General features: G+C 42.8%; 1 protein-coding gene across 2 annotated transcripts; it reads left to right on the plus strand.

Annotated features, from left to right (window-relative positions):
• The first annotated feature begins 9,187 nt into the window (after positions 1 to 9,187).
• Positions 9,188 to 76,636, plus strand: LOC147902754 (ER membrane protein complex subunit-like protein). Of its 2 annotated transcripts, XM_087373276.1 has the most exons (8): positions 9,190 to 9,634; positions 15,244 to 15,306; positions 38,626 to 38,718; positions 38,834 to 38,881; positions 39,086 to 39,154; positions 50,146 to 50,204; positions 62,987 to 63,077; positions 75,570 to 76,634. In XM_087373276.1, exons 1-8 carry the CDS (start codon positions 9,320 to 9,322, stop codon positions 75,705 to 75,707), a joined length of 876 nt encoding a protein of 291 aa, XP_087229402.1. In that variant the 5' UTR covers positions 9,190 to 9,319; the 3' UTR covers positions 75,708 to 76,634. The 2 variants fall into 2 exon arrangements, with proteins under 2 accessions (XP_087229403.1, XP_087229402.1); XM_087373277.1 differs by lacking the exon at positions 38,834 to 38,881 and having other exon boundaries at positions 9,188 to 9,634; positions 75,570 to 76,636.
• Positions 76,637 to 110,895: the final 34,259 nt, after the last annotated feature.

Below are 110,895 nucleotides of genomic sequence, written 5' to 3' on the forward strand. Positions count from 1 at the left end.
GCTATGTGTAAGCCCAGCGAGACTCCCATTAAAAATTTGCACAAGGATCTGCGATTGTTTTTTAGCCTTACATTGGATGCCTTGCTGCTTGAAGCTTGTGAAGATTCCTTCTCAGCGCTGGTTCTTGGTCTTTTATTTGATGTAGTTGACATTTTTTTTAAAGTTTTTTACCTACAATATAATAAATTTCAGGGTGGCCATTTTATTTAAAAAACACCTTCAATGAATGCACCCCTATCCTAGAAGATGCGATTTTTTTTTTAAATGTTTTTAAAAGGCTTTGTTATGACTTGGGACATTTTGTTAGGTAGTGCTTTAACGAATAAAGAATCGTGTCTTGGTTCTGTTCTCCTATACATCCATTTTGGGCCTGAGAATGTATAAAAAGAAGATTAAAGTTGAAGCATCATTAACAGCAAACATTCGATGAGAGCATGTACAAGCAAAATATATAGTTTAAAGGTACAATACTCCAAACAACCAAATGACATAAACGGTAACAGGAACTAAATTAGAATGTCTTTAATCATAAACTAAGCTTAGCCTATTACAAAGCTCCATCCCTTGCTCCTCGTCATTGTGCCTACAAATAGCAACACCCAATGCATTATTGCCACCTATTTGCTTCAGCTGTGCCTTTCCCAAGGAAAGCATATCAACCAATGGACTCATGTACGGGTAATATTGTTGATGCATGGTCCCATTGACTAATCTCCAAACAAGTTCAATCGACTTTGGGTTGATGCGATAGATTGGTATTGGGCTTTCTTGTTGTAAACCCATAAATAGCAACGTATTAGTTGTCCACTCAACATTTTTGGATGCCATTAAGAGGCCGTGTAAGTATCAATCTATTTTATTAATCACCACCTCCTTTTGTAAACCACACAACCAACTAAAAACACCCCCTGCCAATGTACAAGAGCCAAACAACGAATGGCATGACATTGGGCATTGGGTCTCCCAACCACAAAACACCTATGTTAGTCCAAGCTTACTTGTCTTCTCGAGGTAAAGGATTGCATGGCGTGCAATAACCGAGTGTTTTGCTATAGGCACCTCCTTAAATCTCATAAGCAAAAAGGCATAGTACAGTAAATCATGCCTCCATAGAAAACCCAACCATCTCAACTTCTCCAATGCGGCTATATAATGTTTACATTTTACGCCGTCCATATCCAAAGATTGAACAAAGTCTTCTATGTCGTTATTGGGTGTGTCTACCTTCATTAGACCATCGCACTGTAATGTTCAAGAACTTGTGCGAGTTATCGTAATCTCTCAACCCTTCAATTAGGCTTTTGAGCTGATATTGGAGCTCATCCAACTGCTCGATTGTTGTGGCTGTTAAATAACACACGGATTCAACAATTAGAATACTGACAACTGATCCACTCCTCCTCCTAGTATAAGGATTTTGCATGGTTGGACTCTTGATAAAACCGTCATGCAGTAAGAAATCTATGAAAGATGCTCCTTTAGGGGCCTTAACTAAGCACATGACTATTGTTCTGTAGTGTGGATAGAGCAATGAATAGTCGAATAAATGCCAACTTCTTTTGCATCCTTGTGTTATCAAAAAAGTCCCTGGTAGTCCATTTCCTTGAAGTAGAGTAGAATGCTAATTCTTTTGGAATAGCCATGGCACTTGCAACTACAAACAAAAAGCGCATGCTCCCTTTTATAGATAGAGGAATTTAACATAGCTAGTGCGATAACTATGGATAGATTCAATGTCCTTTCAACTTGGAAGAAGATAAAATCGATATCTATCTATAGTGATGTGAGTGTGTGTGTGTGTGTGTGTGCGCGCACGCGCATGGGCAGAACCCAGAACGGCTCTCACTATAAGCTTACAAAGGCAAGAAAGCAATATTTTTGGCCAACTTCTGACATAGAGAACTTTTAAATAATCAAGAATTCCTACCAGGTCTAAAAGTACGTTTAACCCTACATATGTCCTAACACATGAATTCCATGTGCCATTTGAGCAAACCCTTTCAGGAATACCTCAAAGCAAAAGGAATTGAAATGTACTCTTTAATGAACCATATGGAAGAAAAGAACTACCAAGAAGAGAACATATTGACCAATACCTGTAAATCCCATGTGCCATTTAAGCAAACTTTTGCAGGAATACCCCAAAGCAAATGGAAGGTACATGCATATTCTTGCATGTTATTAAAGGACACATCAGCATGTAAACAAAGCTTCAAAAAAACATTGGAAGAAAACCAACACATCGTCACTTTTGAGCGCCGTGCGCCACAAATTCTACCAGTACTCAAAAAGTATATTTAACCACCGCACATATTCCCTTATACATGAATCCCATGTGCCATTTGAGAAAACTCTTCTGGGGATACCCCAAGGCAGATGGAACTAACATGCATCCTTTAATGGATGATTTAAAAGGTAAGAACTACTAAAAAGAGAATAGACACATTCATTATCCAAAACCTACAAATCCCATGTGCCATTTGAGAAAATTCTTGTAGTGATACCCCAAAGCATATGGAAGATGTAGCAATCCTGTTAGAAGTTATTCAAGGAGACTTCCCCATGAAAACATAGTTTCAGACATATACCCTATCACATGAACCCCATGTGCCATTTGAGCAAACCCTTCTAGGGATACCTCAAAGCAGATGGAAGTAACTCATATTCTTTAACGACCCATCTAAAAGAAAGGAATCACAAGGAAGAGAACATATACATTCATTTGACAACACCTACAAATCCCATGTGCCATTTGAGCAAACCCTTTTAGGGATACCCCAAAGCAGACGGTAGATGCAAGTATCTTGGCATGTGTTATCTAAGGAGATTTCAACAAAGAAAGATAGAGAACAAAAAAATACAGGCACACACTCATTCAAGGTCAGCATTTATGGACCAACCTTGTTGACAATCCTTCTAATGTGCTAACAAACTACCTTTAGAGTGATGATGCTTCCTCAAATTAATCCCGACCCATGTTTCATTAAAAAAGTCCAAAGAGAAACGTACTTCAATGTTCACGAATCCATTTTATACCAAACCATTCATTGTTAAAAGTTATCTTCTGAGGCTTGCTAGTAGTTTTATATTTCATACTTAAAAAGAAAATGCTTCTATCTCTGAAGGAAAAAAATAAAATTAAATGTTTTTAAAAATATAATCTAAAGAGCCTTATTCAAATCTTTCAAATTTAAAAAGGAAATATTTTTACCTCTAGGAAAACAAGGCTTTGCCACCATGGAGACCACCGAGAAGACCAAGGATCCTAGCATCTAGGACAGCTCTCGGATCCCTCTCCATGAGATCCAATTGGTCATAGCAAGGTTACTGAGAAGAGCCAGAATCTTTGCGTTTCAAAAGAAGCTGCTGCCCCTATACTTCCTTCTAAGCTTCTCCATCTTGTGCCCGCATTGAGCGAAAGATTTGGAGGTGGAATCCATTGCCTTGTGCAGTTCTCAAGTCATTAATATGTGGGACAACATGAGACTTTGGCTTTCAAACTCCAACCAATTCAAATCGAATACAGTAATTGAGCAACCACAACAGCACAGGAAGACTACTTGAATGATTTATCATTGACTTGGGTGTGTGAGTAGTCTTTCAAAACCAAGTTCCAAGCACCCGCATATAGGAGGAACACTATGTCATGCGATCATTGAAATGGGTAGCCTGACCAGAGACTGCAAATAATTTGCGAGCCCTGATAAATTCGTGAAGCCCTGAGTGGGTGACAGATTATATGTATATTATCTATAAATATAATCTAGTCCACTGCAACAACGAGCGGTGAGGGACTCAACAACCTCTTCCCAGTGCGAGCCATACTGCCTAGGATTTGGCAGGCACATATTGGGCTTGAGCTTTGTTTGGACGGTTCAGAGCGAGCTCTATGGAAAGAGTTTGGCATTGAGAGAAGTCAGTATTGTCGGCCCATCCCACCCCTATCATGTGGTAGCATCTTCGGCGTCCAACTCAAGCATTGCAGGGTAATCTACGTTTGGACGAAGGATACTCTAATTCTCGAATACTAGTTGCAGAGTTCTTTGTGGGCCTTTCTATTTGCAACCTTTCATTTACTGAAGAATAAAGTTCAAGCTATGTATTTCCAATTCCATTTGGCAAACAAGATTTTATGGCATACGCATATCGAATTGGTTCAAGGTCGATGGAAGCACTACTACTTGGGCATTCGTTAATTGGTGGTTAGACGGTAACGATTCGTGTGATCATAGAAAGACAATTTATCATGAGGTTTTCGCTTCGCATGGGTTGTTTTACCCCTGCTACCTGTGCTCAGCCGGCATGCATGTCCAATCTTCTGAGACTCTCTCGCTTGATCAAGCCTGCAATCAGGGTGATGATGGGATATAGTTCTATGGATGTAGAAAGCACGTCACGAGAGTAGAAGATTGGGATAGCGATAGCATAGGCAACCTATCGGACAAGGCTCAAATCCACGACTACTAACTAGTAAGAGAATGTACCTGGTATTTTAGCTATCAATCAAAGGAGTTGTTCGAGATCAAAATTGTATTGGTCTCACAAACTACCCACAAACCTTCCATGAACCTTAGAAGCACCAAACAACTCACGAACCTTCAAAGCAGAGATAGCCCACAAACCTTAAAGATGAACGAAGTGCATCAAAGTTAGCCTAGGGTGAATGGAGGGCTTCAAAGTTTTATATACTTGTTGGGAAAAGCCAGGGAGCTTTTAGAAGCCCAAAAAGCTATAAAGCCAATTATGAAGCTCACCCACCCAAAAGTAGCATTTCTAAATTTCAAAAATTCCCCCCCAAAAAAAGAATAATCACAAAACTTCACCCCAATTGGATCCTTAAGAACTGTCTCTAGGAGAGCCAGTGCTAACAAAAAAAAATCAATTCCATAGTGAATCTTTACTAATGTACAAGTTCCTACCAAACAAGGACTACTACAACACATTGAAAAAGCTGAACATTGAACAACGACTACTGCTCGAGGACATGATGTTCAAGAAAAGGAAAAGAGTAAGCCCAACAAAACAATTCCATGTTTTCCTGTCAAGGAATGCTGGGATAGGGAAAACATTTACACTGATGGCAATAGTTCAAGTGCTTCTAAGGCTCCCACAAAGACACTTGCAACTTTATCCAGCCAAAACTACTCTTACTAGCTTACACAGGAAAAGCAGCATTCAACATTGGCAGCACGACAATTCATTCAGCACTACATTTACCTCTAATGGCATCTCACTACACAGCAGAAAAGCTACAAGAGCTATCACAACTCTACACAGATTTGCAATTGGTTGTTTTCGATGAGGTCTCCTTAATAGGCCATACCACATTACTTGCTGCAAACATGCACTTGTGAGAGATCAAACACAACCACCTCAAACCATTTGGAGGGGTTGATGTTTTCTTATGTGGGGATCTATGTCAAGCTAGCCCAACAAAAGATTCATGGCTTTTATGGAGCAAACCACAAACACATCAATGATGTCATCCTTTTGGAAAGACAAGTGTCTTTCTATTAGCTTAACACTCCAATGCGGCAAACCAATAGCCAATACATCCATGTTCTCAACAAAATAAGAGTTGGGGAACAAACATTCATAAATGAACAATACCTCAGAAAACCAATGCAAAAACAAAAAATTCCACATTTTTTCTACACCACCGCTGCAAAAGATATTCACAAAAAATAAAATTTTGAATTAATCCAAGAACCCCCGCATATTCTACAGGCAATTGTTAAAAGGCACAAAACATGCAGCAAAACCATTGCAATTCCAACTGACCCAAAAAACATAGCAGGAATGCACAAAGCTCTGCATTTTAAACCGGGGATAATAGTTGAAATATGCTCTAGAAATTTAGACATTCCCAATGGTCTAGTAAATGGTGGTGATGGCATCTTCGAACAATCTAACATGAGCACTGAACAACATGTTGTTTGGGTGCTCTTTACCAACACAACCATAGGAAAGCAATCATGCTTGAGAAACGCATTCCTTTACAACAACATTCCATCCACTTGGACTCCAATACACCAAAAATTCAAAATAGGGAAAAACAATCTAAACACCATTTCACTATGCCAATTTCCTATACATCCTGCTGCAACTAGAACAATTCATCGCTCACAAGGTCTATCCATGGATTGCCTTCACTTCAACCCAACATCCATCAAAATCACATGGCCTAACATACACAACTCTCTCGTGTATACGCAACCCGCAAAACCTATTCCTCATCAAGCCCCTCGAACCAAAGCACATCAAAGTACACAACAAAGTCCTCAAAGAACTTGAATGATAAAGACCGAACGAAGATGGCTCCTACAATAAATTAACTTCTCAACGCAATATATGAATCTAAGAGCATTACAGTCCCTCAACATACGTGCACTAACATCACATCAAGAGGACGTACTTCATGATAAGAGTCTGCTAAGATAAGATGGAGGAATTTTAAGATTAAGCACGAAAAGATATCCTCCAAGCACTCTTCATAGAAAACATTTTCCTCAACAAATCACCAAACTTGGGGTTTCCACTAACATATAACTAAATCGCCTAACATGTTGCAAATTTTACAAAACTGACAAAATGTTTCTCTACAACTGAAGAAGAAAAAATCGTAGGTTCATAGGTTTTCTGTGAACACTACTCTGGCTCACCTTCCATCCTAGCTCGGTGTGGCGGCTTTCTTCACCACCCTAGAGTTAAATGACACCCAACCTCGATTACATTAATAGCCTATTTATGCATAGGGGCCGGTTGGGAAATCTGGAGTTGTTACGTGCACACATGAAGCAATATTTTACAGCGTACAAGCTGAAATTTAGAGTCTGCAATCTAAAAGGATGATGTGCTTGCACATTAACCTAGTAGAAGTCATTATTGCTCTAGTTTTCTCCTGAGCTCCTCCTTCTAAATAAAAACTTGCATGTATCGATTTGCAGCCAACTCATCTCCAATTGTAAACCCACAAGTCCGCATGAACAGGATTTAAGCATGATGCATCTGGTTTGGGCATTCGCCCACCTGAGTTGCCACTTTCAATTCCTTCTAGTGCTACCTATTAGTAGCCCCCCGGCAATTGTGTGTGTCAATGGGGGGTGAGGGGAAAAAAAAGCAGGATGCCACATCACGCATTCCCACTTTATGGCTCCCCCCTCCTCATCACATAGCCACATGCCCACCCATGCAAGAAAACAAGCGGGCGATGTTTGTTTATCCGCCCAACACACGCTTAATGAAACAAAACTTTGAAACTGACAAGATCACCAGCAACGCACATCTTCTATTAGTGTGCATAACCTTTGTCACCAGTGGGAAAGGCTTGGGTAGGCAAGGTCTTAGCTGCCCACACTCATGGCCATTTCATAGATACTATAATTTTCACACATGATGAGGCCACATCGACTTACACCTCTTCTTTCTCATGGGTGGGCACCAATGTGTAAACACCCTCAATGAAATTTGCAAGTTTGAAACCTTCTCTTTTCAATTTTAAAGGTTAATTTTTGAAATTCAACATTAAACCTTGATTTTTTGTGAACAATACTCCCCCTTTCACTCCAATAGCCCTTCTACCAATCAATGCCCTCGGGGTCTTCAAATATTTAGAAATCAAAGGTTTCCCCGCCCACCATTAGGGGCGGCATGCCACAGGGCAACCTGACATTTGATCCCCCTTTTATAGGGTGTTGAAAAACTTGGGTAGGCACACCCCCCGCTCCCAATCGCCCGTAATGCAAAAAGTTTGGGAAGAGATAAAATCACCTTATCAGCCAATGGGTCTCGAACACTGGACCTTGTACCATGCTCTAACCACTTGGCTAACTCATTTGTTTGTATTCGCTTTGGTGGGCACTTGTAAGTAAAGACTATTGTTTGCCATGAGGCATAAATAGGGATCTTTGGTAGGCATTGAGGCAATGTGTAAAGGCCCTTAAGGCCTTATGGCATTGTGGTAGTTTTATAGGAAATGGGAAATAAAATGCCAAGGCCTCCACCTTGTTTCCCATTTGGTTTTGTGTGGAAAAAAACTTTGTGAAGCACTTAAGGGCTGAAAATTACATAAAATCCACTTCTTCACCAAATAGTACGATCTTTAACATGGGAAATTTTAGAAATCCGTTTCCCACCATGTTATTATTAGTCTCAGTTTAAAGGGTTAATTCTCTGATAACGACATCTTTAATCATGCAAACAACCTATTGGTGAAACTTTTTCAGTATCAGGTAGACATGGCATTCTTGTGATCATACATTTTCTTGTTTAATAAACTATGGTGATGATTTGCTTTCAAATATCTAAGTAAATAAAAAAGGCGCTTGCCTATTTTTGTCAGCTTGGTCTTTATCCACACAAACACAAATTGCACATTGCAACTGTTGGCCTGGCCATTCATGTAAAATTATTCACAATCTATTGTTCATCAACATGAATGTTGTGGTCAGCTGATCAACCTTGTGTGCCAGACTCCTTTACTCAAGACAGTTGTTAATGCAATTCTACTAGAGATCTTGCTTTCTATGCACATACGCTAGAGATCTTGTAATTTATGCTCTTACGCTAGAGAACTACTTTCCTTAAAGTAGTTTTCTTGTCAACTTCACTTGAGTGGTCCTGAACCATAACTGTGTAGAACATGCAGTAGAAATTTTGCTACATTGACAAGTTTTCGTAGAGGTTTGACTTCTTATTACAATCATTCACGTGATTCGTGACCTCTTGCTCTAAACTTGGTGAATATAATGGCTAATTGTTTAGTTGCAATGTTGCTCTTATTTCGTAGCTACATGATTAGCCTTGTTTAAGAAAGTAGCTAGAGTCTTATGCGGACTGCATGTCCCCACAGTAAACAAGCTTTTGTTGACCAAACTTATCTAGTCACTTTCATAAATACCCCATTTCCCTTCATTTCAATGTTTGTGTACAGTTAGCATTTAGGTGTGTGATCCTCACTTGACACTCCCTGCCCGACTACACAGGCAGGCAACGCCAGGCTTCCAAACGACATCCAGTGAAAAGCCTCCTTCCCGACTCCATTCCGCATTACAAGGAGTGCTCAGCCTCTATAAAGCTGACGGATTTCAATCGGATCGTGTGCCCGAAAATCCGATAAGGTCCGGGCAACTTCCGATAGCCATGTGCCGATAACTCCAAGGGAATGCAATCTCCGGAGGACATGTGCCCAATCTATGTGCGCCCCAGAGGCAATCACGTGAGGGCAAAAGCGGGAGGTCACGTGAGATCGGACGAGTTTCTTCATTCTTGTTCTTCCCCTCGATTTCTGGTTGAGTAGATTGTTGTCCTTGCCGTCTCCATGGCTCCCAAATTTGTAGTGGGCACTTTCGTTTTCTTGTGCTTGATCCTTTTCGAGTCCCCTCGCACCGCCTCTTTTCAATCCGACGAACTACAGGACGACGACGAGAATTGGGGCATCATTGGTTCCCCCAAAATCGAGGAAGTCACCTCTCGCACTCTCGACCCCCCTCGCCGGCCTATTCCTCCCCCCCATGACGGTCTTGCTGTCGATCCCAAGGTACAATTTGAGCTTGAGCATTCTTTCGGGGATGCAGATTTCACTCCCGCTGGCGTCTTCACAGCTCGTCTTCGTAACTTGCATCACGGTGGCCAGGTATCGTGATGTTGCTTTTTCATCGTTTTGCAATTTACTATGTTTCAAGAGAGGCCATTTTTACTGTTCGTGTTTTCTGTGAGACTAAAGTGCAACGATGCTCCTAGGACCGCAACCGTTGATGATAACCTGATGGAAGCAATTCAACAGTCAGTCGAAATAGTGCAGTTGATAATGGGCGAGACGTGGTCGTGAGCGATTTCACCTGAATTTGTTGTGCAGATCGTACGAATGGTTTTTATGCAAAACTTGACACTCACACACAAACTTTCCATTTTGCCTACTACCCAATCGTCGAGTAAAGAGGACGTGGAGTTGCTTAAAGGAGGCCGGGGTTTGAATAAGGAGGAAATAACCCTCTTTAAGTGAAAGGCTCACCTTAGATATATATGGGCTCAAACGAGAAAGTCTCTCCTGCATGGAAATCAAACACCTCCGAGTGAGGAAAGCCCACTGCAGCCTTAAACTCCAGCTGGTTAAGGTCCGGTGCATTTGTTGCGAGCTCAAATGCAAAAAATGACGAAATAAGTTTTGTCCTATACTGAAACTTGTCTGCATGTTCAGATGAAAAGGTCAGGGCTACGAACTCTCAATTCTAAACTATGATATTAGTCAACCACGCCTACTGTGGATACTTGAGTTTGCTTAACGCAAGCCATCACCCTGTGCCATATTTTTCTTGTAATTCTGATAATTGCAATAGGTTCAAGTGGCCCTATCATGCTTAAGGCCATGTTATCAAAGGTCCATGAGCTTTGGGAAACCCATTGATAGAGAAAGGCAAAGCCAATCGCTAGACTAGGCCAAGCCAAGGGCTTAGTATCCGGGAGCCTAGAAGACCCGTGTTCTTGTTTGCCTAGGAGAGAGGCATGTGGTATTGGACTTATCACTTGACTTTCAAGCAAAGTAGGTTCAGGTATGATGGGAAAACAGAACCTTTAGTGTTCTTGTCTTGGCTTAACTAGTGTGGGAGTTTTTTATGTCATTTAGACAGAGGAGAACGAAAAGTGCATCCTCACGTCCATGCATTTGACAGGAGAAGCTGTCACGTGGGGGTGCAAGTGGCTTAGAGAGCACTACAACTCAGATGTGGATGTAGCCAACTATGATTGGAGGAGGTCGTCAAGAACCTCTAAGCCTTCTTCCACAATATGTGGACTGTCTTCACACCTAGTCTTTGAGTTGACACAGGGAGCCATAAAGTTGGTCAACCATTGCGTGATTCGATTCACGTGTAGATAGTAGATGGGAACAAGATCAACAAACTTCTCAATGGTTTCTGTTAAGATATTTCTGAAGCTTTAGGTTAAAGGTGTTGGGGATTAGATGTCACCTCCCCATTTGTGAGCCCCCAAATGAGGAGGAGATATCGGAGGATGACCTGTAGCAAGAAAGGGATCAGAGGAAACCCACACAGGCTGAGAATGTAGATGCTATGGGGGTGAACTGAGAAGAGAGAAAGAGGGGCATGGGATCCTATAGTGGCTGTCATTTGCCAGCAATCGACAGGTTCATGCAAGGCTAGTGCAAGGCCCAAAGAAGCAGGCAGCAGAGCCAGCAAATGAGGCAGCCAAGGGCCTATGTATGGGCAAAGGAGCAGGTCGGGTCTGCAGCAGGTTGGCAGACAGGAGGACAGGTCAGGAGTACGGTAGACTGGGTTGGGACTGAGACATGTCAGTCGGCTGTACCTGCCTGACACTTGGCTGCTCTGGGTCACCGCAGTCTGTGGCTGGTTGGCAGATGCACAGACTGGTTGACCAGTCTGGGGGGCTTTCAAGCCCCAGTGGGGAGTCTTGGTATCCCAGCCGTTCAACCTGCAGATCACCTCTATGGGTGAAGAGCAGTACCGTTGACAAACTTCAGGTTCAATTCTTAGTAAGTCAATAGTTTCCTAAAACCAAACTCTCCTAGGACAGAAGGTCTATTGCTAGGAGTAATAAGAAGTGTGGTTAAGTTTCAGAGATGAAATCTTGTTTTCTTTAAGGAAAAGCACGGTTGGGCAAAGAATGGCTTAGGCCTTGCACGATCTTTTTGTGAATCATGCTTCTCAGCAACTGGGGAATGAATGACACTGTTGTAATGCTCTGCTCATTGGGAGGATCAGTTGCGGCAAAAGCAAAGAGCTGAGGGATCAACCCAAAATCTCTACTTGAAGATGTAAACGTCGCCTTGTAGCTTTAGGATTGTTGGAGCTGAGGTTTCCTAGAAATAGCACTCTTGAGTTATTCCTTTTTTGACGTTTGCAAGATTTTTAGCAAGGAATGTGTAACTTGGCTTTTTGAGATGTTATGGAATGTATCATTATCTCAAGCCTCTAGGCAAGAAAGGGAGGCTCAAAGCGTTGCATAAGATATAATGGAGCAGCAATCGATGCCAGTATAGTATGAGTGTACTCAACGGGTGCTTGGCAGGGATGGCAGTAGTTAACCCAGCTAGGAAGAGAATGCATGTTGTGTACGATTGTAGCCATGTCTGAAGTATCACTAGCGAAGGTGCAGGGAGGAATAGGGGCTTACAACAAAATGGACGTGGTGATCTCTCCTATGGACCATGCAATCATAACCAGTGGCAAACCTATGCTAGAATAGTCGTAGAAGGGAGCAACCATCTTCATGCAGGTAAATAAGCAAGCTGCCTACATGCGAATTGTGTCATTTAGATCTCACTTTCCTGCACAAAAGAGCAAAACTTGCCAATTCTGGCACTAACATGCGTATCCATGCTTTTTGGGAGAGGCTTCACTTTCAAAGCCTACACGAGTTGTCACAGCCTTCATCTTGAAATCACAATCTTCAACTGTGTAAGTTACTAAATATGGCATGCTAGGGCATAGTCACAAACACCGCTGCAAATAATCCCATTACCATGAATTGAATCATCGAAGGTAACTTACAACAATCACACCATGCAGTATCTTTGCTACTCCTATTGCTCCTAAACATGCATGCACCTTTCAAATTGCAGTACCAATTCGGCCCATCATCCTACGAAAGTGAATTGTCTACAAGTAGCAAAGCTTGGAACACTTCCCTTGGTGGTTGGTAAATGAGCAGATGAGGTTTGACTTCTTATTACAATCATTCATGTGATTTGTGACCTCTTGCTCTAAACTTGGTGAATCTAATGGCTAATTGTTTAGTTGCAATGTTGCTCTTATTCAGTAGCTACATGATTAGCCTTGTTTAAGAAAGTAGCTAGAGTCCTATGTGGACTACATGTCCCACAGTAAACAAGCTTTTGTGGACTATACTTATCCAGTCACTTTCATAAATACCCCATTTCCCTTCATTTCAATGTTTGTGTATAGTTAGCATTCAGGTGTGCACTCCTCACTTGACACTCCCTATCCGACTACACAGGCAGGTAACGCTAGGCTTCCAAACGACATCCAGTGAAAAGCCTCCTTTCCGAATCCATTCCGCATTACAAGGAGTGCTCAGCCTCTATAAAGCTGCCGGATTCCAATCTGATCATGTGTCCGTAAATCCGATAAGGTCCGGGCAACTTCCGGCAGCCATGTGCCCATATTGCAGATCGTACCAATGGTTTTTATGCAAAACTGTTGACACTCACACACAAACTTTCCAGTTTGCCTACTACCCAATCGTCGAATAAAGAGGACGTGGTGTTGCTTAAAGGAGGCCGGGGTTTGAATAAGGAGGAAATAACCTTCTTTAAGTGAAAGGCTCACCTTAGATTTTATATATGGGCTCAAACGAGAAAGTCTCTCCTGCATGGAAATCAAACACCTCTGAGTGAGGAAAGCCCACTGCAGCCTTAAACTCCAGCTGGTTAAGGTCTGGTGTATTTGTTGCGAGCTCAAATGCAAAAAATGACGAAATAAGTTTTGTCCTATACTGAAACTTGTCTGCATGTTCAGATGAAAAGGTCAGGGCTACAAACTCTCGATTCTAGACTATGATATTTGTCAACTACGCCTACTATGCGGGATTTCTCTCCGTGCTGCACAAATTAAGGTGGCAATATAGCCAAGCAACCTTTGATTGAAGCTTGAGGGACCTCCAATGGATGCTTGAGTTTGCTTAACGCAAGCCATCACCCTGTGCTATATTTTTCGTGTAATTCTGATAATTGCAATAGGTGCAAGTGTCCCTATCATGCTTAAGGCCATGTTATCAAAGGTCCATGAGCTTTGGGAAACCCATTGATAGAGAAAGACAAAGCCAATATTGGTAGCTTTAGGATGTGACATTGTTGGAGCTGAGGTAACAGTTCAAAAGCATCGGACAACCTGAACATAGAGGAAGCACCCAAAAGATGGGTCCATGGATCCAAGGTTAAACTAAATATCTCAGCACGGTTTCCTAGAAATAGCACTCTTGAGTTATTCCTTTTTTGATGTTTGCAAGATTTGTAGCAAGGAATGTGTAACTTGGCTTTTTGAGATGTTATGGAATGTATCATTATCTCAAGCCTCTGGGCAAGAAAGGGAGGTTCAAAGCGCTGCATAAGATATACTGGGGCAGCAATCGATGCCAGTATAGTATGAGTGTATGCAACGGGTGCTTGGCAGGGATGGCAGTAGTTAACCCAGCTAGGAAGAGAATGCATATTGTGTACGATTGTAGCCATGTCTGAAGTATCACTAGCGAAGGTGCAGGGAGGAATAGGGGTTTACAACAAAATGGACGTGGTGATCTCTCCTATGGACAATGCAATCATAACCAGTGGCAAACCTATGCTACTTCACTTTCAAAGCCTACACGCGTAGTCACAGCCTTCATCTTGAAATTGCAATCTGCAACTTTGTAAGTCACAAAATATGGCATGCTAGGGTATAGTCACAAACACCGCTGCAAATAATCCCATTACCATGAATTGAATCATCGAAGGTAACTTACAACAATCACACCACGCATTATCTTTGCTACTCCTATTGCTCCTAAACATGCATGCACCTTTCAAATCCAATACCAATTCGGCCCATCATCCTACGAAAGTGAATTGTCTACAAGTAGCAAAGCTTGGAACACTTCCCTTGGTGGTTGGTAAATGAGCAGATTGCTGGAAAAAGTGATGAACTATGGATTTAAGCTTAAGTTACTAAATTACCCTTGGGGTAAGTTTGGGTTAGGATTAATAAAAGGTAAAAAAGAGTGGTAGATAGACCTTAGGTCCTATAGTAGGACATCTAGAACGTTATGTCAAGGAAAAGGGTTATATATTTTTAAGGGGCCACATGGTGTGGCAAGCTCCCGCATACATCCATCATGGATGAGGGAACACATGGCACCCATGTCCAAACATGTGAGAATAGCAACATGAACCAGCCTTTGGTGGTAGAGATTCAAGTACGTGGACATTTGCTATTGGAGGGACAGTAATGTATGTTATTACTTTACTTGCAGTTGCTATGCATGCATTTTGCCAGATGATTGGGCTTCTGTTTGAATTGTTATTAAAGCTTTTGAAGCATGTGAAAGTAATCTTTCTAGAATTGGCGCTGGGCAGCTTTAGTGATGCTTGCTTGAGTTTTCCTGTTTCAGCATCCCATATAGGGAAAATATATTTTATACCGGGAGGAGCTTGTTTCTTCTTCTTTTGTTTTATAAGTACTCCCTTCCTTATTTTTGTTTCATGTTGTGCAGACGCTCACGAAACTTCGGCTATCAAGAAATGCACTAACCTTGGAGGAGGAAAACGCTTTCAAAGTATGTAGTGGCAGTAAGCCCATCCTAACAGTCACTGTTTGTCCTGTTGAGTTGTTTACTATCACAATCTGTTTGTCTTTCCTCATTGTTAACACATGTGATTGTATAGGGTTGTATTGTTTAGCGTGCGACTTTTAGATCTTACACTTGAGAGAAATTTATGTAGATATGTGATAAAGCATGATGCAAAACTCATGTGTGTATCTACACATACATGTGTGCACGAACACGCTTTTTTTGGGTGGTGAAAACACGCACGCACACACTCTCCACCCCCCCTGTCACGAGGGCAAAGTTTCCCTTTGAACTTTTTCACTTTTTTTTTTTCTCTTTTCCTTTGCTCCCCGGTTTGGTCCCCTACCGGGATCACCAAAGTACCCGCTTGATCTCTCGGAGTTGCCACTGACTTGCTGGCTGGAACCTCGGCTGGACTGAATGTCCTTCACCTTCACAAACCTGCCTGACTCCGAAACTTCTTGAGCGAGGCTTGCGACGCTCACGACGCCCTCCACAGCCCTTCGTTCGCAATGCCCTTTCGTGGGCTTTTTCTCCAAGCCAAGGGGAAGCCCTGGCTCGAAGGACAGCTCTTGTCTTCACGTGCAGACAACAAACTCGACGAAGGGGAGGGGATACGACATCAAGCTCTCAACGACCTTCATTTCAAGACACCAAAAGAGACACCCAGGGAGAAATGTTCTTGGCATTCAAAAGGAAGGAGGCCCTGTGGTCAAAACGCCACAGGGCAGATTACATTGAACAAAAGATGAAGAAGCTCTCACACTCTCTCTCTCAGGATTACAAGGAGCTCTCAGCTCTGCATGTTCTCTTCCAGCTCTGGTCTTCACCATTCTCTGGTCTGAACCCTCTGTTCTGAACTGAATCCTGCGTGTGTGTGGTTTTGTATTTTGGAGGGAGTTTTCTCTTTGGCTCCAACGTCCAGCCGCCTTCATTAAGGCTTCATTAAGGCCTCTTTTGAGCATCTGAAGGAGTCAGGCAGGTTTGTGAAGGTGAAGGACATTCAGTCCAGCCGAGGTTCCAGCCAGCAAGTCAGTGGCAACTCCGAGAGATCAAGTGGGTACTTTGGTGATCCCGGTAGGGGACCAAACCGGGGAGCAAAGGAAAAGAGAAAAAAAAGTGAAAAAAGTTTAAAGGGAAACTTTGCCCTCGTGACACCCCCCCCCCCCCCCCCCCCGCCCGCCCCCCCCCCTCATTAGACTAAAATATATCCATTCTTACAAATTTTTAAAAAAATAGAACAAGCAAAATAAAATTATGAGTAAATGAGAAAAATAAAAATAAAAATAAAAGTAACTTAGTTAGCAAAGCTACGCTTATGTTCTCATTAGGACCCAAGCATAAGCTGCCATCTAGGCTTCGAAATCTCTTGGGTAAACCTAGTGCTTACTAAGGTTTGAAAACCCAAACAAACAACAAAAACTTCGATAGCAAAAAGGAAGAAACAAAGTAGAAAATAAGAATAAGAAAAGTAGAAGAGAGAGAGAGAAAAAAAAGAAAGAAACTTTACTGTAAGTCTTTGGAAGAACAAAGGGGCTATGAGACTAGAAAGAAACTGATACAATGAGCTGAGGTTGGAGCCACTAAAGGGGCATCAACACCTATGCTGAATACATATGAAAACCAAAAAGTTTTGAACATAGTGGCAATGATATCTAGAAAGAGAAATCTTCGGGCTCTTGAAATGGGAGCTAGCAGGGGCATCAACTTTGGGAGGGGGGGCGTTGATGTGCGAGGTTGATGTGATGGCATGTAACCTGTAATAGGTCGCTGGCGACTGTCCACACGTGTGGCCTCCTGGCTATAGCCCTGTGGGCGGACAAGTGCCACCGTCACTCCTGTGGGTTGGCCACCCAGTCCAGTGAGCATGGAGGGAAGGTCCCCTAATGTGATCTGTGCCTGATTGTCTCGGTGAGTCTGGTGTATCTCTAACTTTGGCGCGGGTCCTCTAGAGCGCTGTCTCTGTGGCTTCTAGTGGTCGTGCTGTTTGGCTGGAAAAACTCAGTGATCATGCTCTGAGTGGGGCCTGTCTTGATCACCCTTGCGTGCTCTGAGCAATCTCTCTCTGTGTCGGCCAGCCTCATGAATAAAGGCCACCATGCATCTCTAGTATGGATAGGATAGGAAACTGGGTAGGGAGCCAAGGCCATCTTTGAAAAGGTAGTAGTAGCGACCTCTGATCTCATAGTACACAGGGCATCCGAATGCGTAGTGCTCCTCTGACTCAATCTCCTGAGAATCACATTAAGTGCACGTGTGGTCCTCTTTGGGTATGCCCTCCGCTCGACCACTCTCAATACGGAGGTGATGTGATGAGACCCGGAACTACCCTATTGATATCCTCAAGGAGCAAGGGAGGTGTATATCTTGGTGGTCAATGAAGCCCTCCGCCAACATGCGTGGACCGTAGGCAATGGTCTTTGTAGAAGTCGAGCTTCACAGGAAGCTCACGAGGTGCCAACCAAGTCCTGAATGTGTGTAATTGTATGATGACTTGGTTCACTTCGTGATATGTGAACAGTATAGAGGGGCCTCAACACTGTACTGAAGGAGGCATCCTATCTATGTGGAGTCCCAGGCTCTCAAACCATCTACATGTACATGCATACCAGCACCTCTGGTCACCCTCTGCTTCCAATGCCATGGAGGAGGATAGGGCCAACCACGGAAGCTTGCGTCGCCCTGTGGTGTGGGATCAATGGGGTAAAGATATGTGATGACTTGGAATGCTGCATCAAGTTGTAGTGGGGATGCTCCGAACTCAGCCAAAACTATCTGATGTGGGACTGAAGGCTTACTGCAAATCATCTGTGAAAGTATAAGAACCTGAAGCCTCTCAACAGGTAGTGGGACCTCGCGTGGGGGATGGTAGCTTGGCTCACGAAGGGGGGTCATGCTTCTCTATTGACCCAGTTTCACGCGCGTACAGGATTAGAGGCTAGGAGGTCTCTCGAATTGAGGTCGAGGATGCAATCCCCCCTTCACGAGCCCGCCCGATTGTTTCTACGGAGGCCAGTGTTTAGGAGTCTGTGGCTAGCACTACTACATGGCACATTTGGGTCACCAAACGTAGTCAGGTGATGGGATGCCAGTAGGTCCTTGTGATGGCTACACTACCCTACGAGCTATCTGGGAACATGATACCCTGGCTCACTTTAAGAGGCAAGAACGCTTTTGCAAGGCTTGGCCTGCATGCATTTTCTACACTCTTTCCGCGAGAGGTATTCATTGGATGTACAGACCACCACCTTCTCTGTCAGCCCTAGTTCCGGAGAAACCCTAGGCAGTGAGTTGGGCCCTACGGAACCCGGCTTGGCTAATAGCGGGTTTCCTCTTTTGTATTCACCTTCAGCAGCTCTATTGGAAGCTGACTTGCAGGGTGTTTTTTTCAAAGCATAAATAGAAGCTCCTTTTTTTGCAAGAAAAAAGCAAGATGGATGATTGGACTCTTATGGGGACATATTCATTAGGCCTGGCCAAAAGAAGGGATACTTTAATAAAGGGTATCTATGAAGGCCAAAGAGAACTCTCTCTTCAGATGTTTGGTATTGGATTGTTTTTTTGGTTGTAGGTAGGATTAGGCATGTCTAGTGTAGAGCATCCTGTGTGACTCTTGATAGCATGACCCCCGTGTCATAACAAGAGAAATGATTATTTAGTTAATTAATAGTCATTAGAACCTTATTATTGCTAGGCACCAATTTGATGGTGCGGTTATCTGTTTGTATTTATGATTGATCAAGCTGTGTAAATAGTACCGCCAAACTATGTAACATTGGCCAATGATTAGTAGTAAAGATGTGCACACACGTGTCTAGGTCCTAGGGGCAATAGGAAAGGGAAGGGTGCATTAGAGTGGATTGAATGGTAGGTGCATGGGTCATAGGATAAGGGTAGGTGTAAATGGGAAGATGGAACTTGAGTGATCTCAAGGGACATTAATGAAAGGGTAGTACCCTTTCATTGTGAATCTCACGTAGTATTCTCTCTACCATATTGCATTCATCTGCCTTCTCTCTCCCACCTTGCATGTAGGTCGAAATAGAAACAAGTACTCTCACGAGGGCGCTCTTCCCTATTATAGGGCCAATTGGCATTCAAATTCTGCATGCATTGCACACTAATGATTAAGAACTGGTATCCGATTCCAAGAGTGGATGATTTATTGGATATGCTTAAAGGTGCTAAAGTTTTTAGCAAATTGGATTTGAAATCTGGTTATCATCAACTTCAGATGAAAGCTGGAGATGAACATAAGATTGCTTTTCGCACTCTCACTGTGTTGGAAAGGTCACCTCCCCATCTGTAAACCCCCATATGAGGAGAGCATGGGGGAGGGAGACCTAGGGCAGTATCCAACATTCAGCAAGAAAAGGAGCAGACAGGAGCAGCCAGAAGCCACTCCCTTGGGCCTCACACTGGGGGTGAAGGAGAGTGGAAGGTGTGCTGCAGACTGAGTTCCCTAGAGGCTGGACCTTGGCTGTCTTCTAGAGCAGCAAGGTGTTGTGATCATCATATCATCTGGAGCAGCAATTCCACCAGCAGAAGGAGCAGCAGCAGGGCTACCTTTGGGCCTACAGTCAGGAGGAGAAAGAAGTGCCTTGTGCTGCAGACTTAGCTTGCAGGAAGCTGCCCACCTAGACTGGTTTCCAGACAGCAAGGTGGAGAAGATCATTCTAGACGGAAAGTCTACTCATGCTCGAGGTGGAGCACACGGACTCTAGTCTAGAGATAGCCAGCAGATAGGAGAAGGACTTTTGTGGTAAGATCAGAGGACCACACCATTGGTGGGACTCTGGATCTGTCTCTTTTGTATTGTGTCCATAGTTGTGGACGGAAATATATTATTTGGTGGTTTCTCTATCTGGTTTGGTTCATTGTCTATTGATGAGTCTGCACACCTATTGAATGCACATAAGTAAAGAAGTTTGTGATTCCACACCCACACCGCACACTGTGTGAGCTCCTGGGCATTATTTCCGCTGCGTGTACCCTCTGTTGGGTATTTTTCTAACACACTGGACATTATGAGTTTTTGGTCATGCCTTTTGGCCTAACTAATGCTCCAACCACTTTTAGTAGGTTGATGAGAAGGGTTTTGCGACCCTACTTGGGAAAATTTGTCATAGTCTTATTTTAGTTTTCAGCTAGATTGAGGAAGAGCATAAGGATCACCTTGCCAAGGTGATGGAACTCCTAAGGAAGGATCGATTGTTCCTAAATACCAAGAATAGTGAGTTCTTCAAGACAGAAATAGAGTATTTGGGACACATTGTGTTTGCTGAGGGAATTCAGGTTGACCCTAAAAAGGTCAAGGCCATAATCGAATGGCCAATACCCAAAGATATACATGAGCTGAGATCCTTCCTAGGGATGTGTAGTTATTATCGCAGATTCATTAAGAATTTTGCACGTCTTGCTTCTCCACTAATAGATTTGTTGAAGAAGCATTCCTTGTATGAGTGGGGAGAGGTTCACCAAGTAGCTTTTGAGGAGCTTAAGAGAACATTGGTCACTGCACCAGTGTTAACACTTCCGGACATGAACAAGGAGTTCTTTGTTGTATGTACGGATGCGAGTGGTACCTCGATTGGGGTAGTGTTGATGCAAGGAGGGCATCCCATTGCTTATGAGAGTAGAAAATTTCAAGGGGCTGAATTGAAATATATCACGTATGAGGAGTTACTAGCAGTCATTCATGCTTTAAAGTTATGGAAGCATTATTTATATGGTTTTGCTTTCAAGATTAAGACTGACCATCAAAGTATCAAGCACTTGTTTTCTCAACCCATTGTTTCTTCAAGGCAAATCAAATGGGCTGAATATATTCAATCCTTTGGGCAACCAAATATTGAATATCAGCCAGGAAAGGAGAATTTAGTAGCTGATGCTTTGAGTAGACGGCCCCAAGTTAGTCGCATTTCTGTGATTAAGGAGAAATCATTAGGAGCAATGGTTGAAGCTTATCCTTAAGACGAGGACTTTGCTGAAATTTATGGGAAGATTCAGTGTAACGAGGTCGGGGGTTTAGAGGCTTATTCCATTGTGGATGGATACTTATTGTTGGGACGTGCCATATGTGTACCCAAAACATTTCGGTATCTAGTCATGAGTGAGTTACATGCGAGTCCATATTCTAGACATGGGCCTAAACTTTGCAAAGAAGTTTCAACCTTTGTTCAACAATGTGACGTACGTCAGTGTATTAAATCTGACACAAGTAAGACTGCTGGTCTTTTGCAGCTTTTGCCTATTCCCTCTGAAAGGTGTGAACACATTACAATGGATTTTGTGTCAGGTTTTCCCAAGGTTGGTCAGGTTGAGCAGATTTTCACTATTATAGATAGGCTGAGTAAACATGTTCATTTTATTCCCTGTAAAAAAGAGTTGTTTGCTCCTGAAACAGCAAGGTTATTCATTAGGGAAATCTTTAGGTTACATGGGTTACCAAAATCTATTGTATCCGATAATGATGGCCGTTTCATTAGCAAGTTTTGGACAGCCCTATTAGAGAATCTTGGAACCAAACTGAAATTTACTACAGCCTTCCATCCTCAAGGAGATAGACAAAGTGAGAATGTCAATCAAACCATATTTACTTTACTTCGAGCTTATGTCCATGACCAACCTAGAAGGTGGCCAAAGTTCTTACCCATGTTAGAGTTTGCTTATAATAACACTGTACATACTTCCACCAAGAAAGCCCCATTTGAAATCATCTATGGGCTATGTTTACCCACTCCAATAACACACTTGGGGGAGCGAATTTTTGCTGCTGACCAGTTTGCTGAGGATATGTCACAGGTTATTGAGCAGGTAAAAGAACATATTAAGAAGGCCCAAGCTCAACAATCCAAGGCAGCCAATAAAAAAAGAAAAGAAGTTTATTACAAGGAGGATGATTGGGTTTTACTGAAGATTGATAAAAGAAGAATCAAGTCAGTAAGAGGAAGTACAAAACATGTCAAGTTAGCACTGAAGTTTTATGGTCCATTTCAGATTTCAGCAGCTTTATATCCAGAAGAAGGATCTAGGGCGTATGAGCTGAAATTACCAGCCCACTGGCGTATGAAGAATATCTTTCATGTGAGCAATTTGAAGAGATACCATGGCGATTCTTCTGCGCTTTGGATACTCAGCATCAAGAAGAACTTGAACTTGAAGATAGGACTGAAGTTCTTACTCTGGAACAGATTGTGTACCATAAAGAGAAGAGTACTCGTGGAAGAAGAGATATATGTATTTACTGAAGTTTAAAAACCAGCCAGCTAGTGATGCACAATGGATGGAAGAAGAGTTCTTTACAGATTTTCCACAAATACTTGTACATTATAAAGAGGCGATGCAATTGCAGAAGTAACAAGAGAAAGTGCATGTAAGAGGAAGAGAAGCAACAATCCAGAAGAGGACTTTTGCTCATTCAAGCAGGATGACAAGAGAAATGATTATTTAGTTAATTAATAGTCATTAGAACCTTATTATTGTTAGGCGCCAATTTGATGGTGCGGTAATATTTTTGTATTGATGATCGATCAAGCGGTGTAAATAGTACCGCCAAACTATGTAACATTGGCCAATGATCAGTAATAACGATGTGCACACACGTGTCTAGGTCCTAGGGGCAATAGGAAAGGGAAGGGTGCATTAGAGTGCATTGAATGGTAGGTGCATGGGTCATAGGATAAGGGTAGGTGTAAATGGGAAGATGGAACTTGAGTGATCTCACGGGACATTAATGAAAGGGTATTACCCTTTCATTGTGAATCTCACGTAGCATTCTCGCTACCACATTGCATTTGTAACCAGCCTTCCCTTTCCTAAAGGGCAGTAGACTATAACTTGCATTACATATTCATTACTCACAGCCACATTGCATCATTTCCAACCACTTAACTTTAAACAATACCACGTAGAAACAACTGAAGAAATAACTGGATGGAGGCTAGAGTGCCCCTACTTCATGAAATCAAGTACAAGACACCACACTGGCCCCGAATACTTGGCGCCCCTTCCGGTATTTATTTATTTCTTTAGGAATGAAATTGGTACATACAACAAGAGCTCACCCTTGTGTCCTACCCCACGGGCAATTCCACTATCCAAGCCAAACCTTGGCTATAACCTGCATTCCATCCTAGTGCACACACTAGTACCCAAGTGCCAAGGCAAAGCTAAGGCATTCACCATTTGTCCATGACCAATTGTAAAGGTATCCAAGCATTCCACAAAGTCTGTAACCAACTGTTAATGACCAAGCATCCAGACACTTCCCAAAAATCTTCCCAAAAATCTCCAAATGCAATCACATGAAAAGGATAGCAACGAGAACTCAAACCAGCTTCAACTGACTTCAATCCAGAAGCAACACATCTAGTGTAGAGGCTAGCGGGAGGAACTGGCAGCCAGGAGAAGGGAAGGAAGAGAGAGATAACGGGCTGGAATCAGAGAGAAAGAAAGAGCAGGAGGATCACGGGCAGAAGAGAGAAGGTGAGCAGCTAGCAAAGAGCGTTGGGGAGTCTAAATGGGCCGTGCAAACAGCCAAAACAGCCTTGGGCTGTGTGAAAACAGTTTGTACAGCAATAACCACACCTTGGGATGCGTGCTAACTGATCCGTACAGCAGCGATGAATGCTCCGTACAATCAGCATTGGGGTGCATACCTCTTCCGTACAGCCAGCAATTAATGCAATTCAGCCACCTTGGCTCACGTGCCAATCAAAAGTTTTGACCGTACAGTAGGCTAGCAATCCATACAGCAGCATTGAAAGGACGGCACAGCAGGTACAGACACCTTAAATGCAGTTATTGCAGTCCATACAGCCGTATAGATTGCCTCGAGATGCGTGCAGGCCAAAAATGCAAGGAGTCAAGCCTTCCTTGGACTTCGTACGGCGTGCCCCCTTCACCTTGGGATGGGTGAAAGAAGAGAGAGAGAAAACCAACGTCCAAAATCTCGCTTTTTGCCTTGGAAGGAGAGGAAGAGGGTAGGTGTGCATGAGGGGCTGCCATGTGGCTCCCTCATTAATGCTCTAACCCTTGCAAACCAATAAAACATTGGTTTGCCCCTCACATTAAAATCCTAACCCCTTCTAACCAATGAAACATTGGTTTCCTTGGGCCTAACTTTAAGACCCCTCTAAACCTTGCCTTGCCCCTAGCAAGCAGGCATAGTGTGTGCACCTAGGGACTTCTGGGAAGTGTCTCTTTCCCTGTGCTAGCCCCCTAAGCCAAAGTTAGTCACGGTTCATAACTTCATGTCCCCGTGACAACATTCATCCACCTTCTCTCTCCCACGTTGCATGTAGGTCGAAATAGAAACAAGTACTCTCACAAGGGCGCCCTTCCAATTGGCCATGCGCCCTTCCCCATTGGAGGGCCAATTGGCATTCAAATTTTGCATGCATTGCACACATTTGCATTCTCGAAAAGTTTGGTTTTTCACACCCCCTCCGTGAGCCAGGTTACCATCCCCCACGGGAAGTCCCACTGCCTTCTCTGTATGTTAGCAACAATCCTAATAGCTACTGCCTAAATCCTTTGCGCCGCTGTATAGCCCCAAAGACAGTGTGGTAACGTCTCAAGCACTCCCTCTGTATAGCAGTGATAGGTCACAGTGGCCATCCACTCGCATGTGCTCCAGCTAAGGGCCAATGAACAGGCCCCCGTGTGCGACCATTCAGAAGAAGATCTTTAGTGGTCTGAGGCTGGACCACAGACGTGGCCAAAAGCGAGAGAGGATCTCGTGCGGGACATCATACTCTAACCAGTGGCGTGCTCTCGAGGGAGTCGAGGCCGCTACCTCCAGTTGCATACTGCATTCTATGCGTGTTGTGTAGGAAAAGAAGGGTACCTCCTCCACCCTGTCTGAAAGCCCTACACGCGTTGGCCCAAACCACTCTCTCGGGTCCTAGTAAAGGTCACGGAAGGGCCGCCCCTTCTAGAGCCGGAGACGCTAGACTGCTACCTCTGGCCCTGAAAGGACTGTTACTGGATCAATGTGCCACTCCCTACCCAAACGGCGCACTACCTGCCAATCCAAGCCATCTAGGAGCTCATCCTCCTGGTCTCTGTCCATCCTGGGCTGTAGGTGGTCTCCTGCCTCTACTCTATAGAACCTGCGGGCAGACCCCCTGAAGAGACTCCCTAAAGAAACACACTCTTAGTTGGACAATTGCCCGCGAGAACTGGCCAGGCCAACAGTGGGGTCTCCAAGGACTACGTAGCTCCTTCCACCCTGAGTTTGGAATCGCTACATCAATCGCTATCATCCTGGTGGCTACCCCTCTTAGGTGAGCCAATGCCTTTGTCCTTCCCTCTGCAGCTTGCAGCAGTCGGCTCCAGGCTGTGAAAGACCTCACAGGGCTACTGTCCCATTGTGCCCACTCTATGTGTGTGTGTGCTTCCCTAGCATGCTACCCTCTCCATCTCCGATCTGTGGGTGCCAGACGAGCGGTTCTCTCTCAAACTCTTCCCTGCATGAGGGGCTAGTGCGAATAAGACCCGCAAACCATCTCCGCCAGACCCTATTAAGACTCCGCATCAACAGAGAGGCTTTCACTGTCCGCTTGTGCGGGGGTGTTCCTGAGGATACCTCTCTGGAGAAGTGGCTTCCGGGGCTCTGTGCCCGAGGCGAACGCACGAACCACCACCTTGCCCAAAAGGGCTTTGCTCTTCATCTCCGGATCAATGATACCCAGCCTTCTTCGTGTCTACGGTAGAATCGCTGTCTACCATGCAACTCTGGCTTTGGTATTATGTCATTTGTTGTTGCAAACGCATTGTGATGAGACATACAAGTGCCATTGACATGCTGATTCCCAATTCAAGATTACAAAGACTTTAAATTGACCCAAACTTTAACGATAATATGAGTGATATGATGGAGCAAAAAGTCAAGCCCACACTAGGAAATGAGGCTTGCATAGGGTTGGGGGATGGGGGTAATTGCCCGATCAGAGGTGTCACTATCGACATGGCCCGTTGGATAAATAGATCACGGAGACCATGCCTCCCGCTGTCGAGAGAGACGACCCGGAAGACACAGATACATGAGATTTTCACAGCTCATAGGAGAGCCACCCTAGCACCGGGCTATGTTTTGACTCTGAGTTTGAGTACTAGTTTTGATTTCTTGTATTTTGAGTTTGCTTTAGCATAGTACTCAGCAAAGGGCCTTAGTGAGCCCTTTGCTTCAGCCTACTGTGGTTTGTATGGGTTATCTTTGTGATTGTACTTTGTCTCATAGGCCCGTGAGGCCTCCTGAAGACGGTAATACATTCTCTCTCTCTCTCTCTCTCTCTCTCTCTCTCTCTCTCCCCCTCTCCCTCTTACAGTGGATCTTCACGGAGATGCACCACATGCAAGGTCAAGAGGTTGAGCAGCAACAAAAGATAGATATCCTTGAGTGTGACTTCCCCACAATCCAAGCTGAGGCTGATGGCATGTCGATGTCGAGCATATTTGACCTTGGGGAATAGTCTAGTCGTTAGAGGAGCGGATTGCCATAATGCAGTCTGCTATTGAGAAGGCCTCAAAGTTGGTGGATGTCGTGAAACGAGAGCTTGCAAAGGCGACCAATTCAACCACCTTACTTGAGCAGCAATAGAGAGCCAATAAGTCCCTCATCATGAGAGTCCATGCAATTTCCTATATCCCTTTTGCTATCACAGATACTCCTATGTTTGGTGACACCCACCCTGGGGCAGGAGTTGACCCCACCAGAGACCAGCCCCTAGTGATATGATTCATAGGCTGGTGGCACTACGCAAGCACACAACTCCTAGTGATATGATTCAGAGATACGCCGCTTGATTGGGGGCACTCTACAAAGCACAAAATTCCTATTGATAGGATTTAGAGATACCCAGGCTTGGCTGGCGGCACTGCACAAACACATACCTCCCACAAGTCCATGGATGAGGATATTCCTCCCTTGCACGTAGAAAGAAAGAAAGAAAGAAAGTTTATTAAAGTCTTTGGAAGACCGATGGGTCTATGAGACTGTGAGAATCATGATACAATGAGCTGTGGTAGTGGAGCTACTAAACGAGCATCCATACCAATGCAGAATGCAGAAAATGCAAAATGACAGTACTAAATCCTAAGTACAACATAGTCACATCTCGACTATATATATATCAATCTCAGCATCATCGTCGACATCATCATAACCATCATCATCATCATCAACAACAGTAGGACATCAAGATGGATGGGGTTGTGGAAGTGGAGGCATGAGGTCAGCAATAGAGTGCTGTCGCCCCCCCAAGGATGCAATCCTGGTACGTCTCCTGGTGGTAGCTTTGTGTCTGACGAGGGCCACTGTGACCCCTGTCGGTCAGGCTCTTACCCTAAACAAGGAGGAGATGTCCCCAAGTATGATCTGTGAGTCAACCCTCTGTCTGAGCTGTCGGGTCACAGGCTCCGGGTCATGGTCATGTTGAGGCCCCGCCTTGTGGGGATCTATGTGATCTGGCTGAAAGAACTCCGTGATAGAGCTCTGAGAAGTATCAATCGAGGAGGAAGTCTGCTCCTGTATCTGTGCTCGGAGTATCCTATCACGGTGTCTTAGCACCTCATGAATGAAAGCAGCCAAACATCGCTGGTCTGGGTAGGAGAGGAAACGGGCCAAAACTCCATAACTATCTCTAAAGAGTCGAGGCCTCGCCTTGTGGGGGTCTATGTGATCTGGCTGAAAGAACTACGTGATAGAGCTCTGAGAAGTATCAGTCAAGGAGGAAGTCTGCTCCTGTCTCCGTGCTCGGAGTGTTCTATCGCGGTGTCTGAGCACCTCATGAATGAAAGGAGCCAAACATCGTTGGTCTTGGTAGGAGAGGAAACGGGCCAAAACTCCATAACTATCTCTGAAGAGACAGTAGAAACGCCCTCTGATCTCATAGTAGATAGGACACCTGAAGATGAAATGCTCCTCTGTCTCAACCTCCTGCATGTCACATAGTGTGCATATGCGCCTCTCCCTGGATGACCGCTCCGCTCAGTTGCTCTCAATACGAAGTTTGTGTGAAGAGACTCGGAACTGCCCAAGAGAGATCCTCAGCGAGGGGGGTAGATGAATCTGTGTGTATCCTGGTGGATCAATAAAACCCTCCGGTGTGATATGTAAGAAGTGATCTCTGTGTAAGCCCAGCTTCACTGGAAGATCACTTGGGCCCAACCAGGTCCGGAATGTGTGTGGCTGTAGTAGATCCTCACGGATAACCTGGTTGACCTTGTGTGATAGGAGGGGAGAAAAAGGAGCATCCATGCTGTACTGGAAAGGAGGCAGTTTGTCCATGTGGAGCCCGAGTCTTGCAAACCATCTCTGTGCGTGCATACCAGCTCCTCTGGTCCCCCCTCCTGCAAGTGCCATAGAAGAGGACAATGCTAGTCATGGTATCCTACTACGCCCGGATGTGTAATCCCCGTACTCCGTGACTCGGTATAGATACGTGATGACCTGAAATGCAGCATCTAGCTGTAATGGGAGTGACCCAAACTCCGCCTGAATGATCTGGTGAGGGACGGATGGCTTACCACGGATCATCCGTGATAACATGAGAACCTGTAGCTGCTCCACCCTGGCCCACTTTGTATCCGACAAGTTTGGCCCCCAACATGGACTGCCATACATCCCTGTTGGGCGGACCAAGGAGTCAAAGAGCAACCCTTTGGTCCGTGGATCCTGAATGTGAGAGCGGAAGCACTGTCTCTCTAGCCTAGCCAATGAAGCATATCCTCTGCTCAGGCGTGCATGCATCACGGGCTTATGGTGAAGATGGGTCCGGAAAAGATGACCCCAAGGTAAGTGTATGATGAAACTATCTCAATAGCGGACCCATCAAATCTGAAATGCTCATCTCGCGTGACGGCTCGAGATGTATTGAAGATCATAACCTTGGTTTTACCCAAGTTGACCTTCAAATCATGAGACTCACAAAAGGACTGTAGTGCATCAAGGTGTCTGTGGAGCCCCTCTGCTGAGGAGGACAAGAGAGCCACGTCATCTACGTAAAGTAATGCCCGAATCAGCGTGCCCGCGAGGGAGCAACCTACCCCACCCTGTGCCTACATCACTATCTCGAGCTTGTTGATATAGAGGCCAAACAAGGTAGGTGATAATGGGCACCTTGTTTGACCCCTATAGTGCTCATGATCTCGTTTGTCCATCGACATCTTGTCCGGACTCTGCATGAAACTCGCTCATAAAGTGCCATGACAGCCCAAATGATCTCCTGGTCGTAACCCAAATCTTGTAGGCGTCGTATGAGGCGGGCTCTTGGAACAGTGTCAAATGCCTTGCGGAAATCCACAAAGCAACAGTAAACCCTCTGCTTCCGTGCCCTCGCCTCCTCGATGATACATCTGAGCGCGTGAATATGGTCCATGGTCCCATGATCCCGCTTGAAACCGACCTGTCCCATTGCTTTGAGTCCTCGACACTCCACAAATCTGCTGACCTCGGAACGGTCCCTCGAAACGATGTCAAATGCCTTGCGGAAATCCACAAAGCAACAGTAAATCCTCTGCTTCCGTGCCCTCGCCTCCTCAATGATACATCTGAGCGCGAGAATATGGTCTATGGTCCCATGATCTTGCCTGAAATCGGCTTGTCCCACTGCTCAAAGTTCTCGACAAGTCCGCAAATCTGCTGACCTCGGAATCAAGTACTGATGCATAAATCTTGGACATGACATGTCCAATCACAATGGTCTTGTAGTTCTCCGGGTTCATGGGATCCCCTGCCTTGTGGATGGGTGAGATAGTGTTGATGGTCCAGGCGCGTGGGAACCCTAGGCAAACAGCTTCATTAAATAGCTTGGCTAAGATCGGGGCTAGGAGGTTAATCCCATATGCAATGAACTCAGTGCATAGTCCCTTCGCTCAGCCATTATGAAGTTTCATTACGGCATCCTTTACCCCCCCCCCCCTTTAGTGAAGAGGGTGTAGGACGTGGGGTGTGGCATATGTGATAGGTTAGGGACTGGTTGATTTGGAATATCATAGAGCGTGTGTGCATAATCAATCCACACCTGAGTGTCAGTGAGTGGTGGGGGGGATCGTCCCTCTAGAAATCTCCGCCATAAGTCGTCATAGTTGTTACTGAATAGAATGTTTAGTAGCTCCTCGTTCCGACGTACGAAGTCCAGTTTCTTCCTGCGTACCAGATGATGGTACTCGCGTAGTGTCTTTGGTTCGCTCGGAAAGCTGTTTTTTGTTTCGAATCTGAACCAACGGCGTAAAGCCTTACACTCATCATCGTACCAACTATTAGAAGGTACGGTCCTAGGTGGTGGTGGGCGGGTGGAGCGGGTGGTGTGGGGGAAGGCGTGAAGAGTAGCCTTGTGTAGTGAGGGAGTGACTAGGGCAGCGCGATCCTCTAATAGGGGTATAAAGTCAATGTATGCGAGAAGTATCTATAGACGGCTAGAGTAAGTAGGTGGTAGGTGGAGTAAGAACTCAACGGGGTAGAAAGTGCTGTGCGATGGGGGTTAGAAATGCTAAAGAAAAGATAGGTGTGATCAGCCCTGGAGGGAGAGGTGCTACGGTAAAGTCGGTGATGCAGGAGATGGATTCTCTTTCAGCAACTGGATGCCGATGTAAGGAGGAAAAGTGGATTCTCTTTCAGCAACCGGATGCCGACATAAGGAGGAAAAGTGGATAGTTGTACAAGGGACGACTCTTTATTAGTTCTAGATGTGTCTATTGACACATCTACCTAGGGAGGCATGGTCTTTCAGACTCGAAGGTTGAGACCCTGACCTGGGATTGTAATGAAACCTTGTGGGCAGAGCCAGGGAACTTCTTGGAGTCCTACACAGAAGAAGACATTGTCTTCTATACAGAGCCTAGGGAGTCCACTTTGGATATGTGAGAAGTGCGGCGATGTTGAACAATAGTGGAGAGAAGAGAGCGAACAACTCACAAAACAAAACTAGAAAACAGAGAAACCAGAGAGACTTGCTGTAAACTACTCGGTGCTTTCTATCAATTCAAACAACGGATTTTGCAGAGGCATTTGAATGAGTTGATTGCGAGTTGCCAAACACATATACTTGAACTTAAGAGTTTGCAATTAAGCTGGAATTAAGACTTATACAGCTTAAACACAAAGTGACATCATTGGAGAATGCAATATGATTGAGGGGCCAAGACGGGGCCCCCCCCTTATCCAGGCTCACTTTATTCTTGAAAATGGAGATACAAGACCAAGGTGCAATGCACCTTCCAAACTGATGAACTCAGTGAAAACCTAGGACCTAGATACAAGACTCAAGAGCATATGTACAAGGTAGACAACAAAAAGGAGGACTCCAAGCTCAGGTTTCAGCTCTTGGCTTGCCCAATCCACAAGGAAGAAGCCTGCAACAATCACCACTTACATCCAACATTAGAGACAAACACTAGTTTCTAGAAAGATAGTAGAAACAACATGAAATAGTGCTGTAAATGAGATAAACTTGACAGTACAGGCTCCCTTCGTGACTTGGCCCTTTTGTAGATGAAGTCCTTGATGCCTCTGAAGCTACCTTGGGTGAGGAGAGTGTGGAAATGGGGCTGGAATGAGAACAGCTTAGAAAAACAGCCTGTAAGCTAGAGAGAGAAAGCTTTTATGGAGTGATAGCTGTAGAGAGAGAGTGCCTATGCTGATCCCAAGGGAGGAGATGTAAGAGAGGAGCTGCTGCTGTTCCAGAGGTGCACAGAAAGGCAGATTTCTGCAAGGGAAATGGGCTGGAACAGTAGAGAGAGAAATTCTGCAGTAGAGAGAGAAAGACTGCAGCAGGAGAGAGAAAGGGGCTGTGGCTGCTCCAGGCTAGGTGAAGGAGAGAGGATGCTGCTGCTGTTCCAGAAGAGCTGAGAGGGGGCGGATTTCTGGAGAGGAGGGGCTGGAACTGTAGAGAGAGAATGTGCTGTTGTAGAGAGAGAAAGTGCTGCTGAGGTGAGAGAATGGCCTGGGGAGAAGCTGGCTGCACCCAAGGAGCTGGAGAGGTTCTGCTGCATCATCTAAAAGGAGGGAGAAGAAAAGTGACGAAATTTTCATGTGTGGAATGAAGGGGAGAGGTCTTCTTTTATAGGCTCAGCCCCCCTCCTAGGCCTAGAGTGGAAGGTGGACACTTGTCCCAGATTTTTGGTGGGCTGCAGTCCCAAAGAGGACAGCCCACCACTTGCCCTAAATCTACCAGATTTGGGGCCAAACACTTGGCCTGCATGCCCTGCCACTTGCCATGCATGCTGCCACATGTGTGGGACAGGTGGACTGACCTGCCAGCTCAGATTCCAAGTGGCAGTCTGCCACGTGTCAGCTGCCACGTCACTCCCAAAAACCCTAAAATTTCAAAGTTGTCAGAATTTAATTCTGATCGCACAGACGGGTTCCTAACAGCTTAGACTATCTATTGACGTACTCTAAGGTCATAATTGAGCCATACTGAGCTCATTTGTTTGTCGTCTTATCTTGTATCTCCATTACTCTTGGCATGCTGCCAGGCCCACACCCAAAGCTCAGGGAACATTCTCTTGAATGGTTCCTAGGTCGGTATGCAATCTGTGCATTTGATTGGTCCCATGTTGGGGTACTCAGGTGGGGTGTGGTTTCTAGATGTCCCTCTCAAAGAGAGGCCATCACTCTTGTGGGTCACTAATGCCCATAACCCCAAGCAAGGGGGTCCACCCTCAAATGCTAGACCTAGTCCCCATTGTCCGTAACTGAACAGAAGGAAAACATTTCATTTCTTAATAATGCTCACCTGAGATACTGCAAACTGAATATCAGGTCTAGTGTTGCAGAGATATATGAGGCATCCAACAGCCTGACTGTAAGATGTGGCATCAACGCATACTATTGAAAAACAAAAAGAAATAGTACCAAGCAAGTGGATACATGTTGAAGCAGGATGACATTCCCTCCGTCTTTCATTCGGTTGTCCGCAACTGAAATGCTTCCTCATAAGCATCCAGGATTTCAGGACACTCCTGAAATGTAGCTCTGTCCACCCATTGGGCATCGGTGGATGGGAGCCCTCTGAACTTCAAAAGGTACATTTTGCGAGTTGTGCCTCGACGTCCCGTAGTGAAGTTATGCAAAATAATTTGCTCTGGGATCAACAAGATCTCAGTGTCCTCTACTTCAGGTGCATCGTCCAGTGTGGGCTCTTGAGGTGGTTCCCCAATGAAGGGTTTCACCAAGCTTACATGGAAGACATTGTGGATCTTCCAATGCTCTGGAAGTCTCAATCGGACCGAGACATCATTTATTACCTGCAACACGTGAAAAGGACCATAATATCGAAAGGATAGCTTGAAGTAGATGCGCTTGCCCACTTTGGTTTTTAACCGGGCTTTCTCAAATTTCAATAAGACCCATTGGCCTTCTTTCACTGCAAACGCCCTCCGTCTTTTATTTGCAGCTGCTCTTTGTTTCTCCTGTGCCTTTTGAATGGCTGCTCGAACCGTGGCATAAGCAGAGTCATAATCCTCCACGAATTGATCAGCGGCAAAGATTTTCTCTTTTGTTTGCATGAGTGGAGTTGGTAAAGATCTACCATATACAATTTCGAAAGGAGCTTTTCCAGTGGAGGAATGAATTGTGTTGTTATAAGCAAACTCCACAAGAGGAAGGAATTTCTCCCAAAAGGTTTGCTGGTCATGCACATAAAATTTCAGCAAATCCAAGAGTGTACTATTCGTAACTTCAGTTTGGCCATCCGTTTGAGGATGAAAAGCTGAGGAGAAACTTAGAAGAGTTCCAAGGTTCTCAAACAAAGCCTGCCAGAAGTTACTAGTGAACTTTGAGTCTCTATCTGATACTATAGACTTGGGCATGCCGTGATGTCTAAAGATGTGTCTAATAAATAAATGGGCAGCTTCAGGTGCCTTGAGATTCTTTCTGCAAGGAATGAAGTGGGCTTGCTTGCTGAATCGATCTACTATCACCCAAATCATGTCATGATTTTGATTGGTCCTGGGAATTCCTGTAATGAAGTCCATGGTGATGTGTTCCCATGGTCTCTCAGGAATGGGTAGGGGCTGAAGTAAACCCTTGGGTTTTCCTCTCTCATACTTAGCTTTTTGACATGCGAGACAAGCTAAAATGTAGGCAGCAGTGTCCTTTTTCATGTTAGGCCAGTAGAAAAATTTATCCATGGCTGAAAAGGTGGCCACAATACCCCTATGACCAGCATAGGGTGGGTTATGGCTTTCCTCCATCACTTTAGATCTAAGCTGCTTTGTGATACATAGTTTGTTCTCCATGAATAAATAGCCATCCCTGATGTGGTAGGCATGATGGGTGCCTCCATCTTTCAAATGTGCCCATGGCTGAGCAAAATCAGCTTCTCCCTCATAGAATTCTTTGAGGGCTGTTAGCTCATCATGATAGGGAACTGAAATATGGTGAAGCCGTGGTCTACGAGAAAGGGCATCAGCCACTACATTCTCTTTTCCAGGAGTATATTGTATCTGAAAATGAAATGATTGCAGAAAGGTAAACCATTTCATATGTCTCTCTCTGATCAGAGGTTGAGTTAGAAAATATTTAAGACTTTCATGATCAGTTTTTACAAGAAAATCTATCCCTAAAAGATAATGTTTCCAAAGTTTGAGAGCATGAATTACAGCTAAGAGTTCTTTTTCATAGATATCATAATGAAGTTCAGCATCTCTTAGTCGTCGGCTTTCAAAGGCCACAGCATGACCGTCCTGGGTAAGAGAAGCCCCAAGGCAATCGCCACTGGCATCAGCTGTTACTAGGAATGGTTTCCTTAAGTTAGGAATGATAAGTACAGGAGCTGTAGTGAGGGCATGCTTTAGAGCATTAAAAGAGTCCTTTTCTTTTTGGGTCCATCTGAACTTTAGATTTTTCTTAGTGAGATCATGTAGAGGGGCTGCAAGTTCAGCAAAATGCCAAATAAACCTTCGGTAATATGAGCATAGGCCTAGAAAAGACCTTACCTCATGGGCATTCTTCAAGTCAGGCCACTCTACAATTGTCTGTATCTTGGCTGGGTCCATACGGACACCTTCTCGTGAGATAATGTGACCAAGATAGTGAATCTCAGGAAGAAAGAACTCACTTTTCTTCTCATTGATGTAAAGAGCATTTTCAGCTAAGATTTGAAATACAATCTTTAGATGTTCCTTATGCTCTTCCTCATTCTTGCTGAAAATGAGGATGTCATCAAAGAAGACGGCAGTGAACTGTCTATAGTTCCTGAACAACCGTTCCATCAGTCGATTGAACGTGGCTGGGGCATTAGTAAGGCCAAATGGCATTACCATATATTCATACAGCCCAAATGTGGTTCGGAAGGCTGTTTTATGAATGTCCTTAGGTACAACTCGTACCTGATGGTAGCCACTCTTAAGATCTATGCGGCTGAAAATTTCAAATCCTCCTAAACGATCAAAGATATCGTCTATACGAGGAATTGGGAAACGATTCTTAACCGTTTGTTTGTTTAAGGCTCTATAGTCTATGCACATCCTGAAGGTTTTATCCTTCTTTTGGACTAGTAAGACAGGAGAGCAAAAAGAAGAACTACTGGGTTGGATCAATCCCTTGTCCAAGAGTTCTTGGACTTGCTTGAAGATTTCATCTTGTTGAGATTGACTAACTCTATATGGGGGTCTATTTGGAGGTGAAGACCCTGGAACTATGCCAATTTTGTGATCCTCTGGTCTCTCAGGAGGGAGGTGACTAGGAAGTTCCTGAGAGAAGCAACTAGAGAATTCCTGAAGGAAATCTAATCTTTCTTTTGTGAGAGGATCTGACTTTTCTTCACTTGGTTGCTTATCGCGTACAAACACTAGAAAAGAACATACTCCTTTCTTACCGAATGAGCCGGTTGACCTCCTGGTCAGTGGGGGAGAGGGGAGATGGTGGAGCGTCGAGGCTGTACTGAAAAGGAGGCAACCGGTCTAAGTCGAGGCCCAGTCGGGTGAACCAACTGGAAAGATGACTATACCAGCATCGCTGGTCCCCATCAACGGATAAGGCCATAGAGGAGGATAGGGTAACCAAGGTAGGCGGAGGCGACCGTCAGCGGAGGAGCTGAAATCCCTGACTCTGTGGAGATAGGTGACAGCCTGAAAAGCCGCATCAAGCTGTAGGGGTGAGGCGCCAAACTCTGCTAGAATGATCTGGTGTGGTACCGATGGTTTGCTACGGATCATCCGAGCAAACATCAGTATCTGTAGGCGCTCAACTCGAGCCCACTCTGTGTCTGAAAGGTCGACTCCCCACCAAGGGCTACCGTACATGCCTGCTGGGTGGACCAAAGAATCAAAAAGGAGAGACTTGGTCCGCGGGTCCTGGAAGTGGGAGTGGTCCTGGAAGTGGGAGTGGTAGCACTGTCGCTCCAGCCTGGCAAGAGCGGCGTATCCCTGGCTGATCCTGGCCTGCATGGCCGGGCGCATCGTGAAGATCGGGCCTGAGAAGACAACGCCCAAGTATGTGTAAGAGTCAACTATCTCAACAGGGTCGCCGGCGAAGAGGAACTGCTCTTGGTGCATAGCGGGTATGGAAGTGTTGAAGATCATCACCTTGGTTTTCCCAAGGTTGACCTTCAAGTCATGTGTATCACAGAAGACCTGAAGTCCATCCAGGTGTCGCTGAAGACCAGTAGCAGAAGAGGATAGTAGTACTACATCGTCTGCGCATAGGAGAATCTGGATGACAGCCTCCGCAAGAGAGCAGCCTGCACCTCCGAGTGTCCTGATGGTGGTCTCGAGCTCGTCGATGTAGAGGCCAAATAGAGTCGGTGACAAGGGACATCCTTGTTTGACTCCGATAGTGCTCGTGATCTCTGGGGTCCAGCTGGTGCCAATCCTGACCTGCCTTGTCACCCGCTCATAGAAAGCTACTACTGCCCAGATAATCACCGAGTCGTAGCCTAACTCCTGCAGACGTCTGATGAGTCGGGCGCGGGGAACGGTGTCGAATGCCTTGCGGAAATCCACAAAGCAACAATATACTCTGTCTCGTGTGTCTGGCCTCCTCAATGATCCCTCTAAGTGTAAAAATGTGATCGTAAGTCGAGTGATCCGCCCTGAAGTTGGCCTATCCGGATGCCTTGAGCCCCTGTACCTCTGCGCGAGCACTGACCTCGCCATCTAACACTGATGCATAGATCTTGGACATAACATGTCCAACCATGATGGTCCTGTAATTCCCTGGATCCATGAGAGAAGGAGCTTGAAGTAGAAGGCAAGTTGTTACAAATGTAGCTGAAAACATAGAGGCCTCACTTTCATATTGTGCACAATGTGGTTGAACCATTAATGAGCCTAGGTGTCAATGCTAATACAAGTCAAAATAAAGCTCCACAACCAGAAGTTGACGCAACATCCTCCCCGGATAATGATCACGAGAGATCTAGTCAATGTTTAGCTAGAGCCTTTGTTGAGGCTTCTCAAGTAGCACAAAGGAGAACAGAAAATAGTGGACTAAACAACGTAAGTCTGTCAGTCCAGAACGGGAGTTTGCAATCAATTTGTGTGAATGTCGAATGGAAATCCAACTTTTGTCATGAGGATAGATCTAGAGGTGCCCCTTGGATTAGTCAAAAAATAACAATTTGGCAAATTATGAGCAATAATTCCAACGTCACGTTTTGCCAACGTTCCAAAAGAATCTCAGACTACAATCATACAAAGCTTCCATAAGTAGTGAGGCTACTCAAGCATGTTTCAGTAGTATTGGTGCAAGCGTGCCTCAGTCGGAAAATCAGGAAACACCCATATCTACACCATGTAGAACTGGGGTTATTGCTGGTCAGAGCTTGATGCAACCATCGATTATAGAGAGTATTTGGATCCAAGTGCTAGAGATGGCTCAATACGTTCTTGGTTGATCTATTTTGTGTTTCGGTTATCCATTGAGTATGGTTGAGAATGGTGACATGCAAGACGCATGGAATCACATCCTGTGGTATGGTGCAGGTTCCAAACCTCCCACTTATAATGCCTTGCGGATAACTATATTAGACAAAGCGTATGCCGCACATAGAGATCACATCAACCACATTATTTTTCAGCTCTTGCATTACACAGGATACACAATTGTCTCAGATGGATGGACAAATGTAAAAAGATGCGCTTTGTTAAATGTGATGATTGTATCAGTGAGAAGAGAGGCATTTCATGAGTCCATTGATTCAAAAAAGGATAGTCAGTCCAGGGTTTACATAGCAAGTATTTTGGTGTAAACTAAAAGGGAGCTGGGCGTTGATTACCTTGAATTGTATGTATGTTCAAAAATTTCATGCTCGGATCTAACCTGTGATTTCTGTTTCAATTGTTCATGAATAGGAGCTGGTGAAACAGGATGACTTTTACAGGATCAGAGTTCCAGCAAATGTGTTGAATCCAGGCCAGGATTCAATTATCTCCTCTATAAAAGCAGTAAGTGGGTAGTGATTAGTAAGCCTTCAATTACATGAAACACTCGAGCAATACTTAGTAACAGAGAAACTTATTTAAGCAAATGTCATGGTTGATGTGGATGTGTTTCTCACAGCGATGCTTGGCTTCCTCTAGTCTTCAGGAACGGTTCGACTTTTACGTGGTCTGATCGTTGACCCTTATCCTTGTAATACTTGTGTTTAAACTATGTTTTATGCAAGTAGAAGGATGGCTTTTGGATCATTGCACTACCAAGTTTAAAGGGCAGGGATGAAGAGTTACTTTTGGATGCTGATCTCATCAATTTGTGATGATCTCAATTTACTAGTAGAACACAAGACTTCTTTGATCGCATATGGTTGTACAGGACAGAGGCAATGTGATTGCAGTTGGCTATGGAGCAGGAGACTGTGCATATCCACGCAATCTAAAATATGTAGGTTTTTTTCTTTCCCTCAAGTGATGCTTTGATTTGGTGATAATATGGTTCAATGCTATTGATGGGTGAGCATGGATTCCATTTGAGGCTCACAACTGACTTATGCAAGGGTGAGCATATTGAGGTGTTTCATTTTATAACTAGCTGTTCAGAAAATTTTATTATATATCGGTATCTTGAGCTTAGGAGAAGCACTAGTCGATGATCAAGGAGTAAACTCGGAAAGTCTGAAAAGCTGTCCACTCCTATATACAGGATTGACAGTGCAGGCTCATGTAATTTATTAGCTTGAATATCTTGTAGCTCATTATATCCTCACATTATTGCAGTTTAGAAAGTGTCGGATTTTCTTCATCTGGCACTTAGCATGTCATCAGGATTGGACTGGTTGTCCAATAAAGGGTACATTCCTCGACTTGAGAGTGCCTTGAGATAGTTTGGTCCTTATCCATCGAAAGGAATACTTTCCATCTGAACACGATCTCAGAATTTCTTGACTAGCGCTTGAGTACTTTTGCCTACATGCTATTTGTATTATATCAAGAGAGGGAAGTCGAAACTTTGAAAGTAGAGAAATTTTCACTAAGCCCTCGAGTGTTTTCTGCTTGTGCAAGACGAGAAAAGGCACGTGGACACCAGAGGGTATCATGGTGCATGTTTTCGGTTCATCATTTTTGCCATAGTAGTTGCAGTCTGCAGATCAGCATTTATGGTTGTGTTAAGCACCTATATTTTTTGCAGCTTCTGTCAGATTGCTTAGCTTGCTCAACGTGTCTGAAATAAACCAGCTGTCACATAATGCTGAGTTACAGGGATGCACTCCTTGCATTTGGACTCATAAGTGCTTTTTTTTGCCCTCCCTGCACTAGGCATTTCTGCTTTTCATTTCCATGCTTATATTTTCATCTTTTGCACGACCTTTGGAGCTCCTTGATGATCTGCTTGTTTGATTCAAGAGTAGCCCTGCTAGCAACAATATCTTCGACATTATCATCATCATCATCTTCGTCATCATCATTGAGCTGTTCTTTTGCAACACAAGCAAGAACGGGAAACCAAACATGTGATCTTGTGAGGAAAGAAAAAACCCTAGCATTACTGGTTTCTAAGGTTTTTGTGCAACTTAATCACCACAAATCACTTCATCCAATTGGTACAGCAGTACACAAAGTGGAACTACAGAAAATTTGTTATCTGTTGTGGCTGAAGACTGCAAAAGGCAGACCAAAGTCGAAATTTCACCAAGACACTGGCATGCATCTCCAGATTTTATTGCAAGGTAAATGACCACCTACACTGATCATGTAACAAGGTACTAGTTAAGGAGGGTGTACCGCTTAGAGGGCAGGCTCATATACTAAGCCTTATGCCATAGTGGTTTCTTGAAGTTTTCACCATGATAAAAAGGGTTTTTTCTTCTTCCCACCCCTACACTCAATTGCTGATTTAGCTCGATACAATTCTTCTCAACAAAAAGAAAAGATCCTAGTGAGAAAGGTAAGAATCAAATGGATACCACATTGGCGATAGGTTCCTCAAATGCAAAAAAATAAAATATGGATTTTCAAGGGACGCATAAGTTGCAGTCCTCTAGAGTCTAGGATTTCACATTTGTGAAAAGGTGGCTCTGATACCAATTTTAGGAAGTGCAAATGCTAGAATGACAAAGTTAGCTTACATTTAGCCTGTTATAATGAACAGAAGTGAAACCCTAATCCAAGATTGATATCATACTTGGCTGTGATGCATCGCTTTGTACTTTGGGTAACTTCACCATGAACGTATAGAACATGACACTACAACCAATATTAGGACATTTTCCAAGAACCCCGTCTTGGTCGCTAGCCTGAAAGGTAAGTTGATAATGCCATTTATTTGGAGGATTGTAGGTTATCAAAAGCGATGCTGTGATGCATCGCTTTGTACTTTGGGTAACTTCACCATGAATGTATAGAACATGATACTACAACCAATATTAGGACATTTTCCAAGAACCCCGTCCTGGTCGCTAGCCTGAAAGGTAAGTTTATCATGCCATTTATTTGGAGGATTGTAGCCAAAGAGTTCCTCCAAAAATCTTCAATTGATTTCTTGTAGGTTATAGGTGTGTGTGCAATTAGTAACACTCGTAGTTGCTCTTTGCGAAGTATAGGTCATATGAAAGGCAATACATTCTAGTATAGATGTGAAGTAGTCGGATGAAACCAGATGAGGTTAGCTAGGTCAATTGATGTGACCACCATCACAAATTTGTAGGATTCAAGATTCAATGCACCTTGACAAAAAGAGGATGGCATGAACCACATGTTCTTTGTGGTTTAATTTGAAGATAAGTAGGGGCGACCTCATCAATACCTCGTGTAACATGTTATGCTTAAAGGTTGGAGTGTTACGGTTAGATTTAAGTTGTAAACCACATGTTCTTTCTTGTCTTCTTTGAAGGTAGAGATAGATGCTGTGTCATTGACAAATCATGGAATAGTTTCAAAAGAGAGTTTGTTTGAGTATACTTGTGCTTTCTAAGTTAGAAATGTATTTTTGCCTCTTTGTAGAAACGAGACATAAGTGTAAAGGGCCATTTAGCTTTTTATGTTTTAAATAAGAGAGAGAGACAGAGAGAGAGAGAGAGAGAGAGAGAGAGAGATTCTAGTTTTTTGGAAGTTTTTGTTTCTTGACTTGCTTGCTTATTTTTGCTTAAGTCACCTGCTTCGTTTCTTCTTTATTTCTTGTTTTCATTCTCTTTTGTTTATTTGACGTATTTTAGTAAGCACTGGGTTTGCCCAAGAGACTCCGCGGGTCTTTAGAAACCCAGTATAGCTGCTTATGCTTGGGCACTGATGACGACATAAGTGTTGCTTTGCTTGCTGAATATGTCTTCCTTTTGTTTTTCATAAAAGTTTTTGTTTACCTGTTTTTTCTTCTCTTTCATTTTCTCTTTTATTTTCTTTGTAGATTTTTGATCTTTAGAACAACAAAATTTCTAAATTTGTTTGATTGGACTTATTCTAGTCTTACAAAGGTATATCAAAAGTAGAGAAAGATGAAGTTGCCAAGTAGATCCAGGAGCTCTTGGACAAAGGTGTCATCACTCATAGTCAATCTCCCTTCGCTTCCCCTATTTTGTTGGTGAAGAAGGATGGTACTTTTAGATTATGCATTGACTATGGAGAGAGGAATAAAATGACTACTAAAAATAGATTCCCCATCCCTAGGGTGGATAATTTGTTGGATGAACTAAATGGATCTTGATACTTTTCTAAGTTAGACCTCAGTTCGGGGTATCATCAAACAAGAATCAATGAAGGTGATGAACACAAAGCTGCCTTCATGACAGAAAGAGGGCACCATGAATTTAAAGTGATGTCTTTTGGGCTCACTAATGCTCCTGCCACTTTCCAGTACTTGATGAACCTGATTCTTGCGCCTTAGCTCTTCAAGTGAACTGGTATTTTTTTATGACGCCCCTATATAGCAGGAGTAAGAAGGAGCATTTACAACGTGCGAACCAAGTGCTGGAGATTCTCAGAATGCATCAAATTTATGCCAAGCCTTCCAAGTGTGCACAATTTTATGGTGCAAAAGGTGGACTACCTATGCCACATTATTACTCTGGAGGGCATTTTAGTGGATCCTTCTAAGGTACAAGTGATTAAGCTGTGGCCGATCCCTCTAGCAATTGCTCAGTTCAGAGGATTCTTTACATCAAGTAAGCATCTCCTTGTCATGGGTTGGGAAGATACTTAATCTCCAGCCCAATTTGAGTCACTATAAGCACACATCTGCTAGTCACCCCCCCTAAGAAACATCAAGCCATAAGACTTAGTACCTTGTAAGTATCGAAAAATGCGTTTTACAGCCTACCAATGCAGAGTCTTTGGACTGTGCATATATCTGCTCACTTGTGAAATTGCAAACTAAATATTAGGCCGAGTATTGCACAGATAAATGAGGCATCCAACAACCTGGCTGCAAATTGTGACATCAACTGGTTCACCTCCATCATACATAGTAAGTTTCAGCCCTGGCTCCATGGGAGTGGCTATGGCTTGCAATCATGCATCGTGAACCGATCCAAAAGCTTCTGCACATACTTGGATTGAGACATGATGATGCCACGTCTCTCTTGTATGTGAGCTGGATCCCCAAATAGAAACGAAGCATGCCCAAATCTGACATATCAAATGTGGCTTTCAACCCAGCTTTGAAATCTGCAATTATTCCTTCATTAGAACCTGTGAGCAGCATGTCATCTTAATAAAGAATGATGACCAAAATATCCCCCCCATCTTTCTTGATGTAGAGGGTACTTTCAGTTGGACTGGTAGTGAGACCCTTGCTGGTCAGAAAGGCATCAATCTTCGAATACCAAGCTCGTGGAGCTTGTTTCAGACCATACAAAGTCTTATTCAGATTGCATACTTTATGGGCTGCACCTGACACCTCAAAACCGGGAGGTTGTTTCACATAAACCTCTTCCAAGGAAAGCTGTTTTTATATCGAACTAATGTACATGCCAATCAAAATGTGCAGCCATGGCAATCACTGACCTAATAGTAGTCATCCTGGAAGTAGGAGCAAAAGTCTCCTCATAATCAATGCACTTTTTTTGAGCATAACCATTGGCAACTAGCCTTGCCTTGTACCTGTCAATAGACCCATCTGGCTTTCTCTTGACCTTGAAAACCCATTTGGTACCTATGGCATTGGTGGCAAATCCACAAGATTCCAAGTCTGATTCTTATCAGTGGACTGCAACTCATCCTTCATGGCATTCATCCAATGCACATTATATTGAGCCTCCTCAAAAGAGTCAGGCTCTTCATCCAGAAGTGCACCAATAAAAACTGAATCCACAAAATGCGACCCCTCTTCATGTTTGGATGCACTACGAGTTCTGCGAGGCAAAGGAGCATCAAGCTTACTATCCTTGAGAGTTTGGAGCAGCCAATGAGGAACTGATTTGGCAGCCTGAGTTTCTGTCCTTTCCTGTCTAACTGCATCTTCCACTTCTTGTGGAGGAACGGGATCAGCCTGGGCTGAATCGGGGCATGTGGACCAGGAGGGGATGGCTGTGTATCCTGAATTTTAGAAGGCATATCAGCTGGAGAACCCAAAGCAAGAGGTAATATACTTTCAAAAACATCATCTGATGTAGAAGAAGCGGGCACATTAAATTCAGCTTGTGTATGTGCTGAATTTTTTGAAAAGATTACATCTCTGCTAACATAAATCTTGCGTGAAGCAGGATTGTAGAGACGGTAACCTTTGCTCTCTGCACTGTACCCAACAAATATGCAATTAATTGCCTTGTCGGACAGATTATGTTGAAGCTCGACATGCACATGGGCATATGCAACACATCCAAACACACGAAAATGTTCCACTTGAAGGCTTTCTTCCGTGCTAAACTTCATAAGGAGTCTTTGTTCTCAAAGCCTTAGTGGGAGCCCGATTTAAAACATAGTTGGCACACATGATGAGACCTTCAAGCCAAAACCGGTAAGGCAACTTTTTACTTGTAAGCATGCATCTATCCATCTCCATAAGAGTTTGATTTTTTCGCTCATCTTTGCCATTTTGCTGAGGGGTTAGCCTCATTGTAAGCTGATGTGTGATGCCCTTCAAAGTGTCGAAAATGCTTCAACACATCTGACTTTTACCGTAAACCATAGACCCAAGTGTAATTTGAGTAGTCATCAATAAAGGTGACATAGTAGAGATAACCACCCAATGCAGGAGTCCTCATGGGACGACAGATATCACTATGAATGAGCTGTAATTTCCGAACAGTTCGTACTGCACCATCCTTCTTGAAGGGAAACCTGTGCATCTTCCCAAGTATGCACCCTTCACATGTATGAGGGGGAGGTGACTCCAAAGGAGGCAAAGCATCAACCAAGAATGTTTTTGAAGTGTCATCAAGCTGCCATAACTCATATGCCCATATCTAGCATGCCATAACTCAACATTCTGCATAGCAGCTGTGGGAGAAGAAACTGCAAGTGCATCATCTAGTCTTTTCTCAAAAACATCAAGCTGAAAAAGTCCACGAAATAGCGTGCCAGAGAGTCTCAAGGCATAATCACCTTCCCTATCTCGGACTGCACACTTGTCATCTTCAAAGACAACGTGAAATCCTCTTTTATTGAGAGAAGACACTGAAAGCGAATTCTTCTTGATTCCAGGTACATAAAGCACATCATGGATTCTGAAATTGGTGCCATTTGTGGCTGTAAGTACAATCTCACCAATGCCACGAATTGAATAAGAAGAATCATTTGCACAAGACACCCTTTTTCCAATGGGTGATGGATGCAGAGAATCAAACAAACACTTCCTGGAAGTGATATGTTTTGTGGCACCACTATCAAAGTATCAATTATTCAATGTCTCATTGACATTGAAAGTACATAAATCCTTAGAAGACTCATAACTGCAAGTCAGAAAAGCATAAGAGTCATCCTCAGAGGTGGTTGTAATATCTGGAGCAACCACCTGAAAATCAGGACTGCTAGTCAGAAAGGCATACTCTTCTTTCACTAAGTTGGCTGAAGCATCACCACCATCATGTGCATGAGGAGCTGAATCTGTGAGAGCCATACCAGAATCCTTTTTCTTTTCCTCAGCAATTCTTTTCTTGCATTCCCCAATGTAGTGACCCGGCTTCTTGCAATAATGACAAACACCCTTTCTCTTGGGCTTCTCTGCATCATTCTTAGCGTTGTGAGAAGGCTGTCCAGAATTAACTTTATGCTAATGTGAAGGCTGATTTGCATGTTGCTTATGTTGCCCCTTCCCTTTGGGCTTGAATTTTGAAAGCATCGCATGTTCACCAGCTCGTGAAGCCATGTTCTTCCTGGTTTATTCTTCGTGCAACAAAAGTCCTATCAACTCATGAAAATTGAGAGGGTTGCCACCCCCCCTCAATGACAAATTCAATGAGATGTGAAAGCCAAGATAAGACTCAGGAAGAGAATTCAGAGTGGTAGTGACCATCTTTGAATCTAGAATGATCTCATCAATATTCAACAATTACTCTCTCAAATTCTGAAGTTTAGAGAGGTGCTCAGACATAGAGTCACCCTCATCCATATGAGCATGAGTCAACTCTCTCTTCAGGAAAGAGACCCTAGCATCATTGCGGGCTGAAAACATACTCTCCAAAATATCCCAAGCTGCCTTCGAGGTCTTGCATGACCGAATGTGCGGAATGATAAACCTTTTCCACCTTGTTGAGGAGGAGTGGCAGGTGCAACCACATTTTCTGGCTGTGGCTCATCCCCATTGACATAGTTCCATAAGTGTTCGCCAACTAGGATATGGCGAACCATAAAACTCCATCGAGAGTAGTTGGTACCATGAACTTAGTTCCATAAGTGCTCGCCAACTAGGATATGGCGAACCATAAAACTCCATCAAGAGTAGTTGGTACCATCGAACTTATCCTCTTGTGTGAGGACTCCATGTGAGTCGGAGAGTGAGAGCTGAAAGCAATAGTTGCAATAGAAGAGTGTAGTACAACTGAAGAGTGGGATAGGTTTTGTCTAAGTGACAAAACCTTATCCTTCACTAACCATAGTTAGTGAACTAACTGTGGTTAGGGGAAAAAACCTCTAAAATGAGGAAAAAGTGCCCCTAACCTACTTATTACATTACATTGGTCACTGCGAAATTATAACAATAATTCTAACACCCCCCTGCAGTGCCAATGGCATGTACAAGGAAATGATTAATCACCAAAAGGAGATAAGTTCAGGGCACTGCGAAATGCCTCAAACTTTTCACGTGGAAGTGCTTTGGTAAAAATGTCTGCAACATTGTCATGTGTTGACACGTAGATCATACTGATCTCTCCTGCATGCAACTTCTCTCTGACGTAGTGATAGTGAACCTCAATGTGCTTCGTGCGAGCATGAAACACATGATTTTTTGCCACTGCAATAGCACTCTGACTATGAGTGAGAATTGGAGAAGGACCCTCCAATGAAAGATGAAGATCAGCAAATAAACGACGCAGCCAAACACATTCAACTGTCGTTGTGAAAGCTGCCCTGTACTCAGCTTCACATGAGGAGGTAGCTAGTGTAGATTGTTTCTTGCTCAACCAAGAAATACAAGCTTTGCCCAAAAAGAAACAATTGCCACTTGTGGACTGCCTAGTGTCATAGTCGTACCGAAGAGGAAAAGACAATAAGGTTGTTGATGCGTTGTCTCGCATTATGCACAACCTGAGTTTCACGGTATTAGAGAGTGCTCTAATGACCGAGATAAGAGAAACTCAAAAAGTGGACGAGTTTGTCCAGAGCTTATGGCCTAAAGCTCATGTGTTAAAACCCAGGGAAAATGAAAAGGATGACCTGGCATCCAGAAAAGGCCGAACTTATGCAAGATATACCATAAGGGATGGTATGCTAGTTAGAAATGGCAAGGTTGTAGTACCTAGTCAGAATGATCTCAGGCAGAGAGTCATTCGACAGTGCCATGATAGCCCGTGTGCGGGACATCCAGGAGTCGAGAAGACATATGATCTCGTGAAGTGAGATTTCTTTTGGCCAAAGATGAAAAAGCATATTCATGAATATGTGACACGGTGTTTCTCGTGTCAGGTAAGTAAGGCCGAGCGGGTGAAGCCACCCGGACTTTTACAGCCCTTGGAGATACCACTAAGTAAGTGGGAGAGCATTTCCATGGACTTTATTATAGGACTGCCTACGACACAAGGAGGGTATGATTCTATCCTTGTGGTAGTTGATCGTCTAACCAAGATGGCTCACTTCATTCTGACTAGAGAGTCTGTTAGTGCTCCGCAAGTGGCGGATTTGTTCATTAGACATATATTTCGTCTGCATGGATTGCCTAGATCCATAGTGTCAGACAGAGATGTCAGATTTACGGGTCATTTTTGGACAGCGGTATTTGAGACACTAAGGATTGAGTTGGGAATGAGTAGTGGGGATCATCCTGAGACGGATGGTCAGACGGAGAGAGTCAACCAAAATTTAGAGGACATGCTGAGGGCATATGTGTCATTGAGGCAACATACATGGGACAAGTGGTTGCCATTGTTGGAGTTTGCCTGCAATGATAGGAAACATTCCTCTACCGGGTTCAGTCCGTTTGAATTGAACTATGGTTATAGACCAGCCAATCCAACTATAGTTGGAGTACCTCAGAAAGTGCCTAGTGCCGCGAACTTTGTAGTTCAGATGCGAGAGATGCTAGCACTTGTGAGAGCTAATATCCGCCAGGCTATGGATAGAGCCAAGGTGTATGCGGATGAAAACCGGTCTATAAGAGTATTTAAGGAAGGAGAAAAAGTTTTTCTCAAAGTTCCTTCGCACTCGAAGTCGTTGACTTCAGGAGAGTGTGCTAAGTTATCACCTCGATACTGTGGGCCGTGGTTAATTCTAAAGAGAATAGGCAGTGTAGCCTATAAATTAGAATTGCCACAGGGGTGTAAGGTGCATCCGGTTTTTCATGTTTCGCGCTTAAAGAAATTTTTGCATACAGGTGACTCACTAATCGAAGGTGTGGTTTTGTTTCAGGAGATAGAGGATATTGCAAGGCGCAAGCCAACAAGAATCCTGGACCGAGGAACAATGCAAATACGAAATCGGAAGATACCCACGGTGTTGGTTGCATGGCATGGTCAGCCTCTATCGAAAGCTACCTGGGAATCCGTACACCAGTTACGGAGAGTGTTCCCAGATTTCATCATCGAGGACGCTGATGCTTGAAGAGGGAAGGAATGTTATGCTCTAGCCGAGATAGCATGACCTCGGAAAGATCGGTGGGCATTTTCTCTTAGATGACCAACTTTTGTAATAGTTAATGTGCGTAAATGAAATGGTCAAGAGAAGTAACTGCCAAGGTCCTAGGTGAGGGTGAAATGGCATTGACTAGGTAGTTCTGAGTGCTAAGGCCTAGGTGCACCTAAATGTGCAATAATGCCAAGGGGCAAGTGGTTTTAAATGTGCCCCAAGAGAGGGGTAAAAAGGTGCACCAAGTGGAGAGGCTAAAATGATGACATTTGGCAAGGAGAACTATCTAGGGAAATGAGGGTCTCGTGGATAAGCATGATAAAAACAAAGGAACGAACGAATTTGAATATCTGTGATCCACGAGAGTTAGGCTGGGTGGAACAATTGAATGCCATCGCCCATGATCTGTGTCAACGTAGAAATAGAGATTCGTGAACAAGAGATATAGTTTTTGATATAGAAGTTCTGGAAACTAGGGCTTCGAATTGCACAACACTTACCTCCACATATGCTGAATAGTAATCTCCAATCATGATGACCAAATACGAGTGCTATCGACAGCGAAACTTATAAAATATATTTTCACATACACTCCTGAATATGTCATCCTTTTAAGACTGATGATTTATTGCACATTTGAGTAGACTCGCGAATTTTCTTGTCTTTATGTTACACTAATCATTCGATCACACATTTAAAGACTAGGGGCTTTCTGTTTTATATGAATCCCTGTTTTATTCAACAGTTATAGAATTAGTAGGCATTTACTATTCTTTTACGTTAGCAGATCCTTGGTTTTCTTTCTTGGCTTTAAGGTATAGAGATAGAGAATGAATTATGATGACTTGATTGAATGTGAATTATCTCACACTGTTCTAGGGGGCATTCGATATTTGCAGATCGCTAGTTTTAAATAGTGTTGAGAGGGTTCTACTTAATGTTTGATGGACAGCTTGACATGCCAAGAGATGTAGGGTTGGAAAACATTCCCAGAAATGACAATCTCATTCATAGCTCTCAGTTTTTGCATGTTGTATTTTTGTGTCTGTGAAATGCGTGGGTGCCTACCCATGATCTGCAGCTTGTAGTTGCTTGAGAAACTTTGTATTGTTTGGTATGTATTATCGTTAAAGATCTTGCACTATCAAATTCAGAACTAAGTATTTGGAGTGATAAGCCAACGTTTAGAGCCATTTCCGACTACTCTCTCTCTCTCTCTCTTTTCAGCCAACAAAATGGGACTTTGACTCTCACATTGTTCTAAGGAGTGGGGAGCAAGCTTCAAGGTATAATGTGTTGAGTTTTGGTATTTTTAAAGCATGTTTTTAGGAGCTAGGTGGCTAACATCTAGATGAGAAGGCTTGATGTTTGTGAGTTAAAGCCATTGGTGGACACAAAATGAATATATCTTGTGTTGATGGTTCAAGGTTGTGGGTGACTCACGAGATTAAATATGAAGTGTTCATTATAACTTTCATGAGCTTGGGCATGATCTAAACATTTGATGTGCTTTTCTTGTGAGTGAAAATGTATGATAGAATTGGTGTTTTTAAACCTTGTGGTTTGCTTTTACATGAAGAGGTTGAGCATGTTCATGACTATGCTTATAAACTTTTGGTACACTAGATTCTACAACGCCAAAGCACTCTGACTATCAGTGAAGATGACGGTACAAGCAGTCTGACATGCATAAAGATCTGCAAGTAACTTCCGGAGCCAAACACACTCCACTGTGGCTGTAAAAGCTGCTCTGTACTCAGCCTCTCAGCTAGAAGTAGTCTACTTCTTGCTGAACCAAGAAATGCACGAAGTACCAAGCATGAAACAGTTGCCACTATGTGACACATGGGTGTCCGAACAACCAACCCAATTACTCTCAGTGAATCCGTGCATAACAAGTGAAGAATCAGCCTCATAAAGGAGGCCCAATTGCTGAGTGCATAGTTACTATCAAACGTTTGAAGGTTCCAAACGTTTGGAGTTTCCAAATGTTTGATAAGTTTGAAAAAATTAGGCGGAGTTTCGAAACGCGGGTTTTTTTTGAAGTCATAATTTCAATAAAAAATATGCTATATTGCATATTTTGACATACTATAGTCTATCTTTACAAGTAATAGCACACAGCTTACAAACAAGCTTCAAATTTCATGAAAATTTAGACTTTCAAACCAAAAACTAGTTACTAGTTAGTAGTTACAACTTACAAGTTACCAGTGACCAAAGTCCACTACTGAATCAGTCACATTTTCATTTTTTACTTCCAAATAGTTGAAACTTGAATTAAAGCTTGGAAGTGAGGCGTAGGCCCCTAGCCATGAATTGAAACAAAATTACAGAACATTTTTCCTCAAAAAACAGCTTACAAGTTAGAACTTGTAAGTTGCAAAATATGAAACTTGAAATTGATTATGTCCCTACTCATCAATGTCAAGGCTAGTAACCACTAGCTAGCTACTAAATAGCTACTAGGTAGCATCTAAAAACTTTAAACAATGAAATCTAGGGCCTATGCTAGTAGGCTGTTGCTTCAGCAGCTCAGCCTTCCATTGGTTCGGTCTCTTCTTCTTCTATGTCTTCATCCTCATCCTCATCCTCATCCTCATCCTTGTCCTCATCCTCATCCTCTTCATCCTCCTCGTCCGCATCGAGCACCCCATCATCAACATCCACTGTGGTGATTGGCTTCTCAGCCTCTAGCTCAGCACGTAGCTTCTCCAAAGTGAGTAAGTGATTAACGTCACGCTCCTTCTCAAGCATAGCAAGTGTGACCTGAAAGTTTGAAATTTGAAAGAAAGATTAGCCTTTAATCTTCTATGGTTTAGGTTGAACAAGATCCAATATAACAAGAGACTTCACTCACCTCCATCTTTTGGAAACCCCGTTGTTTGATGTTCCTTGTGAGACGGAGATTTGTATGCACATATACTAGTCTCTCCATCTGTGCGCGCTTTAATCGATTCCGCTTCTTTGTATGGATAAGTGAGAATGTGGACCAAGTTCTTTCACAAGGAGAGGCACTACTACCTTGTGAAAGGATGCGGATGGCTAGTCTTTGTAGCTGTGGAGTACTAGCTTCAAAAGACTCCCACCACTTCACTCCTGTGGCCATAAGAGACTTATCCTTTGTAGCGATACCCGAGAATGATCCCTCGCAATCACGATACATATTCAATTGGTCGATCAATTTGGCCTGAAATGGCCAACAACAAATCCCAACCAAGAAATTAAAATTTAAGAAACTTTCTGACATGTTGTAGACTGTAGTAGCCTACATATATAGAGAGTAGAGAGTCTAGATACTAGCTTAAGCTTTACCTGCAGCTCCATATCATTTTTGCTATATCGCTCAATGGTCATCCAACCACTTTGCACCTCATGGCTAGTTTCTTTTTTTTTCAAGAAAAGTACTTCATTATGAATAAAAACCACATAGCAAGCTCAAGTGCGGGAGTACACCATGTCAAGCATGAGAAAAAACAGCTCAGAATGAGCAAACGAAAATCCCGGGTGGTGGCTGAAAATGCCACCTCATCCCTGAAGGAGAGTCAGAGAAGAAAGGACAATCCTTCCAGACTCTGAGAAAAGCAACCCTCCTAGCAGTAGCAGTCTTGGAGGTTCCTTGTATGTTCGCCCGAATGGCCATCAAAGTGTGTATAGTATCTGCCCATATATTGGCCATAGTCTGAGAAGGGTGAACCTGGGAGTCCTCCAAAGCCTCTATACATTTGGCTCTCCAAATATGCCATGCTGTGATACTAGCCAGAATCTCCCAAGATGTGTCTACAGAAGCATAGGGAGCTCTGAATGGAGTAAATGGAACATCCCGGAGGGAGCATGACTCCATAAGATGTCGTCGAACAAAGAAAGCTGTGTCCATGTCATGTCCCTCAAGAAAGCCTGTGGACCAGTGAGTGACAACCAAGCAACTGATCCCTGAGTCATGAAGAAGGGTGCTTTATGAAAAGTGCAAAGTATCCTAGCAACACCCTTCCAAACCGTCCTCGCCTGAGTGTACTCCCAAAGGCAGTGCTGCACTGACTGAACTGCAGAGAGGCATCAAGGACATGTAGGGTCAGCCCCGAACCTGGATCTCCACAGGTTTACTGCAATCCCTCCATGAATAGTAAGCCAGATGAATAACATGATTTTCCTAATCCTGAGGGATTTCCAAAGCCTCCTCCAAAATTTTTTCTGCATCTCTGTAGAAATTTGAAAAGTATCCTAATGAGGAGCTCTAGAGGGTCTCCAGCCCCCACAATTGAGCTGGTATCTCTTGGCATTTCTGACCGTGTAACGAAAGAAGGGATGCTCTTCTCTCGGTGCCCTGCAACTATCCAGACCCTTGCCTCTCCAAATTGGATGAAGGATGAATGCAGTAGCATGTAGGGGAGAGTGCATCATATTCCACCTAAGTTGCAATCCATCGTTGATAAATATGAGTCATTATGTACTTGGAAAATGCATAAAAAAGATGCCACAACTTACAAGTTACAAGTGACCCATAAAAGTCCACCTTTGCATACATAACTCGTGTACTTTTTTCACGCGATCCGCTGAAATATTCTTCATGGTGTCAAGCTCCTCCACCATTTTGTTCATTAGCTCATATACAAATCCCATGGTTGCACCCTCTCGATCCACAAGACGAAGAAGCTTCAAGATGGGAGCACACAAGTTCTTTATGATGAGGCATTGCTCTCAAAATGCATTATCAAGGACATGTTGTTCCACTTGTTTCCCTTTTTCTGTTTTGGAGGTCTGCCATTTTGTCCATTCTTCACTTACAACCATCCTTACATCTAGTAAGTTTCCCAAAACTATGTACATGTATGCGAACCTAGTGTCACAGGGCTTCAACAACTCGTGCTCACTCAAAGTGCGGAACATGTGCAAAGCTCTTTGCTTCCTTGTGATGAATGTTACAATCATCCGTGCTATGTCAAGCACAGGCTTCACCCAATCTAACTTGCCAATGTCCTCAAATAGCAAGTCAAGACACAGGCAAGTACAACGAGTGAAAAAAACATGGGGATAGTCCTCCTCGAGCATCTCTCCAGCAAGCACACAATTGGAAGCATTATCCATGACAACTTGGACCACATTTTCTGATCCCACCTCTTCAATGACCTCTTTTAGAATATTAAAGATGTACTCACTTGTCTTTATGTGGTCACTAGCGTCCACCGCCTTCATGAAAATACTCCCATGGATAGAAGTAATCAAGAAATTTACAAGCGGCCTCCTTCTAGTGTCCAACCGATTATCAGACACTATTGTGCAACCATATTTTGGCCACTTCTTCACTACTCGAAGCTCCTGAATGGACTTGACCTCTTCCTTGAGCTCTTTTGTGTGGAAGGTTTCATATGAAGAAGGTTTCCATGAAGGTCCGACCTCCCCTACTGCTTTAACAAAGTCCAAGAAGAAAGGGCTACGAATCAAATTGAAAGACAAGTCTTCTGCACAAAAGAATCTCCTGCAAGCTCTCATGGCTTTATCCCTTGCAGCCACCTGCCAAGACTGTACAAGAGATTTTTGCCCGCTCCCATGGGTTGGAAGCTTACGCCGCTTTACACTTGCTTCATGCCCTTCATCAAAAGCTCCTCCCATCTCCACAAAATCAGCATCATCTTCTACTAAAACTGTTGCACCAGCTGCAACATCTAACCGCTTGCATATTTCTACCACATTAGGTGGAGGAGCTGTGCAAGGGTTAACTCCTCCGAACTTAATGCCAAGAATGTGTCCACAGATCCTATGTGCCCTCCTTGGTAAGGATGACCACAATACACACACTTGCACTTTTTCATTCCACTTGTTCCCTTTCCAGAATCACCTTCAACCTCAACATACTCCCATTCAGGTCCCTTGAACCTACCCATGATGAGAGCTGAAACTGCAACACATTGCGATTCGCAAGTACTTAGAAATTAGAATTCAGAAATAAGCAAAGTTGAAATAACTACAAGCTCTACAATGTGGCCCCAGTCTGTAGGTAACAAGTTCAAGGCTCTACACTTGTAGAACATAAATGATTAAAGAAATCTTTTGAGAAATTGAATTTACAGCAGCAAGCTGCAAATAGAGATCTCAGATATTGAAGTGTGAAGCCTCAAGAGTCACCGAGTCAAAACTATCTGAGAGGGACCAAGTCACCAAGGTAGATACTTGAGTATTGAGACCAGAGAGCTTGCAGGCTCAGGGCTGAAGCTATCTGGAATCTGGATTCTGCACAGTGTGGACTGTAAAGTGCAAACAAAACACAAAAAAAATTAAAAGTGACTTATGGAAAAGACTATAGGCTGTAGCATTAGGCTTTAGCCTGTCAATTTTCTCACAGCTTGCAAACTAGAGAGTAGAGAGTCGAGACTAGTCAATGGTCATTAGTAGAGTACCAAGAAATGTACCTTCAAAGCTGAGAAAACTCAGGAGTCAGCAGGATCATCTTGACTGATGTATGGGCATTGAGCCTTGGGGACTGCGCTGTCAACTCTCTACAGTGCAGTAGCTAGTACAAGGCTTGAGCCTTGTACTATTTAAGGCCTTGAGGCTTGGAGAGCAGTAAAGAACAGGTACACCATAGTACGTACAGCTTGAGGACAAGTCGAGGAGCATAGGTGTGTGGGAGGTATGGGCACAAGTATGGCATCCAAAACGGCGGAAGTACGGGCGTACAAAAATAACACAAAAATCGATGCAATTTTTGACTTTAGGGCTTTTTCAAACGCGGTTTTTTCAAACGTCCAAAATTTCAAACGTTTGAAACTTTTCAAACGTGGGCTTGCAAAGTAGGGTTTGTTTGGAGTTTCCAAACGCCCCTTTTTCAAACGTTTCCAAACGTTTGGTAACCCAACCAAACACGTTTGATAGTAACTATGGCTGAGTGCCTTTGTGATACTTGAAGACATGCTTCATGGCTTGCCAATGGTGTGTAGAGGGGGTGTGCATATATCAGCTTAGTTGTGAGACAGCATACTGAAGATCGGGTCTTGTATGGCATAAGTACCAACTACTTGCTGATAGAGAGTGACATCACATGCACCGCTGCCATCCTTAGAAGAGAAGTGAAAACCAGGCTTTAATGGTGTGGATACTGGCTTTCAATCCTCAAATTGAAAATGCTGCAAAAGCTGTCCAATATACTTGGATTGTGACATCAAAATGCCCCCCTCACTGCTAGCAAATTGAAATGCCCAGATAATGCAAAATACCAAGATCAGACATAGCAAATGTCTTCTACAAAGTCAAGCTTAAAAGCTGCAATTTGCTCAGCATGTGGTCCAATCACAAGCATGTCATCCACATAGAGCACTTAAATCAGCAAATCTGTCTCACTCTTGCAGATGTAAAGGGTAGCCTCAGTAGGGCTGTTTAGAAAGCCAAGTGTAATGAGTGTGTCTCCTAAAATACCAAGCCCCAGGTGCCTGCTTCAATCCATAGAGGGTTTTCTGTAAGCGGCATACTTACTTTTAGAACCTTCAACCTCAAAGCCGGAAACATAGACCTCTTCCTTCAAATGCCCATGAAGGAAAGCTGTCTTGATATCAAGCTGATGTACCTCCCAATGAAAGTTGGCAGCAAAGGCAATAACAATGCAGACAGTAGCGATCCTGGAAGTGGGGGAAAAAGTCTCCTCAAAGTCAATGCCTTGCGGTTGAGCATAGCCCTTAGCAACAAGACGGGCTTTGTAACGGTCCACTGAACCATTAGCTTTCCGTTTAATCTTATAAACCCACTTAGTTCCAATGGCATTCTTGCTAGGAGGCAAATCACATAACTCCCAAGTTATTCTGATAGATAGAATCCGATTTAGCTTGCATAGCCTTCAACCAACAATCATTCTGAAAGGCATCCTTATGGCATAATGGCTCTTCATTGCATGCTGTAGCAGCCAATGCACAAGCAACCAAATTAGCATGCAACCCTTGCTCTCTGAGCTATACCCAATAAAAATGCATTTGACAGCTTTATCATCCAACTTGGTGCGTGTCTGAGAAGTTGGATGGTGCGTGTCTGAGAAGGCACATGGGCATATGCCAAGCATCCAAAAGTCCTCAGGTTAGAAATCCGAGGCTTATGACCTGTCCAAGCCTATAAGGTGTGATGGTCTTCAATGCCTTTGTGGGACATCTGTTACAAATGTAATTAGCACACATAATGGCATCCAACCACAACTTGCTAGGCAAGTGCTTGCCTTTCAACATACACTTGGCCATCTCCATCACCGATCTATTCTTTCTCTCAGCCATGGGATTCTGTTGAGGAGTGTAAGGCATCGTGCACTGGTGATGAACGCCACTCGAGGCAAAAAAAACAGCAAACTCTTTTGACATTTTTTCAACCCCCCTATTTGTATTAGGGTGAGCACACTCTCATTATCAGCCAAAGCAATAAAATGCCTGAAGCATGCATAAACTTTAGATTTGGATTTCAATGCGAGAATCTAAGTATACCTGGTGAAGTCATCAATGAATGTGACAAAATAATAGAATCCCCCAAGAGCTGCAACCTGCATGGGTCCACAAACATCATTATGAACCAAATAAAGCTTGCGGGAGACACCAACTCTCCCATCCTTGGGAAATGCAGAGCGATGCATCTTACCAAGGAAGCAAGGTTCATAAACATGCTTTGAAGGCATATGCATTTTTGGAAGATCAACAACCATACCATCCTTATGTAGCTTCACCATAGTCCCAAAGTTGAGGTGTCCAAACCTCTCATGCCACAAATGGGTATCTGCCATGATAGAAGAATCAAGAGTAAAGGCATCTGCATCTGCAAGTCCAGCATCATCCAAGCATCTGTCATAGGCATAAAGTCTATACAGCCCTCTAGTCAATGTCCTTGTCAAGACCATGATGAAAGCATGTGTAGCATCATAGACCGCACACCGAACACCATCAAAGAGAACCTGATAGCCACAAGTAGCTATGGCTGAAATAGAGATGAGGTTCTTGCGAATGCCTGGAACATAAAGCACATTCTCTAGAGTGACAAGACCACCAGAAATAGAAGTAAGAGCAACTTGCCCAATGCCTCTCACTGTGTATGATGCATTATTGGCACATGCCACTGTTCCCCCCTTAGATGCATGCTCAAGTGAGCTGAATAACTTCTTGCAGGGAGTAATATGCTTGTTAGCACCACTATCAAAGAACCATGCATCCGATACATTAGAAACTGTCATGCAGGCATCATGAACATTAGGATTATATTGACACGTAACAACTTACAAGAAAAGCGCAATGCTGGTCTTGTGCAAAGTTAGCTGACTCATGTCGATCACGTGGACTAGGAGAACGAGATACTGCAAGACCAGACTCTTTCTTCTTGTTCTTCTCAGATGCAAGTCTCTTCCTGCATTCAAAAAATGTCAGTCCCAGGTTTCTTGCAATAGTTGCATCTCTTCTTCTTCTTCTTATCCCCTGAAGAAGAGGCATCATGGGAGTGACCAGCATGTGAATGAAGGGGTTTACCAGTTGAAGCCTTGGCTTTGCCTTTGTTTTTATGTTGGGCAGCAAAGGCTTGATCACTAGCCGTAGAAGCATTGTGGTGTGCACGGCTTTGTTCCTCTTGAGTAAGAGAGCATCTAGCTGGTCAAAGGAATAATGGTTGGCATTGCCACTTGCAACCAACCTCAATGTAGTAGCAAAGCCTTGATAAGAGTCAGGCAACCCATCAAGGGTATTAGAAACAAGCTGAGAATTAGGGACCACCTCATCAATGTTAGCCAACTGCTCTTTCAAATCCTTCACAGTGGTAAGATAGGCATCCATGTTACCACCCTTTAAAGCTTCAAGTCCTTCAACTGCTTGCGGAGATAGGCAACCCGCGCCTCATTCCACACCTGATACAAGGATGCAAGCCGATCCCACGCTTGCTTTGCTGTCTTGCGCCTCATTCCACACCTGATATAAGAATGCAAGCCGATCCCACGCTTGCTTTGTTGTCTTGCAAGACCAGAACTAATGCAAATGAAGCAGAAATTGGAAAGAACTAATGCAACAAAGGCTTACCCAATAGTGTAGCTCGAAAATATAGCAGGGAAAAGGCTTCAGATAGCAAGTAGCCCAAGGAAAGAGAGATGGCAGACTATCACTTGGAAGGCAAAGTGTAAGGTTGAATATATGCTGGCCAACATATCTGTACTGTCGTACACAAACATTAAATGCTGCCAGCAGGTCCATACTGTTTCCGTACTGCAATAAATGAAGGTGCAGAATTCTGTACAGGCCGTATGTGTAGTAAATGCAGGCGTGGTGTTCCATACAACTCCGTACAGCAGGACAATTTCACACGTGTGAACCCGGTGCAGCCAAAAAATGGATAGAAATGCTCCGAAATGCGTCTCCCTTCGCAGTAGCTGCTCCAAAATGCAGTCTTCTCGTGTCAAAATCAGAGTTTTTGTGACATAGTGCTTGGAGATGCCTCAAATGCTCACGGGTGTGAAGAAAGCCAGCAAACCAGCAGAAAAGAGAGGTCTAGGGGTTGCCAAACAGCTTGAACAAGCTGCCAATGGTTGTAGGAATGAATCCCTGACTTGCTCTAATACCATTGTAGGCTATGGCAAGCAATGGAAACTCAAAAATGGAGGAGAGAAGACAAAAAACGAGATGCTGTAATGAATTGCTGAAAAACTAAGTGGAGGCTTAAGAGAGAGCCAACATAACAAGTGAGTACAAGTACTTGTGAGCACTGCCTTCAATTGGTTCTGTCAAAGGAAAACAATTGTCAAGATGAATGAATGATTAATTTGCAATACCTGTGATGGAAGCCCGTGTATAGGAAAGTTCGAATGATTTGCAAACTCAGAGAGAGAGAGAGAGAGAGAGAGTGATTGAGTGAGGCCGGGTTTACACCGACCTTCCCGATCATGGAGAATGAATATAAAGGGGGAATGGTCGGGCGGGTGTAGTGGTTCACACCAGGTGAACACAACTCTTATTAAAAGGGTTGCCATAAATGTTCATCAAGTATTGATTGACTTAGTGGAAGAATAGATAGGTCTGGGCTAGGCTGTGCGGGTTCAATCACTAGTAAGCATGTCTTGCACCTTTTTTTTCAGCCGCCCACATAGTTGGGCGGCCTTAGCATGCCGGACTCCTTTTTTTTGGGTGAACGTCCAGGCCCAGCAACCACATTGGGCCAAGTTGGATAACGCTCCTCATCTTCGTTTTTTGAGCATGTCCGGGCGGGTGGTGTGAACCCACCCTGAGTGTGTGGAGAAAGAACCAAAATAGTAGGGGGCCATGTGGCAAAAAATGGTGTGGGACACTTTTTAAAGAAAAGTGAAACAAAAGCGTTGCCTGGAAGGCAGTGCTAACAAAACCCTAGGGCTAAGCGTCCTAACTAGACTAAGTGTCCTAATTGTCCTAAGTGGTACATGTACTAACTGTACCAACTGACCTAACTGAATGAAACTAGGCCTACAAGGCACATACCAACGAATGAGTGGTACCTATGGATAGCCCATAGAATGGCCTACAAACCATAGGGGTACACCTATATTTATCCTTGACATGCATTGAGAATCTGGATTGGTCAGTTCCGGGTATCTTCTTATAGGCTACGGTTTGAGACAGGGTAGGCAGATGACATCCCACCTGAGAGATGGATTTGTACTTTATGTGATACGCAGAAGACCGAGACAGAGGACACTTTGCATTCAGATGCCCGTATACTATGAGATTCGTGGAATACATCAGATGTCTCTTGAATAGCGGTTTCGGTCCACTTAGAGAGTTCCTGACACATCCTAATTATTGATGTATGGCCACTTTTCTTCTTGAGCTCAGAGACATAGAGACGAGCTTATATGAGCACAAAGGAGAGCACATGAGGGACTGGCCGAGCCCATCCAGAGCACGATCATTGATTTTTTATGACCCGAACAAGGAACAATAGGGAATCTGATATAGTAGAGAGCGAAAGTGCATGGCTCCTCAGACCCATCCCTAGGTTGACACTCACATGAAGATTGCAAACATATCGTCTCTCTTCAACGTGGGGAAACAGATGATTGGAGTGCCGATAGCACTTGTCAGACAACAGGCTACATCACAGAGATTACAAAGGAGGAGGGATGGACCTAGACAGGCTGAGCGCCAACACTAATGTATAGACTATAACTGATTTTCTTTCTCGATGTTAGCCTCAGGAGATCCAAAGCCGTTGTCGGACAAGCTCATCTTGTCTCTCCTCCTCGAGTTGGTCCACAAACAACATACATAGGTCCATCAGCTAAGATGGACAGCTGAACAATTGGTAGGCGATCAAGGGCTTCCTCCTTGGTGTTTCACTTTTGGGGTTTCTCCTACGGTAACAACGTGATGTATTACTTTTTCTCGTCACAAACATCAGCCTTGGGTATGGGTGCCCGCTTAGTGGCCCAACCCTTGGCCCTTTTGGTCTGTCATAGACGCTAATAAAATCTCTCTCTCTCTCTCTCTCTCTCTCTCTCTGTCTTCCCCCTTCCTCCCTCCCCTCCGCCTAGCTCCCCCCTCTTGCCTAGCTCGCTCCTCCCCTCCCCTGCCTACTATAGTAACAGCAGGGCACAAGCACAGGTGGCGCACACAGTAGTAGGGCGGCGGCGCACATAGCAGCAGGGTGGGCGCCAGGGTTGGGTTGGGGGGGGGGGGGCAGGGTCGAGGAGCAGGTTGCCAGCTTAAGGAGTCACGACAGCAGCCCATTCTCAGCCCCAGGATGAACTGAGCTTGAGCTCAGTCTGGGGTGTTAGAGACAGCAAAGGGGCCTCCAAATTACTCTCAGGCCTTCATGGATTCTCGAAGGCCTCCATGGAGAAGTAATCTGTTATCTCGACCCCAACCTCGGCCCTTACAATGAAGAAACTCTCCTTTGCTGTCATTACTGGTTTTGCCCCGACTCCCTCTCCTTATGATCTGAATTATCAAAGGCAACGCAGCAAACTCACAGGCTTGAACCTACAGGAACAAGTTTATTACTCACAGGCTTGAACCTACAGGAACACGTTTACTACTTATAGCATGAACTTAGAGAGGCTAAGGCTCGACTCGCCTCTCGGAGATGAAAGTTTTCAATATGGAAAATAAAGGAAAACAGGAAATTATATAGGAAGTATTACAGATACAAAGTGAAGCAACTCTCGAACCAAAGCTGGTAACCACAGTCCAGGACTTAGTTACCACGCAAGCAAATCAGTAAAACAGGAAATTACAGCTAAAATGGACAACAAAATCAACACATGGGATGTTTATGAAGAAGTACAAGAACAGGAAAAAGGGGTAATAACACCCGGATTCTACCCGTGGGCTGGCAGGATGGGAACATGGCAGAAAAGATGGAGCACAGGATGGGAACATGGCAGAAAAGATGGAGCATGCCACACAAGCAATCCCCCAGATTTAATGGGACTCAAAAGATATGGTTGGTGTCCTCCAATAAGGGACACAAGCCCCATTAATTAAGGAGACTGCCAAAAGTGCATTGGAGTCAAGTATGAACTCTGATGTGAAAGTTTAAGGACAAGGGGGATGCCCTCTTTGAATTCACGAGCAGTATATCACACTCACAATGAGCAAGAAGTAACTAAACAGCCTTCAGGTTCCTCAGTGGCGTGGAAACATTAAGCTTAGTTTTATAATCTCTGCAGCTACTGTCTTACAATGCAGGATTATTTGAAGTGCTTATTGAAGTTTTGAAGTTATATTGAGATTTGTTTTGTTGTTTTTGTTCTCTAAGTAATGGATTCTTTGATCTGCTTATTATTTTCCTTGTTTGAAGTGTTATGTGAGACATGATTGTGGTCTGTAGGAGTTTCTGTTGGTCAATCTTAACCATCATCTCTGAAGCTGCTTGAGCATCACTGCATTCACGTTTTCTATACAATCCTCTCAATTTTTAGAACCCTTGTGTGAAGTGGTTTCCTGTTCATGTCATCTGTAAATAAGCTTTTACTGCATGCAGCCTTTGAATCTCTGACACATATAATCTATCCTAGGAATGAGAAGGGAAAGGGTCATTGTAATGTTTATCATATGTGTATTTTGAATGTCAGTTTACTTGAATTAGCAGCTGTTGCTTGTAGGATGATCCCCATAAGCAATGATTTAGTAGGGGAGCTTAGTGATGATGGTACAGCAAGGCAACAACCTGAGAAATCCTTCTGGGCAAAATATGTAAGTTGTCCTCTTTTTTTAAATTTAAGTTCTCCTTGATTTGCACTTCAAAATTTAAGCTTTCACTGTGTTCAGCACAACTGCATATGTATACACATATGTTTTTGTGTATCCATAATACATATCCGAATGCGCATGGCGTTGCAAACGGATGGCCTGAGAAGTTCTTTTCAAGCAAGCCATCTCCAAATTAGCACTGCAATTTCTGTGATTTCATTGTATATAAGGCAATACATCTGCATGCACGTCTTTCATATCCTTAGCGAGCCCTTCGCCCCAGCCCACAATGGCTTGTATGAGTTTACATTGTTCCCGCACTTTTATCCCATAGGCCCACGAGGCCTCCCGTGGACGTTAATATCTCTCTCTCTCTCTCTCTCTCTCTCTCTCTTTTTCTCTCTCTCCCCAATTGTGGGGTTTGTCTTGAGATCCCTTGCAGTCTCTCTTGTCTCTTTCACTCCTCTCCAATATTGTTTGTGTGTGGTCTGCTCTCTCTCTCTCTCTCTCCCTAGAGAGCAGCGGGTCTATAGACTATGCACGATGGAGGAGGTCGAGACAAAGGAGCATTTTCCATGTGTTTGTCCGGCCTACTATGAGATCCGAGGGCGATACCACTGTCTCTTTCAAGAGGGGCTCGGCTTTGGACCACTCTCACGGCTGATACATTTCTCCGACCAGATTTGCATTGGGCTCTACTTGATTGAGATGCGGAGACACAAAGATTCCCTTGTGCGGCAGGCCACAATCGATGCCTCAGGACACTTAGCTAGACCGAGCACAGACACGAGTCACTGATTTTTACGCATCCGAGCCAGCGCCAAATGAGATCGAGGGGGAGGAGCTCGAGGAGACGAGAACACTATGGATCAAGAGTGAGACTTGTCATCACCACGATATGGCTGGGCGAGAGGCGCGGAGACGACACACGACACGTGGGGCGGCCAGAGCAGGCACGATTCAGGTTCGACCTATCTCAGCCCTCCTCAGAGGGGACTGCCAGAGACAAGGCATTACTCTCGATGTAGCCCATCGGATACAGAGATCCAAGAGAGTGCGCCTCCCGCCACCACGAGAGACAGCCCGACAGACACAGATATGTGAGCTCTTTGCGTCACATTAGAGGGCCATCAGGGAGCCGGGCTATATAGAGCCTCCACATGTACTTGGAGCTCTGGTTCTCAGTAGTTGATTGCCCTCTTTTTCCTACTATGTTTTGTACCAGTTGTACTAGGGTTTTTTTGCATATCATTTAGCACTCAGCAAGGGCCTTAGTGTGCCCTTTGCTTCAGCCCACAGTGGCTTGTGTGGGTTACATATATCTTGTATCTTGTTTCATAGACTTGTGACGTCTCGTGAAGATGTTAATACAACTTTTGTTCTTTCTTTCTCTCTCCACCCTTGCCACCGTCTCCCTCTCGCCACCCTCAGCCCTCCCTCGCCATCCCTGTACACCCTACCAACCTGCTCGGATGCTGCTGCGCCACCCCTCTACCTCCGCCACCCTGCTCGGGGCTCATGCGCAACCTCCCAGCCCATGCCCGTTTGCTCAGGGCTCCTGCGACACCCCTCAGCCCTTGCCCGCTGTTCAGCCTGTTTTGGGTTTCCTGTGACACCCTCTGGTTGCGCCAGCTGCTGCTGCTGCTCCCGCACCTACTGCCCCCGCTCCAACCGCTCTGGCAGGCTAGGATCCCGCACCACCTCCCCTGGACTGCCCTCAAGCGTCACAAAATACCTCTCCGCCCCCACTTGGGGCCTAGTTCACGCAAAAAACAGACCCCTCCATCCATAGTATGCTTCAAGACCTGCAAGAAGCCAAGAAGATCACTTGAAAAGGAACAAAAAGGGGTAAGTAAAGAATTCCCCAAGAATGATAAGGAAGGGGAAGAAAACTCAGAGATTGAATCAAGAAACACAATGCATCACTGAAATACAAGACAATAGACAGGGGCAAGCAAAGGGGACATACCAACACGCATGAAGGTCGCTCAGGGCAGCAGAGGATGTAAGAAATATCTTCTTTCCTACACACTCACACTTCTACAAACAGAAAGGGCCAAACAGTGAGCTTGCAATATGCCTACACGTGGTTATGCTGAATATAAATGGGGAAAACAGGCCCTAGATGTTGCCATGGCAACATACTCATCAGGGACACCAACCAAGGTTGCGGAAAGTGTCCTTACCAGCCTCCATAAGGTATGCACAGCCCTCATTGAGAAGATAGATAATCTGGAAGCTACAAATGTAGCCTTATTGGCTGAGAAAGAACTAGTGGATAAGGGACTCCGTGAAATGAAGAAACAGGGTGGGAAGATGCAAGAAGAGTGGAAGAAAGAGAAATCTAAAAGAGAGGAATGGGAAAAAGACAACCTGGAATGGGTAGCTGCCAATAGGAAAAAGACAACCTGGAATGGGTAGCTGCCAATACCAGCCTCCAAGGTAAAGTACAGGCATTGGAAATTGAAGTATAGCAAATAAAAGAAATGAATGGGGCCTCGGTAGAGACATGCAAGGCAATGGAAGAGCTCAAAGCAGAGAATGCCAACCTCAAGAAAGATATTGCAGCTATGCAGGCCACAATGCAAGGGAAACACGTTGAATTGAAACAACAAATCAGCATGGGGGAAGCCAAGATGTTGGAATGGAAGGATTGGGTCAAGAAAGGCACACTTGCCCCTAAAAAAGAGAAAGAAAGAAAGAAAGAAAGTTTATTAAAGTCTTCGGAAGACCGATGGGTCTATGAGACTGTAAAAATCCTAAAACAACGAGCTGTGGTAGTGGAGCTACTAAACGAGCGTCCATACCAATGCAAAATGCAAAATGCCAAAAATGTAGAATGGTAGTACTAAGTCCTAAGTACAACATAGTCATGTTGGTGGTCGACTATATATCAATCTCAGCATCATCATCAATATCATCATCATCCCCAGCAACTTGAGGAGGAAAAGAGAAGGACCAGCAAAGCGCTAAATGTCTTGGTGAGGGGCCTACCAATGGTAGATGCCAAGATACTGTTCACCAAAATGGGAGTCAACCTCACTTGTGAGACAGCGTGGAGGGTGGGTAAACTTGAGGCAATCACAAAACCACGAGTGCTGAAGTTTCTGACAGCCATGGACAGAAAAATCCTCATGCGCACGAGAGCGACTTTGAAGGGAACCAAGATCTACTTGGATGACGACCTCACACTTCTACAACAGGAGTATCGAAGGGAAGGTATGCTACGAGTAATGGCAGCAAGGGGAACATGGAAATGGGCTGCATACATGGTAGGGTGATCATCTGAGAAAGAGAAGACAAGGAGGATAAGGAAGAGAAGGATGAGAAGGAAGAGGGAGAATTATGATTGTGTCGAGCCCATGGGATTTGTGCACACACCGGACTGAAAATAGCAGTATGGAATTGTAATGGCACACTATGGTCCGACCCAGGAGGTTTCTTGGAGACATATAATGAGAGAGAGGTGATCTTCTATACTGAGACACATGAGAGCCCAGAGAGAGGGTTGCCCACAGTAACAGGATACACATAGGAGTCAGCTCACAGGAGAGAGTTGAGGAGAGATAGCGGAGTACGAGGCTCTGGGGGAGTGGCTGTCCTTTTGAAATCACACCTGAGAGCACTCATCTGTGTGGCCCGGAGAGAGGAGCATGCCCGACACATTTGGATATGACTGTAGCTTCCATATGCTTGACCTATCTTCATTGCGATGTGCTACTTTCCTCTAGATACATCATCCTATGCACGAGAGGTCACTACAGATGGACTCAGCCCATATGAGACGATTCAGGATGACATCATTGAGTTCTCCAGACAGGGAGACACACTCCTACTAGGAGATTTCAATGCACGGATAGGGAATAAATAGGTGGGCCTGCTTGACTTCACAGATGACAAAGATCCAAACAGTCTCGGAGCTAGGCGTAGTTGAGCTCGGGATATTGAGGCACTCTGCAGATGCCCCATAGGTGACAGGGTATGGATGACATCTATGCTTTAGCTGGGGCAATCCTTGACCTGATCATCTATAATGGTCTCCATAGATGGCCGTCTTCTGGAAGACTCACTTACTTCCCGCATGGCAGTGGATCTAGTACAATGTACTATCTACTAGGCCTACTATCACGGGTACACGACTTTGACATACCCCTCCCACCACTCGAAGCTGACCACTCATACTTGGCCTTCCATATCTATGCCACTATGCCAGCCACAGGCAGAGTCCCTACCGCGCCTGCACGCATCCAGATCTACTTTGACCGTTCCCTTGACCCAGTGTACGTGAATCACTTGGCCAGGGAGCTCCCGGCTCAAATTGGAGATGATATAGACCTCGCGAGCGCTTTCGACGCCCTGGTCTCTGTGATACAGGACGCTGCTACCAGATCCTTTCCCATGACCCGATCCATGCGGATCCAAGATGGGAAAATGCTCCAAAACCCTTGGTTCGACGATGAGTGCAGAGAGGCGACAGCCCATCTAGCATAGGAGCGGGCTTTGGGTCATCTGACGCCACCTGAGGCACAGAGGATCTTTCGACGGGTGACACGTCGTAAGAGGCAGGCCGTCCTCACACATAGGATGGATGAGATTGTCAGATCTTTTCAAGAGGAGACCCGACCACTGGATGAAGGTTTCTATTGGAGGGAAAGCCACCTATTCCCATCACCGAGCCAGATGTGTGGCACATGTATGCATGCTCCCTCTATGATGCCCATATGCAGACACCATCGGATATGTCCTCTATGCCTAAACCCACCACTTGCCACTTGTTCACCACAGAATTTACGGGCTGCACTTCGACGATTACACAATCGGATAGCGCAGGACCATGAGGGCCTATGGACTGAGCACTTTACTCATGGATAGAAGGTCCTTGCCCTGGTCCTAGCACAGATGTTTAACTTGGCTCTGTGCCACGGCTTTCCACCGGCTTGGAGCACTACCACTATTGTACCAATACACAAAGCTGGGGACCCTATGGAGACTGGGAACTATAGTACCTTCATGATTGGCCACTCTCTAGCCAAGATTTATGGATTTGTTTTAGAGAGGGAGCTTAGTAGTCATACAGAGGCTCGAGGGCAGCAGGCACTAGGGCATGCATGATTCTAGAGACAACATTTTACCCTAGATCACATTTTCACTCTGAGGGCTATCATTGAGGAGGCGAGGTCCAGACACTAGAAGGTCTACACATGCTTTGTAGACTTTCGGAGGGCTTTTGACATTGTCCCACGGTCCCGCATGATTAGGACACTGTAGGAGCTACAAATTTCAAAGACACTGATATGGGGGGTGATGAGCTTGTATGAGTTAGTCAGAGGCAGAGTTCGCACCCAGGTGGTCTATCGAATTGGGCGAGAGTACGATGGGATTGAAGTAGTGCTGCCCCCTCTCACCGATCCTCTTCGGGCTTTACATTGATGAGATCAATTCCTTCATAGACCACCTAGGAGGCGTGTCATGACAAGAGAAATCACTAACCCGTGATAAGTAGACATTAAAACATTATTATATATTATACGCCAATGGTGTAACATGTATATGTATTTATGATGGACACCGACCGATTTGTTATGGCGGTGGATCATCTGAGTAGGTAGGACTAGTCGAGCTAGAGCCACTGCTTCAGATGGCATCAAATTTGGACATGTGATACTTATTCTATTAATAAAAATGTGCACACACGTGTCTAGGTCCTAGGGGCAATAGGAAGGGAAGGGTGCATTAAGGTGCATTGAATGGTAGATGCATGGGTCATAGGCTAAGGGTAGGTGTAAATGGGAAGATGGAACTTGAGTGATCTCAAGGGACATTAATGAAAGGGTATCACCCTTTCATTGTGAATCTCATGTAGCATTCTTCATTCACATTGCATTCATCCGCCATCTCACACACACCTTGCATGTAGGTCGAATTAGAAACAAGTACTCTCATGAGGGCGCTCTTTCCCATTGGAGGGCCAATCGGCTGTCAAATTCTGCATGCATTGCACACATTTGCATTCTTGAGAAGGCTGGTTCTTCACATTTGGTATCAGAGCTGTGACAATCCACGATCGGGATAGAAGAGTGTGCGGGACGGAGGTACGGACAGCAAGTGCGAGCGTATGAGAAGGCTGCGTGGAAGAGAGTCGTAGGAGGCGGCGGCGCGCGGGTGAAGGTTGCACGCAAGGTGCAGGCCAAGAGAGCGGCAGGAAGGCCACGCGAGGGGAGCTGCGGGCGGAAGAAGGGGTCAACTCTACAACACTTGACTTTTGCTGTAAAATAAACCCTTTTCTGAAATTACAGCAAGTCATTTTTTCTCTTGTATTACTAAAAGGAAAGAAAGGAAGGGGAAGGGATATTTAATAATGAACTTGTCCTTTTTCCTCCACTACTAGAAGGAGATAGGGAGAGAACACCATCACCTCCTCCTGAAGAGGATGATGTAGATGAGAGTTTTACACATATTGAGTATGATAACCCACGTATAGAATTACCTTCATCTCTCCTTTAAGAATCTCTTGATAGGGAGTTTTCCTTTAGAAATGAAGGGAGAAACGAGTTCATCCAAGAGCAAGGCGTTGAGTTTATGCCTTTAACTCAAAATCCCGTACACATGGATTATAATCCAAGTGCAAGAGGGAGAGAGGAGTCTCCCGTTTTGATAAGCTGGTTTCTCAGCTTAGCCATATGATTGAACAGTCCATTATGACAAAATTAGGGACTAAGAGAGTGCTGAATTTTGGGGATGATGATTTAAGTACCCCCTCAAAGAGAGCAGTGGTACTTCTGCATTTTGAATACTCAGCATCAAGAGGAATCGGAACTTGAAGATGGGATTTAAGTTCTGATTCAGAAGAGATAGTGTACTACCAACAGAAGATTATTTGCAGATTATGAAGAGTAGATACAAATGCAGAAGTAAAAGAGAAAAGCATACGCAAGAGAAAGAGACGAGAGGATCCAGAAGAGGACTTATGCCCATTCAAGCAGGAGGGAGTGTCATGACAAGAGAAATCACTAATTTGTGATTAGTAGACATTAAAATATTATTTTATATTATACGCCAATGGTGTAACATGTATATGTATTTATGATGGACACCCACTGATTTGTTATGGCAATGGATCATATGAGTAGATAGGACTAGTCGAGCTGGAGCCACTGCTTCAGACGGCATCAAATTTGGACATGTGATACTCATTCTTTTAATAAAAATGTGCACACACGTGTCTAGGTCCTAGGGGCAATAGGAAGGGAAGGGTGCATTAAGGTGCATTGAATGGTAGATGCATGTATCATAGGCTAAGGGTAGGTGTAAATGGGAAGATGGAACTTGAGTGATCTCAAGGGACATTAATGAAAGGGTATCACCCTTTCATTGTGAATCTCACGTAGCATTCTTCTTTCACATTGCATTCATCCGCCATCTCACACACACCTTGCATGTAGGTCGAAATAGAAACAAGTACTCTCACGAGGGCGCTCTTCCCCATTGGAGGGCTAATCGGCATTCAAATTCTGCATGCGTTGCACACATTTGCATTCTTGAGAAGGTTGGTTCTTCACAAGGCGAAGGATCACCATTGGCCGATCTCATGATATAGATAATGCTATACGCTGATGACATAGTCCTTATCTCTTCCTCAACAGAGGGACTGCAAAGACATTTGGAGGCCCTAGAGGTGTTCTGTAGAGAGAGAGACCTGATAGTCAGCCTTGGGAAGACCAAGGTTATGGTCTTTGACACCTCACATGGAGTGCTCCGTTGACACAGCTTCACTTATCGAGACGAGCCAGTGAAGATAGTGCAGTCCCACACCTATTTGGGAGTAGTCTTCACAAGACTCCTTTTCACTATGACACATGTAGTCCATGTACGACTCATGAGGACGCGGTTCTCTAGCCCGATTGGAGAGACATTGCTTCTAGGCACACTTTCAAGATCGACTGGCGAAGTGCTGGCTCTTCGATACATTAGTGCGACCGACTGCTATGTATGCAACATCCTTCTAGGGATGTGACCTACCGATTGTAGAGTGGAGGAAATTTGAGTGGCTACATGTGACTATGGGATCCAGGATGATTTGGAGCAAGCCCTCAGTCTCGCATGAGATAGTACAGGCAGAGTTTGCCATGACACCACTACAGATTGATGGCATCTTTCAGACAAAGACATTTATTCATAGCGTCTAGGACTTAACCCAGTGGAGACTACCGAGGCTAGCTCTGGAGTCATCTAGACGACTGGTTGAGAGCGGGCGGACACATGGTATGCTCGTATATTCACACGGTTCACGAGATTCAGATGGATAGGCTCCCTCCCTTTGAGTACAGTATGGATGCATCCCCTGAGTCGATGTCGCGAGATGGGATTAACCGTATCATATGGTTAGACCTCCTCCAACTCCACACAGCTCGAACTTGGGGGGAGATCAAGAGCTCCCTACGAAGACCTAGTTCTACCGCGACCACTGCTTGAGAGTCTCGGAGGAGGGTTACATTATCAGACGCTAGTATCTTGATAGAGGAGTCTGACACGCACTGAGGATCGCCATTGGGCAGATGCGGGTTTCATCCCATTAGCTGAGGATTGAGACAAGGAGAGCAACATGTATACCCAAAGAGCAGTGGACCTACATGCTATGCACACTAGGGATGATTGAGACAGAGAGCACTTTCTCTGTGCCTGCCCAGCCTACTACATGATCCGGGGACGATACTATTGTCTCTATCAGGATGGGAGTGGGTTCGGCCCACTGTTACGATTGATTCACTTCCATGACCAGGTCTGCATTGGGCTCTATTTGCTTGAGATACTCCGACACAGGGATATCCTGCTACGAAGATCAGAGAGCAGCAGGAGGTGACCAGATCATAGGACACAAAGGTTGACAAAACACAACAGCATGTCACATGTTTGGTACTTGATTTTGCTTGAGCTATTTAGCTCTTTATTTCAGCATAGTACTCAGCCAGGGCCTTAGCACGCCCTTTGCTCTAGCCCTTTGTGGCTTGTATTTTGTTGCATTCTGTACTTTGTCCCATAGGCCCGTGAGGCCTTCTGCAGAAGTTAATGCATCTTTCTCTCTCTGTGATGATGATGATGATGGTGTTGATTTGTAATCGACCACTGGCATGACTATGTTGTACTTAGTACTATTATTTTGCATTTTTGCATTTTGCTTTCTACATTGGTGTGGATGCTCGTTCAGTAGCTCCATCCTTGTAGCTTGTTTGTACCAGGTTGCTCACAGTCTCATAGACCCATCGGTCTTCCGAAGACTTTAATAAACGTTCTCTCTCTCTCTCTCTCTCTCTCTCTCTCTCTCTCTCTCTCGATATGCACATATCAGGGAGGACTATCAGCAGATACTGGTGGGGGACTCCGTTCAGTTGACATCAGTTCTCTTCACTGCCTCTCCGGCAGCATTGGGATCTTTTGTCACTCGTCTTTTTACTTGTCGTTAGGAACTCATAGACTCCTGACCCCTCTCCTTGAGGAGACTCTTTTTACATTGTATCGAGACGGGTGCCATGGGTCATTTTTGGCCCCCCGAGGACGCTAATAAATTCTACTTCTACTTCTACTTCTCTCTCTCTCTCTCACTCATATGTATGTCGATATATACGTACGTGTGTCCGTGTGTCCTTTTGCTGGTGTGGTTCTTGGGCTCTATGGTCCTTATATCATGCCCACACTATTCAGTTGTATGGGCACTCCTCGGTGGATGTTGATGCTTTCTTTTATGCTCTTCACATCACTCTCTCCAAGATGCTCACTTTCTTAAAGATCTTCCTTTGGCCCAGCTAGAAGTGTTTCATCAATGTTTCTAGTTTTGAGTAGTAGTTGCCCCCTTATGGGGCAAAACTGAACGTATATTCCTTTTGGAATGAAATTTGTCTTTTCATCCCAAAAAAGAAGTGGTGTATGCATATATATATATATATATATATGTATGTATGTATGTATACATTTCTCTCTCTCTCTCACACACATACATACATACATACATATATGTATGTATGTATGCATATACACACACACACACACACACACACACACACGTGTGTGTGTGTACATATATGTATACATATACATATATATGTATACACACACACACGTGTGTGTGTGTGCGTGTCCTTGGTCCCCCCCTCATCCCTGCTACCCTGCCAGCAGCACCCCCTCCCCCCCCCCCCCTTTCCTCCGCTTCCCCCTTTTCTTCTCACCCGCTTGCGAGCTTGAGAGGCTGAGCAACAATGATGGATAGACACCCTTCGGCATGACTTTCCTGTGATCCAGGTTGAGGCCATTAATCTCCTGAAGGCGGTAGCGGACATTCAATGTCGAGCAGATTCTATACCAATGAGCAGCCGAACTGTAGAGGAGCACATTACCACGATGAGTCTGCTAATGAGGAGACCTCCAAGTGGGCTGCAAAGGCAATCGTTTCAGCCATCTTATTTAAGCAGCAGCGAAGAGGCAATAAGTCTCTCAATATAACTCCATACAAATGTACATAATGCCACAATAAGTGAAAGGGGCAAAGATAAAAGCCTTGTCGATGGCAAAAGAACCAATCAGTAGGATTTCAATCAACCGCTTGGTGTGCCAAATAAGTCGCTCTAAATGTAAGGCTATAGGACTATATATAGTGAAATCTCACCCTCCTCTCAAAGCTCCGTGGCAAAAAGTGAGATCTCTTGGGAAGCACACAACGGTGAAAGCAACTCGCAAAGATGTCATCTTGATCCAAAGGAATCTAGTGTGGATCGTGTTGCTTATCAAAAAACATCCTAGTGAGAGATGATTTGTATAGAACTGTGATTCTGCCATGTATATCATTAGACTAGTGTTAGTGGACAACGCTGGGCTCTAGTGAGTCTTTTTGAAGAAAATAATGTCTTGTCCTTTTAGACTCGAAGAAGTTCCCTAGCTTAAATCGCAAGGTTCCATTACAATTTCAAAATACCACTTTCCCTCCTTACGGGTGACATCCCCTTTTTTCAGAGGATTTGTATCCCCTCTACCTGCAAGGGAGTAAGATATGGACTCGCAGGTGATCCCCAAAAACTGCACGCGTGCAGTACTGCTAGCCAAGCGTAAGTATCGCTAAATCATATCACTAGGAGCTGGTCTCTTGTGGGGTCACATCCTACATGCTAGGGCCCCCTAATGCCATGCCCAAGATGAAGGTTGCAAAGGTACTAGCATCTATGACAGCGGAGGGGATATCAAAGAAGAAAGTGCATATAATGACATTGTAATGGAGGAAGGTGGAGATCATGACATTGGGGAAGAAGATGGGGATCATGTATGAGGATCGAGTCTTAGGTAGAGGTACAATAGACAATAATGATACAAGTGATCAATTGACTAGACATCATGGATTTCTCAAGACATGGGGAAGTTGTCCTCTTAGAGAATTCAATGCCAGGACTGCAAATTGCAAGTAACAATCATTGAATTTCAGTATGATTCGATCATATTTCCTAACATTGATCTAGATGTGAGAGGTTTTGTCGAAGTTTTTGCAGACAGGCCCCAATCACCTCATATTGGCACTCTTTCATAGGTATGGATAGGATGCACGATCTAATTAACTACAACGGTATGGAGAGATGGCCTTCTTCCAGTAGGCTCACTTGTTTTTCGCATGAATGAGGTTCAATTGTTGTGGACTACCTCATAGGATCTGCCATGTTTGCCTCTCACATCACAGATTTCTGCATCCCATCGCCACCTCTTGGAGTCGATCATACCTACTTGTTTTTTACTTGTCCATCTCACTCTCATCACCGAGCACATCCTATCACATGTACACCACCTATCAAGCGATTCACTTTGATCACAAATTAGCCCCTGCATATGGACCGGTCCAATCTCTCCAAGAGCACGTCATGGTGCCCCCAATTGAACGCCTGATGAACATTGTTCACACCCAGCCCTCGATTTGAAGGTTAGGAACTGCAAGAAATCCACACCCCTCTGAAGCATCTCCATGAAATGAACAAAATGCCGTGGAATAATAGGCTGCATATTAAAAATTGAATTGCTAATGTTTTCCCCTCTCTCTAGATATCCTAAAAGCATTTCAGCAAAATTCATGAAAACGCCAACCCTACCATGTGAAACATGCAGCTATCACAACCAAGCCCACGTGAGACTTCCAGTCCCCACCTGTATGATTTGTGCTTGCAGTAGCACATTTGTACTTCCAGCTTACTTTCAACCTTTGCATGTATAATGCTTTGCTTCTAAACATTGCTGCCAAGGGGACAAAATGCTGGAATGAATCCGTGAGTGCAAAATGACTGGTTTCAGCAGCTCATTGAAAATTCGAGCTACAGCAGAACTTGTGTGTTGTAGGGCTTTTCATATTAAGATATCTTACATGCAATAACTCCTTGGCTGTGCTGTTTGAGAGGTAAATTAAGCATTACTATTGTGAGGTTGAGATCATACAGCCTCATTTCATATTTTCACTTGTTTATTGTTGTGCAGTGGATGTACATTGTTCCGCTGGGTCTCATTGTGTTGAATGCCATCACACAAGTGGCAAACATGCCAGATGAAGCATCTAGCCAAACTAGTGCTCAAGGAGGTTCTCAAAGAGCTGTCACAGGACCACGCAGGAGATAGCGGCTGAAGAGTCTTTAGTTCTCATTGTGTTATGTTTGCAGATACTTAGGTGGTGGATGATACACATACAGGATCTTCACAAGTGCATATGAAGGAAGCTGGCTGTGGCTGTCTAGTCTGTTGATTTAGAATTTCTTTAGTCAGCATTGCAAATTTAACCATCAATTGTCAGTCCGAAAGGAAACAGGTAAACTTATAATCCTGAGCCAACAATTACATAGTTGAACTGATGTTTACTTTTGCTGTAGCAATCCACACCATCATCAAATTCACAAGACACTAGAAGCATGCATCACAAGCATTACATTTTTGAGACTTTCACTTATGTTATATGTTGTCCAAACTGTCCTTTTCCCCTCAAGCTTGTACTTAATAATGACACATGGACGACAAGATTTTCTCTTCACGCTAAGAGATTATAAGAATGTTGTAAAGAATGTATATGTATATGGTGAGTGGAAGGCTTGTTTATCAAAGGAGATGGAAATGCAAAGTCAATCTATGCATATTTTTAGTTTTAAATCTTGCAATGCTACAAAACAAGAGCATGTCACGTTGAACATCCTCAGGTTGCTATGTACTAGTAAAGAGATCGATTGAGATCCCCTGAGGGCAAGGATCCATATTAGAGAGCACAAGTTTTCCTCTTTCAAGGGCAACCATAGGCTTTTGCTAGAAGTGCCATGGAACCTTGAAAGGTTGTGCCTCCAACTCTTTGCCTAACAATTTGGGCCTTGGGTCTCAATGCTTAGTCTTTAGGCTTGATTATGCACGTATGTCACTTTGGCCATATCTTCTAGTAGGTTCTTGATTGTGCCTTGAACATATCCTTCTTACGATGCCATGTTTGAAGTCCTTGGCCTTCAAGACATGCTATGGTTGCAATTCTGAGGGAGGCACAATCTCATGGCAGGAACCCTACAAGTGGTTGACATGGGACGTTATGTAGCACTAATACAAATATTTTATCAAAATTTATTTTTGATGATTTAGATGTTTTTTGTATAACTTTTTTTATCGAGATCGTCTCCTTAATTGGCCCTCAGTCTTCCTCTTTTGATTTTTATGCAAAACCACTTCAGAAATGAAACATGTCGATTGTCGCTTTTGTGAAATTTATAAAATAAGGGGAAACTACATGATATGCTCAATAGGTTTGTAAATAGGGTAAAAGAGCAATTGATGATGGTTGGCGGCATCACAAGAATATAAAGTCTTTTAAAAACTTGAAAATTTGAGCTTGCTATCAATATTAATGGCTTTAGTCTCAAACATTAAACAGCTGTTGTCCATGATAGGGGAGGCTATTAATATAAATTGTCAAATTTGATCGTGCACTACATAAGTGAAAATTCAAACAAATTTTTGAATTGCAGGGAAGTTTGTTGACAATTATTATATGTAGCTCAATAAAAAGTCCTTTGTTAAGAGGATAGCATCATCAAATGCTAGAATAGAGTCCACCTTTAATCATGAATTACTATTTTAAGAGGAATGAATAATGCCATTGACATGTTCGCCATATCTTCTTGAAATTATATAAGTACAAAGATGCAATAGAAGTGAGTTACATTTATCCTCGTGTATGATTTTAGAAATATTGTAGCATTGTGGTATTCTTCCCTTTAGAGATAAGGAAAAGTTGAACATCAAAGAATAGAGTGTCCCTCTATGAAAATACCTCAAGGCTTTGCATGATATAATGTGAAGGAAAATTTCAATGCGAATAATGATCTTTCTTGTGAGAGAGGGTTAACAATACATTCAACAAATAATTCAATAAGTGCCTTACGAGCTTTCGGTGCTAAGGCGCTTACATTGGGCAAAGCTTAGATGATATGGTGGGACGGCGAGCAAGCTGTGCTTAGCATGACATCATGAAATGCTCCCTTTAGCGCAATTAGATAGATGATATATTGTCTTATTTGAGAAAACATTAGCATAAGATACATACTCCTCTACATAACATAGGCTTGCTCCTAGATCTTGAGGGGTGGGACACGTGCAAATCGAAACATGACAATAAATACTACCACTCGTAATTAGCTTTTAGCATGTACAATTAAAGCATGTATAATATATTCATACAACCACTCGTTTAATACAAAGAGCAAAGAAAATGATAAAAATAACAAGTTACTAAATAATGTGAAGGGTGGGGAGTTGAGGAGACGGTGTAAGAATGGAACGAGTGAGAAGAGTATATGGGCCATAGATTTGGGATGCAAATTGTATATTGTCCCTTATCGAATGCTTGCAAGTTGATGATGATGATGACCAAGTTCTAGTCTTGTTCACACTCTATGATCAGGATTGAGGTGATTTTGAGGAGTAGCTCAATAGAATTGTAGATATGTTATAATTGAGTTTTTTCATGAATCAAGCCCATCATTATGAAGTATAATTATATATATTGAGGACATGTATGTTAATTATTAGGACAATCACTTCCATTAATCTTTGACTATGTGTGTGTGTATTTTTAATGTTTTTGGATAGAAATGAGGGTTATAAAGATTTGAATTTACAAAAGTGTATCTTTGCCCTTGAATAACAAAAAACGAGAGATATGAATAACACTATGACTAACCAGCTGGGGTTAAAACTATCAGATTTAAGTTTCCTCCTCTTTTGGCGCCACCATATCTATACGAAAAACAATGCTAACAACAAGAGTGTTTTGCGTGGGGCCTCCTTTGATTGTTGAAGGTAAAATCGGGTTGACGGTTGGCCCACATAGACAAGGCTTCAGTTGATGGTGTTGCAGGGGTGATGTGTTTCCAACTATTATATGGATATAGTCACACTTACAAGGTTGGCCCACAAGGACAAGCTTCAGCCGATGGTGCTATAGGGGTGATGTTGTGCCAATTGTATACGGATATAGTCACACATACAATCTATTTATAATATGTACACTCAAATATTGGGAAGGAAATCTTAGGGCAATTGAACTGGTTAGCCGTCGACTATCTCTAGCTTCACAGCTTTTTACCAGACACTCATACCCAAATCAGCATGTAACCTTTGTGCCATACTCGAATAACGATGTTTGGTTTACATAACTTGATAATTGTTGGAATTCAAACAAGAAAGCATGTGCAAAGCATGAATGGTCCCTCTTTGCTTTACATGAACAAATAAAGACGGAGAGAGCTCAGAGGGAATACTCTAAGATAACATATCACATCATGTACTCTGTGTAGATTTATTTTATTATGTAACACTACAGGCTATAAGGTATATATTTGCTTGTTATCCTTAAGAATTTATCATACTATGATATATTCAAGTTCTTACCATAACCTAAGAATGTATTTTTGTCATTCTTATGCAATAGACATCGTGGGAAGACCACGACATATTGCATTGTTATAAAAGTTTTGTTGGATGTTTGCCAAATACCATATTTTGCATGTTAATTTCTATTTAGTTCATTTACTTTGCTTTGTATACATACTTGAAGCAGGGATGGAAATTGCAATATTCATTACAAGAGCAACATTTGAAACAAAATTATAAAATATTTTGATAGAGAACAATACTTAAATATATAATTAAACAAAATTTAAACTCTTTATAGGTTATTTGGGGAAAAAAAAAGCCTTTGAAGGCAATAGCTCCTGAAAATTGAATGTCGGCCAGCTATAAATTTAGAATAAAATGATGAAATTCGCATGCAGATTGTAGGGAAGCCACAAGGGGCTGTTGGCCCTTGACCCCGCATCAAAGTAGAATCAACATAGAATTGGGGTCTAAACTGCGCTGATCAACACATGCACTTAAGATCAATAAGACTCCTAAGAGCTGATCTCGACCCTGAGGATAGTGCCCCAAATACCCTCTTGTCAATCACACACCTAGCTTTGCATCCTTAGGGTCAACAAAGTCAAAAGATAGTTCTTACACAGTGCACAAACCACCATAGGGTGACATACCTAGCTCGGAAGAGTCCAAGAGGCCGGACGGAGACATGGGAGAACCCTCCAAAATTAGATTCTTAGTGGCTCCAAACTCCAACACTAATGATCCCTAGTCTACTATCCCATGTTTAGTAGCTAGATTAAGGGAAACCTTTTTCAATTTTATGGGTAGGCTTGGACTAACAGAACCAACAAACATGCTAAACCCATTTGCTAGGGAGAATGGGATGCTAGTGGAACCTCATAGGTCAACCCAACCATCGGTGTTAGAAGCAATATTTAGGGAACCAAGTCCCATTGTATCTATTGGTAATCAACCTTCCTCATATCGATACTTCGATGAAAGCCAGTCATATAGGAGTGAATTTCGCCCTAGATGCCCCCAAGAGTTTCAAATACCGGTATAAAGTGGACAACGGAGTAATCCAGAAGGTCCACGAATAAGAGCCCCCACATTTAAAGTCCCATCGTTTCCTATGTGGCCACAAAACATGGGAGGTATGCCATACCCCACAACCGGCTCAATGCTTGGGCTAAACATGCCACTTCCTAGAGTACCTCAGCCCAACCCGTTAGGCCAATCAACCTCAAGTCAAAATGCAAATGCCTAGTGGGTCAGAGTCCTCCAATCATACATTTGTACAGCAACCAAATATATGGAACCCTCCACCGAGACCACCAATGTATAGAGCAAGGTCTCCATATCCTCAATCTGCCCACTCCACAAATGGTACTTATTGATGAGGCAATGAGGATCCTAGTGCAAGCACTAGGAAGTGGGCCACGCCTCCAATATATATGGGAAGAGACCAAAATTTGCCTAGAAGCAAACCCATCACGATCTCCAAGTTAATCAGCAAGCTCTTAGGGGAAGGAGACCCAGTCTCCCATGTTGAGGGTTTTGAACAGATCTGTGAGACATTTGGTGATATCGAGGATATAGACAAGGTCAATGCTTTTCACTTAAGCCTTGATGGCAAAGATGGACAATGGTTCAGAGCATTGAATCTAGAGGAGAAAATTAATCATGACACATTGGGAAAGTCCTTCATACTGGGGTTTGACCTTAGTGGACCCAAGTGGAGCCCAATCAACCAACTCTATCAGGTCAAGCAAAAAGAGACAGTCTCTTCGGGATTGTATTGCTAGAATCAAACACTTGAACGCCCGTTGTGAACCTCATAAGAGAATGAGTGATATAGAAGCAAGAATGTTGTGCTCTTAGATGACAAAATGAAGGAAAAGGCCTAAGGAGGAAACGCCACATCCACCTCCTCAGGAGTCTCCTAGACCTTGAAGGCCACTCCTTCAAGTGAACTCAAGGAGACAACCTCTCCCACCACGGGTGTGAATATAGAGGAACTGGCTACTAACTTATTAAATCAGTTAAGCTAGTAATTGGAGGAGGGATGGCCAAGGAACCCCTAGTGATCCCCCACCTATTCCCAAGGAACGATAATGTGTGGTGTGGGATCTGTACTAGGAACCATCCCACAAACAAGTTCCCTCATCTTCAGGCAAGGCCAACACTCTATTGTACCCATTGTGCACGATAGGGGAATCATGGGACATCATAATGTTGACATCCAATATCATTCCCCAGCCAATGTACCAGGAATGAGCACCTCTTACTTTACCTGCACCACCAAATCTGTCCACAATTAGCAATACAAGGAGCCACTCTTGCCATCCCAAGGCAATTTAGTGCTCAAAATCTCCCTTTACCCCCACCTATATTGGGACCTTAACCACCTCCATGACAAATCACTCCTATGAATCAAGTCTTAGTGGAGGAACTATCTAGTAATTGGGAAGAACCGAATCATGCCCTTAGTGGGAATACTTATTCTCAATCTGATAGTATTGTGAGTCAGTCCAACTATATAAGCCATTATGTTATGCAAGACGACCAATATATCCCCGTCTACTAAATGGCTCCTATCCCTCAGTGGGTGAGAGATATTAACACCTTGACAAGGAGATTGTCGATTCGATGCTGTAAATGTCAAGGTCCTCATAAGGTTGATGAATGTCCATACAGTGGAGTGGCTAATCTACCAGTGTCATGTTTTAAATGCTAAGGACCTCACTCCTTGAAGGATTTCCTATACAAAGATGATCAAACCATACCACTGGCAACCACTTCCAATATAGTTGCACCATTGTGTTATGGTTGTGGAATGGATCACCTATACAAGGACTGCTCAATGCACAAACTAGCAACACCAGCCACTACACCCAAGAATGCAAGTCTGAATCTTCTCAGCATTGAGAGAGGCTAGGTGTCCTTTGTATCCTTGAATGTAATTACAAGGGCCCAAGCTAAGGCACTCAGGAAGGAACTTCATAAGGAGGCCAAAAGAGATAAGGCCAATACATCCTAGCATAGAGAGGTAAACAACAAGGTTAGGTTATGACAAGGTGATTATCCAAAATGGATCCGATGAGGAGACAACACCTTTTTCCATCTCATTCTGTTCTATTCATATTCCCTTAGCCAGTAGCCAATTCAATCAACCACTAAAAGGAGGGGATGGCACTTGGTTAGCGATGCCTCATAGGAAACCTACAACCCCCAAAGGTTAGGATGAATACCCAGACATTGTCATTGAGAAACACCATCTCACCGAGGCACAACTATTATGAGGTAATGCCACTCTATGAAGAGACCTCTCAAATTCGATGAATGGGAAAATAGTACCTCAATGTAATGGAGCTCGAGAATATTTTTTGGAACTTCAATGAGATTACCACCACCCCTTGATAAGAAACACATTAAGAAAGGCTGCAATGGCAGTGCCTTCTAGTAATGGTTGTAATGGCAGTGCATTCTAGTATGTTGGGCTAATGATGCAAGACTATACCATTGAATACTTTTGTAGCTAAGTACCCAAATCCTGATGTCAAATTGGCATATAGAGTATCCCTTTGTCAAACACCGAACTGACCCCCAACACCACTTTCCCAAGGTACCCATCAACAAATTGGGCCAGTACTTCGAAAATGATTATACAAATGCAATACCTCCCATATCGTACCATGATAAACAACTAGCTGCAATCTTGGATGGAAGATTGGGTGTAAGCATAGCCAATGAAGCAGTGTTGGGCCAAGTGGGGATGGCATAAGATGGCTAACACAAACCTCATAGTCAAATTAGTTGATGGAGCAATACCCTAACTGGTAGGAGTTCTAAGAGACATCAAGATTAAGACCTTCAGTTTGACCTACTGAGTGTGATTTTTTGTAATGGACTTCCCCAACCAACCGCATGGCTATGACATCATATTGGGTAGACCTTTCATGCAAACTACAAGATTGGTCCATGACTAGAACTCAAATAGGCTGTATTTACATAAGGATGAGCAAGTCATGAGAGTGGATCTCCAAACTTGGAAGGCTCACCCTATGTTGGAGAATCTATTTGTAGTAACTCAAAATATGCACCTTGACAATGATAAAACTACTGCCATTACACCTTTTACACCATAAGAGTAGTTCTACCTAATCAAAATGAATGTGCAATTGATAATGCCATTGATACTAAGGAGATATATATTACTCCATCTCAACTTTGGGTAGAGCTGATATCAGTAGGTGCAACATGCTGAATACAAGCCATGGTAGATGGTCCTATAGGTTTTCTTAGTCACCTTTGAGAAGTGGGTCCCACATATGAAAATGTAGGGGCCCACTCCCTTGTTTTTCAGGTGTGTCGATTTGGGAAAAGAGTGGGCATGCATGTGCATGCACACAGACACATAGACACACACGAACACATGCACACATGCACCCACATGTACATGCACTTGCACACACACACACACACACACACACACACACACACACACACACACACACACCTCCCTTCAAGGATCTTTGATTTTGGTGGGTATGACTGTAGTTTGACAAACATGATTATACTTGGCCGACATGATATGCAATGTGAGTCATACAGGAATTATGACTAGGAATACTCAAGCCTATTTGTGGATATTGTCTTGTTTATGGAATGGAACTTGGTAGTTCTCTTGATTATTATTTAAATACACTAAATACACTGTGACAAGTATTCTTTTAGGTTCATCATCAACATATATATTTCACTTTACCTTAGCTTAGTGAACATGAAGACTTTGAACAAGTAAGACATTGGTAGTTGTCATGGAGAATAATACTTGAGATCACCCATTATTTATATAGAGGATATATAGATTTGCGGGATTTGTTCCACCAATGAGTGGGGATGTCACCCCCTGTTTGCAGATTTTTATGGAATCTTGGTAACAATCTTTACTTTATATGTGAAATATAGAGATGGAGCTAATAGAGATCATGAACTTACGTAATAGTGGAGTGGCTCCGTAATTTCCACCCTTTATATTAATGAAATACTCAATGGAGAACTGGAAGTAGATGGGAACATTCGGTTTGGAATTTCAACAATTACAAACGAGGAATAGTAAGAAACCTTGTTGATCACTTAGTGTAACTGGAATCCTATTAGATTTCTCAAACTATGATATGTTTGGAGTTTTGTAAGGGCAAGAATTTGAACAAAGAAGCATGCATTCTTTAATTAGAAATTTTAAATAAGAGATGGGAACAAGGAAGGACCACCATACCCTTGGGGACCCTTGAAAAGTCGACAATGCTTTCTTTACCATTGAGATAAATTATATGGATTGAACTTGTGACACGTGGATAGTAATAAACCTTGGGCTACACTTTTGAATTGATTTAGCTGACCTCTTGGACTTTATAAAAAATAGTGAGGTTGCTATTTCAATCTTAACATCTTTGGTTTGTGCCCACCCTTCAATTGCAGTTATCCTAACAAAGAAGGAAAGGGATACTAATAGGGATATGCCCCCAAGTCCCAATCATGTAGCTTTTATGTTTGTACACAATGAGCTTGTATGATTATTATAGGAATTAAAGTTTTGGGCGTAATACTAAGTTATGCAACACATTAATAATTTTCACATATCTCTTCTAAGGTCCCTTATTATTTTGGGAGTAGTGGGAGATTGTGGACAACGAATCCTATGTTATGTGTTACTTTTGGATTGTAAATGGTGTACTTTAGAGTGAGGATTTGTATCACTCAAAACATTTATGAAGGTAGTAATGACTTACTAGTGACACTTGAATGGCGGTATCTATAAGCAAAGTGTCAAGAAGAAAGAAGAAAGAGGGGAGATAAAGGACATTCGTAGTCCTATCAGCTAAATCATTCACGAGAAAAATGGGAGAGAGGCTCGATTTTGGTTTGGATACCTTGCACACTGCTCGAGGAGTAAGGAGCCTGCCTGAGAGTTGAATCATCTAGTAGTGCTCAAAATGCCGTAAGGGGTATCCCTTTTGTCTCATGCACATGCTGGCATACCAACACGCCATGGCCCCACCATCGAAGCCATGGAAAGCTTGCATGGGTCCTACTGTATCCTAGCGGCCGGAAAAGCCCGAACTGAACGTGCACAGTGGATGCATGGTTGGATGGCGACTCCAGTTTGCATGCCCATGCATGCAACCTGCCAGAGTAGAGTAAATGCTCATGCTCCTCATTTGAATCTTCTCTGACTTTCCTCCTGGCAGCCTCAAGGTGTCATGAAGCTTTGCCTCCAAAGCTTCCAAAAGGTTCATGAAGCTCCAGAGTTTAGGTTGATTTGGACACTCGTTTCTACTCAAAATATCAAAGTTGTATTGCGTTAAGCATGTTGTGTGAATCCTAGGTGCTCAGAAGGTGTTCGTTGCAATAGAGGCATCTCAAGCTCAGATTGTGCTCACTGCATCAGCTTTCACTGTTCCAGCTTCAGCGCATGTATGTTCAACATGCTTGTGCTTGTGTTCTGTGTTTTACTGGTTTCCTTTCTCAGGTGCATCTGGGTTTGTTTCTGTCCATCTTTACAACACATCTCTTCTTCGTCCATATATTCGAATTTTTCATCTCTTCTTCGTCCCCGCTCCGTCAGAATAACACCACGACCCAATGCACACTAGCACATCTCGCTTATCTCTTTTCGAATTGAGCTGGAGAGAAATGTGGTGTTTCCATTCTCTGCGTTCTTTGTTCATTATGTTTCCGTCCCCATTCGATTGTCCGAACCGTATCCTTAAGCTCCGAACCATACTTTTGATAGCTGGAGAGGATGCAGGTCACAACCAAGTCAATCGCAGCATAATCGATTGATTTCTCTCATGAAACTAGGGATTGCATCTGAAATTATGACCCCATGAAATGTAGTTCATATCACTCGCTTTGGCCTCCAAGTATAGAAATCATGTCCTCCACGAGGGCGGGTCAACATAGTCTTTAGGAACTGTCTCTCATAAAACATTAGAGGCAATGGTGGTAGTGATTGGACCCCACGATGAACTCTTTCTCTCATGACACGCCTTCTCTCTTCGCGATTTTGAGAGCACAATCAGAAAGGGTGATGTTGATTACGCTCAACAATTGTGGTTTGAAAAATCCAAATTTCTCCAAGCTATTTAGATTCGATTTCCCCAATTTGGAAACCCCTCTCAAGGCCCTAGTTTAATGAAACCCACATCCTTTGCTAGACAAGAATATATGAATTGATTGAAATTGTGTTTGGAAGAAATGATTGAAGTGGTGTTTGGAAGAATTGCACGAGTGTGGCAATTTATTGCAGGTCCCTTTTTCCTTGAGGCGCTTGCAAAATGGTGGAACAACCAAGTTATACACTTATGCGTCATGAGGAAGATGTGAGTTACACATTTCGTTCTCTTGTTGCTATCTGGACCCTTTTATTGTCTCCTTAAGCTTTGTCTCATGTAAATGAATTTGGTTTCACTCTTCTTATGTCTTTGTATATAAATTTGGTTGGTTAATACATTTAATTAAGCATTTGTAGATTCATTAGTTTATTTTCCTCGTGTGAATATTTAGTTTGAGGAGCGAAAGCTCCAATCGATGGCACAATCTGGATCTATCTCAAACTAGATTGTCACAAATCCCCCTACTCATAAACATATGCATATTATCTGAAGGACAAATTGATGTAATGGATCATACCAAAGTCTATAGTTGTGAGTGATCATGTGATTGTTCTCCTTTGGACGCTCAACAATGTGTGTGTGTGTGTGTGTGTGTGTGTGTGAGAGAGAGAGAGAGAGAGAGAGAGAGAGAGAGAGAGTACAAAGACAATTCACCCTCCACCTTCTTCTTCCATTCTTCCCTCTTCTACCCATTTTTGCTTAAGCTTGTTCTCCCTCTATGCTGCACCATTTCACGAGCCCTTTCAGCTGGAGATTCCTCTTGATAGGGTGCACTTTGTGTTCAGAGGAATTGGGAAAATATGACCTACATAGCCCATGCCGATAGGATTGCTATGTGACGAACTTTTATTTCATACGACCTGTAGAAGAAAAATTTGGACCAGCCCTCCTAGGTATAGTTGGGTGACCTTATGAGCTAGCTGCTATTCCAATTTGAGCTCATTTGGTCCACTGAATGAGGAGAAAACGTGAAAAAACCAGTCGAATTTATAGCAGCTCCTACCGGCGACATGACGTAGCATTGCGCGATTTCTTGCCAAAGGATTTTTTCTACTATTCAGGGCTTCTTTTGCCACCAAAAGCCCCTTCACAGCCTCTATAATCAGGGCGAATTTCACCCTCCAACCGATCTTTGTCTCTATGGGCAGATTTGCTTATATTTTGGTTAAAGACGGTTGACTAGGGAATCAAAATTTGGGGCTTTTATACTTGACTGAAAGTTTTGAATATGTTTACTATGTTTCACCCCAACAACTCAGTCATGAAGCTTATATTCATCATTATACTCTTGCTTTTCTATGCGGATGATATGATGCTTGTGCTCTCAAAGAATATGTTCTCAAGTTTCACTTGCTTGAGTCTATTTGTCAAACCTTGTAAGGCATTAGATACTGTCCTTGTGGTAAGACCTTGCCTAGAATTGGATACTTTGCTTCACATTGACAAAAAGATTATACTTTGGTATACCAAGAAGATACACAAAGAAGGAAAGCTTTGCTCCATTGACACCAAGTATAATGCAATGGATAAGCAAGTTTATGAGTCTGATATAATGGTGGCTTGGAAACGATGCTAGAAAAAGATTGCCATCAAGGGGGGGGGGAATTTCCTCACATCTTCAAAGTAGATTTTTTATGTGTGTGGTCAATAAGGTTCTCTGCCCTAGGATGTCCGCCTTAAATGATTGTTAGTTTTATGTGAGTTTCTTGTCAGACCTATGGGGACTTCCCATGCATAGTCATTGTCCTGTCTTCCAATTGTAAACCAAGAGACCAAAGTCAGAGTGAGATCATGTTGGGGTGAGGATGCCCAAATGAGTCTACTGTTGATGCAACTAGAGTGAGTGCCAGGTTAGGATCATGAGTGTTGTCACTAGAGGTGGGCAAGCCATGAAGTTTCCCATGGAGTACTGCTAGGGTTGAGGTCATCAATTTGTGGGAGGGTATGAAGGACAAATTGATGTAATGGATCATACCAAGGTCTATGGTTGTGAGTGATCATGTGATTGAGTGTGTGAACACGTGTGTGTGTGTGTGTGTAGGTGTGCTTGAGTAAGGTGTGACTGATGATGTGTCAGTTAGTAGGTGTGAATGAGTGACACTAGGAGTGTGGTGTGTGATTGAGAGATTCATGGAGATGGTTGTGGATCTAGATGCTCACTATTGAGTGTAATCTATGGATGTACCCAACGTCTATATAATGACACTCTCTCAATGACTAAACAAGCTTCATTGTTCATCTTATTGCTTCTATCTTATCACCATGCTACTTCAACATTAACAACTTAAATATGTAAGGATCTTAAAAAGAAGAAGAAGAAGGTAAGGATTGCAACTGTATTAGAGCTTATGCTTTGTGCTTATAAACAATTGAACAGATCATGCACACGTTCGGGCTGTTATGTTCAAAAGTTTAAATGCACAAGCACATGTTCTTATACTTTGACAAACTGCACATGCGCATATGAGCAAATGTATATATGCACATTAGAATACAATGAGAGGAACATTATATGCAAACAACTTTGATCGCTAAATACACTTACATATGAAGATATAAACATATGAACGTATAAACATATGAAGATATAAACATATGAACATATAAACATATCAATATATGAACATGTGAACTTCACATATGAACATATAACCATATGAACTTCACATATGAACATATGAACTTCAAAAATGGACACGTGACCATATAAACATATGAACCTATGGACATATGAACTTCACATATGGACATATGAACATAATCGAAGACTACAACTGTTGCCCACTGACTTTCCATTCAGGTATTGTCGCCTGGTCTTCTTGTTGCATCTTGGCTTTCCTACATGCACAAGGGAAGGACGTGTGGTGTTTTCCTTGATGAGTTTGGAACACTTAGACCGATGATTACATTTCTCAATAAGAGGCCTAGCCCTTTGGATGGAGTTTCCAAAACCATCATCAATGGCTTGGAGTGTGATGGAGGGATGTAGGGTTCGGTCGCCCATCCTTGCCTTCAACACCTACAGATCTATCACGGCTCGGGCTACCATGGCTGTGTCTTGAGAGACCAAGAACTCATTTCCACCTATAGCATCTCAGACAAAAAACATCAATTAGGCCACAAACCTGTAACTCTTAAGTCCAAGGACATCTCAATGTTTTGCATTTTTACTTGCTTAGTTTTGCAGTACGGACATGTACCCTCAACCCCAAGTTCATGGCAAAGTCTCTCTACCATCATAAGTCTATCGGGAGTGGGAGTGTCTAAAATGCAAACACATTCTTTTGGTGCATGGGAGGCATCAACTTGATCTTTGATTCCTGCACGTTCTTGGGAAATCATGTTCTCCTGAGACAAATTTGTAAGAATGTTACCAACATCATCATCAAAGCGCACTGTTACTAAGCCATAAGAGTACCTCGCAAGCCTTGGTTATTGAACTCTATGAAATTACCACCGTATAAGTGCAGTGCTTCAGCAACAACCATTTCCAAGGGAATGCCATAGAGGATCAGAGCCTTTGCTTGGTGCTTGTAAAAATTTCCCTTGCAAGACCAGTCACAATCACAACATGCGCACTCGCAATTGGCATTGTACATGGTATACCTTTCCCCGGCTCTTGACATGCTCTTGGCCATAGCTATGAGGTGGTCCCCTTCGAGAAAGGTGATGTACTCATTCGGAATGTCCTTTGCTCAATGGATAATGTTCTCGATTATGCGCTCAATATTACAATTCCTTTTGAATCCCTTGTTCTTCACTATGTCAACATACCAATAGTAAGGTAGGAACTTACACAACAACTTGTCTAACAACCAATCCATACACCAACCAATGGAGCCCTACAAGAAATCTAGATGTCAATGAGCTATGATATGACTCTATGGCACTATTGGTGTCCTGATTTGCGTGAGGCAAGTGTGGGGGTTAAAGACCATTGTGCGTTAACCCCAATCTGTACAATACTTAAATACATATATATATGAATGACACAAAAGATTAGGGTGTTCTGCACCATCAAAACTTGTGTGGCTCTTTTTTGGCTCTCCTCTCTCTCACCCTCTTTCGTTCTGCTTCCATTGAGAGCACTCTCAATTGGTATTAGAGCTCAGGTGGTCTGTCTGATGCTTGTGGGTGGTCTAGCCATGTGTGCGTGCCTGGAGTCTACTGCTCTAGCTCTATGGGAGGATGGAGCAAACCTGTGGGTGCTTGTTTGAGCCTGTAAGTGGTTTCTGGAAGTCTTTCAGTGGTTTTTTGCAAGCCTGCAGGTGGTTTTGGAGCAAAAAGATGTTTTTTGATGATTCCCCTATTCGTTTCAATGACGACTAAGAGCCCGGAATGACTTGCAGAGGTAATCATTGCTTGTTTTTGGTGTCCATTGCACCTTGAGAGTTTAGAACCCCTTCATTCTTGGATTTTTGACTCATTGTCTCTACTTTAATGTTTTTCTGCCAGTGTGTTGGAACTAAAGCTTGAGGCAACCATTCGTAGATCTATAAGTTTTGGTGGACTCGAGAGGTCTTAAAACATCTGTGTTGCTCATCATTCACATTCTGGTGTTGTTTACAAATAGATCTATTTGTAAAAATATTTTTTGGTCCGTGTGTTGGACCCGGTAATTGGGACCACAGTTTCCCAAACCATATGTTTCATTGCATTTCAGAGTCCTGAAAACCCCTACCTGTCAATTCTTGCATGATCCTGTGGAGATTTGGAGAAGCTCTATCTCTCTGAGACGTCGAATCATCTCTTTTTTTCTCTATGTTAGAAATCATTCAAAGGTTCAATTGCAAGTCAACTACAAGGGTTAACTGGCTTTTACTCTCTCATCGGATAAGATTTTGGAGTTTCAGCAGAAAGGAGAAAAGTACAGATTACATCACTAAGTCCACATATGCAATAACGTTTATGTTTATGAGGTAGCTCAAATTTTCTTTGCAGTATCGGCCATTGCCTTGAGGTCGTGATTTTGAGCATACCTTACGCAGATCACTTTGGTGACAGTTTGATCCATGTGTGATCATTCGTGGTGTGCATTGGGTGTTGTGCTATGATCTCTTGGATGAGATTTTGTAGATGCATATGATCATGTACAACATTTATGCTTGAGTCTTTTTGGCACTTATTGACATTGGGATTGCCATTGTTTTGCCATTATAGTTGGCATTTTCTTTTAGGCCAGATTTGCTCATATGGTTGAATAGTATATGCACATGAGTCAATTGCATTTTGATGCTTTGAGCCTTTGAGGTTTGGTGATATTACCTTCCACTGTGACATACACATTTGGGTGAACCTGGTATTTAGTGTGATTCTTTCTTGCAGGCACTAGCATTTGGGATTTTGCTTTATTTGCATCATGGCATCCTCTTCCTGTTTGAAAATGAGTTTTTCAACATTAAAAAGTTTGATGGGACAAACTTTTCTATGTGAAAAGAGAAAATAAGGGATGCGCTTATTCAAAAAAGGCAGATTAAACCCTTGGAAGGGATTGCAGCTAAGTCTACTACTATGTCTAAGGATCATTGAGTTGGATGCATTAGCAAATTCTACTATTAGAATTCATCTTGCAGAGTCAGTTTATTTCACAGGAGTAAATGAGCAGACTACAGAAGATTTGTGGTAGAAATTATGTGCCACTTATGAGAAGGTAACTGCCTCTAATAAAGTTTACATCATGAAGAGGTTGTTTGAGCTGCAGATGAAGGAGAGGTTGTTTGAGCTGCAGATAAAGGAAGTTTCATGTGTGCATAGCACCATCATGTGTTCATATGTGCATAGCACTAAATCAATAGAGTGCTATGCAGGAAAGGGTTAGATGCCATAATACTAACCCTAAATGGGTTTATATATATTCTACATTTTCAACTAAATCTAGTGTACAATTAGTCATTTGTGGTGTGCTCTCCAGCTGTGCCCTCTCTCCTCGTCTCCACTCTTCTCCTCTCCCCTCTTCATATTTTGTCATGGTATCAGAGCTCCCTTGCCTTCTGTCGAGGCATTGCAATCCGTATGAGAGAGTGTGATTGAGTGATTGAGGTTCTCTTGAGTGTTCTTCGTGCAAGTTCACTTCCGTTGAGAGAAGAAAAATTCCATTCAGTTTCGTTCATGAGATAGGAAATTCCGTCCATATTTTCGTTCATTGCTTGAGTTCTTTGTGAGGATTTCCATTCGTCCTTCTTGAGAGTTTCTTCATGATGAGAGAGAGAAAGAGTGAGTTTCCCTATGCGAGAGATAGTGAGAGAAGCCTTGTTGAGATTTGTTGAGATATCCTTGAGTTTGCTCTATTGTTTGAGAGAGAGAGCCCGAAGCTCTACTGATTTTGAGAGAAAAGATTGAGAGAGAGAGAGAGAGCCCGAAGCTCTACCTACAAGCACATATGCAAGACATAACCTCTCCAGCTGACAGTATCCAATAGCTCCATCGAGCTCCAAAACTTCAATGCCTCTACAGCTAGCAGCCTTATTTTCTAAGGCACCTACATGATTGTTGTTGTGAAACAATAGCTCCCGCCCACTCCAATGAACGGCTTCTTAGCAGCCACTAGTAGTGAAGGCACCATGACTCCCTCGCCCACGTTTGGCTCCTCTACAGTAGCTCTGCAATGACTCTAAGGCTCCTAGCCACCTACGTGTCTCCATACCATATCATGCAATGAAATAGCGAGCAACAATGCTTCAATAACTATCATGAAAATCCCCTCCTTCAATAACCACACAACAAAGGATAAGTGGCTGACAATGACCCTCTAGCCACAATGAACTGTAGCAACTCCAAGCACATCTTGCTCCAGCAAACCTGCCTTAGCGAGCGGCCAAGCAAATGACTCCATAAGCAAGCGGCTGCTCGACAAATAATGAGTAACAATAAGCTCTATGGTCGCCATAGCTAGCATGGCTGACAGAATGACTACGACCTCCAACAACATCCTATAAGTGGCCATCTCCTACAAGTGCTTCAGCCTCAGCAGACCTTGCCAGTTGCAATGGTCGCTCCACAAGCTCCACTGCCAGTTGCATCTTCAATGACTCCCTGGACCATTGCCATCGACTCACCTATAGCTCTCAAAATCCCTGTCATACCGAGGAGCCTCAATTGAGTGGCAACACTCCATGCTCCATAGCAAAGCTGTGCTTATCTTCCACATAGCTTCATTAGGAATGAGGTAGTGACAAAAATATCTCCGTCATTGGAATCTCTGATAGATTCTATTAGTATCCTAAAGATTTCATCACTCTAGCTTCAAACATGTGGTAGATAACAACACGCAAGGTTACCACTTGATCTTGGTCAACAGATTGCCATGTGGCAACCTTGTCACGACACTTCAACAATCCAGTCATGGGTGCCACATTAGCCATTTGCCACATCACCTTGGGTGCCATGTCAACATCTAGCACCCCATTTGCCACATCATCACCTAGCCATGTCACCTTGCCACATGGTAGATAAGCCTAGTCAGCATGCCACATCATCAACTGATCCTAGGTTAGTGAACAAGACCCTAAGTTACCCAACCTAACCATGGTTAGGTCAGCCTATGCCACCTCAGTTGTCCAGTCAGCACTGACCCTTGCAGGAACAATTACCTCTCCATAGGCACAGTCTTCCCACAACATGTGCACACAGCTACCACATCACCACATGCTCCATTAGCACACCTCTTGCTAAACACAACTGCCACATCATCACTATATGTGACTCAGAGTGCCACATCATCACTATGTATTTTCACTCTTTTTTTGCCTCTCCACCTAGATCAAGCCGTATCTCTTGATCCAGGAGCAACTTGAGGGTGCTATAAAAAGGTGAAACGATCAATTTTTCATGCTCTACATGCTTGTCACATCATGCGTAAATTTCAGCGCAAGTATCACTCACTTTTGAGCCTCGTCGACAAATCCACTTCCTTCATGCACATCAGCCTCTACATCGATGCATCTGATGTAGCACATAAAAAGAACCAAAGAAAAGAAATTATTTGATGTTCTTTCATCCATCGATAGTTGGTATAGATCTAGATCAGAGTAGACTAGATCGCCATAAAGGGGACGCTTCATCAGCAAAGTCAGAATCAACATCAGCATCATCCTCAGCAGCATCAGAATCAGCAAAGAGGAAATCATTCCAATCGAGGAAGATTCCAAGGACGAGGGAATGCATCCACCAATGTGTCAAACATCCAGTGCAACTACTATCATAAGTTTGAACACTATGAAAGAGATTGCTGCAAGAAGCAGTACGACCAAGGTGGTCAATCTAGTAGCAATCGAGGGAATTTCCATGGAAGAGGAAATCATCGTGGCTGACATTCTAGTCACAGTCATTTTGCAAATGAATATGGGAATATGTTTCTTGCAAATAACGAAATGCAGAAGATTGATACAATGTACCTAGACAATAATTGCAATCTAAAAGAGGATTTCAGCTATCAAGTCGACCAAGCAAATCAAGATCCTTGGTACATCGATAGTGGTGCATCATATCACATGAAAAATCATTAAGAATGGTTCACAGAGATGAAACCATTAGAAGGTCCAAAGAATGTCATCTACACAGCAGATAATACACCGAATCCAGTTCAAGGGCCCTATGAACAATTTTACTCATACAAAAGGATTAGTGAAAGATGTACTCTATGTTCCAAAGCTCAGCAAGAACCTCGTCTCAATAGGTTAAATGATGGAACACAACTATCAAGTCATCTTCGACGGAGATGAATGCACTATCAGAAACAAATCCATAAGATTTTAGCTAGTAGGAAAAGTTGTCAAGGAAGGATGCTTGTACAGAATGCTAGCTATAGTACCAAATTTGCATGTCATGTCAGCTCAACCGCAATAGATGCCACTATCCACCAAATGGCACATTGAGAGATATGGTCATGTCAATTTCAAGAGCTTCCTAGATCTCAGGAATTAGAATATGGCAATTGGGATTTTGAAGCTACAATTTCTTGGAAAAGTTTGCGAAGCATGATGCTTCGGCAAACAAAAGCAAACCAACTTTGGTAGAAATACCTCTCAACATACAGATGTATGGGGTTATGCATAGACCGGTAGCATCAATGGTTCACTTTACTACTTGACTTTCATCGATGACTACAACAGATATTGTTGGTTCTACTTTTTGAAAGAGAAATCTGAAGTGTTTTCCAGATTTCAAGAATTCGAAACCATGGTAGAAAACTAGACAGGCAGAAAGATCAGAGTCATGAGATTAGATGGAGGAGGTGAATGTGACTTCAGTATTCATGAACTTTTTTTTTTGGAGAAAAAAAGGTTTATCTTTATAAACAGTTCATAAGATATACATTGATGGTTCACAATAAAACCGCATTTTTGTGTATCTCACATAAATGCATCATGGTTGGCTACAGTGAAGAAAGCAAAGCATACAAGTTATATGATCCCATCAATTGCTGCAAGATCCTTATATCCAGAGATGTAATCTTTGATGAGGAATCAGAATGAAAAACCTCAAACACACAGGAGATAGACTCACCGATTACTCAATCAATGCATGTAATGTGGACTATTCCATTCAAGAAGTCCTATGAAACTTTTGATTTGTGTGGATGATCTCATTGGTGATGATCTCACTTATGTTGGTGGAGAGAGAGAACTTGATTATGGAGGAGTGAGTGAAGATAGGGTGCGTCTTTCCTAATGATGCCTTGGAAATGACATAGGTCCAACTCTCTCATGGACTTTTGAAGAACTTAGACAGTTGCTAAAACAAGGATTTGCCAATCTATTATTGTTTTGCTTTGATTGTTTTTTTTGGCTCACTCACTTTTTCTTACTAGCTTTTTTTGGTTCGCTCACTTTTCCTCGCTGGCTTTTTGGTAATACTCTGCAAGTTGCAAACTTGCGCATAGTTTTACTATGAGATGGAAGGTTATGCTAGCTCTAAAATGCAAGCATGCAGAATTTACAAAGGCACAACATAAGCTAGTTAACTAGATGTTTTAACATTGATTGCTAGAGTAGATAAATAGTATGCACAAGAGAGAGATGGAGGCCACAAAAAAAAAACCTTTAAAATATTGTATAATTTGAAGGCCAAGGTTATGGAGGATACAAAGAGGATGTTAGAAGATGATGCCTAGACTCATGTGTTTGTCGACTTTGTGAATGGGAGTCTGATGCATTGCTTTGGGTTAAATCCCTCATTGGTAATGTCTACTCATGGTTCATGCAATTGTGTGCTACAATACCAACATTTACCAACAATCTACATCATGGATGAAATGATGGGATGCAAGTAGGGCTTCATATAAAACTAAAGTCCTACAATCTCACAAGAAGAACCTCTTTATTGAAGTTGGGAGAAGAAGTCAGCATTAATGTTTAGAATGGTAGAGGTGCGAGCTGAGCAAGATGAGGATGGAGGTACTGCAATCTTAAAGGGAGAGGTGCCAAGAGTCAAACTTGGGCTTGAATTTGACATTCTTAGATTCAAATAACACATATGGTGTAGATATCTTACATTATGAATATTTAATATTGGCTTCAAGTGACTAAAGTAGTGAGAAATACATCACATAAGGACTTTTAAAATTACTTCGAGGAGCACATTTCATGGTTTTACCTCTTTCTAGAGCTCATCTAGCTCCTGATTGCAAATGGTACAAGGCTATAAAATGCTCACAAGGTTGTGGACTAACTGACTTGGAAGATTAGTGCACTCTTTATCAATGCACTAGCACCATCATGTTCTCCCTTGCCATGACCACTACCATAACTCGGGCAGGGGGGGGCTTCACTTATAAATATGTAAGCATAGCACTGGGTTCAACAGAATGAGTTTTTTAAATCCCCTTTTTACACAGAGCTTTGTGTTCTTATTGGAGCCCTCCTATTTCTTTGTGGTATTAAACATCATCTCCATCTAGGTAGGGAGAGCATTGCTGGAGCCTTCTTATCCCCATCCATGGGCAAGTGTAGCTAGTGAGCCATGAGCTATTTGGATAGCGTATACTCCCCCCTCTCCACCGTGACAATGCCTTCCAAAGCCAACTAGGCAAGGATGCTATCAGCCTCAGGCTGAGTGGGTGGTACTCCAAGGCATTGCACCACTTCCAACAGTCATGCATACCTTCACCAATCACACACATGGGTAGGAGCAATGTTGAAGTTTGAGAGGAGTTCGTATTTCACCATGGCAAAGCTATGTGAGTGCTATGGATAGCAAGTGAGACAGGAAAGGTTGTCAATGCAATGGCAAACATAAGGGTGATAAGGGGGTAAGAGAGAGCAAGAGTCAGTGGAAAAGCACAAAGAATCAGCAACAAGCATATGAGTATCGCTGTTGAAGAAAATGGCTGTGAGGGAAGAGGGGCTTTTAAATTGAGGGGAGCGGTGCTAAAAGTCATGGCTAATCTTGCATGCATGCAGGATAATGATGTCTATTCTAGGAAGTCCACCCCACACAATCTCTAGTAAAGGTCATTGAATGATAAAAATAGGTGTTTGAGCATGATGACTTAGCATTCGGTGAAATAATTTCCTAAGGGAGTATTGGGCCGAAATATGGCTTAAGTCTATAGCCATTTATTGGCTTCATGAATCACTTACCTTGCAATGTGGCTAATAAAAATGTGCCATCACAATAGCACTTAATGAGCCAAGATGGTCTAACCCACCAAAGCTTCAACTTTCTAGGGTGAAGGCCTTGCTTGGATTGGAAAAGGAGTACTGCATCTTTTTCTTCGAACAACCAGAGCTTGGTGTGGTGATCCATGGTAGTGCTACATTGAAGACATGAAGGAACATAGTGGAGTAGGGACAGGAGGTAGGGTAGGAAGGAAGAGAGCTATGGAGGACAAAAGCAAAGGAAACAACTAGAAAGTGTGAAAGACATAATGAAGAGTAGGAACCAAAAGAAAGTACTCACATGTAGACCAAAGTGCTTGTAGGCTTGATTAGATTGAATGATTTAACAAGTGACAAGTACAAGCCTTTATAGTATAGGCACACACACTAGAATACCAAAGTGTATATGGGATATCTCCTAATATGATACACGGCACTCACACATAAGACTCTACTAGAACTCCTAGTAGAACACACTAAATCACACTCAACTTGACTTTATGTTCTAACAACCCCCCATGGAGGAAAGCTGAGGGACTACTGGAATGGAACCAAGAATAGAACATGACAATGATGTACTACTAATCTCTACATCTCATGTAGCTCAAAGGCTTAAGTCTAAGCATGTTCAGAGGTTGATCCAAGAGCTCTCATGGCTTGATACTCAACATGACTCAAAGGATCATGTCTTAGCATGGCCACAAGACTAGTTCATAGACCTAGGAATACACCAGCATCCTAGAACTTAGCCAGGCCTAATAAAGAGACCCTATCAAAGGCCAATGCATGACTCCCACCACAATACATCCCCCTCCTGTGGCCCAATACATGGCTCCCACAATACATCCCCCTCCTGGCTCAGGGTGACATGGAGCCACACACCATCAATAGCAAAACATCATTTTAGGAGGACTATCCAAGGCCAAGAACCTTTATTGACTCCATATATAAAATAGAAAATATTTTATTCATTTTATGCATGACAAGGCATTCCACTTTCGTTGAGAGCACTTTAATTGGTATCACAACTCGAGTGGTCTATCTGATGCTTGTGGGTGGTCCAGCTGAGCTATGTGTATGCCTGAAGCTTGGAGTCTCCTGCTATAGTTCTGTGGGAGGATGGAGCAAGCCTGTGGGTGCTTGTTTGATCTGCTCAAGTAGTATTGGAACCCTGTAGAAGCGTGAAAGTGGTTTTTGGAAGTCTCTGAGTGGTTTTGGCAAGCTTGTAGATGGTTTTGAAGCAAAAAGACGATTTTTTAATGATTCCCCTATTCCTTTCAATGACTGAGAGTCTGAAATGAGTTGCAAAGGCAGCCATTGCTTGCTTTTGCTATCCATTTTCCTTTAGAATTTCCAAAATCCCTTCATTCTTGAATTTGGAATCATTTCATTGGATTTCTAGTCACTATCTGTACTTTAATGTTTTTTGGCCAGTGTCAAAACTCAAGTTTGAAGCAATCATTTGTAGATCTCTTAGTTTTGGTGGACTCAGAAGATCCTAAAACTTTTGTTTTCATCATTTGTACTTTGGTGATGTTTACAAACAGATTGGTTTGCTAAAATGTTTTTCAATCTGTGTGTTTGACACGGTGATTGGGACCACGATTTCTAAAACCGTCTGTTTCATTGCATTTCAAAGGCTTGAAAACCCCTATCACTCAGCTCTTACACAATTTCGTGGAGATTTGGAGAATATGACTCTCTCTAATACATCGAATCGTCTGTTTCTTTGTCAAAATTCCATTCAAAGGTTCAAACGTTTGATTTTTTGACACGTGCCAAGCCACTGATCCCCAAGTCATGAAGGAATGAGAAGGAACAAAAGTATTGAGGATCTTGGCAACCCCTATCCATATGACTCTCGCATGCCTGCAATCCCATAAACAATGATAAATTGAGTCCTCTGCAAATGAGTAGCCTAGGACAAGTGGAGGACCTCCAACTATGCACTGCAATCCCTCCATGAATAGAAAGCCCAAAAAATAAAGTGATCTTTCTATTTCCTCGAGATTTCCAAAGCCTCCTCTAAGAGAATTTTTGCATATATGCAAAAACATGACAACTCTTCCAATGAGGGGCTTTGGAAGGTCTCCAACCTCTACAACTCATCCGGAACCTCCTGGGATTACTAACTATGTAACCAAAGAAAGGGAAACTCTTCTCTTGGTTTATTGCAACAATCCATTCCCACTCTCTAGGGTCCCATTGAAGATACTTTATGGGGGCTCCTCCTTAGAGTCACAACCTCCATGAACCCGAGATAGAAAGATGAGGGCTCGGATCTATATGCCAACCAGAGTCCTTGCCATGTTCCACATAGCCTATGATCCTGACAAGCTAAAAAGGCTGCCCATAAGAATATCATCTGAAAAAATAGATAGCTTACTACCTGACTATACATACCTGACTATACATCAAAGACCAAGGCATCCTCTTTTGTTTCCCAAAAACCAATGATGTGAAGAGGAATCCCTATCTGCAAAAAAGCCCCCATCCACTATGAACAAATTGCATGCATATCATCTGTATCCACCCAATCATGGGGTATGGTTGCATATATCTGAAGTATCCTCCCTGCACTTCCTCTAAGGTGACTGATCGGAGTAATAAGAGCAGAGAGTTTATTGATCTGGGGGCAGCGGCACAGAGAATGAGTAGTCCATAAAGTGATGGAGAAAGGGCCACATGTGAAGGTCAAACACTGATTGCAAGGGGTGGAGTGGTAGAGGAATGAGAGGCAGGGTTATTTTATAGAGTGTAAAGTCAGGGAGAAGGGGAATAGTTGGGTAATGGAGGGTCATGGAAGTGGGAGAGTTAGAAGTCCGAGGGATGTGAGAGGGGGGTAGGGGAGAGGGGGGGGGAGGGGAGGGGGGTTAAATTGTTAGAGTTTGGTTAGGGAGAGTAAAAAAGGTTAGGAAGAGTAAAGATAAGCATAGTAAATAAATAAATTTAAGGGAAAGTCATGGTGAAAGAGAATAAAAGAAAACGAGGATAAAGAAATGATGATAAGTAATAATAAATAGATAATAAGAAAACCAAAGATAAAAAATAAAAAATAAAGATAAAAGGAAAAAGGGATTAAAATTAAGGGGAGTGTTGTCGGATAGGGAGGGTAAATGGGACAGCATAAGGGGATGTGTAGGAAAATTGGATTCAGAGGAAAGGGGAAAGATAAAGAAAGTTTAATCTTTAAAAAAATAAGAGAAGGGTAAAGAAAGCATCACCCATTTGGAATCCCCAAATGTGGTGTGGTAACCACTGTCATCCAACAAGCCAGTGCTAATCAGATTTTTCTTGATTTTATTTCTTTTGTTATTTTCCCTTTTGAAGATCTAACTCTGAAGGTCTTCTAAAGAGATCTGTCATTAATACTATAATCCAGCAAATATTGTTTTAAGTTTTGTGATATCTCAATTTGTTTACTTGGCTTTTCTGTTGCGGGTAGGTAGTGTCTTTTTCACACAACCTCTAGAATTATTCATGAGATAATCTTAGATATTCAAGGTCCAAGTTAAATGCAATCACTATTTATGTCTTATAATTTCATTCAGCATGAGAATTTTGTGTCAATTTGGAACTACAGTTTTCCATGTTTTCCACTACAAGGGCTACAAATTGCACAGGCTCATCCCTAACTTTGTATGCCATGGTAAACGACACAAACATGTCACAAATTTTCATTTATTTTGTATCTATGCATAATTCATCTCTTTGGTGGTCCTAACAGTCTCCCATGTCCCTTTCCCATGGAAGAGAAAGATTGTCGTGAAGACCATAACCTTACATGAGATAGGACATACCTTACCAATAATGTGAACGGTGTAAGGTTGCGCTGCCTCTTTTGGATGCCTAAATTCATGACCCCATTTGGATTCATAAATCAAAAGATACAAGATGTCAGGTCCTGTATCTTTTGATTTACGAATCCAAATGGGGTCGTGAATTTAGGCATTCAAAAGAGGCTTAATGCGTTGCCTCTTTTGGCCCAAGACATGATAATTTCGACGTCCTGTATCTTTTGATTTAGAATGCAAATGGGGTCATGTTACATATCAAAACGAATGGCAAGGCATGACTTAGATGATTATCATGACCTTTTGCACCATTTAGTAAAACATCATGCATCAAAATGTGAATTTAATAAAGAGTAATAAGGAAATTTTTAAAAAGGAGGTGATAAGGAAATAAAGGAGTAAAAGGAATTTTAAGGAAAACTAAGAGAAATGAAGAAAAATCAATGAAAAAATCCTGAATATATTTAAAAAATAAGAAAAATAGAAATTTTATTTTAAAAATTTAGAAATATAGGAAAGAATGAAGGGAAATTAGGGAAATAAAAGGGAAAAATAAAGCAATAAAATATGTTAAAGGAATTTGAGAGAGAAGGGAAGAAATAAGATAAAGATGGATTATAAATTATTAGGAAGAAAAAAGGAACTTGGAAAAAGGTAGATTAGAAAACTAAGTGAAGAAAAACAGGGGTTGGGGGGGGAGGGGGGGGCGGAAAGATAGAAAGAAAAAAGGGAGTTAAAAAGAAGGAAGGGGTAGGATGTGTATGTGTGTGTGTGTGTGTGTGTGTGTGTGTGTGTGTGTGTGTTTTAATGTGCTATTGCTAAGGAAAAGTTATGAAAGTAACCAATTTTGAAAAAATTAGAAAAGAGAAAAAACGAATGTTATGTTGAGTCCATTTTTTAAAGCTTATCCATTCAATTTTCTACGTCCATGTGTTCTGCTTGTTATTCCATCTATTTTTGGTTCACTATTTTTGAGTCCAAGCAGTTTCTTTACATGTTGGACTTTTGACTCTATAAAGAGCATTTTTTGAGAAAGCAATAGAAATTTTTTGAAAGAAATGTAAAAACTTTAATATCTTGGGAACTTCAATAGGCATGAAGGCTAATCCATTATTCACATAGGGGAAGTATTAGAACTATGGAGTTAGTTTAATAAATTATCCTCGGGATAATTTTTGGTTAGGATTCATTAAAGGTCAAAAATACCTTGGGTCCTAGGTTACGATATCCATGATGTTATGTCATAGACATAGTTTAAAGATTTTTGAGGGGGCACATGATGTGTTAGGGTCTATATAACTTCCCAAGACATTGTGGATTGTAATAAACTATTTGTGCATGCGTGCATGGGTGTGTGTGTGGGGGGGGAGGGGGGGCACCCCCAACCAAGAGGAACTTACTGCTAATAAGTGAATAAAAGTGGATCTATATGATAAGTGTCAAAATGAAAAAATGATGCCAATACTAAATGCATAAACCACTTCTACAAAATAGATATAAAAGTTAGTAAAAAATAAGACAGATCACAAAATGACTAGGGATTATCCATGCTAAAGAATTATCCCATGGATGTGAATTAATTGTATGGCACTAGTGCGATCAAAGGCTTGTTATGAAATCAAAGTGTGTGTTTAGATTAAAAATTCCCATCAATAATTCAGGCATACAATTAATTCCATCAATTGGATAAAAAGTTAAAAAAGGAAATGTATAAGGAAAAAATGTTTGAGATATCTAAGTTGAAAAATGCAACAACTAGAGTTTCCAAAAATTTTGATCGAAATTAAGAATTTTTTAATAATATTAAGTTTGACAAACTTAATAATGAAAAAAGATGTTGAATCCTCAGACAGTCCAGGTTCCAAGATTGGGGTCCATTACCTACCACCATCTAAACAAAGTAGGTGTTAGAACATCATATTTACATTTGGGTAGATAGTAATGCATATTTTCCCCGGTTTGTTATCACTTTATCTAGGAATATAGACAATAGTATGGATTTTAAGATAATTAAAAGAAATTTAAGCCACAAGTGAAGTTTAAGTCACAAGTGGAGTAAGGAGTGAATGAGTGCATGGGTTGAGAAGGTATTAGAGGAGGTATAAGACAATTAGTGGGCTTGGTGTGTGGGGTGGTTAAAAAGTGTAAAGGGGATATTTCAACGGGGATACCTAAAAGAATAATTCATAGTTAGGGAAGCATACATGTGTGTGTGTGTGTGTGTGTGTGTGTAAACAAATAAGTGTTTGTGTATGTGACATACATTTACTAAAATCAAAATTGTGTTTATGTGTGCACACGCGCTTGCAATTGCTAAAGAAAAGCTATGAAGTAACCAATTTTGACAAGCTTGGAAAAGGTACAGTTAGAACAAGGAATTGCTATTTTGAGCCTATTTGTTCTACATTCATTTGTCCAAGTTGTAGGTCATGTATTCCAGTTCCTAGATCCATTTGTTTCTATTTTTGTAGTGTAACACAAAACGGGGGGTTTGGTTTTGGTCATGTCTCAACCCATAAATTGAAGAAGAGAGAAGAGATTTAGGCATTAGATGAAGCTTAAAGAGACACTCACTCTCTATCTTCTCAAATCAAAACAAAGATATAGACATCAAAGGTGAGTTGTACTCTAGCATTGGAAATAAGAAAGGCTAAGGGGAAGCATTGATTTGAGCTAATCGGTCAGCCGCAAAAGTAAGGACGAGCCATTGTTTGAAGAACATCTTTTGACTCAACACAATGTGAATTGATGTGAAAGGCGTGAATTGATAGGGCTGATTTGGTTGAATGGGACAGTTGGGACAAAACATAGATCTTGAAAAGATGAAGATTCTGATATCAGTTTCATTCAAAACGAAGCTTGGAACAAAAAGTTATGACGGTTTACAAAAGGTTCTCAAAACTACTCCAAACAACAAACTCGACCACTCAGACAATGGTAACTTTTATTCTACTAAATGGAACAAATATCTGAATACATCAATAGATAGATCTTGAAAAGACAAAGATTCTAATATCAGTTTCTTTCAAAACAAAGCTTGGAACAGAAAGTTATGACGGTTTTACGAAAGGTTCTCAAAACTGCTCCAAACAATAGACCTAACCACACAAAAAACAATAACTTTTATTCTACTAAATGGAACAAATATCTGAATACATCACTAGATATATCTTGAAGAGACAAAGATTTTGATATAAGTTTCATTCAAAACGGAGCTTAGAGTAGAAAGTTATGACCATTTTACGGAAGACTGTCAAAACTATCCATACCTGACTGCAGCTATGGAATGGGCAACGATCTCCTTCAGCAAAGAAGTAGCTTCCCAGATACATGGAAAATTGAGGTTGCCCAGGGGAGTAGAGAATACCCTTAACATAGATCTAGAAATGACTCACTCATGTGAATACACTAAGCTTTAGAGTGAGGAGAGAGGAGATGGAAGAAGCATGAGGAAAAGGAAGCATGAACTTTATTCAAAACATCAAAAGCAAGAAGAGGGGTACAAAGTGAGAGCCTAATGCTCTAGGGAGAAGGGAAAAGATAGGCAAAGCTAGATACAAGTGATGGCATAACTACAAAGGGAAGAACCAGATGCTGGAGAGGGAGGAGAGAGGTCTCTTTTATAGAGCAATTCTCACCCTCCTTCACCTTGTTACATTTTCAACCAATAGATTCCTTCACCCCTAGTGATGTAAGAACATGGGTCACCATCAAATGTCCTTTTAGGCACATTTTTACAAGTGTCCCATTACAAGATCCTCATGACTCTTTAAAAATTAAGAAAGTCAAGAGTCTTTCCCCTTGGAGCCCATAGGGACCCTCTCTTTTCCATATGTCAACATCCTCCATATACCACCTTGGAATTCTAGAAGGATTCCTCTTGACTTTCCACTGTTCCACACTCCTCCACATGCCCTCCATGTGCTTGGCATGTGCTCTCCATATTATTTTAGTACATGATGGAGGCCATGCAGTCATTTGGCCCACTCAAAATACATGACTCACTTCTATTTTCCCAATTACAAAGCAAATAATATATCTCTCAAACCATTCTATCCCTATACCAAGGTATTTCTAATTCATACCCATGGTATTTACAATGATGTGCTCCACTCATAATCACATTTGCAATCATTTTCACTAATTATTCTAATTATTATCAAATCCACATTAATGATTATATGAAATAACATAGTCGACATCAAAAGATTTACAAGCTACAACGAGAGTAGCCACAAAGAGCCATCTCCCGCTACCAACTTCTCCATCACGCTTCTTGGTTCTTTGTCTACATGGCTAGCTTTTGTCACCTTGCAGGCCCCACAAATCCTTACACAGGTTTCAAAACAAAATATCATTTTTTGTTGTCACATCTTTCCCCCCTAGCAAATCCTCATTCTTGGCATGGGGGTCTGTTGGCCATGGTATCCGCGGATAAAACACTTTTAATCGGTACTCATTGGCATGTCCAGGGACCTCTTAACCATTTGCATCTTCCAAAAGATAAGTGTTACTTTTGAACTTTTTCTTCACCCTGAAGGGACCTTCCCAACGCCGAAGGAGTTTCTTGTCTAGCTGCTTCTCCACATGACCATCGAACTTCATGACCAAGCTTCCTTCTTTGAGTTCTGGCTTCTTCTTCTTCTTCTTGGTAAGAGCATCATACCTTGCTTTGCGATGTTGCTGTGCTGCCTCCAAATGTTGAAGTGCTTGAAGCCACTTCTCATCCAAGGTCTCCAGCTGTACTAGACGTTGGGCATGTGTTTCTTCTTCGTTGCACAATCGAGAAAAAGACGTGCAAAGGCTTTAGATTTCCAATTCTATTAGCAATATGGCCTCCACTCCATAAACTAGCTAAAAAGGTGTGAAACCAAGGAAGAGCTTAAGAGTGGTTCTATAAGCCCACAAAACCTCTAGTATATGCACATCCCACTTCCTTTTCATGGTGTCTACTAGCTTAGACAAGGACCCACAAAGCAAACCATGAGTTTTTTCCACAAGACCATTGCATTGGGGATCATATGGAGTTGATATGACATGATTTTTTTTCAATTTGTGCACCAAAGATTCAATCAAAGTCATTCCATCTGTAAGGATTTCCAAAGGGCAACCAAAACGGGCACATATAAACTCCTTGAGAAATGATGCCATCGTTGTTGCTTTGTTGTTAACAGAATCTTTTGCTTCTGCCCATCTAGTTGCATAATCAATTGCAACTAATATATAATACTTCCCTTGTGAAGAACAAGGAAGGGGGCCAACAAAATCCAAACCGCACCTCTCAAATGGACCATATGTTGGAATGGGATTCAAGGGCCTAGGAACCAACTGCTTGCGTCCATATGCTTGGCATACCTCACAACTTCGGCACCACTCATGGACATCTTTGTTGACTCAGGGCCAATAATACCCTGTGTTATAAGGATCTTTCAAGTAGTGCTAGCTGAAGCAAAGTGACCTGAACATTCATGATACAGCTCCGTAATCCTTTTAGATTCTTCCAAGCTCACTACCCCCTTAAGAACCTTATCTTTACCTTGCTTGTATAGAACATCCCCAAGGATTATATAAGGATGAGCCTTCCTTGTGAGCCTTTGCTTTTGTTGAGGGGTCAATCCATGAGAAAAATGTCCTTCATCCAAGTAATATTGAACATTTTGGAGCTCTCGCCAACTTGTATCTATATCAATGCAAGAGTAGCTTCAGTGAAAGAATCCATAGCTTTAGTAGCCATCTCATCAACTTGATGATTATCTTTTCTTTGAATATGCACAAACTTGCAAAACTCAAAAGCTTCCTTTAACTCCATCGCTCTTTTATAAAGATCTTGTAGATTAGGACTCCGTGCCTTATAAACACCTTTCATTTGCCTAATGACTGGTTGAGAGTCTCCTTTTACCTCTACCTCTTTCACTCCTTCCTTTTAGCAATCTTCTAATCCACAGATCAATGCATTGTACTCAGCCACATTATTTGATATTGTTTTGGGAAATAGAATTATTCCCCCAGCCCCACATTTCCTAGAAGGGCTAAAGGCTCCATCAAAATGCAGCTTGAAAGCTGCTGGCGGGGTCTCCAACTCTTTATCTAAGTCTTCCTTTGCCTTTGTTACTTCTTCCTCCTTACCTCCTGTAAGCGAATCTGCCAGAGAAGCTCTAGTGGTGCTTTTTGTAATAAAAGTGAAAGAGGACTCTTGAAGCTCACAAATCCACTTAGCAAACTTTCTAGTAGAATTGGGTTTGCGGACCGAAAATTGTAAAGCAGGTTGAGACATAAGGAAGAAAAAAGGGCGAGGTAGCAAGTATGACCTAAACTTCTTCACTGCAAAGACTGAAAATAAACCTTCTTTCTCCATTTCACCGTACCTCTCCTTAGCCTCCGTGAGTTGCTGACTTGCATAATACACTGGTTGCATGCGTCCTTGCTCACCCTTCTGAAGTAGTATAGCTCCCACTGAATGAGTTGACACACTTGGATTCACATAGAAATCATCCTCCCACCTAGGAGGCTACATAATTGGCCTTTGGCTCATGCATTCCTTAAGAAAACAAAATGCCTCATCTTGCTCTAGTCCCCATTGGAAAGAGACATTTTTCTTTGTCAATAAATTTATAGGATACATCTTTTCAGAAAACATATCAACAAAGCACTGGTAATACTTTGTTTTACCCAAAATGCCCCTCACCTCTCTGACATTACTAGGTGGTGGAAGGGCCATGATTGCTTGTACCTTCTCAGGATCCATTTCTATACCTTCCTTTGAGATAACATGTCCTAACAGCACCACCTTCTTCCTGGCCAAATGGCATTTTGCAAAATTAAGGCAACCTTTTGCATCATCAATACTTTTCAATGCAATCCTCAACTTTTCCAAGTGATCCACAAGGCTTGAATAAATGCAAAAATCATCCAAAAACACTCTTACGAACTTTCCCAAGTAGGGTGCAAATACTTGGCTCATGAAACATTGGAAAGTTGCTAGTGCATTACTTAAACCAGATGGCATCACCCTATATGCATACACCCCCCATGGTGTAACAAATGAAGTCTTCCTTTGATCTTCCTCACAAATCCGAATTTGGAAGTATTTGGAGTATCCATCACATACTGAATATATTTCATGGCCTGAAACTTGATCCAATATCTCATCCTGAAATGGTAGAGGAAAATAATCCCTCTTTGTGCATGCATTCAGAGGGTGAAAGTCCACACAAACATGCCATTTCTTTCCTTTCTTGGGAGTAACCACCACTAGAGAACCCCACTCTGAATTCTCAACTAGAAAAATAAATCCAACTTGGAGCAAGTTAGTTACCTTCTTCTTGAGCACTTCTGCTTGTACCACTCCCAACTGTCTATGTTGTTGCACCACTGGCTTGCTTTGAGGCTTCAAGTCAATTTTGTGCTCCATTAAGGTAACTTGGTGCACCTGTGAGTAATTATTTGCAAACAGATTAGGAAACCCATCAAGCATTTCTAGGTATTCATCTCTTCCCATTTTCCGGCAAAATCAATTCTCTCATCAAGAAGAATCTCATTTTGTTGGCAAAGACTAGTGTGATCCACCACTTCCTCATACATGGTTGAAGATGATTCTCCTTCTGAAGCTCCATTTCCTTGATTGTCCCCCCAATCAACACTTAGGCAAAGACCAAACACCACTCCTTCCACCTCTCCTTTTGAGATGGACTCCTCGGAGGTGCCACTTGTCTTGTGATCAGATGACTCGGACTCTGAGCTCTTAGAAGTCGAAGTTTCCTCCTTTACCACCTTCTTGTGGTGACTCTTGATGTTGTAGTGGACCTTCCTATTCCCTCCTTGGAGAATAAGATCACCCGCCTCCCACTTCTGTACTGCCTTCACTTGACAGAGCTAAGGCCTTCCCAAGATCAATGGGTAAGCCCTAGCATCTGGTTTTGTAGGATTAACCTAAAATGTTGTAGGTACAGAAATTCCACACACATCCACTGCCAAATTCTTCACCATTCCTAGAGTTTTACTCTAGTATTATCAGCCAACTTAATACAATAAGGAGAGTTAAGAGAATATAACTTCAAATGAGCATCTTTCATTGTCTTTTCACTCATGACATTTATCGATGCATCCCCATCAATGTATGCATTAGAAATAATCTGGCCATCTATGATAACATCAACAACAAGTACATCATCTCCCACATCTATGTCTATATTTTGTGCCATAGGTGTCCCATTATCCTTTTTCTTCTTTTTTCTTAGACTCCCTAGTGCTGGGGCCAATTTAATCCATTCCTTCCTAAGTTTTGGAGAGAGTGCCAAAAGCTGCCCGAATGTGATTTATGCAGTCTTCTCTCTAAGGTCTGTTAATAGATCATAACTAAGAGTCCCTTGTCCAAGAGGAAAATTAGATTGTCCAATCTTTCTTCGGGATTACTTTTTCTTCTTATGTTTCCATTCTTTCTCTTTCTCCTCTTTCTTGTCACTCCTAGTTTTACGACTTCTTGTCATCAATGGCATCAAAGTTTCTTCCTCATCTTCCTCCTCTGAACATGTTCTTTCTAAGAGTACTACACTCTTGTCTTCTTTTTTTTTTCAATTTTGGACATTTGGGACGATAGTGTCCCTTCTCTTGACATTCATAACAGGTAACATTGCTTTTATCCCTAGGCTTATCCTCAATTCGTGGAGCCCTAGGTGGCTTGGCATTCACTAAGTGCAACTTCAAATCAGCAAATTCTACCATCAATTGTGCAATATTATGATTTAGTGAGGGAGCAGATACCTGGGATGTTGAGGCTACCTTTACCCGATGTGCCGGAGTCATAATACTTGTAGATGGTTGAAATGCAGACTCAATTTGATGGGCCGCCTCCTTCTTCAAAGCAATGTGAAGAGCCTCTTTGAAATTACTGGGATTTTTACTTAGAACCTTTCCACACAAGGTAGAATCCAAACCATAAATAAATTTGCTCATCTTGAGATGTTCCATTGCCAATGAACCTTTAGAATCTCCCGTACAAGATGAAGAAGACTCAACCACATGCAAAGCAGCTTGTTGGTACTTGATGAATAAATCCTCATACCTCATAGCAAAGGTCGAAACTGACTCTCTTTCCTTTTGGGAAATCTTCTCCAATTGCAATAACAAGGAATTTGGTGACTCCAATGTCCCAAATCTCTCCTTCATTGCCTTGACCAAGCTTTCCCAAGCATCGCTAGTGTATGTTCTATTTTCTACTACTAGTTGCCATAGATAATATGATCCAACCAATGGTTACTACAAGGAATCATCTTCCCCCTAAGCTAAGCTATACATTTTGAGGTAAAATTGGAAGGATTGAGGTATAAAGTCACCTCTAATATAAGGGTGT

This window comes from Dipteris shenzhenensis, chromosome 4 (genome assembly GCF_047967505.1).
Source record: "Dipteris shenzhenensis isolate YYH24624 ecotype China chromosome 4, Dip_SZ_1.0, whole genome shotgun sequence".
In the NCBI taxonomy this organism is placed as follows: domain Eukaryota; kingdom Viridiplantae; phylum Streptophyta; class Polypodiopsida; order Gleicheniales; family Dipteridaceae; genus Dipteris; species Dipteris shenzhenensis.

Excerpts from the sequence above, each read along its gene's own strand:
- LOC147902754 (XM_087373276.1), top strand. The coding sequence starts at position 9,320 with ATGGCTCCCAAATTTGTAGTGGGCACTTTCGTTTTCTTGTGCTTGATC. Across the intron at positions 15,307-38,625 it reads AGGAGGAAAACGCTTTCAAA|GAGCTGGTGAAACAGGATGA; the intron begins GTATGTAGTGGC and ends GTTCATGAATAG. Across the intron at positions 38,882-39,085 it reads AACGGTTCGACTTTTACGTG|GACAGAGGCAATGTGATTGC; the intron begins GTCTGATCGTTG and ends ATGGTTGTACAG.